Here is a 144,179-nt window from a genome sequence, read left to right as displayed (position 1 = left end):
TCAGGTCTGGGTTCTAAAGTGGCTTTCCCTCCAGGCTCCCTGAACACTCCCACCCACCCCATCCCCTCACCCCTCTCGTTTAACCTGTCCACTGACCGCCTCCACCCTGGAATTTGAACTCACAGGCAGGTCCCAGGGTCTGGGTGGTGCCCGCCTCGGTGTTTGCTGCCTGTGTGAATTACTTTAATGGTGCACTGCTCCCCTGCCACAAAGACCCATGTGGGCAGCGGTTTCCTTCTCCCACCCCAGCTGCGTCCCTTGAGGGCTCTCCGACGCCCCCGGCCGAGCCCTCCTGCTCTCCCTGCCCATCGTCAGGCCTGCCTACCCCTCTGCCGCAGTACCCCAGGGCCCCCCACGATGGGCACGCGGTATGCACCGGGCCTCCGGGTCTCTCCCACGGATTACTTATTCCTTACAAGGGAACAAAAGGTGCCTTTACGAGGAAGAAACTTGAGGCAAGGCCCGTCGTTCTCCGCTCACATTCGCGCGGACCAACATGGCAGCCGCCGATGAGACACGGGGAGGCACAACTTCACTTCCGCGTTTCCTGCCAAGAGCACACACTCAGACCCAATCCCGAGGACACAGAGGCAGGCCCCAGCCGCGGGACATCCTGCACCACGGCCGCCACTCCCCAGGCGTCGAGGCCACCAGCGCCAAGGAGGACACCGGCCGGAGCGTGCAGAGGGGACGCGGTGCCACACAGCCCTGGGCCGGATCCGGGCGGAGCAGAGTCTGCAGGGCACTGTGGGGACCCGGGACGCTCAATACTGAAGGGGGGGGAGGTGACCGCACTAGGGAGTGGCGGCCACAGTTCTGCAGGGACGATGGGGTGATGTGTCCAGGCTCCCCTCCTAGGGGTCGGCGAGGATCACACAAGGATGTGTACGGGGGGCCGGGGGGAGTGGGGAGGAGTGACTGAAGCCAGAGATGGGGGGATGGGTAAGAAGTGCCGTGGATGTGTAAAACAGTAACAGGGCCATCCGGTAAAGGGTACCTGGGATTTCTGTGATCTTTCCTTAGAACTCTTCTATAGATTTGGAGGTAACTGAAAACTTAAAAATTAAAAAAACAACCTATGGTCCCCACTTCCCCTCGCCCCCGCCCCAGCATCGAGGAGACGAGTTGCCAACATCCCAACCCAGACCCCATTCCTGAACGCCGACTCTTGCCCCTCTCCCAAGGGGGTCCTTCTCACAGAGGGGGTCCCTGGGGCAGAAGCCCACCCCTTCTGGGGGCTCCCTGGACTCACGCGGGGACCCCTCCTCCCCCGATAGGGGCACCCTCAGCTCCTCCCTCTCGCGGACACCCCAAAGGAGGTGCCCGAGGCCCTTCCTCGGGTTCTCTGTGCCACCCAGGAGCCCCCACCCTGCGCCTTGAGATTCTCCCCGCCTCGACCCACCCCCGGCGGCCCCCACCGGCCCCCGATCACCCCACCCCCGGCCTCTCCCCCTCCACAGCCCCCCAAGGGACTCTCAGCCCCCTCCGGAACCCATCCCCGGGGGAACCCCACCCCAGTACCACCTCGGGACGCAGCCGCGCGACACACACGGGGCCTGACGGTTACGACCCGCTCGGAAAAGCAACACCGGGGAGGGCGCGGCGGGTCCCACCTCCCGCGCAGCGATCCCAGGAAGTGCGACGGCCGCCGGCAAATCTGCGCGTGCGCGCTGGGCCCGCGCCCGGCACCTCCATTCCCAGAATGCCGCGAGGCCGAGCAGGGGGCGGGGCGGGGCGAGCGGACAGCCAATCGGAAGCAGGGGCTTCCCGCCTGGGCCTCGCCCGTCGCGCACCTGCGTCACCTTCGACGCCATGGCAACGAAGCCGCTGCAAAGTTACTTCCGCTAGCAACCAGAAAGACCAGAGACCCGAGGGGGGAGGTAGGGCGAGTCGGGCGGAGACAGAGACGAGAGAGACGGAGATGAGGAGAGAGCGGGATGAGGACGGACAGCGACAGGGAGACCCAGAGGCAGAAAGTCTCAGACACGAGGGAACCGGAAACCTAATCAAGATGGGAGGACTCGGTGCTGAGAGAGACCCAGACCCAGACATGGGGAGACCTAAAGATGGAGAAAGTAAGAGAGGGAGGGGACCCAGAGAAAGGGAGGCCCACCAACCCGGAGACACCGAGACAGTGAGATGCCTGAGGCAGAGACACAGCATAAGGACAGAGACAAGAGAGAAACCCAGACACAAGGGAGAGACAAAGACAAGGACAGAGATCGGTAACCCAGGAATGGAGAAGCAGGAAGACCCAGAGGTCGGGGAGAGATGGAGACAGAGAGATCCAGAGACAGAGCCCCAGAGACATGGAGTTCGTGCAGACACCAACTGGCTACAAAGGAAAACAAGTTCGTGAGGACGTGTGTAGGAACTAAAGGAACTTGATTCTGCAGATCTGAGGAAATGATGGAATTCCAGAACCAGCCATGCCAGGGAACTTCAGGAGCTGCTAAAATGGGAGAAAAATGTAAGAGAGAGGCAGCTGGGGTGAGGGGTGTGCAGAGAGAAGATGCTGCCATGTGCATTGCCAAGTGATGGAAAAACCAAGAAAGCCCAACATTGCCCGTGAATCAGAAGATACTGACCCCAGGAGGAAGCAAGCCTCCCAGCCTCTGAAATCATGAGCCAATAAATTCCCATTGTATGGCATTTATTTTTACATCTAAAAAAGGGATGATCCAGGAGCAGCCTGCCGCGGTTCCCTTTGACCTACAAATAAACCCTGGGCTTGGGACTGTGGCAGCGTGCCTTCTAGGATGGGTGATGAATGTGGGAGATAAAATACATCCCCTAGCACATTTCTTCCCTTTTTGTCCAGAGAATATATAAACATTCACTGGAGACAGCCTTAGAGCATGTCCACTATGGTATCACCCTCACCTGTTTCAGTGTCCCTCCACTATGGCACAGACTGCACTAGAACCACTCCTGGAGTCGGCCACAGACTGACTCCTGCTGGCCAGGGGTACTGATGCCCACTAGTGAAGCTGGCCTTGCTTTGTCTCTTCGCTATGTGAGTTAGAGACTGTATGAGTTGTGCTTTTGCTGGTGACCCCAACACTTGCAAAGTGTGGGGTGTGTTGGGACACCAGAATGCCATTCCTGGTGGCAGGCCTTGTGACACTCTTGCCACCTCCCATGCGGTGAAACTGGTGGCAACTGGCGTTTCTCTTTCTGACCAACAGTTTTAAATTTCAATTAGTTCTCAATTTTGAGTTATATTTTGTTATTGAGGTTTTCTTTCCCCTACAGATGTCCAGTTGCTTCAGCACCATTTGTTAAAAAGGCGAACCTTCCTCCACTGAATAACTGTGCACCTTTGTCAAAAATCAGGTGGGCATAACCTTGTGGGTCTATTTCTGAGCTCTCTGTTGGGTTCCTCTGATTTATGTGGCCATCCCTCAAACAATTCCAAACTATCAATTATTGTTGCTATACAGTAAGCCTTAACATTGGGTAGACTGATTCCCCTCTCTTCATTTTCAAAATCATTTTGGTTCTTCTAGGTCCTCTGATTTCCCATATAAGTTTTAGAATAACCTTGTCTGCTTCTATAAAAAACCTTGCTGGGATTTTGATACTAATTGCAATATGTATAGTATTTATTTCTTTTTTTTACATAATTGCATTGGCTAGGACTTCTAGAATGATTTGTAATAGCAGTGGAAAAAGCAGACATCCCTGCCTTTCACTATAAATTATGATATTAGATATCATATATATATTTGTACATACCCTTTTACAGTTAAAGGAAATTCCTTTTTATTCCTGGTTCCCAAGTTATCATGGTCGATGAAAGAAATAACTGGGAGAACTTCTGTAAAGCAAGAGGGAAGCTTCATTGAGCAGGAGCAGCATGCATGCAGAGCAGCACCAAATGGGGGTTCTGCTCCATAAGCTGGGCTGTGGAGGTGGCTTATATGGCTGTCCAGGGGGAGGGGGAGAAAGAATCAGGACGGGGTGTCCTTGGGCAATGGTGCGCTAATCAGTAACTGCAGAACAGGATGTTTGTGCAAGATCTGAAGCATCTGGTGACTTTAAGCAGACTGTCACAAGTCTTGTTTGCTAGTTTCCCCTCTTCACAGGGGCAGAGGTCTCTGTTGCCACTGCAAAGGATCATGGGTATGCCAACTAAGCTCGGTTGGCCTCTTTTTCTTCATAGTTCCCTGGACAAAACAAAAACTCAAGCAGATCAAGGTGGTTAGTGAAGTCATTTACCATTCCATGTTCACATCATCCTGAAAGGTTATTGAATTTTGTCAATTGCTCTGTCTTCATCTATTGATAAGATCATTTCAGTTTTGTTCTTTATTCTGTTTAATATAGAGGATTAGACTGATTGGTTTTCAATTATAAAACAGCTTTGCATTCCCAGAATGCTTATTATTGCATTATTGTTTTTATATATTAATTGCCAGATTCAGTTTGCTGGTATTTTCTTGAGAATGTGTGTCTATATTCATGAGAAATATAATTCTGTAGTTTTCTGTACTGTTTTTGATATCAGGATAATGCTGGCCTCATAAAATGACTTCCTCTTTTATCTTCTGGAAGAAACTCCTTAACTGTTTGGTAGAATTTGCCAATGAAACTATCTAGGCCTGAGTTTAAGTTGTTTTGGGAAAAAAAAATTCCTTAATAGATTCATACCAATTAAGTTTACTTATTTCTTTGAGAGGGGGTTTTTGGTAATTTATGACTTTCAAATAATTGGTCCATTGTATGTGAGTTATTGAATTTGTGTGTGTAGAGTTGTTCACAGTCTGTCCTTATCCTTGTGATGTGTGTGGGGTCTGTACATCTCCACCTTCATTCTTGATACCAGTATTTTGTATTTTGTTGCTGGTGGTGGTCCCACTGGACAGAAGTTTAGAATCAGCTTTATGTTTCATTGATTTTTTTCTGTTTTCATTTTCATTGTAAGGATGTCCGTGCCAGGACAATCAATTGAAAGAACAGGAAGTAGTCTACGATGAGAATGGCAGGGGCTGGGATGCCAGTTTCCTTATAAATTTTTGGTATAATTTGACTTTTAATACCATATACATGTTACATTTGACAAAAATTTTAAGAGCACACATAGACATTATATTGCATGGTAGGGGCAAAAATTATTTTATTTAAAAACTGACACTAACCACGCCCCCTAGGTATATACTTGTATAAAAATTATAGTATGTATAGAGCAGTGGTTACCTCCATAACCTTAACATAGCATTTATATAGTAGTGCCAGGGACTCTCTTACGGGATTTACAGATATTAACTCATTTAATCCTCACAGCAACTCTAAGAGGTGAGTAATACTATTATCCCCATTTATCAGATGAGAAAACGGAGGCACAGAGAGGTTCTGCGACCTGCCCAAGGTCCTACAAGTATAAAGTGGCAGGGAGGGGGCATGCACCCGGCGGTCCAGCCGGGAACCCTCGCTCCCGACCTCGAGGCTGCGCTGCCTTCGCCTGCAGGCACGTGTGGCGGGATCTGTGTGTGTCAGTGCACAGAGGAAGTGAGGAAAAGGTCCTCAGGAGTCAGGTCCTCAGGGTGCAGGCGGAATATAAATTCTTACTCCATATACTGCTGTATACTGACAAAGGAACTCATATGTGACTTGTTTAATCAGCCGTGCTCGTCCTCGTACATATTGTAAAGCATGGTTACAAGTACAGTAAACTCTGCATAGGAACAAAGTAACATATAAATGGAACAGAGTCCAGAAACACATTAGAATACTCATTGGAATGTGGATTCTGCCAAATGGAATTTCAATCCATTATTTAAAAAAATGGTCTTGGGACAAATGAAAATCCATGCAGGAAAAAATAAAATAAAATGGGCACTGCCAACTCACTACTTATATCAAAACAAATTCCAGACAGACCTGAGATTAAAATATAAAGAATAAAATCTTAATAAAAACTTGAAAAAGTCTTTTTGCATAAAGCCTTTCTAAATAAAAACAAAACCCAGAAACCATAAAAGAAAAAAGTAGTAAATCTGACCACATTAAAAATAATATTTTCATGACAACAAAATTGCCATAATTCAAAAAACAAAAATATTATTGGGAAAATATCTGTACAACCTATGACAAGCAATGGATGAACTGTCCTTACTACATAAAGAGCTCTTACAAACCAACAAGGAAAAAAACAAGCCAAGAGAAAATAATGGACCAAGCACATGAATAGGGAGTTAACATCCAGAAAAAGCAATACACATATCTTATAATCCTATGAAAGGAGGCTCAACTTCCTGCATAATAAATGGAACACTAATTAAGGCAAGATACATTTTATAATCACATTGGAAAAGTTTAACAGTCCTGAACGTTGGCAAGAGTGTGGATAAACAGGTGCTGCTGTTTAGATCAACCCCTTTGGATGACAATTTGGTAGTATCTCTTAAATATTTAAATGTATACACCATTTGACCCAGCAATTCCACTCCAACAAATATATCCAAGTATATCCAGGTATACTTGCACATGCATATGTATGCAAAATGCCATAAAGAAGAACCCTGCAGCATTTGTTACCATGTGCATGGATTATTTTCCGAATAAAGTAATTATTTTTCAAATAAAGTAAACCTATTTGGCTCAAAAATGGAAATCAAAAACCCAAACATAGGGACAGAGTTAAGGCTATTACAGATACAAGCAACAAGAACACACCTGAACAAGCCTTGAGCAATACAGGAGAACCCTCAGGCCATCAATCAGAGCACTGTGCAGCGTAAGTTCAGACTGGCCTCTGGGGAGCTCTCTGCAAGGCCACCGGACCACTGTCTCTGACCGCCTCTGTTTCTGCTTCATTTTCCTACTTGCCTGTGGTAGAAAGGAGTACCAGGAAATGGCAGACTCCAACCCCAAGGTGGCCTGTTCTCACCAGTCCAGCACTCACAGTTGACTGTCCAGAGCTCTTAAGTTCAAGGACACATTCCCAACAGAGGAGACTGTATCCGGGACCCAGCCCCATCAGTTTAGGCCAAGGAAGTAAGGACACAGAATTCACTGCCCATCAGCATGAGAATCCAGCTGAGGCCCTGGTGGTGATTCTCCCACGCTGAGAACGAATATGGTAGCACCCACTGGTTCCTGGTGGATAGGAGAGAGAAATGTTCCATCGTCTGGTTGGCCTGGGCAAATTCTGTTGACCTGGGGAGCTCCTGTGGGAACAGAAGGGCATAGAGGGCTCTGAAAGGCTGGGCTGTCTATGAGGAGCTTTAGAACTGGCCCCTGGCCATGTGGGTCAAGGGACAAACAAGGCTGACTTCATTCAACGCAAACATGTCTCACTCCTCATTTGACCCAAGGAAGCCACATCTTATGGGAAGTCTAGCTCTAGACTGGGCTGAACTGAATGGATGAGTCTTGGTTTCCCTGGGAGTGGAGTTTATCACCTGACTTTGGTTCAGTTCTGGGGCAGGGCCTTCAAGAAGTCCTGGGCAAGTGGGAAGAGCTGTGGCACAGAGCAGAAGACCTGGTGATCACGAGTCCTGGAGTTTGGAGTTCGAACAGAATGTGGCCCTTTCAAACTGCCATGTGAAGGACATGTAGCACAATGGAATGGGCACTGGGCACCCCAGATATACCATCATTCTGGGGGTACATATACCCAGTGGCCAACACACTGAGACTTCATCTTCTCAGTGCCCAGAGCTTCATTCTACTCGCTTCTGCCACCCACATTCATCCCAGCCAACATCATCACCTCCCTAACGCATCACCTGGAGCTTCTAGCCCTCTCTGCCTCCAGGCCTCTCTCCCTCTGGGCCTCTCTCCCAGCTAACTCCTTCAACTCTACCTGCCTCAGGAGGCCTAAAGCTCAGTGGCCTCTGTTTTCTAGTATTTCAACGATGTAAACTACAGTTTGAGAAGCAATGCCACCAATGAACTATTTGTGATGGGCTCTGAGAGTCAAAAGAGGCTTGGAAGACCCTTTTCCTTCTCTTTCAGGCTCTTGAACAAAACATAAACATCATCATCAACAGCAAAAAACATGATCAACAAAACATTGTCACCATCCTCCTCAACAGAAATATCGACAACAAAAAATCATCACCAACAGCAGCAAAAGGAGGGACAGTAGCAGCAGGTAGGGACCAGCTACCACACTGGATACTGTGTGTTCCACGCACTCCACACACCTCCCCTCATTTCATCCTCAGTAGTAAGGCTTATCCAGTATTTATGAGAGGAACCAAGGCACAGAGAGGTCAGGAAATTCACCTAAGATGACACAGCTAGTAAGAGGTAGACCCACGATTTAAATCCAAATCTGAGTAAATCAAAAGATGTACTCTTAACCATGATGCTAATACTCATATGGTCCTGGTCCAAAGTTTTTGTGCAAGTTCACACATTTTTTTTCTTAACCAGGATTGGGCTTCCTGTATAGGTTTTGTGAGCAGCCAGGGATCTACCATTTAAAAAGCATGTATTGGCTGTCAGGCACATTCTGCTTTCTTCTATAAATAAAAGGTCCAAAGTATACACATGCACACACGCATAAAAATACACACACATATGATAATGGCCAAGAAGATATTTCAATATATAAACCAGAACAAAAGCTCCATTAAGGCAGGGGTTTATACCTGTTTAGCTTGAAATAAACAGCCTGTGTGCTCTTCTGTGCTGTTTTGCTTCCCTCCATGCTATGAGCATTTTCAATCTTACAATAAAATCTGCATGACTATTAAACGCTGTTACAGGCTACAAGAAAGAAATCAGGTATCACGTAACATCCAGCAACACCAGAGTGATTACGTCAAGTAGTGGCACACTGGCTTGTCATCTTTTGTTCCAACAGATATGTCAATGTCAACTACAGCCCTTTCCTTGTTAGTTCTACTCTCTCCTCAAGTGGACTAATCTCACCAACCCTAAGACTGAGTTGCTGGTAAGACACACTTTTATTTTACCTGCTACTAAGAAAGGGAGAGTCTCCCAGTTAAACTATGACCTAACATCAATTACCTCTATTTCAGAGATGTTAAAATATGAAAAGAAAGCATGTCTTAGAATAAATAAAATACAGTAAGTTCTCAGGGTTCTGTGTCAGCACTAACTTCCAGGCACACACTTTTTTTCTAGAAATGTGATTAAAAACTTGACTGTGGAGTTAAACAGGACAAATATCCCATAAGAGGGATTTCTCTGGAACTCATTCTCTGAGGCACTAAAGCTGTATTGTCTGATGCAGAAGCCACTAGATGCAAACAGTGCAGAAATGGGGCCTGTGCAATATACTTAAGGGAGAATGTTTGGGGTTGAGCGGGTAAAAGAAAACATATTATCAACATTAATTTATACTTTTTATACTTAAAAAATGTAACCAGTAGATCATTTAAACTTACATTATGTGCTCCACATTACCTTTCTCTCAGACAGTGCTACTCTGGAAGATCAGATCTTCAGCTGGAAGTTTTCACACACGGATTTTATTTTTCCTGTCTGTCCCTAGTATGAGTTCTCTTATCACACTAGGGTGAGCATTTTCTTAAACAATTTTTGTATATTTTCACTCTGTTGGTTAATACCAAAATGCAACCTCAAATTCATTAAATTCACTGAGTCTTTTGATGCCAAGAAAAGCAAGTTTCACTTTACTTTCCACATTGATTGCAAAAATAAGTTTTGTTTAAAATGTAGTTTTAAAATAAATATACGCACATCATATAACATCAGAAAGAAACGCAGTGAAAAGTAAATCTCTCCCAGCCATTCGGTTTCTTTCAGCTCTGACCCCAGCATTCAAAATGTTTTCGTTGCGGTGTGTTGTCTCATATTTAGCAAAGGCAAAGCAATCTCTAAAGACTTGTGGACTTTTTTTAAACACATTTGTTAATACCTAGGGTTTCTGTCCAGTAAGTTTAGCAACACGACACAAGAATTCTCACTTCTTATGCACAGATGCCTCAGGGATGGAGGTTCCCAGGAGTAAGGGTTGGATGGCATTATTTTCAGACAGCTGCTCTTCACTAAGAAATTTCTGATAGTGAAAGAGAATGAAAGAGAATCAAACAGTCATTGCCATGTTCACTGCATCCCCACAGATGTCTCTCCAGTGTGCCAACCTCGGTGTCTAATTAGAGCATTGCTGCTCTGAAACTTCCCCTCATTTGATACATTGGTTAGGGGTCTCAGTGTGAATTCTCTGATGTTGGTCACACAGGAGCTATCCCTGGAAGCTTTGCCACACTGATCACACCGTAGGGCTTCTCGCCAGCATGAGTACTCTGGTGCCTGGTGAGGAACGTTTTCCCTCACTCTTTACATTCGTAGGGTTTCTCTTCAGAATGAATTTTTCAATGCACAATGAGATGATCATTCTGGTTGAAGGATTTCCCACACTCTGTACATTTGTAGGGTTTCTCTCCAGTGTGAATTCTCTCATGGACAATCAGGTGGGAGACATTGGGAAAGGATTTTTCACACTTATTACACTAACACGGTTTTTCTCCAGTATGAGTTCTATGATGCAAAATGAGGGAACAGTGACAGCCGAAGGACGCCCCACACGGGGCACATGCATCGGGCTGCTCCCCGCGTGGGCCCCTCATGCCTGATGAAGGCAGAGCTGGCACTGAAGGCTTTCCTGCACGTCTCGCATTTATACCGCGTCTCTCCTGTATGGATTCTTCAATACGCAATCAGGTTGTAGTTATTGGAGAAAGATTTTCTGCAGTCATTACAAGGTCTCTCTCCAGTATGAGTCCTCCGGTGCCCAACAAAGTGAGATTTCCGTCTGAAGGACTGTCCACACTCAGTCGTAGCTTTCATCTCCAGAGTTATTTCCCTTCTGCTCGTAAGGACTATGCCATGATCAAACACCTCCTCACATCCCTCCCGTTTGTGTGACCTACTTTCTCCAATGGTTACTTTCTGTTCATTAAAGGGTGCAGAATGGTTGAAGGAGTTACTATTTTTAGCACACTTGGAGGGCTTGTTTCCTATTAGACATGTACCAACATGGCAGGGTTCACTGGCCTGGCTGAAGGCTGTTCCACAGCCATCATTTTCAAGCATGTGGCCTGCAGAATGTTTAATATCTGAGTGATAATCAAGGACTGGACAGAGACACACATTTTCCCGAGATTTGGGATGACCACATTCTCTCACCAGAACTTTTGGGTCCTCTTGGGTGGATACTGCTCGCCTCAAATGATTCTCCAGATTTTTATAGTGCATTTCTGCCTGATTCTCATGTTCTTGGATTTCTCCTAAGAAGGATAAATATGAATCATCTCTGCTGAATCTTTCCATTTTCACAAAATTGGAGGGTTCTTCCTCAACAATATCCTGAGTCGGTGCTTCCATTTTACTTTTGGTTCCCTGGCTGGCAAAAAAAAAGGGGGGGGGGGGCAGGTATATTTTAATCCTTAGAGAAAGAAAACTGCTAGGTAGAAGGGTGGCATGTGTTAAAATTGGCCAGGCCAGTGTCTACTATAACTCACTGTATGCCCACCCTATGACCTAGCAATTCCAGTCCCAGTGTACAATCAAGAGACATGTTCACAGCCCAAGCCTGAACACTATGCAAATGTCTACCAACTGGAGAATGGATGAGTAAGTTGTGATTTATTTATACAATGGAGTACCACACAGCCACGAGAGTGATTAAACTACAGGTACACAAAACAATACATAAATATCTCAAGCATAATGTTGAGTAAAAGAGGCCAGATCCAAAAAGCACCACTACATGACTCCACTCACATGAGGTTCTAAAACAAGTAAACTTAATTCAGTGTTAGAAGAAAGGATTGCAATCAGACTATTCTGCCAGCTGATTACAGGGGAGTGTTTAGTTTGTGAAAATTTGAGATGTACACTTATGATGACTATATTCTTCAGCGTGTATAGTATTTTTCCATTTGAAAGTTAGAAAAAGTCATAACCTCCTCTCCCCAGAAAAGAAACCCAGCAAGGTGTACATGAATGTTTTTCAGGTTTGGACCTGCAGAGCGGGGAGAGGGATGAAAGAGGAGGGCGGAGCCAATTGTAGAAAATAAAAATAGCTTTACAGGTTTGTTTTTTTTTCAAATTCAGTTTTGTTGAGATATATTCACATACCACACAGTTATCCATGGGGTGCCATCAACTGTTCACAGCACCATCATGTAGTTGTGCCTACATCACCCCAATCTACTTTTTTTAAAATTTTATTTTGAAATAAATTCAAAGTTATAGAAACAGTTGCAAAAACAATACAAAACCCATACACAGAACTCCAGCATTCCCTGACCCCCCCGATACCCCGATCCACTAACTTTAACATGTTGTCACACTGCTATTTCTTTTGCTTCCTCTCTCCCTCCCTCTCTTCCTATCATCATCTATTGCTCTGTCTTCTGAACATATGAGAGCTAGCTGCACACATCCTTGAACAAACACTATAATTCACATACAATTCCCATGAACAAGAACATTCTTTTATGCAATCCCATTAAGCACAGCTAAGAAGTACAAGAGATTCAACAATGATACAAAGCTTACATTCTATATTTCCTTTTCCTTATGTCTCAGCTGTGCCCCTTTGAGCCTCCTGTCCTCCATCCTCAGATCCCATCCAGGGTCATCCTTGGCATTCAATTGTCATCTATTTAGACTTTTTTTTTTTCTCAATTGTGGAAACATATACAGCCTAAATCTTCCCATTCCACCCCCTCCCTAGCATTCCATTAGTGGGATTAATCACATTTAGAATGTTGTAATGCTATCACCTTCCTACCATCCATTACTAGAAATTTCCCTTCACCTCAAACAGCAACCCTTCAATCATTTCTTATCTCCCCATTGCCCCTTCCCCCATTTCTCTTAACCCATACTCTACTTTTCATCTCTATGGTCATATTCTCTGATACTTTCTTTGTGTTTACTGTGGGGCTTAAAATTAAACTCTTAAATCCATAACAATCTTGTTTTTCTTTGATACCAACTTAATTTCAATAGGAAACATAAACTATGTACCTATACTCCTCCATTCCCCCAGCCAAACCACTGATTTGTCATTAGAGTTTGTGTATTTTATATCATGTAGCAAGTAAATAGTGGAGTTACAATTCAAAAATTATTGACTTCTATTTGTATTCCATTGTGGTCAGAGATTGTGCTTTGAATATGTTCTTTTTTGTTGTTGTTTTTTTTTAATTTATTGAGGCTTGTTTTATGTCCCAGCATATGGTCCATTCTGGAGAAAGATCCATGATCACTAGAGAAAAATGAGTGTCCTGGTGATTCGGGATGTAATGTTCTATATATGTCTGTTAAAATTCTCTATATCTCTTTCTCCTTTGTTTCTCTGTCAGTAGGGCTCCCTTTAGTATCTGAAGTAGGGCAGGTCTTTTATTGGCAAACTCTCTCAGCATTTGTTTGTCTATGAAAAATTTAAGCTCTCCCTCAAATTTGAAGGAGAGTTTTGCTGGATAAAGTATTCTTGGTTGGAAATTTTTCTCTCTCAGAGTTTTAAATATGTCATGCCACTGCCTTCTCGCCTCCATGGTGCTCGCCTCCATGGTGGCCGCTGAGTAGTCACAACTTACTCTTACGTTGTTTCCTTTGTATGTGGTGAATTGCTTTTCTCTTGCTGCTTTCAGAACTTGCTCCTTCTCTTCAGTATTTAAGAGTCTGATCAGAATATGTCTTGGAGTGGGTTTATTTGGATTTATTCTATTTGGAGTTTGCTGAGCATTTATGCTTTGTGTATTTATATTGTGTATAAGGTTTGAGAAGTTTTTCCCAACAATTTCTTTGAATACTCTTTCTAGACCTTTACCCTTCTCTTCCCCTTCTGGGACACCAATAAGTCTTAAATTTGGATGTTTTATCTATCGTATCCCTGAGATCCTTTTCGATTTTTTTGATTTTTTTCTCCATTCTTTCTCTTGTTCTTTCATTTTCTGTTCTGTGGACCTCTAGGACACTGAATCATTGTTCAGCTTCCTCTAATCTTGTATTATGAGTATCCAGAGTCTTTTTAATTTGGCCAACAATTTATTTCCATAAGATCTTCTATTTTTTTATTTACTCCTGCAATTTCTTCTTTATGCTCTTCTAGGGTCTTCTTTATGTCCCTTTTATCCTGTCCCATGGTCTTCTTCATGTCTTTTATATCCTGTGCCATGTTTTCATTCCTTGACTGTGATTGTTTGATTAATTGTGCCAAGTACTGTGTCTCCTCTGATATTTTGATTTGGGTGTTTGGGATCGGGTTCTCCATATCATCTGGTTTTATCATATGCATTAAGATTTTCTGTTGTTTTTGGCCTCTTGGCATTTACTTTACTTGATAGGGTTCTTTCAAGTTGTAAAAAAAAAAACCAATCTAATTTTTCAGAAATACAAGTTGGTGGTGTACACTTTCTACAACTAACCAGCAGATGGCATCTGCGAGTCACCTATACCCCTCAAGTCAGTTCTCCCCAACTCTGTCTCTGTGGTGTGTGGGGAAATGATTTTTGTGGGGTTCAGTTGGTGAACTCAGTTTGGGTTTGTTGTTGGAGCTGTCCGCCCTGAACGTGGTGCGTGTGTCTGAGTGGTCAGGGAGGCAGGGCCACTTTAATATTCAAACCTCCCAGGTGTTTCTGGAGATTCAAGACTGTTGCAAGAGTCTAAGCCTTCATTTCAGATTTTCTCTGTCGCTGACTCACAAACCACCAGCACTGACGTAGCGTCCCTGGGTTCTTCGAGCGGGCCCCCCTCTCAGCTGTGATCTTCCAGGACCTCTGCTGAGGGAAGGCTTTGCTACGTCACTAGTGCGCATCATCCCTCAAGGGAAGCCCCGGGCCGCCAGGTCGTGCAGGGGCACTCCCAGCCTGATGCAAAGATTAGCCTATAATTCTTGACTGGTGTAAATTCTGAATGAAAGGCAGGTAGTAGAGCTGGGCCCCACCCCTTTCCTCTTAGAGAAGATAGATGCCCTAGGGGGAGGTCATCAGCATTTCAATGGTCTCTCTCTGCCTGTGCTATACATTTGTCTGGGTCACAGAACTGGGAACTGAAAATGGCCAAGGCTTTCTCCACTTAGTCGAAAAAGGAACAGAGGTAGTCTGAGGCAACCGTCCGGCTCTCCAAGGTCAGTGGTCACCCAAAGCCTCTGTCTACTTGTTGGGGATTCGTACCTCATAGTGAGCAGTTCACACTCGCTAATTAAAACCCGAGTGGGAGCTCAGCTGAGCTGTATTCGCTTGCTGGGAGAGAGCTTCTCTCTGGCACCAGGAGGCTTTGTAGCTCAGGCTGTGGGGGAGGGGTCTCCCGATTTGGATCCGCAGTTCTTACTTACAGATTTTATGCTGTGTTCTCGGGCATTCCTCCCAATTCAGGTTGGTGTATGATGAGTGGACAGTCACGTCTGTCCTCCTGCAGTTATTCCGGATTATTTACTAGTTGTTTCTGTGTTTTTTTAGTTGTTCCAGGGTGACTACTTAGCTTCTACTCCTCTCTATGCCGCCATCTTAGATCCTCCTCACCCCAATCTATTTTTGAACATTTTCCTTACACCAGAAAGAATCAGAATCAGAATAAAAAATAAAATTAAAAAAGAACACCCAAATCACTCCCCATCCCACCCTATTTTTCATTTAGGTTTTGTCCCATTTTTCTACTCATCCATTCATATACATACTGGATAAAGGGAGTGTGATCCACAAGGTTTTCACAATCACACTGTCACCCCTTGTAAGCTACATTGTTTTACAATCATCTTCGAGTCAAGGCTACTGGGTTGGAGTCTGGTAGTTTCAGGTATTTACTTCAAGCTATTAAAATACATTAAAACCTAAAAAGTGTTATCTGTATAGTGTGTAAGAATGTCCACCAGAGTGACCTCTTGACTCCACTTGAAAACTCTCAGCCATTGAAGCTTTATTTCATTTCATTTCACATCCCCCTTTTGGTCAAGAAGATTTTACAGGTTTTTAATCTAAATAGAGAATGAAGAATATCCACAAAAGAGGGGTAGTCCCCAGAAGAGGGACAGAATAGACAGAGGGGACAAAAAAAGAGGAAAGACCTCCCAGTGCACTGACAGCAGAGGCACTGCCCTCCCCCCACACACCTGCAACACTCAGGAGTTTATTCTGGTCCCAGTTATGCTCCCTGCTGCCACACGCTCACCTCCCATCTGTCCTGTCCATGGGCATCCAATGACCCATCCACAGCTCACAGTTCTTCAGAGAGAACATGAAGCTCCCCCAGCCCCCAGAACCATGCACATGACTCAGCCACCACAGGCTTCTCTGAGAGTCTGCACTGGGTGCCACACAGGGCAGGGCTGCCGCCTCACGGTTCTGGCTGGACCCTGGACTGAAGACCTTGAAACAGTACTGTAGGGAACTTAGCAAAGCCTGTGGGTGCAGCTAAGGTTACAAAGCTCTCCGACAGGTGAGGGCGCCTACAGCTCCTCGGGAACATCTCATTTCTCTCAGTCTCTCTCGATACTACCAACTGGATTGGATCCATGTGGGAGGGAATTCCTTGGCCCTGGAATGTCATGACCTCCCCGCTCCACAGAGAGTTCAATTTCTCCAAATCTGCCCTACAGACGTGTCCTTCTCTCACACAAGGGTCTTATGTCAACAAATCCAAGCTCACTTTGAACTCTGGACGACTTCTTCCTTATGCTTTGGTCTTCCCCTTAGGCCAAGGATGCCAGTGGTAGCTGTAGAGTCACTTGCAGTTATAAGAAGTAATACAGAGATACTGGGCCGGTTTGAATGTATTATGTCCCCCAAAACGCCATTATCTTTGATGTAATCTTGTGTGGGCAAATGTATCAGTGTTAATTAGATTGTAATTCTTTGAGTGTTTCCATGGAGATGTGACCCACCCAACTGTGGGTGATGACACTTATTGGATAGTTTCCATGGAGGCGTGGCCCCGCCCATTCAGCATGGGCCTTCATGAGTTTACTACAGCACTATATAAGCTCAGACAGAAGGAGCCAGCTTGCTACAGCCAAGAGGGACACTTTGAAGAATGCACAGAAGCTGAGAGAGTAGCTGTAGATGACAGACAGTTTGAAGATGACCGTTGAAAGCAGACTCTTGCTCTGGAGAAGCTAATAGAGGACCCCAAGAGCAACCAAGAGTGACATTTTGAAGAGGAGCTGTGGCCTAGAGAGGAACGTCCTGGGAGAAAGCCATTTTGAAACCAGAACTCTGGAGCAGACGCCAGCGACGTGCCTTCCCAGCTAACAGAGGTTTCCCAGACACCATTGGCCATCCTCCAGTGAAGGTACCTGATTGCTGATTTGTTACCTTGAACACTTTATGGCCTTAAGACTGTAACTGTGTAACCAAATAAACCCCCTTTTATAAAAGCCAATCCATCTTTGGTGTTTTGCATTCTGGCAGCATTAGCAAACTAGAACAGATACCTCGTACACTTTGTCCAGTTTCCAAAAGCAGTAACATTTTGCAAACCTATAGTACCATATCATGACCACGAAATTGGCATTAATACAATCCACTGAATCCACTGATCTTATTCGTCTTTCCCCAGTTTTACTTGTATTCGTTTGTATGTGTATTAAATTCCACATAATTTTATATATGTAGGCTTGTGTATCCACTACTAAAGTCAACAACAAAAGGAAATGAGCATCTCCAAAACTAAAAGGATCCCTCAGGTTGCTGTTTTATAACCACATTTAACCTCCTTCCCACCTCCACAGTAGTATTCATTCTTAGGGCCTTACATGTTTCCTGAGGATCCCAACTCCTTCTAAGTGAAAACGACTTTTTTTTTTTAAATAAATTCAGTTTTATTGAAATATATTCACATACCATACAATCATCCACAGTGTACAATCAACTGTTCACAGTACGATCATATAGTTATTCATTCATCACAATCTATTTCTGAACATTTTCCTTACATCAGAAAGAATCAGAATAAGAATAAAAAATAAAAGTAAAAAAGAACACCCAAATCATCCCCCCATCCCACCCTATTTTTCATTTAGTTTTTGTCCCCATTTTTCTACTCATCTATCCATACACTAAAGAGAGTGTGCTCCACAAGGTTTTCACAATCACACTGTCACCCCTTGTAAGCTACATTGTTATACAGTCGTCTTCAGGAGTCCAGACTACTGGGTTGGAGATTAATAGTTTCAGGTATTTACTTCAGCTACTGCCAATACATTAAAACCTAAGAGGTGTTATCTATATAGTGCATAAGAATGTCCACCAGAGTGATCGCTCGACTCCATTTGAAATCTCTCAGTCACTGAAACTATTTCGTCTCATTTTGCATCCCCCTTCTTTGTCAAGAAGATATTCTCAATCCCACGATGCTGGGTCCAGATTCATCCCCGGGAGTCATATCCTATATTACCAGAGAGGTTTGCTCCCTGAGAGTCAGGTCCCACTAGCAGGGAGGGCAGTGAGTTCACCTGCCGAGGTGGCTCAGTCAGAGAGAGAGGGCCACATCTGAGCAACAAAGAGGTACTCAAGGGGAGACTCTTAGGCACAATCACATGCAAGTTCAGCCTCTCCGTTGCAGTAACGAGCTTCATAAGGGCAAGTCCCATGATAGAGGGCTCGGCACATCAAACCACCAGTCCTAATGTTTGTGACAACATCAACATGAGTCCAGGTGAGGAAGTCCAACATCTCCGCACCTTCGCCCTTCAGGAGGGCCCTGTAAACACATTTTTATTCTCTGCCCAAATTACTTTTGGATGTGTCACTATTTCACTCTAACCTATCCTAACCTATCAAAAACGAGTTACTTTTAATAAGAGGCATTCTGGAAGGGTGGACATAGTACATGTGCCAAGTGTGAAATCTTGTTTCTCTTTGATTACCCTCATCTTCTGCCTGCAGCTCCTCCTGAAGCTCTCTCCCCTCATTCACTCTCAACATCTTCACGTCTCTCTTTCCCTCCCAGTAACAGAGATTCCACAATGATCCAAATACCTTTCTCTGCTTCAGAATGACTTTGTTAATCCCTTGATTATGAAAAATAAATAAAAGGTCCTCACTCCTGAAGGAGCCACGGTTCCCAACTGGTCATATTGACTTTTAAACACCAGGTCATCACTCTAATTAACGGGCAGCCCAGCTGTGACATTCCCTGTCCTTAGACAGACATGCTCCTATCACCAGGGGAACAACAGCCTCTGGTAACTCTTGATTTTGCATTCCCAAGACCAGACAATATATTCAGAAAAAATTCTCAAGATGACTTTGACCCCTAATCTATCTAATTCTATACTGGTGCAATGTGAATAATATAAGAGGCTTCAGAGATTGATTTTGGCCCAGTGATACTGACTGCAGACTTTTGGCTTCCAAAACTGTGAGAGAATAACTTCTTTTGTTTTAAGCCACCACGTCTTTGGTCATGTGCTACAGCAACTTCAGGAAGCTAATATAATCCCGCTGAAGACAATGCCCTGCACTGAAAACCGATAAAGGGAACAATGACCAAGCTTTTGCCCTGACTCTTCACAGAACTCCTGCTCACCCCACTTGAGGGAAAGCTGTTTTACAGACTACCACCAGATAACAAATGTAGGAGGAAGCAGAAAAATCACCATTCTGCACCCCAATGAGGTCACTGATGCATACCAAAATTCTTGGCAAAAGGTTTTTGGGGACAGGATAGTTGCCATCTCAATGCACCATCCCTTCACCATGAGAACTTCCCAGCCTCACCAACCATGAGACAGCCAGACCCCAAGTGCCTCCTGACAGGCTGCATGGTGACACACTTCGTGATGCGCAACCTTTAGAAGCTTCCAGATTACAGGATACACAGGGTTTGCAGGAGTAAGTTAATAACACCACAAGGAGACACATGGACCAATCCAGAATGTGGGATATTCTACAACACAACTAGCTGGCTTACCACCACGGGGGAAAAGTGGGGGGAAGAAGCTTCTAGACTGAAAGAACAAAGAAACCTAGCAACGCAAATCAATGCAAAATCCTTGATAGAACTTGGTTTGAAAATCATAGCATTCAAAGGCATTAGGGAATGGGAAAATTTGAATATGGGTGGGATATCACATTTTTTTAGATGTGATAATGGTGTTATGGTTGTGCAAAAGAATGTCCTTATTCTTAGGATACATATGCTAAAATATTTAGGGGTGAAGTGTGATAACTGCACTAACTTTCAAATGGTTTTACACACACCCACAGATTCACATATATACACACATATATGTATATGCACACAATACACAAATAGATGCACACATAAATATACATATATGCACACACGTGCACACATATCTAAGTATACATACAGATAACTGTATATGTATACACAAATATACACACACATAGCTATGCCTCATATATACACCAACACTAATACACACACACATATATATATCCACACACAAATATACAAACATAACTAAATATATACATATACACACATACACACAGATATGTACACATACATTTATGCACACACAATACATCACATACACAAAATATATAATATGTAAATATGTGATATATGTATATAAAGCAAATATGGCAAAACATTCATTGCTGAACCTGTGTGGTGGGTGATGGGTGTTCATTATACTTTTTTCCAACTCTTCGGTTGCAATATTTTGGAAATTTTTCAAAAGAAAAAGTGGGAAATATAAATGTTTCCTAGGAAAGGTTCTATATCAAAGATCAGCATTCATTAATACCCTAGTAGTAAGGAATTTATAACAGCTTTCTCAAAAGGTGGTCAGGAGCTGGCTAGAGGTGTTTTACTAGGATGTAAGGAGTGGGGGTGGGGGGGGTGGATGTGATGCAAACCACTAACTGGGAGCTGCAAGATAACCACAGAGTTACTACCTCCTGGAAAACACTTGCTTCTAAAGTCCCTTATGGAAAGTACATTTTGATGCAGGAGAAAACAGGCAGGCCAGGGTGTCTGCCTGTAAGAACCGGGTTCCCGCACAGTCTGAGTATCTAAACCACTCCACTATTCCCCATGGCTGGCTCCAGAATCATCTAGCCCTGTGTGCCAGTTTGGATGTATTATGCCCCCAAAATGCCATGTTCTTTGATGAAATCTTGTGGGGGCAGATGTATTAGTATTGATTAGGTTGGAACCTATTGATTGTTTCCATGGAGATATGACTCAATCAACTGTGGGCAAGACTTTTGATTGGATAATTTCCACAGAGGTGTTACCCCACCCATTCAGGGTGGGTCTGAATTAAATCACTGGAGTGCTCTGTGACTCCAGGGATCCTGGTTCTCCAAATGGGATCCCTCCCCCAAAGGACACTGGTTGCTCTTCATTCCCTAGACTAACAGCCGCCAAGGCAGTAAGTCACCATTTTGGCAGGGCTAGTCAAGGCTGATCATCATAAGGAGTTGAGAACTACAGTTACAGTGTGGCATAGAAGATGATCCACCAGGGCATCTCTAGTTGTTTCAATGTCCAATAATGGCCATAAATGAGCAGTTGTGCAACTGTGGCCTGACAAGGGCATGGTAACCAGGGGCTCAGATCTCTCAGGAATGAAACTTTGTGTCACCCAGCAGGAGTGCCAGCTGACTGTGAGGGAAATCCAGAAAAGTGATGGAGGATGAGAATCAATTGTCACCTCAGGACCTGCTGCAGCAGTGAGTGCTGTTTCTTCCCCTGTTGTAAATCATGGTAATGGCCACCAACTTGATGAATCAGTGACAAGACATGTGAAATGAATATGGGCAGGCGTGGATCTGAGCTGTCAAGGGTAGACTGTAGCAGCCAACATTAGCTCCCAGTTCATAAACCCTCACTTTTATGAGTTCATGACACTCTAGCCCAATTTCCCACTGCCAACAACTGCACTGCTTTACCTGAAGGTTTTCCCTTACTGCTAGAGGTGCTAGGGAAATAATTGCTCCTAGACACAGCCCTCACCCAATGGGAGCTGGTGTATAAAGACCCCAGCCGCCTCACTCCACTGGAATTACTGAGGCACGTTCTACAGTGATCTCGAGAGTCCCCAGCAGGATTAAGCTCCAGTTAACCACAGTGGTTATGGCTTGATAACGCAGCATTTTTGATGCTTCCTCTTCCCTGTCTCTCCTGTTCCCTAAATGGCACATTCTAGGATAACCTCTCAAATAAACTATTTGCACTCCAATCTGTTAGATCCCAGAAAAGAGTCTAACATATAGAAGGAATGTCTGATCCAGGGGCCCCGCAGCTTATCTCATAGAAATAAACTAAGGGTTGAAGGCTGTTTTAGAAATCCCAGTCAGTGGCGCCTCAACCCCAAAAGGTGGATAAGACAAGATCAGATAGGTCCATAAGATGAACGACCACAAGCAAGCCAAAAGGCCTGCTTCCTCCACATAGATAATACAGCTGCACATCAAAGAAGAGTCGTGTGTTAGAACCCTAGCAACCAATCAGCTCAGAAGTTGATAAGCCCTCACTGACTCAAAGCACAGGACACCCATCCTTCCCCAGGTGGCTTTTTTTCTTTAAAAAGTGCCACTCTCAGAGAGAGAGCTGGAGCCATTTTCTTTCTTTTCTACTTTTTTCCTCTAATAAATCTTAAACTTTATACTTAAACTTTGACTTGCTGCGTTGTGTGGATTCTTGAACGACTCCGACCTAACAAAATCCTTGTCTCAAAGTCTGCTTCTGGAGAATACAGCCTACAGCACATTTTATAATCAGGACTAAAGATGAATGTCTAAAAAACAGTTAAGTACAGCTCCTGAAACATGGGAAGAGCTGGCTAAAAGGCAATTGTTACTTTAAAATATGTGATACGGGACTTGTTTTTACGGATTGTTCTAGTGTTTACACTGAATATTATTATCCAGAGTCCCTCTGACCCACATCCAACAGGCAGCCTCCTGCTTTCAAAATGTCCTATGAATGATGCTCCTGTTTGTACGATTGTCACTTCCCAGAACAGTGCGGATATTAGGTGGTAAAGAAAATTCTATACAAAAAAAAAAAGCAGGAAAAGAGCCGATGTTTGTGGAAGCTGTGGTAGACTGGACTGTTGTTCCCAATTTGCCACTCCCACTCTCTTAGTCATACATCCACAGCCTTTGCCTCACGGCCTTGCACGCCCTCACTGTGGGCACGTACCTGCCTGCCCCATTCACGGTGGGGTGAGCCAGGTGACCTGCCTTGGCCAATGGGGTGTCAGGGGACATGATGCAAGCGAGGCTGGGAACTGGCTGGGCTCACCTCTTGTGCTTCCGCTACAACCATGAGAGGAGGTTTCTCTAAGTAGCTCCAGTCCCAGAATAAGTCACATGAAGCACCGTGTGGCTCCGCTGCCCTGTCCCTCTGCTGTGAGGCCAGCAGTGCCCCAGGTGGAGAGAGGCTGCTCCAACAGCCCAGGTGCGGGAGAGAAGGCAACAGAGCAGAGCTGCAGCTGAACCACAAAGCACATGTAACCTTGTGTTACACGTCCCTGAGGCTTCAGCGTCTTTTGTTATCAGAGCATAACTTGATCAATCAAAAAACCTAGAACTGAATGTTCTCTCTATTGCAATAGCCTGAATAAACACATCTCCTTAATTGTCCAGTGCATTTTGTCCTCCACAGTTTACACAGAAACCTCTATATGAATGTTCCTAATTGATAAAAACTCAAAAAACTCAAATGTCCATCAATGGGGGTAATGAATGAACAAACTGTGGTATGTCCACACTATGGAATACTACTCGCAGCAATAAAAAAAAAACTACTGATACATGTAAAACATACATGTATGAGTGAATGAAACTAGATTCAAGGGTTATATACTGTATAATTCAATTTATATGACATTTTGGAAAAGGCAAAAATACAGAGAAAGAGCTCACATCAACAGTCACCTGGAGCCCGGGGTGAGGGAAAAGGTTGACCACAAAGGGGCCCAGGGGATTTTTTGGCATTGTTGGAACTGATCCGTGTCTTGACCATGGTGTGACTGCACAATGGTATGTTTGTCAAACTTAAGGCACTGAGCACTAAAAGGGTAAATTATACTGTTAGTAAATTATAACTATTAACCTGAATGGAAAAAAAAAACTTAAGTTGAAGAGTCTTAACAAGACTGTTCTGTACAAACAAAATATCCAAAGAAGGATTTGTATTAATGGAAACTGGGAACATGGTGGCAAGTTAAAAATATTCCCAAACATTTCCATATTGGGCACAAGAGCACATTTGGAGAGTCCACGAATATTTTGGGCTCCAGAATTTTTTTATGTGAAAAATACCTTTCCTTTGGCTGACCAAGGGGACCAGAGGTGGGAGTGGGGGGGTCTTTTCCTTGATTTTTCTGAGATTTTTTTCCCCACCAGTGGCTGTTCATTAATAAGACAATATTTTAGTCTGATTCTGGAATTCGGGGCTATATGGGTAGCCTATATAAGGGCACCCAGCTGTGACAGGCCATGTACACTCTCAAAGAATTAGAGACCACCAGACGGTTGAGCAGGGGGTATTCATTGTCTATTTATTTGTTTTTAAAATTCTGAATTTATTAAATTGCCAGAAACGGGAACACACACTGAGTACTTCACTGAGGGAGGAAAGTCAGAGGTTTGAAAGAATAGAAAGGAAAGGAAATTAGTTTCCTATGACTGCTGTAACAAATTACCAAAAAGTGGCTTAAAACCACACACATTTATTCTCTTACAGTTCTGGAAGACAGAAGCCTGAATGCAGTTTCACTGGGTTAAAATCAAGGTGTCAGCCAGGGCTGGTTCCCTCTGGAGGCTCTCGGGGAGAATCTACTCCTTGCCTTTTCTGGCTTCTAGAGGCTGCCCGTATGCCTTGGCTTGTGGCCCCTTCCTCCACCTTCAAAGTCCATCCCTACAGTCTCTGCTCTCACAGGCACATCTCCTCTCTGTCTCTGAACTTCCTGCCTGCCTTTTTATTAAAATTTTTATTCCGGTAAAATATATGCAACATAAAATTTCCAATTTTAGGCACTTTCAAGTAGACAATGTAAAGGTATTAATTACATTCACAATATTGTGCTACAATCACAACCATCCATTAACAAAATTGTTCATCACCTCAAACAAAAATGGCACAATTCCCTATCCTCACCCCACTTTGACCCCAGGAACTAGCAATCTACTCTGTCTCTATGAATTTGTACATTATCCATACTTCAGATAAGTGAAATCATACAATAATTGTTCTGTGTCTGGCTTATTCCATCCAACATGATGTCTTCGGCACTCATCCGTGTCAAAGCTTGCATCAGAACTTCATTACTTCTTATGGTTGAGTAATATCGCATTTGTCTTAGTCTGTCAGGGCTGCTCTGACAAACACAAACCGAAGGGTTGGCTTAAACAATGAGAATTTACTGCCTCGTGGTTTGGAAGGCTAGCTGAGGTCTCAGGAGGCCGTGCTTACTCCTTTGCTGGCTTGAGCAATCCTCGCGGTCCTGTAGCCTGCATCTCTGCCTCCATCACATGTTCTCCTCCTGTTGTTTTCTGACTTCTGGCTTCTTCAGACTGCATGTGAATTTCACGTATTTATAAGGCCTACAGTCATACAGAGCAAGGCCAACCCTGACTCAGGCTGGCCTTGTCCAAAATAGGACCTTTTAAAATCTTTCAGAAAGGAAACTGAACCTTAACTAATAATAGCACCTTCTAAGATCCAATTTACAAATGGGTTCACACCCACAGGAACAGGAATTAACACTTGCACATGTCTCTTGTGGGTGTGCATGATTCACTCCCTGACACCTGTTTATATATACTGCATCTGATTTCCACATTGTTGCTTCCATATGGTGGCTGCTGTGAACATGGGTGTAAAAATAAATGTTTGAGTCTATTTTCAATTCTTTTGGATATATACATGGAAGTGAAATTACTGGGTATATGGTAATTCCATACTTAACATGTCAGGCAGGGCCTGTGTCCTGGTTGTCAGGCTATGACAGATACCACAGCATTTATTAGCTCGCTGTTCGGAAGGCTGGTGCCCCAAATCAAGGTACTGGCAGGGTGTGCTCTCCCCTTTGGTCAGCAGTGTTCCGGGGCTGCCTTGCTGCAGTCCTTGGGGTTCCTTGGCTCGCACCTCTGCCTTCTGTGACGTGGAAACTCCTCTTCCAGTTTCCACTGATTTCCAGCTTCTCCCTGTGGCCTTCCCTGACTTCTGGCTGTTTTCTTCTCTTGATAAGGTCTCCAATAAGGTGGCCACAGTTTAAGTAAAATTAGCATTTGCAAAGGGTTCTATTTACAAATGTGTTCATACCCAGAGGAATACAGATTAAGGTCTTCTGAGAGGGTAAATGATTCAATCTACCACAGCCTGTAAGGAGCAGAGCACGACGTCTCTCCTACTCTGCTGGCCTCTCCCAGCTTCAGCTGTTACTGACGTGAAGCCCAGCGCTTGGCACTGGGGTCTCCAAAGCAAGTGCTGCTGGAGTGGAGCTTTCTCTGGCAAGCCTCAAGTGGTCCACTTTTCTAACTTCTACAAAAGTATGACGTGGGCTGGCAGTGGCCCTGCTGGAATCTCATGAAGAATCTGTGTTCAGACTCCTTCAGGTTGTTAGGCACAATTTCTTTGTGCAGCTGAAATGCTGAGATCCCATTTTCTTGCTGGCTGTCAGCCAATGCCATTCTGAAATTCTAGAAGCTGTCCACATTTCCTGGCACGCATCCCCTCTGTTATCAGTGGCACACCGAGTCCTTCTCATGCTTTGAATTGCTCTGCTTCCTCTGCTGCATCTGATTCCAGTAGGAGAAATTCCTTTGCTTTTAGGAGCTGATGTGATTAGATCGGGCCCATGTCTCTATGCATGTTCCAGTTATCGCAGGGCCTCACGCTCCAGGGAGACCTAGATGCCAGGCTCCATCTCAGTTTCCTCTTTGGTCAGGAGTTCCCATCCTCTGTAATTTAATCTTTTTCATTATAAAAGTGATTCCAGCTCATCTGAGGAAACTATTAAAAGAGAAGGAGCAAGGGGAAAACCAATTCACACAAAACCACAAGGACTCACCTTGATTTTGTGGTTGACACTCTTCTTTGGAGTGCTTTAGCTCAGGCTACAGCTGGTCTGGAGATGAGCCCCTGCCCTGGAATCTGAAAGCTGGCACCAAGAGGTACGGATACTGGTCAACATTCACACTGGGAAACAAACGTGTTTTACTTCAGAGCAGTGATCACCAAAGTAGAGTACCCAGCCCTCCCTAGTGTGGGCTGGGCAGTGCACTGTATAAGTGTGTCTTATGATGTACATATTAGTAGAGAGACATAAATCTATAACTTATAAATAAGTACACATACCCTGGGAATGAGAGAGAATTTTTTTGAATGATGGGGTTTGTTTTTAAAAGTATGGACAAAAAATGCATATATCTCAACCTCAGTACTACTCACATTCTGGGCCCCATAATTACTTGTTCTAGGGGCTGTTTTGTGGACTGTAGGGCATTCAGCAGCACCCCTGGCCTTCACCCACTAGACGCCTGTCACACCGCCCCGACCACCAGTCATGACAACCCAAAATGTGTCATTTTCTTTCTCATTACCCCCTCCTTTTCCTCCCTCACCTTCTGGCTTGCCCATTTAGGTGGTGGCCAGGTCATTTACAGAGAAGGGGTACACTCGGGAAGGAATAGATTTGGTGGGGGGGGGGGGGACTCGTTCAACAGTATTCCTTCAGTTAATGCTGCCTCGGAAGAGACCACTTGGGAAGCACTAAAAAGATGTGAGTTAAGCATGAAACCGCCACAAGGGCACTCCCTCTTGATGAGCTGGCAGCTCAGGACTCAGCTCCAACAAACTTCAAGGGTCAGAATTTCTTTCCTACCCTATGAAAATCTGATGAAAGGACCATCTTCACAGGAAGAAAAAAACGCCTACAGGCATGAAACTAAAATCAGCCAATCTTTACAAAGTTTGCCCACCCATTCAGGGACAAGCAGAGGGTGTACTGAAGGTGGGTGGGGCAAGGCCACTTGTCTCTCCTCTTTTGGGCTCGTCTGATGGATTCATGTTAGGGAAGGGCAACAACACAGAGAACTCTGATGCCTGGTTTCTAGCACATACAACTCAGCCTTAATTAACTCAGAAGCCTCCACTCTGGCTCTCCCTCTGTAGGAGCCAGGGAATACAGGGGATAAGGGGCAAGTCTGAATTTTCAGGGGAGCCACCCATGGGAGGCTTTGCTCCTGTGTCAACCAGCTTGACTGGCTCTCACTTGGCCGGCATGGCATTGCCTAAAAAGAACACTGTCTGGATTATCCCAGAACTCTCTGAAACTTCCTGCTCTCCATTCCATAAGACCCACCCTCTCCTCCACTATTACATCCCCCGATAATCCAAGTCCCAAAGAAGGAAACTACTCTCATGCCCTGGGTCGTGAGATGCTCTGATTCTGTCTTGATGACTCCATCTGTCCTGACAACTGCCCTGGGGCCCTGACCTACCCCAACTGGTCAAGGGGGTCCAAAGAAACCCAAATTTCACCTCTTTTTGGCTTTATCTTTTTATTCATTACCAATTTATCATAGCAATAACATATGATTTCCAAAAGAGGAAAAAAACACAATTCCAGAAGCCTAAGAAAACCACTGTGTTCCTCTCTCCATCACCCACTTTCGACCTACGTTTATATGTGAATACATTTTTACATGCTTGGAATGATAGCAAACCTTGTATTTTGTGCCTTCTTTTGGTTGCCTGCCATATTATATAAAGTATTTTCACCGTGGCAACAAAATCTTTTTAACTATGGATCAGAGTAGCTGCACCAAAAAATTTAGAATTGTCCTAAATGAACAACACGGGGTGGGGTGGTGATAACGTAAATGTAACAACTTGGTATTTTTTGTCACTAACTAAAGTAATAAGCTACATTCCTGGCAGCAGTCCTATCTTAATACAAACCTGTATCAGTCTTTCTTAAGAGGGATGGCTTCACTGGTTATTCACAAGCAACTTCCTTGTCCACTGCCTCCTCTGAATGACCCCTCAGCATTCTAGCAGGACTACAACAGAAATACATTCAAACAACAAAATCTGTGTTCTGTGTTGCTGTGCAATTGCTCATTGGTATTCTTTTGTTGATAGAGAAAAGACAGAAAGAGCTCTTGCCAAAAGCTTCTCTCACCAACTACACTTACAAGGTTAGATTCTAGAAAGAGTTTACTTATGTACAATAAGATGGAAACTGCCTGTTAAAGGAGTCTTCATACCAATTACTTATTGATGACATTCACAGGTTTTTCTTTTTTTCCAGTTTAAGCACTTGGATGCAGAAGTGGGTGGATGTCTCCAAGGTAATATCTTCCCCATGTCTGCAGGTTTTACTCCAGTGTATGTGCTATCGCGTCTGGTATAGGCTGAATCATCCCTGAAGCCTTCTCCACATTTATTACAACCCTATGCTCTCCCCAGCACTTCCCTAACGTATAGACTTAACAATGTGGTTAAGCAGTGTCTCACATTCATCAATTCACCAGACAGCTTAAGGACTTCTTTCCTATTAACCAGAGAGGAGTTAAATCTGAAGACATGTCTCCTTCATGTAGGTTTCTGACAATAAGTCAGGAGAGTGAGGCCAGTGTTCATCAGAGTTCCACAGGTTTCTCTCCAGGGTGTGTTCTCCGATGTCGGATGAGGGACGAGAGCCTCCTGAATGTTTTCCCACACTGTGGACACTGGCTGAGAGTGTCCCTGCTATGGAGTCGCTGGTGAACCACCAGATGACAGTTCTGCTTGAAGGACTTTCCACATTCTGGACATTGGTACGGTGTCTCTTTAGTGTGAATTCTCTGATGCTTGGTCAGACAGGAGCTATCCCTGAAGGCTTTGCCACACTGATTACATTCATAGGGCTTCTCACCAGTATGAGTCCTCTGATGCCGGATAAGGCCAGCTATGTTTCTGAAAAGTTTCTGACACTGGTTGCAGCCATAGGGCTTCTCGCCGGTATGAATCCTCTGGTGCCTGATGAGGTAGGCACTCTCAATGAACGTTTTCCCACACTCCTTACATTCATAGGGTTTCTCTCCAGAATGGATTTTTTGATGCACAATGAGGTGAGAGTTGCGGTTAAAGGATTTCCCGCATTCTGAACATTCAAAGGGTTTCTCTCCAGTGTGAGTCCTCTCGTGCTGGGTGAGGTATGAACCATCTCGGAAGGCCTTTCCACATTTGCTACATTCATAGGGTTTCTCCCCAGTATGGATTCTGAGATGCACAGTGAGGTGAGAGATGTCAGTAAAAGGTTTCCCACACTCATTGCATCTATATGGTTTTTCCCCTGTATGAGTTCTTTGATGCAAAACAAGGGATGAATTTCTATTGAAGGTTTTTCCACATTCTAGACATTCATAAGGTTTCTCCCCAGTGTGAATTCTCTGGTGCTGTGTCAGAGCTGACCCATCACTGAAGGCTTTCCCGCACTTATTGCATTTATAGGGTTTCTCTCCAGTATGGATTCTCTGATGTACAATCAGGTTGTAGTTCTTGGAGAAGGATTTTCCACACTCATTACAGGTGTAAGGTTTCTCTCCAGTGTGAGTTCGATGATGCAAAATAAGAGAAGAATTCCGTTTGAAGCATTTGCCACATTCAATACATTTATATGGTTTCTCCCCAGTGTGACTTCTCCTGTTTTCATTAGGAGATGAACTCATGGTAAAGATGTCCCCAAAGTCCTTACCTTCATACAGTTTCTTGCCTCTTTTCATTATTTTTTGTTCATGAAGGGAAGGAAAATGGTTGAAAGATTTAACATTCTCAGGGTATTTAAAGGGTTTTTCACTTGTCTGATTTCTTCCAAGCTGAGGAACTTCCATGGAATGGCTAAAGGCTTTTCCACAGGCATTACTTTCACCAGTTCTCTTAGCTGCATAGCTTTTCTGACAACTGTTACAATCCAAACTTTTACCATCCAAGTTTTGTATATAAAAACCATTTGTTGTGGGAAGTCTCTGAGACGGTGGAAGGTCTGCGCTCACACTCAAATGCTCCATGAATCCAGGATATTCACAAATTGTTTCCTGAGCCCTTGGATTCTCCTGAGTTACAACTGTCTGCCTCAAATGTCCCTCCCAGTTCTCAGAGTCCCAATCATTGCCTAGAGGGGAGAAATGGGAACCTTGCCTCATAAATCCTTCCATTTCCATGTCACAGGATAGTTCTTCCTCAGAAATATTCTGAACTCTCCTTCCCAGTCTCATGTCCTGGGCTGAAAAGAAAAGAAAGAAAAAAACATGCTTAAGAACAATAAATTATTATGGGAAGAGGAATGGAAAATGATGACTGGCCAGGTATGTGGGTGTGTATTTTTCCTTTATTTTTTTTAATTTTTTCAAATTCAGATCTGTTCAGGAGGAGACAAAGTGTGAGGGAGGGATAGAGCCAAGAACAGATTCAAAAAGAGCCACAAAGTGTTTTCATGTTGCCAGACATTGAATCCAATTAAGATGTCTGGCTGATTAAGATGTCTGGCCCAGAAGGGAGAGTAAGAGAATAGAGAGGAGGAACAATATTTGAGGGGAATATCACCAAAATGATTGGCCTGAAATGTGGGAGATCAGGGACTAGGGGTCATCACTCACACTGGAACACCATCTCAATAGTCACATCCTTGACTCCGTTACCCAATGCTCAAGCTGGCAATCAGCCCACCTTTCTAAATCCCTGATGTCACACCATATGTATGATGCAGTGAATAAGCAGTCCTTGTCCCCGCTCTGTGGTCAGAGGTCTGCCTTCGTGGATGGGACATGGCAAGGCTTGGTGATCTGAAAGTTCTGGGTCTGGATCCGGGATACGCCAATGACCTCCCTGCAGGGTTATTATGATAATTAGATCATGTCAGAGGTGGCTCCACAGCTAGGAGATGAATGGCCATAAATAGCTGCTAGTATCATCATCATTATCAACCTTTGTCACACCACCATCCAACTTCATAATATTAAGCCAATAATACTAATTCACTGAAGGGATATAAGACATGAGGAGCTCATCCCCTCAGGACCAGAACACCATCCTTCCCCCTCTGGCCTTCTCTTCATTTCTCCTGGCCACACAAAATCACTTCAGTCTTGCCACAACCCAAGTCCATTAAACTGCAGACCACTCTTGGCACAAGATCCTAAATCTCAGTGCCTCCTGGAGTCTATTCTCAGTCCTGAGGTTGGCAAAGCAATTGTGGAACATCCAAGCATGCCCTGGAAATCCAGTTTGATGGTTCACTCTTGACCAGTGAGACCAGGGGCTCAGCTCTTGTGTGGACCCTCCATCCCCATCCACAGAAAGTCTCCCTCCCTGTTCTCTGTTCCCATTCTCCCTGATCACTGGGCTCTACAGTAGGCTGCACCCCTGAGGATGCGATTTCAGAATTCCAACAATGGAGATTTCAAATTGCTGTATTTGTCTTCTGGAAATTTGGATAAGTCCTCCTGGAAGGACAGTTGACAACCTTATAATGAGGAAGGTTGCAGAAGGGAGAGATTTTCAAATGGAAAAAAAGTGAAAACCACTTAGATTAAGGAAATACTAGGCAGCTCTGATGCTTCAGCCCTATAACTCTCAGCTAAGGCCTACTTACACTTCCCAGTCTGTTTAGCCACATCATAATTCCAAATGGCCTTCACTGATTAACTGTCTTGATTAACTGTGCTAACGATTGTTTTTATAATATCTAACATGGACCAAACATTTCCTTGGCACAGACCTCAGTTAGACGTCTATTCATACAGAATTCCACAGTACCACTGACTCAGAAACCATCACTCTTCTCGTCTTACCATGAAGAAACTAAGGCTCCGAGTAGGTGAGCAACGGGCAGGCAGCACAGGCTGTTCTCACCACCGCACAGCCCCTTCCCGTGCAGCCTCTGAGCTATTCTCTGAGCTGAATGTTCAAGCGTTTCCTTGGACAATGCACTGCCCTTTAGCTTCAGCCTTTGCCCTGGTAAAATGGTGACTTCTTCTCACACCACCACGAGGTCTCCTCAGCGGGCACCTGAGTGACTGCTGTTAACGAATAAGCTGACACAAGAAGCCTGTGAATCTGTAGACTGCTCATTCAGGTTTTTACTGACTATCAAGTCTTGGCTCAGCAAAGGACACTGATGGGAAAGACGTCCTTCCAGCCAAGAGCACATGTCTCACTGATGAGAACGACATCCTGGAGCAGGCAAGGAAGGCTTTCCCAGGAGAGCAGGATGTGAGTGCACTGTGAAAGGATGGGCAGCACTTGGGGAGGCCACAAGAATTATGTCACCAGAAGTCCTGATGCAAGAAAGAGTGAGCCTACAAAGAAAAACACAGCTCAGGTGGCTTCACTGGTGAACTCCAGGAAACATTTAAAAAGAAAACAACACCAATTCCATACAATCTCTCCTAGAAAACAGAGAGAAGGGAATGCTTCCCAACTCACGGGACTCGGATTGCTCTGATACCAAAACCAGACAATGACATCACAAGAAAAGAAAACTCTAAACCAATACCCTTTGTGAATATAGACGCAAACATTCTCATCAAAATACTAGCAAAATGAATCCAGCAACATATAAAAAGAATTCTACACCATGACCAGGTGGTTTTATCCCAAGATTGCAAGGTTGGTTCAACATATGAAAAGCAATCAATGTAATATACCCTATTAACAGAAATAAAGGAGAAAACTACACAATAGTCTCAAGAGAAGCATAAAAAGCATTTGACAAAATCCAGCACCCTTTCAGGATAAAAACACTCAGAAAACTAGGAATAGAAGGGAACTTCCTCAACTTAATAAAAGGCATCTAAGAAAACCCCCAATGCTTCCCCTCTAAGATCGGAATCAAGACGAGGATGCCTGATCTTGCTCTTGGGGCCCCTCACCCCTGCTGAGGGGAGCATAACTCTGGACACTCAGGAGACTCTGTGGAAGGCAAGCACACCTGTGTTCCAGAAATGTCACTCCTCGGTTTATATTTATATAAGAAGAAACGTTTACTCTCAGTGTAAGGACTCAAGTATGAAGGAGTAACCCCCATGCAGCTTTAATGGTGACGATGGGAAGCAGCTGAAAGACTTGTCAGCAGGATGGATGGATAAAGTGTCGTCTATCTTCATAATGGAATAAATGTAGTAGCTAAAAGAAATGAGAAAATTTTGATATATATACAGGATGATACAGCTTGGAGAAATTTTGAAAACACAAAAAAATATTCTGTAAGTTAAAATATAAAAATGCCCTGGTAGGATGCCCACCAAAGCCGTGATCACGAGTGCCTCAAGGGTAGGGCAGGGAACGGGCCTTAAGAAGCAAAGGGAACATCCACTTCATCTGTAACAGGGATTTCCCTTACCAAAGTAAGACTTACACACAACCAGAAAGTGAAAAGACAACATACAGAACTGGAGAAAATATTTGCAAATCATTTATCTAATCAGGGACTGGTATATAGATTATCCAAAGAACTCTAACAATTCAATCATAAAAAGACAAATAACTCAATTTTAAAAGTGGGCAAAGGATCTGAATAGACATTTCTCCAAAGAAAACATAACAAATAAATGGCCGATAAACACAACGGAATTGACTGCTAATGGGCACAGGGTTTCTTTTTGGGGTAACGAAAATGTTCTGGAATTAGAAAGTGATGATGGTTGAACAAACTATGTGAGTATACTAAAAGCCACTGAATTATACACTTTTAACGGGTAAATTATATGGGATGGGAATTATATCTTGATAAAACTTAGTAAACAAATAACAAATAAGTAAGACCTAAAGGCAATATGATGGACATTGGGAGTCCAGGTGGTGAGAACACAATGTTCCTGATTGTTATTCTCTATTATTTTCTGTACTTTAAAATGTATTGAAGCTGGATACACCATGCAGAGCTATGCCCAGAGCCTGAGGGACTGGTTTTTATTTTGAAAATCTTTGAGCATCTGCATGAGTCAATATAACTACAGATTCTTTCTGGATGCTATAAGCCCAGGGGCTGAGAACATTAAAAAAAAAAAAAAAAAATCCAAATCCAGATGGGAGAATATGTATATACACGTACATATGTTCTCTTGTGTGTCACAGCTGTGTCTGGGAGCGTCTGGAGACCCGGGTCCCAGGCTGCCTGGGGCCAGGACTAGGGAGCTGAGGCAGTGGGAGGGAGCCATACTTGCCTCTCCACGCCCTTTCATCTGTTCACATTTTTTCTTTTCCTTTTTTCTCAAACTTTGTTTACATTTTTAAAGCATCTGCATGTGCTCTTTTCCAAAACTGGAAAATGATTCAAAGAAACAAAAATGGAAAGCAGGCTCCTGGTAAAGCACTTCAAACACGGGCCAAGGAAGACGCAAGTGGCCCCTTCCTGGGTCCTGAGGTGCCTCCCAAGCAGGGCGTCTGCTGGCATTCTGCGTGACCACCCTGCCATTCCAGGGTTCTCTGGACCCCACTATTCTCCAGGGAGGCTCTGGGCAGAGCAAGGGAAGAGACCACAGGAAACTGCAAGCCCAGAGACCTCTAGTCCGCACCCCACCAGGGTTGCTGCACACAGACTGGCTGCAACACTGCACACCTGCCCCATGGCTGCTGGGGGAATCAGGGACCAGGAGCCTCCCCAGGTGCCCGTTCTTCAGGGGGCAGCAGTAAAGGCTCAGCAAGCAGGAATCCCGGCTGCCCGCCCTGCTGGATGCAGCCAGTTCCCAGGGAAAGGCTGGTTCTTCTAACCTGTGAGCTCTCCACTGAGGACACCTCTAGGATTGCCCAGGGAGTCACCCCCCGCCAGAGGTAAGGGGCCTGATGTGGTTGCAGAGCACTAAGTGTCACTGTGGGATCCGAGCTGAGACGATGGACTTGGCCAAAGCTGAGTTTCTGCATCTCTGAACTGGGGGTAACTGAGTCTCTGATCTGCAGCCGAGCAGGCTGGTGCAACCCCCCAGGGAGCTTTGGAAACCCTGCTGCCCAGGCTCCACCCCTCCAAGTCTACCAGAATCTTGGGGTGAGACCGGGCATCAGGGTATTTGCAGGCCAGGCTTCCCGTCGCCTGCCACAGCTGCCTGTTTTCCAGAAGTGGGCACTGCAGGGACAGCTCACTCTACAGAGCACACAGGAACAAGGGCATAATGGAGGTTAAGAGTGGACACTGCAGGCTGCCCACCCAGCCCACAACCACCACCACCACCATCACCACCACTCACCAGCCTGGGGACTCTGGCAAGTTGCCTAACCATGCTGAGTCTCCGTTTTCTGCTCTGTAAGATAGATGCAATGAGAGCCAGCACCTGGTCTGTTGGCTCAGCAGTGTGAAGGGCTGAGAATGGAGGGCATGCCCCCTAACCACAGACACTACACAAGCCACTCCAGGTGTGCCCTGTCACGTGGGAAGGACCAGGCAGCCTGCCAGCTCACAGCATCAGGGAGACCCCCCTTCCATGCCCCTGGACCACCAGTCAGGGAACAGTGGCCCTCATGGGGCCCCAGACAGACCCCGAGGGTCAGCAACGCTGGCCAGCCATGGATCCTAATTACATCAAGAGAAAACAGAACAGTGTTAAGGAGGAAAGAGAATCATGGAATCTACTGAAAAACAAGGGAGAGAGTAAGAATCAGAAAGGAAGAAACATTGAGTTAGCAAGCTCATGGCTGTAAGGAGAGGGCAATCCAAGGACCTCAAAGTTCCCTCCCAGCCACAATTTGAATGAATTTCATCAGCATTTCTTACAAAAATTGTCAGATCCCAGAAAAAAAGAGTCTAACATATAGAAGGAATGTCTGATCCAGGGGTCCTGCTGCTTATCTCACAGAAAACTAGGTGCCCCATAAACTAAAGAATGAGGCTGTTCAGGGCTGTTCCAGCCACAGTGGCGCCTCAAAGGCGGGTAAGACAAGGGCAGATATGTCCATAAGATGAACGACCACAAACAAGCCACAAGGACTGCTTCCTCCACATAGATGACATGGTGCACATCAAAGAAGAGTAGTGTGTTAGAACCCTAGTAACCAGTCAGCTCAGAAACTGATAAGCACTCACCCAATAGAGGCACAGAACACACTCGGCAGGTCCCTTCTCCCCCAATACCCTTCCCTCCCCACATGGGTTTTTCCTTTAAAAAATGCTGCTCTCCAACAGAGAGCCGGAGTCATTTTTCCTTTCTTTCTTTTCTGCTGGCTCCTACCGCTTTCTTTTGCTTTCTTCCTCTAATAAACCTTAAACTCTCTACTTAAACCATGACTGGCTGCGTTGTGTGGATTCTTGAACAGCTCCGCACCTAACAAAAATAAAATCCTGCCACTACTAAAGAAAATGTCATGGTACAATTGGAAATATCAGTATTTTTCACCAACACAAAGTAAAATCTGACACACAAGCCATGAGGAAACCAAGACTTTACGACTGATTTATAAGCAGTTATAATTTTTTATTGTCTTGCAGTAACTACTGACTGTTTTAATCTGGTTTTCAACTGTCCACCTGCTGTGGGCAGGCTCTGAGACACCCAGTGACTCTTGCCTCTGGCTTTTACAGCCCCTGGGTGTGGGCTGGGCTCAGTAATTTCCTTCTGATGAACAGATTATGACTGCAGCTATGGTATTTACTCCAAGACAAGATTATAAAATCTATGTCTTTTGTTCTAGTTTGCTAATGCTGCCAGAATGCAAAATACCAGCAATGGATTGGCTTTTATAAAGGGGGTTTATTTGGTTACAGTTACAGTCTTAAGGCCATAAAGTGTCCAAGGTAAAGCATCAACAATCGGGTACCTTCACTGGAGGATGGCCAATGGTGTCCGGAAAACCTCTGTTAGCTGGGAAGGCACACGGCTGGCGTCTGCGCCAAAGTTCTGGTTTCAAAATGGCTTTCTCCCAGGACGTCCCTCTCTAGGCTTCAGCTTCTTTCCAAAATGTCACTTTCAGTTGCTCTTGGGGCATTTGTCCTCTCTTAGCTTCTCCGGAGCAAAAGTCTGCTTTCAGAGGCTGTCTCCAAAATGTCTCTGTAAGCTTCAGCTCCTCTCTCAGCTCCTGTGCAGTCTTCAAAGTGTCCCTCTTTGGCTGTGGCAAGTTTGCTCCTTCTGTCTGATCTTATATAGTGCTCTAGTAAACTAATGATAGGCCCATGCTGAATGGGCGGGGCCACACCTCCACGGAAATTATCTAATCAGAGTCATCACCTACAGTTGGGTGGGTCACATCTCCATGGAAACAACCTAATCCAAACGTTCCAACTTAATCAACACTAATACGTCTGCCCACACAAGACTGAATCAAAGAACATGACTTTCTGGGGCACACAATAAACATAAACCGGCACAGCTTTCTTCTTCAGAGTTCTTGCTAGCCATCTCCTCTCATGGCTCTCTCACTCAGGAGGAAGCCAGTTGCCACGTCATGTGGGACCCTATTGAGAGCTCTATTCATGTGGCAAGGACTAAAGCCCCCTTCCAACAGCTACTTGAGCCAGCTTGGGAGAGGGTTCAGACGACGGCAGCACTGCTGACACCTGACCACAGTCTCATGAGAGACCCTGAAGCAGAACCACTCAGCTGAGACTCTTTTGGATTCCTGACATTCAGAATTTGTGAAATACTAAATATGTATTGTTTTAAGCTGCTAAGTTTGGGAGTGATTTGTTACTGAGCAATAGGACACTAATACATCCACCAGAACCCCAGCTACACCCACCCGATTTAAGCCTTCTAGACCTGCACCAGTGATGCTAAGCCCAGACTCTGTCCAGGGGCTCTCAACCTTGGCAGTACTCCTCCCGGGGCAGCTGGAAACTGCTGACGTGTTTGATGGTCATAAAGATGGGGGGGCAGGGGGCACTGCTAACATCAGATGGGCCTGGTTTGAGGGGGCTGGATTTGCTGCCCTGCGTGGGAACATCCCGCATGATGCTGGAGGCAGACGTGCTTAGCTGGGGTACTTAGAGCAGAATGACACTAAATGCCTGCAGCAAGCTGGGAGAAGGCATGTTTGCTTAGGGGAAGGAAGTGTAGAGGCAGTCACAGCGCCGTCCAGAACGCAGGCACTCATCCCCACCCCGCATCTTCTCTTCGATGCACACTGGCCGCTTCAACACTCTCGGCTGACCAAGGTCTGGGTGCCACAGTGAGGCTACTGCAAAAATGACAAATGATGACAAGGACACAGGAGGACATCAGGACAGACCTGGGCAAAACAGGATTAAATTAGGGCATTTAGTGTAAGAATCTCACGAATTTTCACTTTCTTCTTAAAAATATCATATTGGCATCTACACAGCTATATATTTTTAGCAGAAGAATGGAAGAAACTGATATTGTAAAAACTCCACGCTGATGCTGTTCACGTGTTTTGGGGGCTGTTTCCCCCATTCTCCTCTGTGCCCACCTGCAGCCCACCACACCATTTCCTTGAGGCCTCCAGCACTACGAGTCTTCCCCCAGCTTGTCCTTCACCACTGCCACTGTAGGAAGTGGCCTCCAAGGCTTTCTACACACTCATTTTTGCCCCACCACATGCAGGGACTTTGAAATTGGAGACCTGTTTTCTGGGCAAAATTGTCCCCGTGCTGTCTCTCCACCCAGGATGGGACCCGGCTCATCCACACAGCCCCGTCCGCCTTACTAAGTAAGCACTTAGAACCTCCTCCCACCAAGGCCCGAGCGCTCTCCTCTTGATCCTGTTTCATCCTCCTGGTCTGTGCTCACTCGCCCCGACACTCATGTCTCAGCAGCATCCACCCCTACCTGATTATCCAATTTCTCTTAATCCAAACGTAAGAGTATCCAGGGCCTGACGGCTTCATTATCTTTTAGGTTAGCTGTGCTGAAGCATTTAAATATGGAAATATTTTTAATGAATGTTTTCTTTGTACTGATTCTTTACATTACATCCAGGTCCTTGTAATTTTTTAAATTATATGGATATTTAACATTACATATAAAATCCTCTCTCAGGAGGAATTGGTAAAAGGGGCATTGTAAAATATTGGTTAAAAAATTGAGGGAGTTACACAAAAATTGACTCAAAATAGGTCATACCTAAAACTCTACAATGCAGAAGTAAATCTTGGTGACCTTACATTAGGCAAAGCCTTCTTAGATATTACACAAAAGCTTAAGCAACAAAAGATAAATAAATTGGGCTTCATCATCAAAATTAAAATTTTTGTGCTTTCTGTCACCCTCCACACAGTTCCCACCATCTCTGTGGACACCTGTGATAGCACTTACTCGACTTGTTCGAGTGATGAGCTTTTTTACAAAAATAGTCTACACCAACTTTAGCCTTGTTCCAAGAAACTCATGATCTGATTACAAGGTACGATAAAGAGTCTGACTCCATTTTTGATGTTTCACTGCTGACTGTTTTCAAGCTCTCCACCCAATGTTCTCCTGCCTTACATCTGGGCAAGATGGTAAGAAAGCCTGGGACCTCCCCTTCTGGCACTGGTAGGAAGTTCAAACCCTATCAGCTCCAGTCCCACCCTCCGATCTTAATAAAAGTCGAGCCAATCTCCTTCCACAGCTCTCTCAAGCCGTTTTTGGACCAGCTTGGGATTGCGCTACTTTCCCCAGAAAGCCTCATTGTGTAAGTAAAACCCTTCCCATACCCTTTTGGTGTGTATACAGCATCATCAGTCTCAATACCAAAGAAAATTTTGGTGGGGGTTCTATCCTGTGTCTGCAAGGTGGCCACACCACCTGGTTATATATCTGTTACTTCACATTAAAGCAAATAAACATTTTTTCTTTAATTGCCAGGTTCAACAAGGTTGGTGGGTGCTCTGGATCACAGACCATCTGGGCAGGAGTTTGGGTTCATGTGTTCACAGATGCAGCTCAGGCACCCAGCACAAAGCTTGCATAGTACGTGGTCAATGAACATTTGCTGAATGAATGACTATCAATACCCAAAAGCAGTATCTTCCTAAAGCAATAATCAATCAGGCAATATATTCTTTAAAATACCATACAAAATAGAAAACAAAACTAACTAATGCAGTATCTTTGTGTTGTTACCTTTAATGACTTACTCTAAATTGATCTTCAGGCCTTTGTTTACAAAATGGCTTCAGGCAACGTAGGTGCACAAGGTGGACACCAAACAGACCTCAGGAATGCACAGCTGGGAGACTCACAGGACACAGGACAAGAAAAAGAGGCCTAAGTTCTCACCAATCAGTTTTGGACAAGTTTCCTTCTGTCTCCACATTCCAATAAGCCAAATCGCTAGAACAGAATTCACCTGACAACCACCATTCCCCTCCTCCTTTTTTTTTGGACTTTAAATTCCTAATACTCCCTAAATGCTTTGGAACACCTGCTTTAACTTAGTGTTGCCCAATTCATGAATTGTTACACTACTGATAAAGCTCTCCTTTCTATGTGCAGTAGCAGTTCTTTTGACAGAGGAAAGAACTTAAAAGTTTATTGAGGACCTCAAAGGACGGCTGAGATCCCCGGATGCATAGATAAGTGGTCCCAATATTAAAACCAGAACGACTCTTACCAGACTAACCCATAATGTCAATGCCATCCTAACCCAACCCCCCAGACAAATTTTACTGGAACATGACAAACAGATCCTAAAATGTGCATGGAAGATGAAAGCTCCTGGGATACCCAAGACAACTCTTTAAAAAAAACAAAAAGAAGGAAGGAAGATAAACCAGGAGTTGCTCTGCCAAAGGCAAGAAGGGCCCTTCCTAAAGTTCCAGTACCAAACAGCCCAGTAGTGAGGACCCAGGGCCCAGGGCCCTGCCCCCTCTTCCATTATGAGATATCTGCAGCACAGCCACCTACAAGACCAGGCAACAGGCCCCCCACCCAGAGGGGGCAGCATTAAAACTTCCCTCCCCTAATCACTGTTGGTAACCAAATCTCACAAGAAACTCCATTGTCACAAATCTTTATAATCTGCACACACACACCCCCCCCACCTTGGCACTCCTCTTTTTTGCACAGTTCACTTTCCATGGCTGGATGCAAGAGTGAGACCATCACCTCCTGTCAGTAAGTCCCAATTAAACCCATGTCCCCTTCGTTTCTATTGGGTTCTTGGGTCTCAGGGCTAAGCTGGATTGGAACACCAGTGCAGTTGAGGCAAGAACAGACAGTCCCAAACAGCCCCAGGAGCATATGGGAATTTGGTAGGTGGTAAAGGTATCCTCATATATCAGCAGGAGAGCAGAGCAATGGGCTGCTCTGAAATTGATATTCATTCTATTGGCTTTCCAGGTGAGGAAAAAAAGGTTATAATTCCTAATTCTCACAAACACACTGATAAAAAGAGAATATTTGTATGTATATTTGGGGCAAGTGGAGGAAAAAGCTAAAGCTAATGTGGCAAAGTGTTAATAACTTAAGAATCTGGGTGAAGGTTTTACAAGTGCTCATTGTAGTATTCCTGCAAATTTTCTGTAGGTTTCAAACTTTTCAAAATAAAAAGTTGGTAGGAAGGGAGAGAAACAAGCAACAGAGTAGATGTTACTTGCTGTGGAAAAAAAAAAAGTCTTGATATTCAAAACACATTTTTACAAGTCCAAGTCCCTAAAAAAAGGCAACTTTTTAATTTGGCAATGGATAAGGGATCTTTATGGAGTGATGGCAATTTTGATGGTTTGGTTGCATTTGTCAAAACTCATCCAATGGTACAACTGAGATTTGTGCATTTCACTGTCAATTTTGCCTCAAAAAATAAAAAAAGCAATACTGAACTCTAGTTCATGCTAAACAAAGGAAGGTATTTAGAGGGAGTCATAATGATGTCCGCAACTTATTCTGAAATGTGTCCAAAAAAGAAGAATTAGTAGACGATTAACAGGATGGGCAAGGCGACAGATATGGGACACAGCAAGTACAGCTAAGTTAATGAGTGGATATAAGATCGTTCACTGAGCACGTCTTTCAACTTTTCCGTATGTTTGAGTTTCTATTACAAAAGCTTTGGGGTGGTAGGGAGTTGGACAAAAGAAATGAACCAAGAAAAGGAAAGTGAAAACAGCTGCCTGACAGTGTGGCCTTCCCTGGAACTGAAAAAAGGTCTGATTTTGCAGATGCTGGACGAAAAGCAGGAAAAGCCAGGTGGCCGGATCCCTGCGGGACCCAGTGGGAAGCCTCAAGCCCACGAGCGCAACGCGGCCGGTTCGGCCCGAGGCCCAAGCGAGCACGCCCTCGCCCGTCCACCCCCTGGCTGCAGCAGAACGAGGCCGCGCCCTCACCAGCCGGGGGTCCCCTCACGCACCGAGGGGCGTCCACACACGCCGAGGGGCGACGTCCGTCCGTGCTCTCCGGGGGTCACTCCCACACGCCGAGGGGCGTCCACGTTCGCGAGCGCGGCCGCTCCCCAGAACAGACCCTACCACGGCTAGCCCAAAGCGGCCACTGCTCGCGTGAAACTCGCCCGCGGACGCGCCGCTTGCGGCTCCAGCCGGGCCGGGCACACTCCCCTCCCACTTCTCCTCCGGGAAGTTGACGGAGGCCCCGAGGTGCCGAGGGTAGAGGTAGGATTCACCACTGCCGGCCGGCGGCAGCCATCTTGAGGCGGCTGCGCATGCGCCGGAACCCGGATGTGCGCATCCCAGAAGGCTCCGCGGTCGCCGCCTTGTCCGCGCTGTTCTGCGCCGCGAGAGGGTCTCGGCGTCTCGTCGCCCACGCGGGCGGCGCTGGGGCAGGGACGGGGTCGGGGGGCCAGGGGGCCAGGCGCTCGCCCGCCCGCCCGCGCTGGGGATGGCCCCGGCTCGTCGCCTCCGCCCGCGCTGCGCCGCGGGTGCCGCCCCCACTCCCCGCTCTCCGCCGCCGGGCGGGCGGGTCTACGCCGACCCGAAGACTGACGGAGGAGGAGCTGCCCTCTGTTTACTTATTCAGTTATTTGATTAGATCACTGTGGGCTAACAGGTATTTATTTTCTTCTGTGGGTTTTAATCCAGTATCATCATTTATTTTGTTGTAGAGCCTAATTTTTATTCACTGCCTAATTTGCCAAGTGTTTTCTATACCATATATATTTTTTTATTTTGAAAAAAATGTTAAAATTCAGGTAAACATAAAGAATAATAAATCAACACCCATTTTCCCACCGTCAAGCTTTAACAATGTGGGGGAGGGGAGGGGAGGCGGGTCAGCGGGAGGAGGTGATTCCCAAAGACCCTCCCCCGTTGTATTTAGCGATTGTGAAGGCAGAAGCAGTGTCTTTACGGTGGAGAGACTGGCGGGCACCACCTTAACCGAAGGATCGGGATTACGTTCCCCGTGATAAAAACATAAGGTTATACACACCGATACGCACGAAGAAGAGCACATCACTTACATAGCATTCTTGCCAAAAGTGCATCACAGAAAAGCACCAGCCAAACCCAAAGTGAGAGACATTCTCCAAAATAACCGACCAATACTCTGCAGAAGCGTCAAAGTCATGAAAATGAGAAAAGACTGAGGAATTGTCACAGACTGGGGAAGACTGGAGACACGACAAGTAAATGCAATGTGGGATCCTGAAACAGAAAAGGAATTAGGGGAAAAACTGGTGAAATTCAAGTGAAGTCTGTAGTTGAGTTAATAGTATCAAACCAATGTTTGTTTTATACTTTGATAAATAGATCATGGTTATGTAGAATGTTGACATTAGGGGAAGTGGGCCAGGGGAATGTGGGAACTCTACTATTTTTGCAACTTTCTTTAAGACTAAAATTGCTTCTAAAATTAAAATTTAGGGGGAAAACCTTTTAGCCCTGCATTTATTCACATGAGAATAAGTAAACTGTATAGTAAGCAAAAAGTCATATTAAACAGTATTGTGATTCAGTTTTTGTAATTAAACAGTATAGGTAAAGAATGGAGAGCCCAGAAATGTGGTTTATCATAGATAAAGGCAAAACCACCAGTCAATAAAGTTGGTTGATGGCTTTATTTGGGTCTTCTGTAGGTCTGCTTGTATTAATTACACGGTGAGGAGTGTTAAAATTGCCACCTATAATTATGGATTTGTCTATTTCTCCTTTGAGTTCTGCCAGTTTTGCTTCATTTATTTTGGAGCGCTGTTGTTAAAAGTACCATACATACTTAGGATTGTTATGTCTTTTTTTTATCATTACATTTTATGTATTTGCTTTTTAGATCCTGTAGGAAGCACAAAGTGGAGTTTCAAACTAAAAATACAATAATTGTAATAAGGCTCTTGTAAGACATAAATGAGGTAACATAATTAGAACACTTAGAATAGTAGCAGGTACATACAGGTATTCCATAGTATCCAACAATACTATTACTTTTATTAGAAAATCTTGAAACAAAATACAACTAGAAAAAAAACTTCTTTGCAATGGTGGATCTGACACTAAAGAGCAAACTACTTAAGTTTAGTTTCATTTAAATTGCCCACTTGAACTGCAGAGGTAGGCTAGTATAATGTTTAAGAGGCTTTGAAGCAACTGGTCTGGCTCCATCCCTCGCCAGCTCTGTGACCTTGATCAAGTTATTCAATCTGGCTTTGGGGTCGTCATCTAGAAAATGAATTAATGCATGTGAGGTATTTAGAATGGTACTTAACAAATGATAAGTGCACCGTAAATACCAGTTATTACCATTGCTAAACTTAATATTTGACATTATTTGGAGATTCTAGCTGTTGCAACTGATTTGAAAATGTAATCATTTTTAAAAAAACTGGAAAAGGGACACAATTATCTTGGATTGCAGATATTACTGATAGACTGATAGATTTCCCTCACAGAAGATCACCCTTTAATATTTTCTTTATTCTAGGAATGCTCTTTGGTTTTTAATACGCTGACTTTATAGACATTTCTATCTCTTAATTTGATGGTTTTTGGCCATGTTTAACTAGAAAAATATTGTAGTCATGTTCCCAAAACGCTTTACAAAAAGAAAACCCTGAGTAGGAAAAGTCTTAAGTTACATTTCAAATATAATAGGTGGATCGTCAGAAGCATAAATGTTTTAAAAATGCACCAAGTATCAAAAAATAGGCATGTCTTGGATGTTGCTGTAACTAAGATGCACAGAGTGATAACTCAGAATAAACCATTTTCTGCCATGGGACTCCTGTTTTGAATGTGTTTTTTCAGTCTTTTATGCTTATTTTCTTGGTTTTGCTTAGTATTGTATAATGAGTGCCCAAAAAGTTGATAAAGTGTTGAAGAAATTTGTGGAGAAGGAAGCAAAGCAAGTGAGAGCAGCAATTACAATGGAAGAGGTTATTGCATCCAAAGTAATCATCAGTAATCATATTAATAGTTTAGAGAACAGAAAATGATGCTTGAAATGTCTGACATCCTCATATAAAAGTTTTCTACTTACACAGGGACACATTACTATGGTTTAACTGCATTTTTTGTGTGCTTTAGTTATGTTTCAGGGAACTTTCTGGGGAAATTGGTTGAAATAAATCCCTGGTTAGCATTTTCACATAGAATGACTGACAGGCAGGAACAGATTATTCACATTAAGTGGAAAGTGCTCAAATTTGGTAAAATAACTGGATGTGAGAAAAGTAAATTAAAACCCAGTAAGGAATGCCTGAGACCACAGCATAAAATCTGTAAGTACAAACTGCTGATCCAAGCTGAGAGTCCCCTCCCTCCACTGGCAGTCCAAACTGCAAAGCCTCACTTTGATAGAGAGCAGCACTCTCCGAGCAAGCAAATATAGCTCAGCCCAGCTCCAGCTGAGGTTTTAATTAACAAATGTGGACTGCTCCATACAAGCTAAGAATCCCAAACAAGCAGACAGAGGCTTTTGGTGACAACTGACCTTGGAGAACCAGAGGACCTCTCTGGAAGGGAGGGGGAGCCCAGAGGACCGGGTGCTGTCTCTGGCCAACAGGTGAAACTGAGGGTGGCTGTGGACTGGCCCTGAAGGAGGGCTTTCTGTCCGTTTTTTGTCTCAGTGGAGAAACCCTCAGCCATTTTTAGTTCCCAGCGCTCTGACCCAGACAAGGATGGAGATAGCAGTCAGAGAGACTATGCAAATGCAAATGATATCTCCCCAAGGGGTCTATCTTCCCTAGGAGGAAAGAGGTGGGGCCCAGCTCTGCTACCTGCCTTCTACTCAGAACCAGACTCCAGAGTGTGGGGGAAAACAGCCACAGGCCACGCCTCCTTACACCAGTCTGGAGCTACAGGCTGACAGGCACCACCAGCTGGGCAGAAAAACACAGTGAGTTGAGGCCTCACAGAGTGTATCAATCTTCTAAGGCACATCCTAAGGGAACCTGTACTATTGCCTCCTAAAACCTGAACCTGTTTTGGTCTGGGAAAACCTGATTGGGGTAACCAAGGAAACCAGATGCCTAGACAACAGAAAACTGCAACTACACTGAGTAAAACGAAGTTATGACCCAGTCAAAGGAACAAACTTACACTTCAACTGAGATACAGGTATTTAAACAACTAATGCTAAATCAATTCAAAAAATTTAGGGAAGATGGCAAAAGAGATGAAGCATATAATGAAAACATGGGCATACATAAGGTAGAAATCAAAACTTCAAAAAAACAACTGGCAGAATCTATGGAAATGAAGGGCACAACACAAGAGATGAAAGACACAATGGAGACATACAACAGATCTCAAGAGGCAGCAGAAAACACTCAGGAACTGGAGAACAAGACATCTGAAAGCCTACACACAAAAGAACAGATAGAGAAAAGAATGGAAAAATATGAGCAGCGTCTCCAGGAATTGAATGACAACATGAAACACAGGAATGTACATGTCATGGGTGTCCCAGAAGAAGAAAAGGGAAAAGGGGCAGAAGCAATAATAGAGGAAATAACCAATGAAAATTTCCCATCTCTTATGAAAGACATAAAATTATGGATCCAAGAAGTGCAGTGTACGCCAAAGAGAATAGATCTGAATAGGCCTACGCCAAGACACTTAATAATCAGATTATCAAATGTCAAAGATAAAGAGAGAATCCTGAAAGCAGCAAGAGAAGTGATCCATCACATACAAAGGAAGCTTGATAAGACTATGTGCAGATTTCTCAATAGAAACCATGGAGGCAAGAAGGAAGTGGGGTGATATATTTAAGATACTGAAAGAGAAAAACCACCAATCAAAAATCCTATATCTAGCAAAACTTCCTTCAAATATGAGGGAGAGCTTAAAATATTCCCTTACAAACAGACAATGACAGAGTTTGTGAACTAGATATCTATTTTACAGGAAATACTGAAGGGAGCATTGCAGACCGAAAGAAAAGACTCCTGTGAGAGGTTTGGAACAGAATTTGGGGAGACAGTAGCACAGCAATGTAAGTACACTGAACATAGATGACTGAGTAGGGTTGAAAAAGGAAGGTTAGGAGCATGTGGGACACCAGAAGGAAAGAGGAAAGATAAGACTGGAACTGTATAACTCAGTGAAACCTAGGGTGCTCAAAGGTTGTGATAAAAGGTACAAATATGTTTTTACATGAGGTAGAACAAATGAATGTCAACATTCAAGGTGTTAAAAATAGGGTGGGATTGGGGGGAAAATACAATAAATGCAAACTAGAGACTATAATTAACAGATTGTATTATGCTTCCTTTAATATAACAAAGGCAATATGCCAAAGCTAATTGCATATGGGGGGGAGGGATAGGGGAAGGGTATGGGACTCCTGGCATTGGTGATGTTGTCTGACTCTTTATTCTACTTTAGTTTAATGCTGTCTTCCTTTTGTTGTTTTCTAGCTGTCATTTTCTCTCTCTCTCTCTCTTTCTCTTTTGTCCCTCTACCTTCTTTCACTCTTCCTCCTTTGTGGAAGAAATGGAGATGTCCTTATATAGATAGTGGCGATGGTGTGAATACATAAATATGTGACTATATAGAGGACCATCGATTGTTTACTTAGGACAGAATGTATGGTGTGTGAACAAAACCGTCTTAAAAAAATGGGTTGATGAAGAAACCTTGAGGGCACTATATTGAGCAAAATCAGACAGACACGTAAGGACAAATATTGCAGGGTCTCACTGATATGAACTATTTATAATATGTAAACTCATAGACATGAAATATAAGTTCCAGGATATAGAACGAGGCTAAAGAATGGGCAGCGGTTGTTTATTATGAGCAGAATGTTCAACTAGGGTGAACTTAAATGTTTTGAAATGGACAGATGTGATGGTAGCACGTTGTGAGAATAACTAACAGTGCTGAATGGTGTATGAAGGTGCTGGAAAGAGTAAGCTCAGAGTCTCATATGTCACCAGAAGAAAAGTTGGAGGTCAAAAGATGGGACTGTATAAAACAGTGAATCTTGTGGTGGACAATGTCTGTGATTAACTATACAAATATTAGAAATCTCTCTCATGAACTAGAACAAATGTATGACACTATAACTAGAAGTTAATAATAGAGGGGCATATAGGAAAAAATATATACCTATTGCAAACTATATACTACAGTTAGTAGTATGTTAACATTCTTTCATCAACAGTAACAAATGTACTATACCACAACTATGAATCAGTAATGGAGGGGGGCATGGTTAGGGATATGGGAAGATTTGCGTTTCCTTTTTTTTGTCTTTATTTCTTTTTTGCAGTAATGAAAATGTTCTAAAAATAGAAAAAAAAAATGTGATGGATGCACAGCTGTATGATGGTACTGTGGGCAACTGATTGTACACTTTGGATTTTTGGATAATTGTAGTGTATGTGAACAATCTCAATTAAAAAAATAAATAAAAGTAAAAAGAGCACTCAAAAAAAACAAACAAAACCCAGTAGCTCCTTTTTCACAAGCAACAGCCAGTTAAAATGGAAATTACACATTGTTTCCATCCTTTCAGTGGTTACTGTTAAATTTTTAAATGGGAAAATTGGAAACCTAAATATTTAGCAGCAGGGGAAGAGACTAACTGTGGTATAAATGATGGAGCAATATCAAGCGGCTACGATGAAAGGACTAATTTACATACAAGATAGACAGTTCTCCAAAAAGGAAATTGAGTGCAAAAAAAGCAAGCCGTGACATTGTGAACGTAATTAACAGCACTGAATTATATATTTGAATGTAGTTAGAAGGGGAAATTTTAGGTTGCATGTATATTACTAGAAAAAACATTTAAAAGCAAAAAACCAGAAACCATAGGGCTGTACATACATTGAACCCTATTGTAAACAATGCACTATGGTTAATAGTACAATTATTAAAAATGTTCTTTCATGAATTGTAAAAATGTCCCACACAATGCAAGGTGTTAGTTAATAATAGGATGGTGTATGGGAACTCTGTATTTTATGTACGATTTTCCTATAAACCTACAACTTGTCTAATTAACAAAAAAAGCAGGCTGCACACTGATGCACATGATGACAAATTTACATGGAAATTTAAAAACACCAAATCTCTAGGTTACACAGAGATGGATACATACCTATTAAACGAATGAGAACACGACTAGAAATGGCACCTTTTCTGAAATCACTGCCCTCCCCCCTACGTGGGATCAGACACCCAGGGGAGTGAATCTCCCTGGCAACGTGGAATATGACTCCCGGGGAGGAATGTAGACCCGGCATCGTGGGATGGAGAACATCTTCTTGACCAAAAGGGGGATGTGAAAGGAAATGAAATAAGCTTCAGTGGCAGAGAAATTCCAAAAGGAGCCGAGAGGTCACTCTGGTGGGCACTCTTACGCACACTTTAGACAACCCTTTTTAGGTTCCAAAGAATTGGGGTAGCTGGTGGTGGATACCTGAAACTATCAAACTACAACCCAGAACCCATGAATCTTGAAGACAGTTGTATAAAAATGTAGCTTATGAGGGGTGACAATGGGATTGGGAAAGCCATAAGGACCACACTCCACTTTGTCTAGTTTATGGATGGATGAGTAGAAAAATAGGGGAAGGAAACAGACAGACAAAGGTACCCAGTGTTCTTTTTTACTTCAATTGCTCTTTTTCACTCTAATTATTGTTCTTGTTATTTTTGTGTGTGTGCTAATGAAGGTGTCAGGGATTGATTTAGGTGATGAATGTACAACTATGTAATGGTACTGTAAACAATCAAAAGTACGGTTTGTTTTGTATGACTGCGTGGTATGTGAATATATCTCAATAAAATGAAGATAAAAAAAAAAAAGAAATGGCACCTTTTCTCAGCAAACATATTGAGTGGGAGGGGAGTGAGACTGGCAGGAGACAAAGGGGACCTCAACTCCACCTCTGGGGCTTGATGTACAAACCAAATCAAACCCTGAAAATCTGACTACATGTTAACACAGGTAAAAAATCTCTAATACTCTCTGAACCTACCTGCAAGCTGAAATGCTCCATAATTTTAAAGTGGAAATTGGAAAAAAAAGATATAACAACTCACCATAGTGATAGTGGGGATAACTTGGGAATGAATTAGCAATAGTAGTAAAGGAACTCTACAAATAAAACATAAAGGCTTATTAACAGACCTGAAGTAAGTTTGAAACATAGATGTGATGGTTAGGTTCATGTGTCATTGTGGCCAGGTGATGGTACCCAGCTGTCTGGTCAAGCAAGCACTGCCTGAACCATTGCTGTGAGGACGTTTGTTGCTGGTTAATAAACCAACAGGCTGGTTTATTAAATCATCAGTCAATTGGCTGCAGTTGTGACTGATGACTCAAGGAAGGGTGTGAAAGGTATACCTCAAGGTTGTGTATAACACTAATTTTCAAATTATGGCTCTGATATGAGATGTTGTGATACGCCCATTACAGGAATGAGATGCATCAGTTTTAAAGATGAGTTGTCTCCTGACCTGAAAATACATCCACGGTATGCTGGGGCCTGAGAAAAGGAATTTGCAGAGAAATAGATACAATAAAGCCCAGTTTAAAAAAAAAAAAAAGTAACTGAAAGAATGAAAACCCGTGAATGAGGACACGTGCATGCTCGTGGGAGCACAACAGGACACTCTCCAGACTCCGCGGCCACCGGCGCCGACGCCCAGCGCGGAACAGAGGCCGCGACCCTAGACTCAGCCCCCGCGGCCCCGAGCGCTCCCCGCCCGCTCCTCTCCCCGCCCCGCCCCCAGCCGCAGCGTCTGCGCGCCCAGCCTTTGCGCATGTGTCGTCCGTGGCCCCACCCTTCGAGCGAGCGCACCTCCTTCGCCTACATTTCCCAGCAGGCTCCGCGGCGGGGGCTGGGCGAGCGGCCCGGGCAGGATTCGCCGGACGAGACGCTGTCGCCCTGTCCCGGCAGCGGGAGACGTGGCGCTGGGTCGGGGTGTCCAGGTCTCCCCGGGGTTCGGGCGCGTCACCCGCCCGCCGGGCTTTGAAATGACCCCGCAGGTGAAAGGAGAAAGCTTCCGCGTGTTCAGGCTCGGGCAACAGGCAGCGAAGAGCTGGGGACAGGAAACCCACCGCGATTCCTGCATTCTCGATGCACCGCCGAGCGCGAAGCTGGCGGCAGAGGGCGCCGCGTGGCTGGTTTCCTCGTGCAAAGGTCAGTAGTTTCCAGAGGGTTTGTCTGGAAACTGCTGAGCGGCAATCCCTCAGCCGACGGCAGTCATTGGATTTATTTTTCCTCAACACTTAATAAAATTTTCGAACACGCAGAAAAGTTTATGGATACACCCAACCGCCTAGATTCGGCAATTAACATTTGACAATGTGCTGTGTATCCACTGTGGGATTTAATTTGATGGTAATCAAACGGGATTAAGAATGTGACTCTGGATTTAAACAGACACGGCTTTCACCTCAGATTTGCTCGGATGCTTTCTAGACGCGCACACGGACACACAGCAAACCCTCAATGCAAACTCGCTGTTGCTACTAAATATTGAGGCACTTGTAGGAAGAACTGACAGAAGTGGAATTCCTAGATGCTAGATCGAATGGCATGAACATTCTAAACAGTTTTACTTATGCATTTAAAAACCCGGTTCGTAGGGCCCCGGCATCCGTGCTCAGCAGCAGGGACCGTCACCCCGTCAACCCTTCGGTATCAGCTCCATTTCCTGTTGCTGAGAGCAAACTACCACAGACTCGTGGCATAAAACCACACTCGTTCACCCTCTCACGGCTGCTGTAGACCGGAGTCCGGGCACAGCCGAACGGGGTCTTCCGTCCTAGGTCTCGGAAGGTGCGATCAGGGTGTGGGATGGCTGCATTCTCATCCGAGAAATGGCCTGGGGAAGAATCTGCTTCCGAGCCCTTTCAAATCGTTGGCCAAATTCATTTTCTCACAGCTGTAGCCCTCCCAACGGCTTTCTTGAGGCCAGCACGAGCCTCTCTGGCTTCGCCCTCCTTTCAGGGCTGCCAGACAACCAGGGCAGCTGATTTGGGACCTTAGTCCAAAACCTAATCACAGGTGTGAGGCCACGGGACCAAATCTTAGGATCTGCCTGCCACAATATCCAGTCCGGAAATGGAAATGCACTGTTGAATTAACTGGCATGTCCTTAAAAACCGACAAGTTATTGCATTTCCTATACTTTTGTCCATTAGCTACCCATTCTCCTCCAGGGCAGGGAACACAGTATCCAGAGCTCACACTATCAATGTTTCAATTTCTTTTAAAGTGAGAAGAGAAAAATGAATACAAACCAACATGGGTTATATTCATCTTTATACCAATGCAGTTGTAAAGAATAATTTTTCATCATTCGTTTAATGGAGGAAGGGTCCCCTGAAGGCCAAAGTGCCTTGGGCTGGGAAAGTCTGTGCTATTCGGGCCATAAGTGGACACCTCTGCCAGGAGCACCCTCCTCTCCATACCTTCAGGTTATGCCTCATTTTCCAGATTTTCTATTGTGATGATTTGAAATTTATAACCCCAGCACAGACTTTCCCCTAAATTCCACTCTAAACAGCCATCTGGCTCCTCAACACTCCGCTTGAAGGTCTGATACTGATCCAAAGTTGTGGATTCTCTGCCCAGTGTGCTCAAATGACCAATTCCTGAGACACCGGGTTTCAAAGAGAGAAAGAGCTTATTTCTGGATGTGAAGCAGGAGAGCAGACAGCCTGTGGGCCCAAAACCTGTCTCCGTGAACTGAGGCAATTTTGATAGTTTGATAGTATGAAAAGATGCGCAAGTTTTAGGATAATGAGCACAGTGGCCCCAGATGATTCAGTTGGAGGTGATCTAATTATTGAGCGTTCGCAGATTGATTACATGCTTAGTCACAGAACGTGTGTAAGAAAATGGCAGCCTTAACGTGATGATGGGCATGATTTCTAGAATTATAATGAGGTATAGGTGACTTGTAGGTTAAAGTCTAAGCTCCTGTGCATGTCAGGAGGGCCCATTTTGGTTAGATCCAGCTTTCTTTATCAGGATAGCTTTGGAATTGGGGTGGGTTAGTTCTGGGCTGACTTAAGGCCCTTCATTAATAAACAATGGGGCTGTCATAAGACTTTAAAGTTGAAAAACCGGATAAAAGGGGTACAAGTGTCAATTACAAGGTTTTTACAAGCATAAGGGCACAAAATAAAGGCTATACAATCATCAGAAATCAAGGCAGCTAGATTACAGTTCAGAGATTTCAGTTATTTCCTCTGTCTACTCTAATATACCAGAAAGTAAAAAGGAATATTTATATAATGATTCAGTAATTATCATCGTCCCCTAAATCCTAACTTCCCAGTTACAGGTCTAATGAGCATTTTAAATGTACCACGCCCCAAACCAAACTCCATGCTTCCCTGATCCCTGCTCGTCTCGTGGCCTTGTGCGTCTCGGTCACCAGCCCTCCATCCTTCCCCTTGCATGGGCTGCAACCTCATCGGTGTCCTGGACTCTCTGTTCATGTCCTGCTTGTCACTGGGCAGCAAGTCCTGCCAGTGTCACACTCGACTCACGGAGAACATGATCTGTTCTCAGCGCCTGATGGCACCTCCTGCAGTGATGGCTCCCCAGCCTCCCTGCCTCCACTCCACTCCCCGGTCCATTTCACCTCAGCAGCCAGGGGCATCCCATGGCATCTCCCTCTGCTGTTAACCTCTCAAGGCCCCCTGCTCCCTCAGGGTAAAAACCCAAGTCCACACCACAGACCGCAGGACCCAGTGGGCCCCTGTTCCCTGAGCTCATCGTCCACTGCTCTCCTCCTGCCTCTGCACCTGCTGCACACTCCGCCAGCTTCCCTCTTCCTCAGATCCCTGCCTGGCTCATCCCCTCACCTCCTTTGGTCTTTACTCAGACGTCAGCTTCACGGCGAGGCCTCTGTGACTTCCCTCTCTAAAACTGCAATGTCTCCTTACCCCTGGCCCTACGACACCCTGCAGCCTTCCCTGATTCATGTCCCTTCATAGTAGCTTCTTGTCGCCACCTACACACTTCTCTTTACTAACTGTTTGGCTGTTTTCCCTCTAGAACTAAGCTCTATGAGGGCAGGGGTTTGTGTCTGTCTCGTTCACTGCAGACACAGCAACCACAACAGTGCCTGGTACACATTAAGTACTTAAAGAATAGTTGTTCTTTGAAGACCAGACAATTGAATTATTGGACCCCATTTTCACTGCCCTCCTGTTCTAATTTGCTAATCTGCAAAACACCAGAGATGGATTGGCTTTTATAAAGAGAGTTTATTTAGTTACACATTTACAGTCTTAAGGCCATAAAGTGTCCAAGGTAATACATCAGCAATCGGGTACCTTCACTGCAGGATGGCCAGTGGTGTCTGGAAAACCTCTGTTAGCTGGGAAGGCATATGGCTGGCGTCTGCTCTGGAGTTCTGGTTTCAAAAAGGCTTCCTCCAAGGATGTTCCTCTCTAGGCTTCAGCTTCTCTCCAAAATGTCTCTCTTAGTTGCTCTTGGGGCGTTTGTCCTCTCTTAGCTTCTCTGGAGCAAGAGTCTGCTTTCAATGGCTGTCTTCAAACTGTCTCTCATCTGCAGCTCCTCTCTCAGCTCCTGTCCGTGCCTCAAAGTGTCCCTCTTGGCTGTAGCAAGCTCGTGCCTTCTGTCTGAGCTTATGTAGTGCTCCAGTAAACTGATCAAGGCCCACACTGAATGGGCAGGGCCACACCTCCACGGAAACTATGCAGAATTATCACCCACAGTTGGGTGGGGCACATCGCCATGGAAACACTCAAAGAATTACAATCTAATCAACACTAATATGTCTGCCCACACAAGATTACATCAAAGATAATGGCATTTTGGGGAACATAATACATTCAAACTGGCACAGCTCCCTAAAGGGGGATTTTACATCCTCACTTGTTTCCAGAGCTTCCCTAGGAGAGGGGATAGAGCACAGCAAGTCCAGCCACGCCACTGGCTTTGGCCACTGAAATGTGAGTGGAAGTGACACCTGCCACGTTGAAGCAGAAGCTTTACGAGTCTTAGTGTGCTTTTTCCTTCACTCTTTTCCTTTGTCCTGGATCAGCAGCCTGGATTCCAGAACTAAGATGACCCTGGAGCAGAGGCAAGCAGAACCAAAGCAGGTGCACGGGGGCACGTCTCCCGAAGAAATACAGCCCTGTTGTAGTAATCCACTGTGCTTTCAGGGTTGTTACTGCACCATAATCTACCAAAACCTTACCAATGCAGAAATATTCAACATGGATAAAAAGGAAAATGAAAAGAAAGTGAAAATGTAAGTGTGCATTAATATTTAGCATCTTCTACTGCCCACTCGCCCTGGCAGGGCCACCCTGCTGTCAGGCCACACCCAGGCTGGTTGGGTAAAGTCATGAACTGCTCTGGGGTGCAGGTGCTCAGAAGCAAGAGAAGAGAATGCGCTGGATGGCCTGTCAGGACACAGTCAGTTATTCCGCAGCAAGTGTAGCCATTAAAGAGTTCCTGTTGTTCCGAATGTGGAAATCTGCACCTTCTTTTCCATCTGAATCTTCTCCAACTCTGCCATTTCTTAGAATTCCTCAGAGCTAACAAAGGATGAGAATTCTCATCGCATGAAAAGGAATCCCATGAAAATTCTCTGCAGGCTGAGAAGCCCACGTAGGGCAGACCTCGAGTGCGTGAGCCCTGCTGAGTCAGACCTCCTCTTGGCATCTGCAGAAGGCGATTCGTGCCGCACTGCTTGCCACAGCAGCAGATGAGAGACCACCCAAGTGTCCACTGACAGGAAAGTGGCTGAAGACACGGGACAAAGAGGAGGAGGGCGATCACCACACAGTGTACTGGGAGGATTTCCGAGAGAGAGTGCCAACTCAAAAAAGCAAGTGCAGAGATGTGGGTGCATCATGTCACATTCTGTGTGAGGCAGGGTGGAATATGAATTCTTTCTCCTTTTCTGGGGTAACGACAATGTTCTAAAGTTGTGGCAGTGAATGCACAGCTATGCGATGACACTGTGAGCCACTGATGGTGCACTCTGGATGGACTGTACTGAGTATGAATAGATCTCAATAAAATTACATTAAAAAAGGAAAATAATAATTAAAAAGAAGAAGAAACGATACTCTGACATCAGCAAACACTTAGAGGCTAGCAAAAAATTTTAAAAATGAATGTAGGTAATGGCTAAGGTGACTCTTACTATGTATGAGGTTTAATAGCCAAATAATTTCCTTACCATTTTCTTATTGTGGAGCACTGAGCAATTTTTAGTATTATTTATGTAGTATATTCTGTTCCTTCACTAGCATAGGTGCTTGGAATACATCTTGTCATTTATGAAACTGAATTGAAGCCCAGAGAAATTAATGAACTTTTCCACGATCATCCACATTGCCAGGAGCTGAGCAAGATCCAACCCGAGGTTAATCCATTCTGATACCTGAGCAGATTTCATTACCCCTGTATTTGGCTTGATTCTACCTTTTCACTCTGGCACATAAGACTTCTTATACGTTTCCATGTTTCCCCTTTGATGTACATGATTTATTTGGAGTACAGTCTCAAATGTAATTGCCAGGTCAGATGATAATACAGTGACGGTTCTCCAAGTGATCTGATGGTTATTCCAGTGGATGGAGACGACGATATGGGAAGATGGAGACATGACAGAAAAACCCTGTGGCACTGAAAAGTCACCCATGATAGGGGCTCACCTTGCTCGTCTGTATTTGGAGGTCATAGTCCCTCCCTGACAAGTCTGCTGCATAGATTCAACTGGATATTTAGGTGAAGCACCTGAAATAGTGTATATAGCATGTTAACAACTCAGCCAATGAGGCTACCCTTAGGAAATAACCTAGAAGGCCAAATTAAAAAAAAAAATGTGGTACATAATGTTTTTTTGTGTGTGTGTAAGACAGAAGGGAATATGAACTCATTATCCTGATAAGGTTATTTTAGGATATGCAGGAGTATTTTAACATTTATAATTTGGCAGAGCTACAGCTTGGTGGAGTGCACTTTCCCTAACCTACCATCAGATGGTGCACTTGAGCCACCTCTTACTCTCAAGCCAGTCCCCCCCACCCCAACTTCATCTATGCACTTGGTGGAGTCCAAACCAGGTGGAAATCCAATCATTGCAACAGTTCTCCGTGTACACTGGGGACTGCCCGCCCTGTGGGAGGGCACCGGGACGTGCAGTCAGGAAGGGGGTCTGCTCCAGGATACAGTGGTCTCGGCAATTCCTGGGGTTGCAGGTGGACTGCTCAGGGGCTGTGGAGTTGTGCTTCTCAAATTCCAGCTCAAATGCCCTTCAGTCCTGATCTGCCATGTGCCCATGAGTCTCTGGGGTTGAGGAGGGGCTCCTGGCACTTCCACTTGGAGCCACTGCTTCTTGGTTGTGCATCCCATGGGCTTCCAGGGAGGCAGAGCGGTTGCGATCCCAAGCCCTCAGAATCCCAAGTTCCCTCACGGGAGCTCCTGGCCATGGGGCTGTGAAGGGCTACCTCTCCACCTGCTGGGATGGGTGCGTGGGGTGTGGAAAGCTGCCCTGTTCCATGCCTGTCTGCCAGCTCCAACTGCCTATCCCTGGTGGTGTTCCGGGCCAAATGCTCACCTGTCCTAAATGCAGTCTCTCGGCCTCTCCAGCCGGGTCCTCACCACAGTGTGTTGTGGAAGCCCCTTGGAACTGCGTTTGGGAGCATTTCTGCCTTTTATCTAGTGTTTCTCCTGGATGAATTTTGCTCTGCCTCTCCTAATCCACCATCTTCCTGGAAGTCCACAATTGATTTTTGTATGTTGATGTTGCACTCTGAAATTTTGCTGAATTTGTGTATTACCTATTGTACTTTTCTCAAGGATTCTTTCGCGTTTTCCATATATAGGGTCATGTTGTATGCAAACAGAGATAGTTTTACTTCCTCCTTTCCAATGTGGATACCTTTGATTTCTTTTTCTGGACTTACTGCTCTGGCTGGAACTTCTAGTACAATTTGAATAGCAGTGGAAAAAGTGGGCATCCTTGTTATTTTTCCTGATCTTAGGGGGAAAACTTCCACTTTCCTTCACTGAGTATGATGTTAGCTGTGGGTTTCATAAATGTCCTTTAGCATGCTGAGAGTTTTCTTCTATTCCTAGTTTTCTATGTATTTTAATCATGAAACAGTGTTGAATTTTATCAAAAGCCTTTTCTGAACCTACTGTGATAATCATGTGGGATTTTTAAATTCATTCTTTTTATGTGGTGTATTACAATGGTTGATTTTCAAATTTAACCACCCTGGCATTCTTGGGATGAATTCCACTTGGTTATGGAGTATACCTTTTTAATAAGCTGTAGGATTTTGATTGCTAGGGTTTAATAAGCTGTAGGATTTTGATTGCTAGGGTTTTGTTAAGGATTTTTATATCTATATTCATAAGGGATATTAGTCCATAATTTTCATTTCTTGTGTTGTCTTTATCTGCCTTTGGTATTAGGGTGGCCTTATAGAATGAATTAGGAATTTTTTGGAAGACTGAGAAGGATAGATGTTAATTCTTCTTTAAATGTTTGGCAGTGTTCACCAGTGAAGCCATCTGGTTCTTCACTTTATTTTGTTTGGAGGGTTTTGATTATTGATTCAATCTCTGAAATTATTAAAGGTCTGCTGAGGTTTCCTATTTATTCCTGAGTCAGTGTAGGTACTTTGTGTGTTTCTGGGAATTTGTCCATTTCATCTAGATTATCTAATTTTTTGGCTTACAATTGTTCTTAGTGTCTCTTATAATCGTTTTTAATTCAGTATGGCAAGTGGTGTCACCATTTTCATTTCTGATTTTAGTTATTTCCATATTTTCCATTTTTTTCTCTCAGTCTAGCTAAAAGTTCATTAATTTTATTGATATTTTCAAAAAACCAATTTTTAGTTTTATTGATTCTCTCAACTGTTTTTTCTATTCTCTTTTATTTATCTCCACTCTAATCTTAATTATTTCCTTCCCTCTGCTAAGTTTGGGCTTAAATTGCTCTTATTTTTCTAGTTCCTCAAGATGTGAAGTTAGATTATTGATTTGAGATCTTTCATCTTTTAATGCAGGGATTTATACTTATACATTTCCATCTGATCATTGCCTTTACTGCATCCCATGAGTTTTGGTATGCTTTATTTTCATTTTCATTCATCTCTAAGTATTTTCTCACTTCTTTTGGGATCTTTTCTTTAATCCATTGATTGCTTAAGAGTGTGTTGTTAATTTCCAAACATTTGTAAAATTTCCAATTTTCTTTGTTATTGATTTCTAGCTTCATTCTATTTTGGCCAGAGAAGATTCACTGTATGATTTCAATCCTCTTAAATTTATTAGGACTTGATTTGTGGCCTATTATATGACCTATCATGGAGACTGATCCATGTGCACTTAAGAATGGTATTCTGCTGTTGTTGGGTGAAGTGTTTATGTGTCTGTCAGATCTAGTAGCTTTATGTTTTGTTCAAGTCCTATCTTTCCTTATTGATCTTCTGCCTAGATGTTCTATCTAGTATGAAAGTGGTGTATTTTGAAGTCTCCAACTATTATTATAGAACTATTTCTCCCTTCAATTCTATCAATATTTGATTCATATATTTTGGGGCCAAGTTTGATATGTTTATGATGCTATATCTTCTCGTTGAATTGACCATTTTATCAACATATAATGTCCTTCTTTGTCTTTTGTAACAGCTTTTGACTTAAAGCCTATTTTGTCTGATATTAGTATAGCCACCCCAGCACTCTTCTAAAGATTACTATTCACATGGGATATTTTTCCCATACTTTCACTTTCAACATATTTGTGTCTTTGGGAAGACACTTGATGAGTTTAAGCAGGAGAATGACATGATCTGGTTTACATCTTTAAAGACTGGTCTGGATGAGTGTTGGCACATGGGTATGAACAGAAGAGGGACAAGAGTTAAAGCATTACTGTAGTCAATCACCTAAGAAGCAAAATGATTTGGAGTAGCTTGGGGCAATGGAAACAAAAAGAGACAGATTTGGTGCATATTTAAGGTAGACAAACTTGGTGAATGATTCAACATGGAGGTGGAGGGGCCCTTGGCTTCTGACGCAGGCAACTGGTTTGATGGTGTTGCCGTACATGGATAGGGAAAAGCTAGGGGGATGAGCAGGTGGGCGGTGGGAGTAAGACTCAGTTTTCAAAGATGACGACTGTTGAACGAGGAATGAACATTACCAGCACGTAGTTGGAGAAATGATGATTTCAGCAGTCAAAAGAGAATTTTCATTTCTACAACAGCCAGCTAGCTTCTCCTGGAGAATTCATAAAAAATCTTCATTGGAGTTCCCAGCTTGTGGCATGCCCTACAAAAATTGGACTTTGTGCTGGTTTGGATTTATTATATCCCCCACAAAAGCCATGTTTTTCAAAGCACTCTTGTGGGGACAGGATTATTAGTCTTTTGATTAGGTTGGGACCTTTGATTAGGTTGTTTCCATGGAGATGTGACCCATCCAACTGCAGGTGAGACTTTTTGATTAGGTCATTTCCAAGGAGACATGAACCCACCCAGTCAGGGTGGGTTTAAATTAGATCACTGGAATCCTTTAAGAGAGCTCACAGAGAGAAGGAGCTCAGACAAGCTGAGAGAGACATTTTGGAGAGAAGCTAAGATATGTAATACAGAGTTTGCCCCTGAGAGAAGCAAAGAGTCCACACAGACCCAGACACTTGGAGATGCAGACAGAAAGACATTTGAAGATGCTAAGTTAAGAGATGAAGCGCAGTTTGCCCCAGGTAAGCTAAGAGAGGTCTCCAGATGCTTAGAGAGAAACACCCTAGGAGAACAAGCATGGATGCACAGGAGCTGAGAGAACCTAAGAGAGACAGAAGCCCAGAGACATTTTGGAGAAATCCATTTTGAAACCAGAACCTGTAAGCAAAGGACCAGCAGACACCAGCCAAGTGCCTTCCCGGCTGACAGAGGTGTCCTGGATGCCATCGGTCTTTCTTCAGTGAGTGTCATCCTCTTGCTGATGCCTTAGTCTGGACACTTTCTTGGCCTTAGAACTGTAAATTTTCAATGTAATGAACCCCCTTTGTAAAAGCCAATCCATTTCTCGTACTGTGAACAGTTGATTGTATACCATGGATGATTGTATGGTATGTGAATATATTTCCATAAAACTGAATTTAAAAAAAAAACAAAACAATACTTTTCTGGTATTTTGCATAATGGGAACTCTAGCAAACTGGAACAGACTTGCCCATACCCACAGCCATGTAAGACAACTCTTATAAAGATTTCATAATAATTACATATATCTCCTGTTGGTTCTATTTCCCTAGAGAATCCTGACTAATACAAAAGAGTTAACCAGAATGCAGGGTATTACTGCTTTAGAGTCATACGGTCCTGAAAATGGGAAGATTCACCAGGGATGATCTCTGTCCCTCCACATTCAGAAAAGACTTAGACTGTGAGGCTCATTTAGAGAAGCAGGGGAAGAAACAATAGAGATGGGTAGAACAAATGGCCCCCGAGGAAACACTGATTCAGGAGAGTCTTCAAAAATGATGGATTTGTGGATTAAACTCTCTACTCAAAAGTCACTGATTGGCTGAATAGATAAAAAAGCATTACCCAACTATAAGCTGCTTACAAGAGACACCTTAAATTCAGACTCATGGATAGGCTGAAAGTGAAAGAATGGAAAAAATATATACTATGCAAATAGTAACCAAAAGAGTGCTGGGGTAGCTATACTAAGATCAGATAAAAGAGACTTTAAGTCAAAAACAGTTATGAGGGGCAAAGAAGGCCACTATATACTGTTAATGGTGCCAATTCCATAAGAAGATATAAAAATTATACATGCACCTAATGGCAAAGCCGCTAAATATATGAAGCAAATATTGACAGATTGGAAGGGACAAATAGATGGTTCTACATTAATAATAAAATTCAATACACTGATTTCAATAATAGAATGTCTCAACAGAGGATCAATAGAAAGTAGAAGACTTGAATGTTACTAAAAACCAACTAGATTATAATAGATATATATAGGACACTACACCCAATAGCAGTGGAATACACATCTTAAGTGCACATGGATCAATCTCCAGGATATATCATATGTTAGGTCACGAAACAAGTCTTAATAAATTTAAAAATATCAAAATCATAAAATATATTTTCTCCAACCACAATGGAATGAAGCTAGAAATAAATAACAGGGAGAGAATAGGAAAATTCACAAATATATGGAAATAAAACAATGCATTCAAACAACCAATGGGTCAAAGAAGAAATCACAAGGGAAATAAGAACATATCTTGAGGTGAATGAAAACAAAAACACAAAGTACCAAAATTTATGGGATGCAGCAAAGGCAGTACTGAGAGGGAAATTTATAGATATAAATGCTTACATTAAAAAAGAAAAAAGACCTCAAATCAAAGACCTAACCTGAAAAGTGGAAGAGCTAGAAAAGGAAGAGCAAACTAAACACAAAGCGAGCAAAAGGAAGGAATTAACAAAGATTAGAGCAGACATAAATGAAATAAGAGAATTTAAAAACAATAGAATCAACAAAACCAAAATTGGTTCTTTGAAAAGATCAATAGAATTGACAAGTACTTAGCTAGACTGAAAAAGAACAAAAGAGAGAGGAATGACTAAATATCAACTAAAATCGGAAATGAAAGGGGGACATTACTAATGACCCCACAGAAATAAAAAAGGACTATAAGAATATACTATGAACAACTGTATGCCAATAAATTAGATAACTTAAATGAAATAGATAACTTCCCAGAAAAACACAAATTATCTACACTGGCTCAAGAAGAAAAATTGAAGATCTCAACAGACCAATAACAAGTAAAGAGTGAGTTCATAATAAAAAACTTCGCAACAAAGTAAAGCCCAGGACCAGCTGGATTCACTGATGAATTTTACCAAACACTGCAAGAAGAATTAACACCCAGTACTGCTCAAACTCATCAAAAAAATATAGAAGGGAACACTTTTTAACTCATTCTATGAGGCCAACTTCACCCTATATATGAAAGCCAGATAAAGATACCACAAGAAAAGAAAATTACAGACCAATATTCCTCATGAATATAGATGCAAAATACTCAACAAAATACTATCAAACTAAAGCCAAAAGCACATTAAAATAATTGTACATCATGATTAAATGGGATTTATCCCAGTGATGGGAAAATCAATGTAATACACCACATTAATAGAATGAAGAGGAAAAACATGTGGTCATCTCAATTGATGCAGAAAAGGCATTTTACAAAATCCAGTACCCTTTCTTGATAAAAACACTTAGAAAACTAGGAATAGAAGGAAACATCCTCAACATGCTAAAAAGTATTGTATTAGTTAGGGTTCTCTAGGGAAACAGAATCAATGAGAGGTGTCTATGACTATAAAATAAATAAAAGTGACTCACACAACTGTGGGTATGCATGAGTCCAAATTCTGTAGGGCAGTCAGCAAACTGTCAACTCCAAGGAAGATATCTGATGAACTCCTCAGGAAATGAACTGGGATCTTCGACAAATGTGTTCGATGAACTCCTCAGGAAACAAACCGGCAATGTCAACGAACTCCTCAGGAAATGAACTGGGATCTTCGACAAACGTGTTCGATGAGCTCCTCAGGAAACAAACCGGCAACATCAACAAACTCCTCAGGAAATGCTTCGCTGGGCAGCCGAAGAGGAAGTGAAGGTCCTCTATCTGTCTTGCTTATAAGTCTTCAACTGATTGGTTGGATTAAATCCAGCCAATTGCATTCTCTCATTGTGGAAGACACGCCCTTTGGTGAGTCATCAGTCACAGCTGCAGTCAACTGACTGATGATTTAATAAACCAGCCTGTTGGTTTATTAACCAGCCACAAACGTCCTTGCAGCAATTGTTAGGCCAGTGCTTGCTTGACTAGACAGCTGGGTACTATCACCTGGCCAAGTTGACACATGAACCTAACCATCACAAGTATATATGAAAAACCTATAGCTAACATCATATTCAATGGTGAAAGACTGAAAGCCTTCTCTCTAAGATTGGGAACAAGACAATGATGCCTGCTGACACCACTGTTATTCAACATTGTGCTGGAAGTTCTGGCCAGAGCAATTAGGCAAGAAAAAAATAAAAACAATCCAAATTGTAAAGAAAGTAGTAAAATTTTTCTTATTTCAGGTGACATGGTCCTGTATATAGGAAATCCAAAAAAATCTACAACAAAAGTACTAGGGCTAATAAGTGAATTTAGCAAAGTGGTGGGGTACAAGATCAACACGCAAAAACCAGTAGTGTTTCTATATACTATTAATGAACAATCTGAAGAGGAAATTAAGAAAAAAATTCACTTACAATAGCAACTAAAAGAAGCAAATAAGTTTGGTCAATGATGTAAAGGACTTATACACAGAAAAACACAAAACATTACCAAAATAAATCAAAGACCTAAGTAAATAGAAGAACAAACCATGCTAATGGATTGGAAGACTAAATATTATCAGGATATCAGTCCTACCCAAAGCAATTTACGGATTCAATGAAACCCCAATCAAAATTACAACAGCCTTCTTTGCAGATAATGGAAAATCCAATCATCAAATTCATATGGAAGAGTAAGGATCCCCAAATAGCCAAAAAAAAAATCTTTAAAAAGAATGAAGTTGGAGGACTCAAGCTTCCTAATTTTACAACTTACTACAAAGCTGCAGTGGTCAAAACAGCATGGTACTGGCACAAGAACATACTTATGGACAAACAGAATCACAGTGAAAGTTCAGAAATGGACCTTCACATCTATGGTCAATTGATTTTTGACAAGGGTATCAATACACTCAATTGGGAGAGAACAGTGTCTTCAACCAATGTGCTGGGAAAAACTGATACCCATATGCAAAAGAATAAAGGTAGCCTCTATCTCACGCCATATACAAAAATTAACTCAAAATGGACTGTTGTGTTTCAAAAAAGAGGACTGTGGTGGTTTGGATTTATGTACTCCAGAAAAACATATTCTTAAATTTAACACACTTCTGTGGGTGTGAACTCTTGTAAATAGGACCTCGTGATGAAGTTACGTCAGCTAAGGTATTGCCCAGCTAAATCAAATGGGTCTTATTCTCATTACTGAAGGCCTAACAGGGAAGTTCACAGAGAGAGGGAAAGCCAAGGAGAGCAGCCGGAAGCTGAATGTCAAAGGAACCTGCAAGAGAAAGGAGAAGCCAGGAGAGGCCACATACGCCTTGCCATGTGACAGAAACGCCAAGGACCAAGGATTATCGGTAACCAGCCCCAGAACGTCACAGTCTTCTGGGAGAAAGCAACACCTTGATGATGCCTTGATTTTGGACTTCTTCTAGCCTCAAAACCAGGAGCCAATAAATTTCCGTTGTTTAATTCAACTCATTGCATGGTATTTGCTTTAGCAGCCAGAAAACTAAAACATGGATGAAAGATCTAAATATAAGAACCAAAACTATTAAATTCCCAGAAGAAAATAAAGGGAAGCACCTGCAGAACCTTGATTTAGACAATAGCTTCTTAGACATTACACCAAAAGCACAAACAAATAAGTCAATGGAACTTCATAAAAATAAAAACAAAAATAACAAGTGTTGGAGAGGATACAGGGAAATTGGAATCCTCATGAATTATTGGTGGGAATATAAAATGGGCAACCACTGTGGAAAAGTTTGGCAGTTCCTTAGAAAGTAAAATATAGAATTACCATATAGCCTGGCAATTTCGCTCATAGGTATATGTCTAAAGAAATTGAAAACAGGGACTCAGATATTGGCACACCAATGTTTACAGTGGCATTTTTCACAATTGACTGAAGACAGAAGCAACCCAAGTATCTGAAGTGGGGTCCCTTTCCCTTAATCCTAAAACATCTGAAAAGCAACAGTGTTATGTAAACGGCATTGGGCCATGGGGAGGGGGGAGTGAGACTGGGCCTGTACCAGTTAAAGGAAGCAAAACTACCATTTAGGGGAGGCAAAGCTGCGGTTGCACGCATCAGCCAAGCGTAACCCTTTTAACAATAACTGCTCCAGGTCCAAGTGAAACTTTTTGTAACCCTTTAATAATCAATAGCTGCTCCAGTTCCAAGTGAAGCTCTTTGTAAGATTGTTTTTGTGAACTCTTTGTGAAATTGTTTTTGTGATCAAGAGCTAACTGCCAACTCTGCTTCTGTTAGAATAGCTTGCTTGCTTGTGTTTCTAGGATATGGTTTCTGTCTATATAAGGCACCAGCACACACAGGTGGGGGCTGCTTGCTGAACTCCCTGTGCGGAGTGAGAGATGGCAGCCGCCGGCTAGCTGGCTAATAAAGGCTCTTTAAATTCAGTTTGGCTGTCTCGTACTTTAACTCGTGGGCACCGTAACAGCATCCATCAGCATCTGAATTGATAAACAAAATGTGGTATATACATACGAAGGAATATTACTCAGCTGTGAAAAGGAACAAAATTCTGATACATGTGACAACATGGATGAACCTTGAAGACAAGGGTCACAAATAATTCAGTCACAAAAGGACAAATATTGTATGATCCCACTTCTATGAAATAATTACAATATGCAAATTGATAAGAGTCAGAAACTGGAATACAGATTACCAGGGGCCAGTGTGGGGTAGGGAATGAGGAGTGAACATTTAATTGGTGCAGAATTTCTGTTGGGGTCATGGAAAAGTTTTAGTAATATAGAGTGGTGATGGTAACACAAATTGTGAATGTAATTAACATCACTAAATCATATATCTGAATTGCTTAAAAGGGGAAATTTAAGGGGGTTTATAAATTTAAAAAAACACATAGGATTGCACAATACAAACAGTTAACCCTAATGTAAACTGCAGACTATAATTTATAGTACAATCATAATATTTTTCTCATCAATTGTAAAAAAGTACCACACTAGGGCAAAATGTTAAAAATGAGCTCAGGAGATGCGAACTATATATTTGCTGCATGAATGTTCTGTAAACCTACAACTCTAATAAAAAGTTTAAAAAATAGTGGATTTGGGGAAAAGTTAATTTGAGCTTAAACCTTCTTCCACTATACACTTTTCCTACCAGCAGACATCGCCACACACGTGATGCACTGTAAAAGACTGCTCAGGTTTATTCAATTCTCATAAAATGAGACTGAGAAAAATGCCCTGTTAATGATTATACAAATGCTTTCATCCAAAACACTCAAATAAAGCCCTACAAATTTAATGTATGCAGTAAATCCTTTAAATTGGTATAAACCTCTGTAGATGTAAGATAATTCATATAGAGAGCTCATTTAAATGTAAAGATTTTGTGAAAGTCAGTCTAGAGTTTCTACTGTCTTTGGTTCAAGAGAACTCACACGTGACAAACCCTACGGCTCTAATGAAAATGAGAAACTCCTCAATCAGATACACTTTCTGACATCAAAGAAGCCATACTGGGTAGAGAACATATAAATGTAATGTGTGTGGAGAAATATTTAAACATAGCTCAGCCCTTTTTGAGATGAACAATGTCACTCAGAAGACAAACCCTATAAATGTATTCAATGTGAGAACTTATTTACTTGGAAAAACTGCCTTTTTGTACATTTAAGAACTCCTACTTCAGAAAAACCAGTAAATGCAATCACTATGGAAAAAGCTGTAGGCACAAATAACCTCTTACCTAGCAAGAATTTGTACTGGTGAGAAACCCTATATTTGCAGTAAACTCAGGAAATTCTTTTCGAGGAGTGATCGCTTTCTTCTACATCTAAGAACTCAAGAAGGAGACAAACCCTATGAATGTGATCCTTGAGGGACAGATATCATGCTTTGCTCCTTCCTTACTCAATATCACATGAGACACACTGGAGAGAACCCACTGTAGTCACTGTGGAAAATGCATCAGACATGGGTCAGCTCTTATGATTAGACGTCAGAGAACTCATACTGGGGAAACACATACATGTAACCGGTACAGAAGAACTTTCAGCGGGTGTTCTCACCCTATTCGACACGGAGGACTCATGCTGAGAGCACTCTGAACGGGGTGAATGTTGGTAAGCTTTAAACCATGGCTGTCATCTAATCTGACACCACAAAACTCATACAGTTTAGAGACTCATTGAACACAATCAATATGGAGAAGCTAACAGTTGGGATTCCATTTTATTTGACATCAGACATAAAACATAAGGTAGGCAAAAGCTGCAAATTATTTTTGACCCAATAAGGTACTCAATTGTGCCAGTGTGGAAATATTATGTCCCCCAGAAAAAGCTATTTTCTTTAATGCAAACTTGTGGGGGCTGATGTATTCAGCATTGATTAGGTTGGAAACTTTTGATTGTTTCCATGGAGATGTGACCCACCCAACTCTGAATGATACCTTTGGTTATGGTGTGACCTCTGATTGAATGGAGGTGTGGCCCTACCCAATCAGTGTGGGCCTTGATTAGTTCATTGGGGTCTTATAAAGGGGCTCACAAATATAAGGACCTCAGAGCTGCAGCTGAGACAGACATTTTGAAGATGGCCATTGGAAGCTGACACAGACATTTTGGAGAACGCCATTTTGAAACGCAACCTGAGAGCAAGCAGATGCCAGCCACATGCCTTCCCAGGTAACAGAGGTTTTCCAGATGTTAATAGCCTTTCTCCAGTGAAGGTACCTGATTGCTAATGCCTTACCTTGGGCACTTTATGGCCTTAAGACTGTAACTGTGTAACCAAATAAACCCACTTCATAAAAGCCAATCCATTTCTGGTGTTTTGCAAAATTAGCAAACTGGAACACTGTTCTAGTTTGCTAATGCTGCCAAATGCAAAACATCAGAAATGGATTGGCTTTTATAAAAAAGCCATGTTACATCTCCATGGAAACACTCAAAGAATTACAATGTAATTAACCCTGATAGGTCTGCCCACACAAGATTACATCAAAGATAATGGTGTTTGGGGGGACATAATACATTCAAACCGGCACAAACACCAATGTAAGAAGATTTTGCCCTTGTGGCTCCCTGCAGTCACAGATGAACTGGTATGCACAGTTATGTTCTACAGATGCCCTTCATTTGCCATAGAAACATTATTTAACAGGAGTTAAGTTCTAGGCCTGACGGACAACACTTTATAGAAGTGATTGCTATAGATAATCAAACGTGAATATTACCAATGACAACAGCATTACCCATCTGTCTATGACAAGTAAGGATTAGGAAACCACCAACATTGAAGTTTTGTGCCAAGTTCATCCATCTTTCAACATCACAGGAATCCATGTGTGCCCATTTGTATGTTTATGTCCCCCAGAAAAAGCCATATTCTTTAATGCATTCTTGTGGGGGCAGACATATTAGTGTGGATTGGATTGGAACCTATTGGTTCAGGGTCGATGGAGATGCGCCCCAATCAACTGTAGGTGATCACTCTGGATAATTTCCATGGTGGTATGGCCCCGCTCATCAGTGGGGGCCTTGTTTAGTTTACTGGAGCACTATATAAGCTCACAGAAGGAGCTCACAGCTAGCTGGAGCTGAGACAGACACTTTGAAGACGGCCGTTGGAAGCTGGTGCAGACATTTTGGAGAACGCCATTTTGAAACACAACCTGGGAACTAGCAGACGCCAGCCACGTGCCTTCCCAGCTAACAGAGGTTTTCCAGATGCCAATGGCTTTCTCCAGTGAAGGTACCTTTGTTTATGGACACTTTATGGCCTTAAGACTGTAACTGTGTAACCAAATAAACTCCCTTTTATAAAAGCCAATCCATTTCTAGTGTTTTGCAATTCAACAGCATTAGCAAACCAGAACTCCATGTAAACTTTATTTTGTAATATTCATAGGAGAGGACTGAAGGATATGCCACCCATCTTTTCTGCATAATCCAAATGTCATTTTGAACAAACCAGAGAGCTATATATGAACTCAGCAATGTTTGACCATTGGCATTTTACAACTTTCTTGAAAAGAGGAATTTTAAAAAAAGCTGGGTGCATCTTCACACTTCAAGAGCTATAGTCAGTGCCAGGCAGGATTTTAAAAAGCCATGTCCAAACAAAACATTATGAAACATCCATATTCCAGGGTGATGTGTGCCTCACAAGCTGCAGCTAAAACTCCTTCCTAATGTCGGATGGTCCACACCACATTGGCTCTCTCATTTGAAAGCCTGGATGCTAGAAGACATTGAGCAAGTAAGGGTTCCAGAAACAAAAGGACTGACCTTAGAATTTTATTCTTAAAAAATAATCATTCATGTGTGATGGGAAAATAAACATTTTCAGACTTGCATGATTCAAAAATATAACTCAACTATACTCCTGATACTCCTGGAAAAAATTCCTCAAGTGAGAACTACGGGTGTAAAAGAATGTTTATAGAAGCTCTAGGCCTAAGAGTAAAAAACCGAATACAGTTCAATGGTCCATCAATAAGAGGATGGGCAAACAACATGTGGAACATCCACACAATGGAATCCTACTCAGAAAACAAAACCTATTGATACATGCAATAACTTGGATGACTCTCAAAAACATTACATTCAGTGAAAGAAGCCAGACACTAAAAACTACAGACCATATAATTTCATTTACATGACGTTTAAGAACAGGCAAAACTAGTTAATAGTGATAATCAGAATAGTGGTCACTTCTGGAGGGGGGGTGGTGGTGGTGATATTGCCCAGGAAGGGGTATGAGGTTCTGGAACTATATTATACCTTACTGTGCACGATGGATACAAAGGTGTCCATATATAAAACTTCAGCGAGCTGTACAATTAAAATCAGGACACTGGATGCCTATACACACACAAAGAAAAAACAGTAGATCTGCCACTGCCCTTGTAAGGAGTCAGCACGCTTTCACCTGTCAGTAGCAGCAACCCCACCTCAAACTAACTAATAATGTCAGAGGATATTTTCATTCACATGCCTGGAGAGTTAACAAGATGGTCCAGTTTCAGGTTCGCTTTGATCTAACAATTCAACAATGTCTCCAAGCACTCAGGTTCTTTTCATCCTTCCCCTTGGCCTTCTGCAATGTTGCTTTTCCTTAAGCTGGCGCCCTTTTGACAACCACATGGCTGTCAAAGAGGTTCAGCCTCTTTTAATATGCCTCCTTAGCCTCCTTCAAGGGACTCTGTTCTCTGTATTAGTTTCCTGTGGTTGCTGTGACAAATCACTACAAACATGGCTGCTTAAAACAACAGAAATTTAGTCTCTCTCAGCTGAGCCGGGATCAGTGGGCCATGGTAAGAGTGCTGTGGGGCTGCACTCCGTCTGAAGGCTCTGCAGGAGGGTCCCTTCCTCACCTCTTCCAGCTTCTGGATGGTGGCTGTGTCGCTGCAATCTCCGTTTCTGTGGTCACGTTTCTCCTCCTGTGGCACATCTACCTCGGCCTTCTTCTCAGTGCACGGGGCTGCTCCCTCAAGGAGTCAAGGCGGCAGCGACCGGGAGCAGCACCGGAGCCTGAGCCGCCGGCCGGACACCAGGAAACGGACAAGAGGCTCCGGACCCGGGTGAAGGCTCACAAAGGCCTCTGGGATTATGCTCCGAAGAACCAGCAGATAGAATGCCCAAGTGACTGAAGAAAATGGGTGCTAAGGCATCTAACCATCCTCATTCACATTCCCTGAGGAGAGGGGAGATTCACAAGCCCAACAGACTTTCATAGAACATCATCCTCTTCTCAGCAAGTCTACGGTTGAGAATCAAAATTATCTAGCCTTGACCATGGGCATGAGAAATCACAAGACAAAAAAAGTGAGAACCTCTGGCCTTGCCACTCTCTAAAAAGTTTATTAAGTATTGAAACTCTCATAGATCTGCTGATCACGCAAGCAGATGCAAGATCTCTCTGGGTGGGACTAGAGATGTCAAGGCTTCAGTAAAGGAATACGAGTGACCTCAGCCTTAATGGAGCTTTCTCTATAAGCCAATTTCGCTAGACCAGAAGCTGGGACACTGCAGAAAGATATGGCGGATTTTTATTAGTACAGGTATTGTACTGAAGTAGACTTAATATTTCAAGAAACTTGTTTTCCTGTTCATCGTGCCATTTTGGCAGCAAGGTAACCATTTTTTAAAACACTGCTTTCTTCCTCGCCTAAGTATGGAGCAGAGAAAATAATGGACATCACTGCAGCTGGTCTAGCTATGCCCATGTTTTCTGCTTTGTTACATTACCTTTATACAGGCGTGTAGAACGGAGGACTCAAAGTTTCAAAATATCGATATCCTCATTAGGCTTGGAGAAGAATTTGGAAGACCAAATTCCCTCAATGTAGATACGCGTGGACTCTGATTACATGTGCTTTATGATGTCCTTAGTTTTTCAGAGTCTGAACTGGTTGAAGCTTTTGGTGGAAATCAGAACTGCTTAGATGAAGAGCTAAAATCTCACACAGCTATTATTTCAGCGTGGTTCCCATTTTTTTTTTGAAATTTATTACAAAGGAGGATATGGACTGGTAAAGAAATCACAGACTGAACTTTGAGGGCAGCCACAAGAATTATATTAGATGAGTCCACTATACCAAAAAAATATGCAGAAGTCCTGTCACACTGTGTACACCGATGTGCTGGGCCTCTCCGTATGCACTGCAGCCTCTCTGTGGGGCGTCTCAGTGACGTGCAGGCTCACGTCACAAGGAAGCCACACACGACTGGGGCAGAACCCGTGGCATTTCACCATACAGCACTGTTCTTGGAATTAAACATGCTTGCACAAGGTATGAAATTCTGATTTTTAAATCTTGATTTCCAGAATTACATATTTGTCTTCCAAATTGAAAATACAACTGATACATTGTATCCCCTATTCCCATGATACTGCTGATATTAGGGTTTATGACAGACATAACTTTTACATACTTTTTGTCTCATTTTCATGGGAGGGAGATATTTGCTCTCTTGGGGATGGATTTTAGAACATAAAGCTTAAGAGCTCAGGTTCTAGAACCAGAGAGACTGGGTTTGAAATCTTTTCTGCTGTGTCTTAACTTTTGACCTTAAGCAAGTCACTTAACTGCTCTAGTCTCCTGCTTTCTTATATAAGAAAAATAACCCTTTGAGGATTAAAAGAAATAATTAAAAGAACTGAATAGTGCCTGATACACAGTCATTTCAAAAACCAACTTTTTTTATGTTTTTAGAAAACAATTTTAATAATTATATTGATTAAACCCAGTACTAAACAGATTTTACAGATTTTTGCTGGATAATTAAATTAAGAGTTTCTTATAATTTTACAATTATAATAAGTTGTTGCATATACATCTTACCATCACACACATCAAACTTTTTTAATTATCTAACTATTCATCACTCTACAATCAGCTTTTCTGAGGAGCAGGACTGGAAGTAAAGAAAGATAGGGCCAGGGAGTTTTTGTTTTTAAAGTAATCTTTAAAGGTGATAATTTTCAAAGTAGGATTTAACAAGTAGAGAGCGGATAGCTTCTTGACTGTATTTGGGATTGCTCAGCCTCTGTGAACTCAGCTTTCTGCTTTTCTTTTTTACCCCTTTTCGTCAAGTGTGCATTTTCAATCCCTCACTACTAGGGCTAGGCTCATTCCTGGGAGTCATGTCCCACGTAGCCAGGGAGATTCATCCCCCTGGGAGTCATGTCCCTCATGGGAGGGAGGTTAATGAATTTATTGCTAAGTTGGGCTTAGAAAGAGAAAGGCCACATCTGAGCAACAAAGAGGGTCTCTAGAGGTGCCTCTTAGGCATAATTATAGGAAGGCTCAGCTTCCCATTTACAAGAGCAAGACTCAAGATCGAGGGCTTTAGTTATTAAGTAGGGGGTTCCTAATTTCACATAGCATACATTCTGCCCAAGATAAACAATCAGTATCTCACATTATCTTCACTTAGTTGTACAATCATCAGCACTCTCAATTTTAACCAATTATCATAACACAAAACATACTAGAGTTCTTATCAGCCTCTAATTATTCATCCCTAGTGTGCTCGCTTGGATGTATTATGTCCCCCAAAACACCATGTTCTTTGATGCAATCTTATGTGAACAGACGTTATTCGTGTTGATTAGGTTGGAACCTATTGATTGAGTGTTTCCATGGAGATGTGACTCAGTCAACTGTGGGCAAGAACTTTGGATAATTTCCATGGAGGTGTACCCCACCCATTCAGGGTAGGTCTGAATTAAATCACTGGAGCCATATAGAGCTGACAAACAGAAGGAACTCAGAGCAACTGAGAGTGACATTTTGGAGACAGCCATTGAAAGCAGACTTATGCTAGCCTGGAGTTTGCTCCAGAGAAGCTAAGAGAGAACAGAATGCCCCAAGAGCAACATTTTGGAGAACACCATTTTGAAATGCAACCTGGGAGCAAGCAGATGCCAGTCACGTGCTTTCCCAGCTAACAGAGGATTTCCGGATGCCAACACCCTTTCTCCAATGAAGGTACCCGATAGTTAATGCCTTACCTTGGACACTTATTGGCCTTAAGACTGTAACTGTGTAACCAAACAACCCCCCTTTATGAAAGCCAATCCATTTCTGGTGTTTTGGATAATGGCAGCATTAGCAAACCGGAACACCTAGTATTAGTGTAGTGCTAGTAAGATATTCCTATTAAATATAGTCTATAATACGTAATGGGTAGTTTTTCCATATACCACTCTGTTGTTAACTCTTTGTACCAGTGTCATACCTTAGGAATATATCGTGCAAACACTTCTTTATATTTGTAGTGCTCCTCTGTGGGTTGCAGGCCTTTAAACAACCACTTTTGATCATGTTTGCCTTCAATGCAGCACTGATACTGATAATCCCATTAATAAACCACCATCACCCCTGTCCATTCCCATATCTTTCAGTTCACCCTCATATCATGTCTGTACATATTAGGTTGTCATTCCCCCTTAACTAGCTTCTGTCTATCTCTAGGTCCCCTATATTCTACAATATAAGACACTGATTTTACATTGTTCAGAGAGTTCACATTAGTGGTAACATACAATCTCTCTCCTTTTGTGTCTGGCTTATTTCGCTCAGCATTATGTCTTCAAGGTTCATCCATGTTGCCATGTTTCAGGACCTCGTTCCTTCTTATTGCTGCATAGTATTCCACATTTTGTTTATCCATTCACCTGTTGAAGGACACTTGGATTGTTTCCATCTCTTGTGGCAATCGCAAACAATGCTGCTATGAATGTTGGTGTGCAAATGTCTGTTCTTGTCACTGCTTTCAGATTTTCTGGGTATATACCAAGAAGTGAAATTGCTGGATCGTAGGGGAACTTGATATCTAGTTTTTGAGGAACTGCCAAACTGTCTTCCATAGCAACTGTACCATTACACATTCCTACCAGGAATGAATAACAGTTTTCTCCACATCCTCTCCAGCATCTGTAGGTTCCTGTTTAATGGCAGCCATTCTTATTGGTGTGAGATGATATCTCATTGTGGTCTTGATTTGCATTTCCTTCATAGCTAATGAAGAACATTTTTTCATGTGTTTTTTAACCATTTGTATTTCCTCTTTAGAGAATGTCTTTTCATATCTTTTGCCCATTTTATAATTGGGCTGTTTGTACTATTGTTGCTGTTGTAGGATTTCTTTATATATGCAGGATATCAGTCTCTTATCAGATATATGGTGTGCCAGTTTAAATGTATTATGTCCCCCAAAATGCCATTATCTCTGATGCAATCTTGTGTGGGCAGATGTATTAGTGTTGATTGATTGTAATTCTTTGAGTGTTTCCATGGAGATGCGACCCACCCAACTGTAGGTGAAAACTGGATATTTCCATGGAGGTGTGGCCCTGCCCATTTGGCATAGGCCTTGATTAGTTTACTAGAGTACTATATAAGCTCAGGCAGAAGGAGTGAGCTTGCTACAGCCAAGCACAGGAGCTGAGAAAGGAGTTGAAGCTTACAGAGCAACATTTTAGAGATGGCCTTTAATAGCAGACTTTTGCTCCAGAGAAGCTAAGAGAGGACAAACACCCAAGAGCAACTAAGAGTGACATTTTTGAGGAGCTGCAACCTAGAGAGGATCATCCTGGGAGATACCCATTTTGAAACCAGAACTTTGGAGCAGTCACCAGCCACATGCCTTCCCAGCTAACAGAGGTTTTCCAGACACCACTGGCCACCCACCAGTGAAGGTACTTGATTGTTGATGACTTACCTTGGACACTTTATGGCCTTAAAACTGTTTAACTCTGTAACCAAATAAACCCCCTTTATAAAAGCCAATCCATTTCTGGTATTTTGCTTGATGGTAGCATTAGCAAACCGGAACATATGGTTTCCAAATATTTTCTCCCAATGTGTTGGCTGCCTCTTCAACTTTTTGACAAATTCCTTTGAGGTACAGAAGCTTTTGATTTTGAGGAGTTCCCATACTTTTTAAACTGTGAGCATACACAGCTTTGATTACAAATTTAGTTTCTTTTAAATAAAATAAAGATATGACTTCAATGCCCAGAAGAATCAGAGAGCTCTAGATGAGGTGACACTTCTAAAGAACTGTGTAATTTATTGTGTTATCTATCTGCAATATTAATTAATGAGATCATTCTTATAATTTTAGTTGCTTTTACTTTATCTCATTGGGTCATCCTGACAGCCTGTGAGTACAGTGAGGCTCAGAGATTAATAGTAGCCTTTTCCCAAACTTCTCAGTGAGGAAGGTGTGACCCATACTAGTTCTTCTGACTCTAAGTCTAGGAATTTTGTCCTGACGAGAGAAGGAAGTAATATGAGAAACAAGTTCCAGGAATAAGGGTGAAAGGCTGTGGCCTAGTCACAGGAACAAAACAGCAAACTAGTGACTGAAAAGTCAGCTCAAGGGAAGTCTCAGCCATGAGCCCGACTTCTTGCTGAACCACTTGGGCTGGGACTAAGCACATGTGTGGGGGCAGTGCGGGCTCAGATGGGTGGTTTAAAATGTGGAGGCAGGGACATGGTAAGTCATCAACCAGACTTTGCTTCAGAGCACTTAGCTAGGGAACACAGAGCTTTGAACTGTTTCAGCCATTCTTTCCTGAGTAGATGAGTGTTAATGAATTGGTCACTTGAGTTCTGGGCAGCCCAGCATCAGAACCTTCTTCCTAGTTTTGGGGAAGTCCTTACTGAAGGCAGAGACCACCTCCCAGTATAAAAGCCTAAAAGATACTTGCTTTCTTGTTCTTCACTGTGGTTGGGGCTTCAGCAGGTAGCCCGGGGCTCAGCCGAGCAGACACATCTACCCTGGACTCTGAATTGGGGGCTGGTGATGTAGAGGAGCCAGTGGGGCAGGAACATCTGGCGGAAAAGGAGTGGTCAGTGTGCCCGTGTTGTCGTCCACTGTGCAAGGGCAGAAGCACCAGCTCTTGCAGCCGGGGTCCCAGGGCAGCACAGGGTACTGTCCAGGATGCACCTGTGCGGTGGTCCTCACTCTGCAGCCCACCTTTGTTCCTGTGTGTTCTCTGACCCAGCTTCCAACCTTCTAGCAACTATATGGGCCAACAATATTCTTTCAAACAGATTCTGTTTCTCTTTAAGCCAGAGTTACTTTTTGTAGTTGCAGCTTAGAAGCCTGATTGATAACAGTATCTATATTAAAAAGACTAGTGCATAAAAATCCAAACTTCCCAAATAGGCGGCAAGATTGGAAAAGCCTCAGAAGAAGGGCCAGATGTTTGATCACTGTAACTTTTCACAATGACCTTGGACTACACTGGGTAAACAGCTGTTAAATAATTGAGTATAAATTAAAAGGTAACTTTTTGTCTTAAAGTAATTTTTTCACTTCAAAGTTTTACTTTAGGTTTCTTTAACTAGATGTTCTCATATAGAAACATCATTACAGAGAATAACTAAGGTTAAATAATTGGGAAGTCTAAAGCTAATATTAGTATTAACACCTCTCATAAATGGAATTTCAGGGAAACACTGCCAATTGAAAGTAAGGCAGCTCTGAAAATGTGAGAACAGTAAAGAGGATACATTATTAATTTACAGTTTTTTGAGGAAAAATCCACTTGTTACAAGAAGCCTGAGTTTTCTCATGAACTTTAACAACTCAGATGCCAGCCATAAGAATTTATGTTTCCAAGTAATAAATACTGTCAGCCTGAGAACAAAACAGCCCTGCATTAGCACCAGCATCCACACACATAATCCTACTGTAGGGCATTTTAAAGTAGACTTTACATTGCAGATTTTATTTTCCATCTTGATCAAAAAATGTATTTTTCAATCTCTAGAATATGAAATTTATGTATAACTTTAGCTCCAAAATGGACTCTGTAATGTACTGTCAGTATTTTTGGTCATAATGCATGAGATTATATTTAACTGAATTAAAAATCTAACAGAGAAACTTAACTGAAAGCAATGACCTAATTTTTTTCCTTATCAAATTTGATCAGCTTCCAAGAGTATGTGACTTGAAGCAAAGACTCAACTGTTTCTTGATCCTTCCTCCCTCTCCCCAGCCTCTCCATCATCCCCATGTCGGCACTCTTCCTTCTGTCCCAGTTCAGCTGAGCTGGCAGTTCTTTATTCTTCTTTCTGTAATTGTTTCCTCTTCAGGAAATTAGGCTGAATGTACTTTCTAGAGAATAATGGAGGCAAGCTTAAGACCATTATCAACAGATCAGAGTAGTCAATGCAGGTTTCCGTTAAACACAAAATATAGATGGAGAATTAATCTCAGTTTCATGAATGGCAATTTTAATGACTCTTACGTTATATATCTTTAATCATAATGAAATCTAGCATTTAAAAAGGTTTTTACTCTAAATATTATACCTTAGAACTCTACTCATAATTTCATTACATATTTTACAAATTGAACTGTTTCTCATGTGGACTACCCACTTTTCTACTTCTGTCCCTCTGCTCGCACTGTTCTTTTGTCTGGAATATCTTTGCCTTTGATCTCTAAATGCCCAAATTCTACACTATCCTTCAAGACCAAAGTCATATGCTACTTTCCTTGTTTTGTCTTGCCCATTCCAAGTTAAAAGTATTCTCTACTTTTTGAGAACTTCCAAAAGAGTGTTTATTTTTCTTTTAGGTTTTTACACCTGCTCGTTTTAAATTCCCTCTGTATCTGGCTCATTTCCTCTTTCAAATCCTAGTGTATTATATGCTTCCTAAAGACAGGATCAAAATCTTGATCATCTTTGCCTCACCCAAAGAATGTAGCACAGTGCTTTGCTCTTAGTAGACTCTCAGTTGCATATTTTGAATCATTTTTAATACCTTTAAAAGTTTAGTAACTTTTTTCTTTAAAAAAGGGGGTGGGGGAGGCGGGGCAAGATGGCAGACTGGTGAGCTGTATGTTTTAGTTACTCCTCCAGGAAAGTAGGTAAAAAGCCAGGAACTGCGTGGACTGGACACCACAGAGCAATCTGTCTTTGGGCATACTTCATACAACACTCATGAAAACGTGGAACTGCTGAGATCAGCGAAATCTGTAAGTTTTTGCGGCCAGGGGACCCGCGCCCCTCCCTGCCAGGCTCAGTCCCGGGGGAGGAGGGGCTGTCAGCTCCAGGAAGGAGAAGGGAGAATTGCAGTGGCTGCTCTTACTGGAAACTCATTCTACTGATTCAAACTCCAACCATAGATAGACTGAGGCCAGACACCAGAGACTCTGAGAGCAGCCAGCCCAGCAGAGAGGAGACAGGCATAGAAAAAAAAACAACACGAAAAACTCCAAAATAAAAGCAGAGGATTTTTGGAGTTCTGGTGAACACAGAAAGGGGAAGGGCGGAGATCAGGCCTTGAGGCGCATATGCAAATCCCGAAGCAAGGCTGATCTCTCTGCCCTGGGCACTTTCCTTAATGGCCCTGGTTGCTTTGTCTATTAGCATTTCAATAACCCATTAGATCTCTGAGGAGGGCCGTTTTTTTTTTTTTTTTTTTTGTTTTTTTTTTTTAAATCCTTTTTGCTTTTTCTAAAACAATTACTCTAAGAAGCTCAATACAGAAAGCTTCAAAGAATTGAAATTTGGGCACGTCAAGTCAAGAGCAGAACTAAGAGAGCTCTGAGACAAAAGGCAATAATCCAGTGGCTGAGAAAATTCACTAAACAACACAACTTCCCAAGAAAAGGGGGGTGTCCGCTCACAGCCACCATCCTGGTGGACAGGAAACACTCCTGCCCATCGCCAGCCCCATAGCCCAGAGCTGCCCCAGACAACCCAGTGTGACGGAAGTGCTTCAAATAACAGGCACACACCACAAAACTGGGCGTGGACATTAGCCTTCCCTGCAACCTCAGCTGAATGTCCCAGAGCTGGGAAGGGGGAGCAGTGTGAATTAACAGAGCCCCATTCAGCCATCATTTGAGCAGACTGGGAGCCTCCCAACACAGCCCAGCAGCCCAGAACTGCCCTGGGGGGACGGCACTCACCTGCGACATAGCACAGTCATCCCTCAACAGAGGACCCGGGGTGCACAGCCTGGAAGAGGGGCCCACTTGCAAGTCTCAGGAGCCATACGCCAATACCAAAGACTTGTGGGTCAGTGGCAGAGACAAACTGTGGCAGGACTGAACTGAAGGATTAGACTATTGCAGTAGCTTTAAAACTCTAGGATCATCAGGGAGATTTGATTGTTAGGGCCACCCCCCCTCCCCGACTGCCCAGAAACACGCCCCACATACAGGGCAGGCAACACCAACTACACACGCAAGCTTGGGACACCAATTGGGCCCCACAAGACTCACTCCCCCACTCACCAAAAAGGCTAAGCAGGGGAGATCTGGCTTGTGGAGAACAGGTGGCTCGTGGACGCCACCTGCTGGTTAGTTAGAGAAAGTGTACTCCACGAAGCTGTAGATCTGATAAATTAGAGATAAGGACTTCAACTGGTCTACAAACCCTAAAAGAACCCTATCAAGGTCAGCAAATGCCACGAGGCCAAAAACAACAGAAAATTATAAAGCATATGAAAAAACCAGACGATATGGATAACCCAAGCCCAAGCACCCAAATCAAAAGACCAGAAGAGACACACCTAGAGCAGCTACTCAAAGAACTAAAGATGAACAATGAGACCCTAGTACGGGATATGAAGGAAATCAAGAAGACCCTAGAAGAGCATAAAGAAGACATTGCAAGACTAAATAAAAAAATGGATGATCTTATGGAAATTAAAGAAACTGTTGACCAAATTAAAAAGATTCTGGACACTCATAGTACAAGACTAGAGGAAGTTGAACAACGAATCAGTGACCTGGAAGATGACAGAATGGAAAATGAAAACATAAAAGAAAGAATGGGGAAAAAAATTGAAAAACTCGAAATGGACCTCAGGGATATGATAGATAATATGAAACGTCCGAATATAAGACTCATTGGTGTCCCAGAAGGGGAAGAAAAGGGTAAAGGTCTAGGAAGAGTATTCAAAGAAATTGTTGGGGAAAACTTCCCAAATCTTCTAAACAACATAAATACACAAATCATAAATGCTCAGCGAACTCCAAATAGAATAAATCCAAAAAAACCCACTCCGAGACATATACTGATCACACTGTCAAACATAGAAGAGAAGGAGCAAGTTCTGAAAGCAGCAAGAGAAAAGCAATTCACCACATACAAAGGAAACAGCATAAGACTAAGTAGTGACTACTCAGCAGCCACCATGGAGGCGAGAAGGCAGTGGCACGATATATTTAAAATTCTGAGTGAGAGGAATTTCCAGCCAAGAATACTTTATCCAGCAAAGCTCTCCTTCAAATTTGAGGGAGAGCTTAAATTTTTCACAGACAAAGAAATGCTGAGAGAATTTGCTAACAAGAGACCTGCCCTACTGGAGATACTAAAGGGAGCCCTACAGACAGAGAAACAAAGACAGGACAGAGAGACTTGGAGAAAGGTTCAGTACTAAAGAGATTCGGTATGGGTACAATAAAGGATATTAATAGAGAGAGGGAAAAATATGGCAAACATAATCCAAAGGATAAGATGGCCGATTCAAGAAATGCCTTCACGGTTTTAACGTTGAATGTAAATGGATTAAACTCCCCAATTAAAAGATATAGATTCGCAGAATGGATCAAAAAAAATGAACCATCAATATGTTGCATACAAGAGACTCATCTTAGACACAGGGACACAAAGAAACTGAAAGTGAAAGGATGGAAAAAAATATTTCATGCAAGCTACAGCCAAAAGAAAGCAGGTGTAGCAATATTAATCTCAGATAAAATAGACTTCAAATGCAGGGATGTTTTGAGAGACAAAGAAGGCCACTACATACTAATAAAAGGGGCAATTCAGCAAGAAGAAATAACAATCGTAAATGTCTATGCACCCAATCAAGGTGCCACAAAATACATGAGAGAAACATTGGCAAAACTAAAGGAAGCAATTGATGTTTCCACAATAATTGTGGGAGACTTCAACACATCACTCTCTCCTATAGATAGATCAACCAGACAGAAGACCAATAAGGAAATTGAAAACCTAAACAATCTGATAAATGAATTAGATTTAACAGACATCTACAGGACATTACATCCCAAATCAACAGGATACACATACTTTTCTAGTGCTCACGGAACTTTCTCCAGAATAGATCATATGCTGGGACATAAAACAAGCCTCAATAAATTTAAAAAGATTGAAATTATTCAAAGCACATTCTCTGACCACAATGGAATACAATTAGAAGTCAATAACCATCAGAGACTTAGAAAATTCACAAATACCTGGAGGTTAAACAACACACTCCTAAACAATCAGTGGGTTAAAGAAGAAATAGCAAGAGAAATTGCTAAATATATAGAGACGAATGAAAATGAGAACACAACATACCAAAACCTATGGGATGCAGCAAAAGCAGTGCTAAGGGGAAAATTTATAGCACTAAACGCATATATTAAAAAGGAAGAAAGAGCCAAAATCAAAGAACTAATGGATCAACTGAAGAAGCTAGAAAATGAACAGCAAACCAATCCTAAACCAAGTACAAGAAAAGAAATAACAAGGATTAAAGCAGAAATAAATGACATAGAGAACAAAAAAACAATAGAAAGGATAAATATCACCAAAAGTTGGTTCTTTGAGAAGATCAACAAGATTGACAAGCCCCTAGCTAGACTGACAAAATCAAAAAGAGAGAAGACCCATATAACAAAATAATGAATGAAAAAGGTGACATAACTGCAGATCCTGAAGAAATTAAAAAAATTATAAGAGGATATTATGAACAACTGTATGGCAACAAACTGGATAATGTAGAAGAAATGGACAATTTCCTGGAAACATATGAACAACCTAGACTGACCAGAGAAGAAATAGAAGACCTCAACCAACCCATCACAAGCAAAGAGATCCAATCAGTCATCAAAAATCTTCCCACAAATAAATGCCCAGGGCCAGATGGCTTCACAGGGGAATTCTACCAAACTTTCCAGAAAGAACTGACACCAATCTTACTCAAACTCTTTCAAAACATTGAAAAAAATGGAACACTACCTAATTCATTTTATGAAGCTAACATCAATCTAATACCAAAACCAGGCAAAGATGCTACAAAAAAGGAAAACTACCGGCCAATCTCCCTAATGAATATAGATGCAAAAATCCTCAACAAAATACTTGCAAATCGAATCCAAAGACACATTAAAAAAATCATACACCATGACCAAGTGGGGTTCATTCCAGGCATGCAAGGATGGTTCAACATAAGAAAAACAATCAATGTATTACAACACATTAAAAACTCGAAAGGGAAAAATCAATTGATCATCTCAATAGATGCTGAAAAAGCATTTGACAAAATCCAACATCCGTTTTTGATAAAAACACTTCAAAAGGTAGGAATTGAAGGAAACTTCCTCAACATGATAAAGAGCATATATGAAAAACCCACAGCCAGCATAGTACTCAATGGTGAGAGACTGAAAGCCTTCCCTCTAAGATCAGGAACAAGACAAGGATGCCCGCTGTCACCACTGTTATTCAACATTGTGCTGGAAGTGCTAGCCAGGGCAATCCGGCAAGACAAAGAAATAAAAGGCATCCAAATTGGAAAAGAAGAAGTAAAACTGTCATTGTTTGCAGATGATATGATCTTATATCTAGAAAACCCTGAGAAATCAACGATACACCTACTAGAGCTAATAAACAAATTTAGCAAAGTAGCGGGATACAAGATTAATGCACATAAGTCAGTAATGTTTCTATATGCTAGAAATGAACAAACTGAAGAGACACTCAAGAAAAAGATACCATTTTCAATAGCAACTAAAAAAATCAAGTACCTAGGAATAAACTTAACCAAAGATGTAAAAGACCTATACAAAGAAAACTACATAACTCTACTAAAAGAAATAGAAGGGGACCTTAAAAGATGGAAAAATATTCCATGTTCATGGATAGGAAGGCTAAATGTCATTAAGATGTCAATTCTACCCAAACTCATCTACAGATTCAATGCAATCCCAATCAAAATTCCAACAACCTACTTTGCAGACTTGGAAAAGCTAGTTATCAAATTTATTTGGAAAGGGAAGATGCCTCGAATTGCTAAAGACACTTTAAAAAAGAAAAACGAAGTGGGAGGACTTACACTCCCTGACTTTGAAGCTTATTATAAAGCCACAGTTGCCAAAACAGCATGGTACTGGCACAAAGATAGACATATAGATCAATGGAATCGAATTGAGAATTCAGAGATAGACCCTCAGATCTATGGCCGACTGATCTTTGATAAGGCCCCCAAAGTCACCGAACTGAGCCATAATGGTCTTTTCAACAAATGGGGCTGGGAGAGTTGGATATCCATATCCAAAAGAATGAAAGAGGACCCCTACCTCACCCCCTACACAAAAATTAACTCAAAATGGACCAAAGATCTCAATATAAAAGAAAGTACCATTAAACTCCTAGAAGATAATGTAGGAAAACATCTTCAAGACCTTGTATTAGGAGGCCACTTCCTAGACTTTACACCCAAAGCACAAGCAACAAAAGAGAAAATAGATAAATGGGAACTCCTCAAGCTTAGAAGTTTCTGCACCTCAAAGGAATTTCTCAAAAAGGTAAAGAGGCAGCCAACTCAATGGGAAAAAATTTTTGGAAACCATGTATCTGACAAAAGACTGATATCTTGCATATATAAAGAAATCCTACAACTCAATGACAATAGTACAGACAGCCCAATTATAAAATGGGCAAAAGATATGAAAAGACAGTTCTCTGAAGAGGAAATACAAATGGCCAAGAAACACATGAAAAAATGTTCAGCTTCACTAGCTATTAGAGAGATGCAAATTAAGACCACAATGAGATACCATCTAACACCGGTTAGAATGGCTGCCATTAAACAAACAGGAAACTACAAATGCTGGAGGGGATGTGGAGAAATTGGAACTCTTATTCATTGTTGGTGGGACTGTATAATGGTTCAGCCACTCTGGAAGTCAGTCTGGCAGTTCCTTAGAAAACTAGAGATAGAGCTACCATTCGATCCAGCGATTGCACTTCTCGGTATATACCCGGAAGATCGGAAAGCAGTGACACGAACAGATATCTGCACGCCAATGTTCATAGCAGCATTATTCACAATTGCCAAGAGATGGAAACACCCCAAATGTCCATCAACAGATGAGTGGATAAATAAAATGTGGTATATACACACGATGGAATACTACGCGGCAGTAAGAAGGAACGATCTGGTGAAACATATGACAACATGGATGAACCTTGAAGACATAATGCTGAGCGAAATAAGCCAGGCACAAAAAGAGAAATATTATATGCTACCACTAATGTGAACTTTGAAAAATGTAAAACAAATGGTTTATAATGTAGAATGTAGGGGAACTAGCAGTAGAGAGCAATTAAGGAAGGGGGAACAATAATCCAAGAAGAACAGATAAGCTATTTAACGTTCTGGGGATGCCCAGAAATGACTATGGTCTGTTAATTTCTGATGGATGTAGTAGGAACAAGTTCACTGAAATGTTGCTATAGTATGTAACTTTCTTGGGGTAAAGTAGGAACATGTTGGAAGTTAAGCAGTTATCTTAGGTTAGTTGTCTTTTTCTTACTCCCTTGCTATGGTCTCTTTGAAATGTTCTTTTATTGTATGTTTGTTTTCTTTTTAACTTTTTTTTTCATACAGTTGATTTGAAAAAAGAAGGGAAAGTTAAAAAAAAAAAAAAAAAGAAAAAAGACAAACAAGGAAAAAAAAAAAAAAAAAAAACAAAACGATGTAGTGCCCCCTTGAGGAGCCTGTGGAGAATGCAGGGGTATTCGCCTACCCCACCTCCATGGTTGCTAACATGACCACAGACATAGGGGACTGGTGGTTTGATGGGTTGAGCCCTCTACCATAAGTTTACCCTTGGGAAGACGGTTGCGGCAAAGGAGAGGCTAGGCCTCCCTGTATTTGTGCCTAAGAGTCTCCTCCTGAATGCCTCTTTGTTGCTCAGATGTGGCCCTCTCTCTCTGGCTAAGCCAACTTGAAAGGTGAAATCACTGCCCTCCCCCCTACGTGGGATCAGACACCCAGGGAAGTGAATCTCCCTGGCAACGTGGAATATGACTCCCGGGGAGGAATGTAGACCCGGCATCGTGGGATGGAGAACATCTTCTTGACCAAAAGGGGGATGTGAAAGGAAATGAAATAAGCTTCAGTGGCAGAGAGATTCCAAAACGAGCCGAGAGATCACTCTGGTGGGCACTCTTACGCACACTTTAGACAACCTTTTTTAGGTTCTAAAGAATTGGGGTAGCTGGTGGTGGATACCTGAAACTATTAAACTACAACCCAGAACCCATGAATCTCGAAGACAGTTGTATAAAAATGTAGCTTATGAGGGGTGACAGTGGGATTGGGAATGCCATAAGGACCAAACTCCACTTTGTCTAGTTTATGGATCGATGTGTAGAAAAGTAGGGGAAGCAAACAAACAGACAAAGGTACCTAGTGTTCTTTTTTACTTCAATTGCTCTTTTTCACTCTAATTATTATTCTTGTTATTTTGTGTGTGTGCTAATGAAGGTGTCAGGGATTGATTTAGGTGATGAATGTACAACTATGTAATGGTACTGTAAACAATCGAAAGTACAATTTGTTTTGTATGACTGCGTGGTATGTGAATATATCTCAATAAAATGATGATTTAAAAAAAATAAAAAATAAAAAATAAAAAATAAAAAATAAAAAAGGGGGTGGGGAGCAGGAGATATAATAAATCTTTAATTAGAAGTTGCAAATAAAATGAAAATACTCCATCCTAGTAGATAAATATGAAAAATGATTTATAAGTTAGTTCAGATGTGGCCTAAATGGTTTATAACACTCTACCATTAAACTCATGGTTCTAAGTTAAATTTCAAATAAAACTTTTTCAACACACTTAAAAAAAAAAAGTACATGACAGTGCATTTAGGGTCCACTCTAATTCAGGAATAGCCCCACATTCAAGGATCCTTAACTAATCACAGCTGCCAAATCCTTGTTTCCACTTAGGTAACATTTACTGGTTCCGGGGTTAAGGACCTGATGTCTCCAGGGCCATTTTTCGGCCGACAGCCCTCTCTCTCTCTTTCTTCGAAGCCCTGGGATTTGCTCCAGTCACCATGAACAGGGCGACGCCTGCACTGACTGGACTGGACGGGGCTGCTTCCCTGTCCTGGACCAATCACTCGGCAACGGGAATGGAATGAGGCCGTGTGGCTAGAGCCCCCCGCGGGCCACCCCCTGGTGCTGGGACAGGGGGCGACTTCACCCAAAGCTGCACGAAGCGGGCTATGGAGCACCCTGGGGAAGGGGAGAGGGAGAGGGTCCCATTCTTGAACCCAGAAGACCTTCTCTCTCTCCTCCCCTGTGGGAATCATGTGAAACCCTGGCTTCCCCCTCAGACCCAAGGCAGAGCTCAGGGGCTTCCTTAACACTCCACGTAAGGCCACCTTTCCCTCCCAGCACTTCCATCCAGCCCTCTCCCGTGGTCCCCAACTCCTTGCTGCTCCCTGAATACTGAGACGTCACATGGTTCTGGATCTCTGCAGCAGCAAGTCCAGAAACTTCCAGCAGAAGCAGCTCCCAGGGTCAGCTCGTGTCTTTATAACCCAACCTGTGTAGAGGCCTTCAGGGTAGATGAGCCTCAGCCAGTGCTGTGCCAGGTACTGCAGCTGCCCAAACTCAATGCTCTGAGGTGGAGTCCTGCTGCCTCCACAGATGCTGAAATGCTAGTCACTCGTTTCGTAGCTTTTTCACAGCCAGGCCACGGGCTTGCAGCTCAATCCTGGAAAGCCACAAAGGAGGAAGGACTTCCGGAAAGTCTTCCCCTCTCTGTGGCAGGTGTAATGACCCCCAAGGATTTCTGAACCTGTGACACGTGACCTCACATGGCAAAAGGGACTCTTCAGATCTGACTAAGCTAAGGGTCTTGAGATAAGGGAATCATCTGGATATAAAGTGGGCCTGATGCAATCACGAGGGGCTTATAAGTAAAGGTGGTGGGGTCAGAGCCAGAGAAGGGAATATGATGACAGAAAGAGGGAGAGCTGAAGATGCTATGCTGCTGGCTTTGAAGACGGAGGAAAGGGCCACGAGCCAAGGAAAGCCGGCAGCCTCTAAAAGCTGGAAAAGGTGAGGGAATGGATTCTCCCTTGTGCCTCCAGAAGGAATGCAGCCCTACTACACTTTGGTTTTATCCCAGTAAGATGCACTTCAGATTTCTGACCTCCAGAATTGTGAGATAATAAATTTGTGTTGCTTTAAGCCACAAGTTTGTGGTAATTTTTTACAACCAGAAACTAATACTTTCCCAATGCCAACATTTTTAGCCAAATGTTCCATGGTTACATGTGATGCTTGGAAATGTGGCAACCACATCACATCCATGGAGACTCAAGCCTCAGGACCAACCAAGACAACACACTGAGAACCAAGGCGAGAGACGGACAGGGCTTGGTTCAGATGATGAGAGAGCCAAGGAATCGGCCCTGGAGGTGCCTTCCTCTGGACATTTCTGTTACGTGTGGCCAAAACCACATGAAGTGATAACATTTCCTTGCTCCCTCCAGCTTCTGCTTAGCCACACGGAGCCGGGATTTGAGGATTCTTAGAAGCAGGCGCCCCCACTAACCAGGCTCCGCAGGCTCACCTGACTCGGCCTCAGGAGGCAGGGCCACCGTGACGAGCAGGGACCCACCGCGGCCTCGGTCGGCCTTGGAGGTGGTGAAGAAATGCTCCAGAGGTCCAAGGGCATGTTGTGAAAAGCAGCCACGGGACACGGTGGCACCGTCCGGTTACACGTGCACACGGGGGACAGCGTCTCCCTCGGGCCCTCATTCTTCAAGCAGGTGCTGTAGAGCCCTCTCTGGGTGAAAAAGCATCTAAAAACAAACCACAGACCTCAATTCAAAATAAATTGTGCCAACTTGCTGAACCTCAAAATTAGTCACCACTACCTACCCCCACCAAAAAAAAAATCTCTGTGATTTTAACTGTATGCTACTGATGGCTTTAATGTCTAAATTTATTGACAAAAAACAAATAATATTTTTGAAGTAGTCATTTCTGGAGACATTTCCTTTTAATATGATGTGCTGGAATCCAACTTGACTGATTTGCTGAAGAAAGGCAGTCAGTTTCTTTTCTCACATTTTGAGGAAAACGGAGGTGCAGGGTAAAAAAACAAAAACCAGGCCCCACAAGAGACTGTGCTGCAATCCATCTGCTCTAAATTGAGCCTATTGGTGATTTTTAGAAATGATACTTTACACACTAGCCTTCTCTACCAGTTTGTATATATTATGTCCCGCAGAAAAAGCCATGCTCTTTGATGCAATCTTGTGGGGGCAGACATATTAGTGGGGATTAAGTTGGAACATTTGGATTAGGCTGTTTCCATGGAGATGCGCCCACCCAGCTGTGGGTGATAACTGTGATGAGATATTCCCATGGAGGTGTGGCCCCGCCCATTCAGCATGGGCCTTGATTAGGTCTCTTCCAATAGTTCTAGTGTTTAGGTCTGTTTCATATCTTATTTGCCGTAACAAAAACAACCCAAATTTTCTAAATTAAAATTGCTGAGAGCAGATTTCCTTCTTTTGCTTCCGACACAGTGACCAGCATACAACACCTGACCGTGGTTGCTGATTGGAGGAGGAAACAAGAGAAAGACTCAAGAAGAAAAACAGGGTGAAATTTTTTATCAGGAGAGAAGAAAAGACTTTCTGAAGCAGAGAAACATTGAGCTGGATTGTGTCAGGAACAGGTCAAGGCGTGGTGCTTGTCCCCTGCCCGTGTCCCAGGAGCTGAAGGACGAGTGGCTCCCACACAGAGGAGCAAGATGGGAGGAGGGAGCTCAGTTCCATGTGGCATCATCAGTGGGCAGCGTGGCCAGCAGGAGGCACATCAACCTAGACTTCCAGTTCCATAAGAAGACAGTGTTCACTATTTGGGGTTAGTTAGTTTTCAGTTATTTGTGATCGAAACATACCCCAAATGACACAAGGTACAAAGATGTGAAACAGGATTATTCCAAACCTGGCTTGCTGGTTGCTCCTGTGGTCTGTGTGACTTCCTGCTTTCCTCTCTGAGACAGACCATTTTCTAGAGGCCTTTTGTGGTCAGCCGCCCGAAAGCTCAAATTTTTCACTTTTCCCCTTTGAGTTATGTCATGTCTGGATTATCTTGATGTTAACCTCATCTTTGATGTTGGGGAGAACAGGGAAAGGATAAAAAGAGTAGCAGAAATAAATAGATGCAAGCGCCTATTTTCTGGGAAATAGCTGTAATACTAATAATTTACAGGTAAAACACTGATTTTAATCTGAAGTTCTCAAGTTTTTAGTTCAGAGAAATTTTGTGCATGCTCACATTTTAAAGAAAGTCTTTCTTCTTTTTTAAGTGATTTGAAAAGTTCTGTAAGATGAAGTTAGGTGAGTGGTGAGTGGAGATCAAATCACGGGCCCATGATGCAATCACACAGCTGGTTTATGACTCAGTTGAACACCACAGGCTGCCATTAGTGGCTTTGGCTAATATATAATTTGGTATCTTTTATTTGTAGTCAAAAGTCGTTTAATTATACTGATAATGGACCATCAATTAAAGAAAGCATAAGGAAGAAAGTCAGTATGTTTCGATAATTCAGTATCTCCATAAATATTTATGATTGATTGTGTGGCATAAATTGAGAGGAAAAGTATGAATTGAACTTTGCAATTGAATGAAACAACTGCAGTGATTTTCATTTATGGATTTATAATACCTTCTCTGCAATTCTAAATTCCAGAACCATTTCTAATGAAAAGATTCATTTTTTATGCATCTGCAAAATTTGACTATTTCTACTTGGTCTTTCACCAGTCTAGTGGGCATCCTCAGGTCCTCTGCTGCAGACATACTCAGATGTGTGACGGCCACACGCTGCCACAGACCAGGTGGGAAGGCCAGTACTGGACGGGGTATGCACCTTACTATCCCGCTAAAGTACAGACACTCTGAAATTCTAGAACACTTCTGGCCCTAAAGGGTATGAACAAGGGACTGGGGCCCTAAACCAAACAGGAGGCACATCATTTTTTGACTTTTTACATGTATAAAGTTGACACATATCCAGAAATCATGCTTTTTCTTTACATAATTAAATGACAGCAAATTAAATAGCATGCTTAATTTGCTTAACAGGGAAAAGAAAATATTAAATTAATATATTACTAAAAGTTTTCTTAAAGTAGCTTTTATGAATCAATCTTCAATTACCTACTTATTTAAAATCATCTTTTAACCAAAAATCATGTTTTTATCCTACACCATATAAAACAGAAAGAAATAATTACAGAACCTCCAAGGGGGCTTGCTTCCTTAAGATTTTTAAAGAACTGGATCAAAGTTGATGGTGAACCACTTGAAGCATCCCCATACATATCAGAGACAAAGCAATACTTTATGGGTAGTGAGATACTGGAAATTGGGAGAATAAGACAGCCACTGGGCAGAACCCAGAGAGGAAAATCGGGCTTAGCATGCTTCAGTAGCAGCACACGAGAGTTCAGGTGCAGCAGATTCCTTCATCTGACGCCCCTGTACCCTTCACGTGGCTTCCGGGGGCCTGAATTTTCTAGGCAGAGACAGGCAAGTGAGAAACGGAGATTACAAGGAAATCCTGAGATCCCACGATCAATAAATGTGACCAAGGCATCCTCCTTCCAGGCTCCCAGAGACCCGTGTCCCCTGCCACCTCTGGCCAGGATGTACCACGGGTGCCAGGAACTTCAGGCGTCACCTCCTCCTTCACCACACAGGTCTCCTTCAACCTCTTTTAAGAAAATTTTGCTCAAAGAAATATCTCCTTCTAGTTTCAGCAACTCCATTAATACCTGTAGAAGCACGTCTTCAGATGAATATGAACTTTTTGTAATCAATATTTATCCTTCAAAAACACAATTGTTTCTTCTAATAGGAGAGTGTGTCCTCTGTCCTGCGTGTGGGTTGTTTGGGAAATACCAGGAGCTTGAGCTTTCAGAAGGAAGAGGTTCGTTTCAGCTAAACTGAGTGCTGCCTTTGGCTTCTCAAAGTTGACCAGGTTTATGGACTGAGGTGGAGATGAACTTTGCAAATCCACCAACATCCAGGGTTCCTTCTTCTCAACCTGTTAAGATGACCTGGCTTGTGACTTCAGGCAGGACAAAGGAATCACCCGTCAGTAAATGGTGGGAGTATTCATGGTGCAGTCACAGTGCCTGTTTTGCCAAACCACAGCTGGAAGCACCTCTTTATGGAGATCGAAAGCAGCTCTTTATTAATCTTGAGGATGCTTAGGATGCGCGCCCAGTCCACGATGCCGAGTCAGTTGGCACTGAAGTCTAGCACACCCTCTGGTAGGCAGGCGCACAGCCAGGAGCGGCACGAAGACCTGCAGCGCGCACAGGTACTCACAGTGCGAGAAGTTGGCCCCGCTCTGGCGGCCCAGCTTCACCGAGTCGATCATGGCAAGAGGGGCAGGCTCCAGGTGTGCACCCACCGCCGAGACGATGCCCACAACCACCTAGGAGCCCCGGGCTCACCTGCCACCCTTAAGCAGCCCATGGCTCAGCCCAGGCTAGGCCCCTCACCCATGGCCTGGCTCACACCATTCACAGGAGCTGCTGCTCGGCCCTAAGAGGCAGGGCCTGGGCCGGGTGGGCAGGCCCCTAGATGCCACGCTCCAGCGCCACCTCCCGCCTGGAGGCCCCAGCCTTATTGCCTTCCCAGCAGGGGAATAAGGTTTCAGCCGGCAGATGGGGACTGCCACTTTTGGCGCCAACATCAATTTTTTTTTAAGTCAAAATATGTAAAAGTTAGAAAGCAAATTATTTATGGGATGGGGATGATGTTCTCTCCAGAGTAGCTAAGAAAAATTCGGAATATATCATTAAAAGACATGAACAAGGTCACTGAGTAGTAATATGCAAAGATCCAGACTTACCGTGTAATTCCATCAATTAAGACAAACAATGGGTGGACTGCGGGGGGGTCCCCTCTGCCGTGGCCATAACAATTATCCACCCCTGGAACATGTTTAGCAGGCAGTGCTGCGACCCCAGAGGCAGATGCGAGCATTCTGGGGCACGGCCCTGGGACCCGAGGAGGACAAAGAACAGCAGATCCTGGGCCCTGAGGAAGACAGACCAGGCCGGACCCTGGGTCCGAGGAAGCCGGTAACACCCGATCCTGGGCCCTGAGGTAGGAGAGAAGACCGCCTACCCGGCTCCTGGGGAAGAAGAGAGCACGCCGGCGTCTGCCCCAAGGAAAACGAGGGCACACCAGGTCCTGAGCCGCTTCTAGACAGGAACCCCTCGGCTGCCAGGAGCAGACTGGGTCGCAGGAGGGCACTGGGCAGGGGTCCTGCCGAGCCCACACCTCCTACCCCGGGCTCTGTCCCTTCTCGCCGGAACTTGGGTGGACCTTCAGCCCGCCCCCTGCACACTTCCGCCCCGCCCAGCCTCCACCCCCATCCTCTCCATTGGTTACGGGTTGACAGTAAGCCCCACCCCTCCACACTCCCGGGCCAGCCCATCGCTACTGCTCGCCCCGGAAGAGTGTAACAATTAGTTCTCTCCCCACACCAACTAGCCCTGACCCCAGCACTTCCGGCCCGCTCTCTCTCCCGCCTCACCCTCCTCTCTCTCCAACTTCCGGCCAGTCTAGCGCGTGGTCGCCCTCGTGGCCGGCCACGACCCTCTCGTGGTCTGGGTCGCCTACTTACACAGGTGCTGGGACCGCGCTGTCTGGCATCCCCCACCCGAGACCTCTCCTGGCCCAGTTGGGCCGGCGGAAATCCTCTTCCTGCTCTCCCGGCTTCGCCTGTCGCCCCGAGCGGGCAGGTCAAGATGGCCTCCGCCTGGGCGAGGCCGAGCGGGCGCGCCGCGGGAGCGTCTGGGAGTTGTAGTCCCGGCCGGGACACTGACGCACTTCGTCGCGGGCTGTCGGGCGCCATTGTGCGGCGCGTTCCGGGTGAGTCCGGCGTGGACCCAGTGCCCGTCGGGGACCGGGCGGGTGGGCCGGGCAGGCCCTTATCGGGGCTCAGGCCCTTCTGCTGAAGCAGGTCCAGCCTCGGCCCTTATCCCGCCGGGCCGGGGAGCCCGGGGCGGCCTCGCCTCCCTCCTCCCGCAGGGCGGGCAGGGGCGGTGCGGTCTGGGCGACGGTGACCCGCCTCCTCCCTGGCGTGGGGCACGAAGGGAGTCGACCCCCTCGAGTGTGAGTGGGTGGAAGCCCCTCCGGTCGCGGGACCTGACCGCCGCTGAATGGGAGGATGTGGGGCGGCAGGCGACCTGTTCTGGCCGTTAGTGTCTTGTGGGGAGGATGACACTTCGGGCGTTTTCCAAGGTCGGGGGTGGACTTTCCGTCTATCGCTCATGAGGCCGCCGCCTCACGCCTCTCTCTCTCCACCTTTCCCCACCAGGGTCGCCTTCTCAGGATCCCACCCCTAACAGGAGAGGAAGGCATGGCCTCCGGGCTCCCGACGGCCTGGTCCCGAGTGAGTAGAGGCTTCCTTGAACTTGAGTCAGCCCCTGCCCCGGAGTGACTCGATCTCCGGGCTCCAAGACACCTCGGGGCTTGGGAGGGACTGGCCGGGCGTGACAGACCCTGCCGTGGTGCAAGAACCGTGGGTGCTTAGCTGTCCAGGAGGGTGGTTAGAGCAGTGCCCAGACTCTGGAGGACGCAGAAGGCCATATTGGGACCCTTCAGTTTATTCTATAAGGTTGGTTTGGGGGAAAACTTCAGAGGTCTGAGCAGGGATCAAACTCCTCTAGATTTCAGTACCTCCTGTGGTTTCAAGTGAGAGGTGAAGTGAGCTGGTCTTAAATAGTCACGAAGACAAATAGAGGTGTGGATGGAGTCCTGACAGGTGAAAGGAGACTAGAAGCAGCATGGGCTCTGGGTGGAAATTGAAGTCTGAAGGGTGTAAGTGTGGGAATTGTGAAGTGGGAGCATGATGATTCCGCTCAGGGAATTCCTTTCGGGAGGTGTTCACGCCAGTCCCAATGCCTGACTCCCCAGTTTAATGAGAAATGGGTTTTCAAAGAAGGAAGGACCCTTCTCCAGTGTCATGTGTGCTCCTTCTTGCTGTGACCTGAACAGGGTCAAGCTTGGGTTCACTCAGTTTGAAATAAAGGCAGGAACAGAGATAGGAATTGGCATTTTAGAAGCCTTCGTGCTTTGAAGTCACCTTATAGACCATCGTGTGCCTTCCCAAGCTTGGTTAGCCTCCCTGCTCCTGCCAACATGGGTGAGGAAAGGCCCTGGCTAAACAGGATCCTTGGATTTTAGGAACCAGTGACCTTTGAAGATGTGATCTTGGGCTTTACCCCAGAGGAGTGGGGACTCATGGATTCCATGCAGAAGTCCTTGTACAGGGAGGTGATGCTGGAGAACTACAGGAACTTGGTCTCAGTGGGTAAGGCTGACCTCCCCATGTCAATAAAAATCTGCATTTTGCAGCATGAACATGGTGCCTCTGAGGTGTGTGTCTGCTTGTGGTCATGCTACAGGGCTCAGAACCTGAGGGAGGGGCTCTACTTTGCACCCAAAGAAATGGGCAATTTCCTGGTACTAATTCTGAAGCTTTACCTAGTCCATCCCTTGGAGCCCCTGGGTGGTGGGTCTACTGGGGATGTATTTGGCCACAACGATGATGATTTTGGGTTTTGTAACAAGTCCAGAGGAAGTGGTGTCAGTGTCCAACAGCTCAAGATCTCACCAGAGACCCTGGTTCCTCCTGTCTCTCCATTTTAGCATGTTTGTTTTCATTCTCGGGTCGCTCCCCACATGGCTGTGCCCCAAGTACCAGGTCCATGACCCCAAGGAGCAAGAAGGGGAGGGGGTGGCAACCTTGGCCAGCTCTCCTTTCACACATTCAGCAAGAAAGCAAAAGCCTTTCCCCAATGGCCCCCAGCTAACCAAACTCCTGTTGTGTCTCATGGGGTCCACGGCTGCCCCTAAGTGCGGGGGAGTCCAGGAAAGCAAGCAGAGGGTATGGGGTTGTAGTCACTGCCCTAGACCAGAAGTCATCTCCTAGTGGAGTTGAGGGACAGCGCCTGCTGCAGTGGGATGGCATTTTCTCCTGAACACAGACCCCCAAGTCCTGTCTCTTTTCCCTTGAGCAGAACATCAGCTTTCCAAACCAGATGTGGTGTCTCAGTTAGAGGAGGCAGAAGAACTATGGCCGGTGGAGAGAGGAATTCCTCAAGATACCTTTCCAGGTGAGAACCAGGCCAAAGGGAGTCCCTGAGGTAACAAGCCAGCTGGTCAGTAAGGGACTGGTGTCTTGGAAAAGAAGGTGGACAGGAGAAACTTTATGTGGGGTGTTGTACTGAGCACCCACAGATGCGCAAAATCAAACTCTGTGTTTACCTGTGGCTTCAGTCAGGAGCGTCCCACTGGCACGTCAGAGTGAACCTGCTGCGTGTGGCAGGTGGTGCGTGAGGTAACAATGGGAGACTCCCTCCCTCTGCCCTCCCCAGAGTCACCTGCCCTTCCCTTAGATAATCTCCATTATCTTTGGGGTATGCGTCTCCTGCCAGATTTTTTTATACTGATTTATATGCATGTATGTGAACTTAAGTTTATGTTTTGCACATGTGTAGTACGTGCCTGCTTCATTCCTTTTAATAGCTGCAGTACATTTCACATTTGAGTTATATTTTCTCTCTTGATGAATATTTAAGTTGCCAGTTTATTTTTACGTCAGGGTTGTAAAGAATTTCCTTGTGTACGTTGCATTGCATCATTGCACACACAGAGTAGCTTTTCTATACGGTGGATTTCTAGAAATGGAGCTGTAAGATCAACCAACATGTAAGTTTAAAAATCTGGTAGCAAGAAGTTGCTGTTAATATCTTTAAAAAACATATAGCTGCTCAAGTGCATGAGAACTCCTTTCCCCCTCCATTGCCAGTGATTTGTAATAATTTTTTTAAGGTTTGCAGATCTGATGGGCAATAGATAATAAGTTCACCCATCGATTTCACTTTTCCCTCATTACTGATGACCTTGCATTTGTTTACATGAGTTTTCTGAATTGTCTTTATTATTATTTTATGAATTCATGTTCTTTCTCAATTTTTTCTTACTGGTTTTTCTTTTTTTATTCTTGGGGACTCTATATATTCTGAATGCTAACATTTCAAATATTGTATCCCAGGAGTTATCTCTGACTATACAAAAGTTTTATAATTTTAGGAATTTTTCTTTCAATTCTGTCCTTATTCCTTTGTGGATGCTAGGTTTCATATATTATGTAGGCAGATCATACAAATACTTTCCTGTGTTTTAGTTCATTTTTTATTTAGTTGATTATCTGGAATTTAATCTGTATACAGTGTGGGCATGAGTTCTTTTTTTTTTTTGAACAGTTTCATTCACACACCATGCAATCCATCCAAAGTGTATATTCAGTGGCTGTTGGTATACTCATAGAGTTGTGCGTTCATCACCACGATCAATTTGAGAACATTTTCATTGCTCCAAAGAGAAAAATCTCATACCCCCTATATCCCCCTATTATTGAGACTTTGCTTTGGCATAATATCTTTGCTTCAATTGATGAAAGAATATTACAATATTATTGTTAACTATAGTCCATAGTTTTTATTCTTTGTATTTTTTCCCATATAACATCCTGTTATTAATGCTTTGTAATTATGATGTACATTTGTTCTATTTTATGTAAGAACATTTTTATATTTGTACAATCATGAGCTCTTTTGACACCATTTTCTCACTAGAGCCTCCTCCTCCTTGTTGGAACAGATCTTTGTTGTGAACTAAATTCTCATAGTCGTTGTGTCCAGGTCTCCTTCTGGCCTCTCAGTTCTGTTCCCTTGATCGTGATGTGTTTGAGTAAATGCTACATTCCTTTAATAATTGTTGTTTTACAACAAGCTTGGTTAAATGGAAGTTTCCCTCATTCTTTAAAATAAAGTATTCTTGACTATTCCCAGCCATGTAGTTTCCCTGCAGCTTCTAAGCGATTGTTGAGAAAATCCTGTTAGGATGTACTATGTGATTGGATTTAGAAGTTACTTGGTGGAGAATTGGTCTGTTGGTAAATTTAGTCTGGTTTTGGCACTCTGCCTACTAGTTTCCCAGGTTCTGTTGGGCCTTCCGGCACCATTTGGCTTTCGTTGTTGCCATTACCTGATTGTGTTAGTCCTCCTTAACAGTTTTTTTTTAAAACAGTTTTAACAGCATATTTGTTCCAGCTGAACTAGTCAGTGCTGCTTAATTCTTTTTATCATTTGTAACAGTTTTGGTAGATTCTCACATTTTTCCAGTATGGAGTCATTTTGCCATCAAGATAAATGTATTAATAATTCTTATGTCTTTGGAGCAGTTATATAATTGGGCTCATACTCCCGAAACATCGTGAAGTTGAGTGTATGGCAAGTGAATCTCTCGTGTCTGTTTCAGTGGGAAAGTTTCTGGTTTGGAACAAGCAGGATGCTGGTTCTGCTTTGATTCAAATCAGTTTTTACTCGGATGAAGAAACAGTCATCTGTCTTTCTAATGAATTAAAATGGGTTATAGCCCCAGTTTCTCCTCCAGAGCCTTCCAAGGTGGACATAGGGATTCTCTTCTTTGACCAGTGATAACAGTGACGTGATAGACACAGAAATGCCCTTGTTGTAATGTGCTGCTAGAGTCCATTGATTTTTAAGATTTTTGTGTTGATATTCCTAAATTAGTTTGGAGGGTGGTTTTCTTGTTTGTGTGAGTGCCATCTGTCAGCTTTTGAATCGGTGTGTGCTGGCTTTGTAAAGAGAACTTTAGGTGTTTCCCTTCCTTCTGTTGTGATGCAAATGGATTGGAATTACCAATTCTGGCAATGTTCAGCTGTGAAATCTGTGTGCCCCCCCCCCATCTTTCGTGCAGGCTTTCTGTTGTTCACAATGTAGAGGAACTGTGGGCTCCTGGGCTCCTTGCCCCCTTTTCTGGACTGTTGCTTGAAGGCTTGCCCCCTTTTCTGGACTGTTGCTTGAAGGCTTGCCCCCTTTTCTGGACTGTTGCTTGAAGGCTTGGCATTGACAATTTCTGCTTTTCTTTTCCATACTCAGAGTCATTTCTTTCATTCTCTTCACTGAAAACCAACAGTGAAAACTTCCTTGCTGACAATTAACACAGGTCACTAAACTGTGACCTGCAGGGTCTCCAACGTGGGCATGTTTTGCCATCCACGGTGGGTTCTGCCACCGCCCCAGTTCCTTTGCTCCCCTCAGAAGACCTCATACTGGTCTCTTGGTGTTCCTTCCTGGCTTTGTGGGTTTGGCTTTGCTGTGGTGGGTCCATGTCTTACTCTGTTGCACTCAAGGACTCACACCCTGTGCAGGCAAACCTGGTGCCTCTTGGGCATGCACATCTTCCGGATGATCTAGTAGTTCCTTGAATCCATTTGCCATGGTTGGACTGTGGTACTGCAGGCCTTGGACAGCTGGCTCCAGAGGCGACAGTCAGAGGATTTGGGAATGATGTCTCAGTGAGAGGCTGCAGCAGGGAGCTCAGGGCATCTGTCAGGGTGCTCTGTCTGCAGGCGTAAGCATGAGGTGTGGGGTGCCAGGCTCATCTCTGTCACTAAAGGAGCCCTTTTCGTGATGTTTCCTTTCCATCCCCTTCATTCATCTCACCAAAATTTACAGAGGCCTTCTGTCCTGTGCAGTGTACTAAATACTGGGTATTTGGTGATAAACCAAAAACCAACAAAATTCCTGCCATCACAGAATGCATAGTCTGTAGACTACAAGCAGGCTACACAGATGTAATTACAAGGTAGGGTAAGTACTAGGAAAGAAAAGAACAGGCATGAAGTAAGGGGAGCAGGGAAGAATTACTATAGAAGATGTAGTCGGGGGACTCTGCAAGGGTAAGATTTAAGCTAATTCCTGGAGAAGAAGAAGTCTGCAGAAATGTAAAGGTGGTGGAAGACGCTTCCAGACACAGGAGACACCATTTAGGGTGATTCAGATGAGGTGATCCAAGTGTGGCACATACAGGGAGCAGGAAGTCAGCTGATGGGTTGCAAGGAGGTAATTGAGGTGCATGTGAGTCAAGTTTGGAGAAGTGGGCAGGCATAACCCTCAGGGCCTGATCAGCTGTGAGGGGCTGTGATTTTCATTCTGGGTACTTATAGGAAACTCAGGTTTTGAGCAGGGGTCTGACATGGCTTCTCATAGCTCTGCTCTCAGTGCTTGTGGAGAAAGAACTGGAAAGGCACAGGTGGCAACAGGCAAGTGGCTGCCGCAGCATCTGGGCACGAGGCGATAGTGCTCGGCCTAGGACGGTAGCAGCAGGGCTGGGGAGCAGCTGGGTGGTGTGCAATTCAGGGGTGGCCACGGTGGAGCTGGGTGCAGATTGGCTGATGGGGACGAAGGTTCGGCGGCTGCTGACACGTCCAGCTTTTAGGTGAAGTGATGGTCTCAAGGGGCTTCCTGTGACTATTCTTGGTAACATTTATTACCTACATTATTTTTGTGTATATCAATATCTCTCTAAAAATTACAATAGAGGAGAAAAATTACTACTGGATTTTTGACATTAGCCAATGAAATGAGGAAGTTTGGTAAAGAAAGTGACTTTTGAGGGTTGTGAATGTAGAGGGGCTTTTTGGCACTTTATATTTTTATTTTGAAATACATTTAAAGTTTTAGGAATAGTACTAAGAACTACTGTACAGCTTTCACTGGGATTCAGGAGTCTTTTTGAACCATCACATGTCTTGATTAGAATGTTCCGTTAATGACACATGAACAAGGGAACCTTAGAGATTACCAAGTGGACCTTGAACCATGTACTAGCTTGGTGCTCAGAAGGAGGTTCTGGCAGCTCATAAAAACATGGAATAAGAGTGTAAGCGTTTAGCATTGCAGGCTTTAGTGTCAAGTAAGCCAGCCATTCTCTGCAGCAGTCTCGTTCTCCCCACACTGGCATGGCTATTCCTCTTCTTTAATGTGGAGAACTGGGATTAAAGGCAAAGCTGTGTGTTGCAGACACACCTGAGTTAGTATACCTCACACGTGGAGAGATTCTGTAGCTCTTCACATCAGCAATAATGACTGGCAGTGTAGGGATGGAGGCTGAAGATTAACAAGATAAAGGCTCAAGGCAAATGGCGTTCATCCTTGATAAAGCACTGACTGGGGAATGGTGCCATGAAAATATGGAATGGGGGCAAAAACTAAGCCATCATTTGGTGTCCCTTCAAGAGAGCATTGCCATATATGTGAGTCTTAGGTTGAAAGCCTGAAACATAAAGTAGACTTAGTCATTAGGAAAGCGACTTGGGAAGAGACTTTATGAAGGTCACGACTATAGGAAAGCCTGCAGAACTTCTGTCAGGAAATTAAGCAGATGAGCCTTGCAGATGTGAATGTGAAACACTTTCAAATGTAGTACAAGCATTACTGGAAAAAAATAATATAAGCAGTGGCCCATTTTATTGGGAGGAACAGGGAAGTCCCCCTGGATTTCCTCCTCGAGTGGCCTGAGAGGACTCACATGGGTTATAAGTGTGCACGTGTAAGGAATGTAGGAAATCAATAGAATACATTCATTTTATACAAAAGATACTTCCTACAGGAACAGGATGGAATAAATGTGTTTAGGGTAAGGAACCCTGCTTTCAGCCACCTCAGCCTCTACCAAGAGAAGGCTCGTGCAGGAGACAAACCGCAAAGACCTCGAATGTAAGAAATCCTTTTCATGAGTTTCTCAACGTCTGAGAACTCACACAGGGAAGATCCCAGGAATTCAGTCATAACAGAAAAGGCTTTGGGCCTAACTCAGTCTTAAGAAAATTCATACTGGAGAAAAAAATTCCAGTTGTGGGGCATTTTGTAAAGTTCTTAGACCCGGTAATTATCCCTAAGTCTAAGAATGTGATTCCTGTGAAAGGGTTGCATGCCAGGCTCTCCTATTCAGCATCACAGGAGTTACACTAGAGGACTGGTGACTGCATTAGGTGTGGTAAAGGCCTTGGGTGTCACAGATCATGGCAATGAGTGCCATGTTCATAAAAATATGGGGAACCCTTCAGTAGGAGTCCTCATTGTGTTTAGCATCAGAGAACTCCTATGGGAGTGGACCTTCTAAATGTAATCTTTGTGGGCCAAACATCACACTTAGCTCTTGCCTTATGTGACAGAATGAAAAAAACTTAAAACTGGAGAAAAACCCACTGAATAATAAACATGAAACATCTTGCCTATTTTTATACCAGATAATCATAAGGTCAACCATACGTAAAATTTTTGATCACGTAAGTATAGAAATGTAGTAAAACATAAAACAGGTCCTGTCCTCCAGTTGGTTTGATTATCTGATACAACGTCTAAAACAAATATTAAGTAATAGAGGTGAGAGGAAGCATCCTTACTCCATGACCCCTGTGCATCTCCAGTTCCTAGCACAGTGAATTACTAGGAGCTCAGTAAATTACCATTGAGTGAAAAAATGGTAAAGAGGCAAGAGGAGGTACGAATCGCAGCACCGGAGACTTTGAAGACACGGCCAGTCTTTAAGACAGGAAGAGTTGGTAAGGGATGGTAAAGAGAGTTCTTGAGATGGCTGGTTCCGTGAACAGCTCTGAGGGGCACACGTTAGAGATTCAGTCTAGGATCCAAAATCTTGTGTGGCTATCTCATATGTGTTGTGGCTTCCGGCTTGGTGAGGTGTGGTCACATGCTGTGTGATCTTTTATTCAAGAGCACTTTGCATTCTTTCTCTGTCACCTTCTCCATTCAGCACAGGTTCTCTAGGACCTGTGTTGTCTTGGTTCCCTTATCTGGGATGCCAGCAGTTGGACACTGCTCTCCCTGGTGTAATTAACCCAGGGGTGATTTGTAAGCCTGAAAGACCTTCACTGTTGATTAAGGATGAAAACAAATGAACTAAGCTTTGACTCAAAAATCTTGGGAAAGAAATACCTTCTGAAGTCCCAAGAATGGAATGAGGATAAAGATAAAAGGAGGAATAACTGCCAAAGAAATGGAGGAGAAAAAAATTCAAGGGTTCATTTCTTGGGCAGACAATACAAAGCCAACTTTAATTAATGAAGAACAAATAAAAGGCAGTCTAAAAGCCTGTACAGACATTACAGTATACGTAATATAGACAATACGTATAGTTGTTTTAATTATAGTACTTTGCATGGCTGTTTAAATGAATGGGTCAGCTCTTCACATACTGACATGATACAGTCTCTGCTATATGTAATTTCTTCAAAATACATTCACATGTGAAGATGCATGAACATGTTTGCATGTCTCTAGATCATCCCTGGGAGTACATGGAAACTTCTAGGATATATCTCTGGAAGGGTATGTAGCTATAGTTGCCTCCTGAGAGGGGAACTAGTTGGAAGGGTGATGTTTCAGAGCATGTCCTTTCTGCACCTTTGGAAATTTATATTAATTTTTAAAGTGCTACCCATAACTGCTTCTAAAATGGAAATGGCCATCTTCATGCTGTATCACTGGTTCCTGGTCCAGTTCCTGGTGCAGTGTAGCTGCTCGGTGATTACTTGAGTATAGCAATGAAGGAACAATAAAATTGTTTACACTTCTAGGGAGGTGTAAAGTTGCCAAAATTGGTCCCAGGAAAAATGTTAAAATTGACCAATTTTGTCTAAAACAAATTAACCCAATTGCATCTCAGTACTGCCTTAGGCAGTGAAGTTTTCCAACTTTGCATTAAAAGGTGTGGTATATGAGTGACTCAGTGACATAACACTAGATGGAACATCAACAGGTTCTTCCTGCAAAGTGTATGTAACACTGTTCCACCAAAGCACAAAATGAGTAAAATATTGAAAAAAGAGAATTTGTAGCCTGTAACAATTAACCACCTTAAAAAAACAAGTCTCTGAAATACTTCTACAAAAATAAGAATTCAGCAGGATGCTATATTACAAAATGAATTTACAGAAATAGTAGCATTGCCTTGTACCAATAATAACCAGTTTAGACCTATTTTGAGGAAAACATTTTATTAACATTTTAAAAATAGTACCTAATTTTTTTTTGAAAAGGGTGTCTAACTAAAAATTACTAAGTGTTCCGGTTTGCAAATGCTGCCATTTTGCAAAACACCAGAAATGGATTGGCTTTTATAAAGGAGGTTTATTTGGTTACAAAGTTAGTCTTTCACTGGAGAAAGGTTATTGGCATCCAGAAAACCTCTGTTAGCTGGGAAGGCACATGGCTAGTGTCTACTTGTTCCCAGGTTGCGTTTCAAAAAGGCGTTCTCCAAAATGTCAGTGTCAGCTTTCAACGGCTGTCTCCAAAATGTCTCTCTAAGCTGCTCTGAGTTCCTTTTGTTTGTCAGCTCTTCTATCTGGCTCCAGTGATTTAATTCAGACTTACCCTGAATGGGTGGGTAACACCTCCATGGAAATTATCCTATCAAAGTTATTGCCCACAGTTGATTGAGTCACATCTCCATGGAAACACTCAATCAATGGGTTCCAACCTAATCAACACTAATGTGTCTGCCCCCAAGAGGTTGCTTCAAAGAACATGGCGTCTTGGGGGCATAATATATCCAAACCAGCACACTAAGAAACGAGCTCTATTTTGAAGAAAGTTAAAAGCTACTGGGGCATGGAGTAGGTGGAAGCTTTGACCTCTTGAGGGCTTACTAAGGCCAGAAGTGTGTGATGTCCCTTTTTTAAGTGAAGTCATCTAATCATCCCAACCAGCAGCCTGCAAGGGAGCTGCTGGTGCCATTTTACCTGTGGGATCAGGGACCCAATTCCCTGACTTGGCTGGTCCAGGAAGGAGCTGAAAGGAATGCAAACCAGGTGTCCTGTCACCCCATGGCCTGGGCTCAAAGCCGCCACCCTGGCCCCCAAGTGGGGGGTGAGAGCTTGGTAGTGGCAGCAATCCTCCCATAGTAACTTACAGACATGAAATACGTCAAATTACAGTGCCAGTGAGCTTTCCTGGAACTTGAGAAAAATACAGGAAAATCCAGACAGATGGCTAGAAAGGCCCACATATATTTTTTCCTTCACCAAGACACTTAAGAGCCACACTGAGTCAGGAAATGTGTTGCTTTAGTATCTGCTTTGATGGGCTGTGTGCCAGTTTGAATGTATTATGTCCCCCCAAACGCCATTATCTTTGCTGTAATGTTGTGTGGGCAGACCTATCAGTGTTGATTAGATTGTAATTCTTTGAGTGTTTCTTTGGAATGCTCCCCACCCAGCTGTGGGTGATGACTCTGATTGGATAATTTCCATGGAGGTGTTGCTCCTCCCATTCAGGGTGGGTCTAAGTTGATCACTGGAGCCATACAAATGAGCTGATGGACAGAGGGAACTCAGTGCAGCTGTGAGTGGTGTTTTGAAGAGGAGCTACAGCCAAGAGGGACACTTTGAAGAAAGCACAGGAGCTGCAGATTAGAGTTTGAAGACAGCTGTTGAGAGCAGACTCTTGCTCTGGAGAGGCTGAGAGAGGACAAATATCCCAAGTGAAACTAAGAGTGACATTTTTGAGGAACTGCAGCCTAGAGAGGAACGTCCTGGGAGAAAGACATTTTGAAACCAGAACTTTGGAGCAGATGCCAGCCACGTGCCTTCCCAGCTAACAGCGGTTTTCCGGACACCATTGGCCATCCTCCAGTGAAGGTACCCGATTGCTGATTTGCTACCTTGGACAGTTTATGGCCTTAAGACTGTAACTGTGTAACCAAATAAACCCCCTTTTATAAAAGCCAGTCCATCTCGGGTGTTTTGCATTCTGGCAGCATTAGCAAACTAGAACAGGCTGTGGGTGGGATCACAGCAGTGAATAGGGCTGGGAAGGCACCTGATCCCAGGTCAGCCTGTGTGACTGATTAGATCAAATTGACTGAAATGAACTTAACCAATTCAGTTCCTTGGTCACACTGCCCACCTTTCAGATGCTCATTGGCCATCTCTAGGGAGTGGCTGTTGTGCCGGACAGTGCAGATCTATAACATTTCCTCCAATGCAGAAAGTTCCACTGTACAGCACTGCTCTAGAGCAAGCCAGAGAGATATAGTAAATTAATGAACCAGATACTTTAAAATGGCAATCAGTGCCTCCAAGAAAGTGAAACAATGGGACATACTAGTAAGATGGTGTTCCAGTTTGCTAATGCTGCTGTTATGCAAAATACCAAAAATGGATTGGCTTTTATAAAGGGGATTTATTAGGTTACAAGGCTACAGTTCTAAGGCCATAGAAGTGTCTAGATTAAGACATCAACAAGAAAATACCTTCACTGAAGAACAGCTGATGGCATCTGGAACACCTCTTTCAGCTGCGAAGGCACTTGGCTGGTCTGCTGGTCCTTTGCTCCTGGGTTGTGTTTCAAGATGGCTTTCTCCAGAATGTCTCTGGGCTTCTGTCTCCACTCCTCTCTCAGCTCGTGTGTGTTCTTCTTTTTCCCAGGGCATTTCTCTAAGCATGTGGGGTCTTCTCTTAGCTTCTCTGGGGCAAACTCTGGGCTTCAACTCTTAGCATCTCCAAATGTCCTTATGTCTGCATCTCTTAAGTATCTCCAGGTATCAGCTCTTAGCTTCTTCCAGGAGCAAACTCTGGGCTACACAAATTAGCTTCTCTCCAAGATGTCTCTCTCCACATGTCTGAGCTCCTTCTGTCCATGAGCTCTCCTAAAGGATTCAGTGATCTAATTAGATCCACCCAGAATGGGTGGGGCCCCATTTCCATGGAAATAATTTAGTCACAGGTCTCACCCACAGTTGAGTGAATCACATCTCCGTGGAAACAGTCAAAAATTTCCACCCAATAAGATTGGTTTAAAAGATCATGGCCCTTCTGGGGTCCCTAAGAGTTTAAAACCAGCACAGATGTCAATCAGTGCTACCAAGAAAGTGAAAGAAAGGGATATGCTAGGGGGGTGGGGAGGCTTGATTGCACACCATTAGTTTGGAATTGGTCAGCAAGGCAGCTGAGAGGAAGTGACATTTGAACTGAGAGCTAGATGAAGAAAGTGAACCAGATGAAGATGTTGGGAGAGACTACCAGGGAAGGGGCCTCTTGGTGAGACACTTCAGGCACCTTTGAGGAAACCTGAGAAGAAAGATGGCCCCTTTGGTGTGAAGAGCTTGAAAGAACAGTGTTTGGATCAGCCCGTTTGCCAGCATTGTAGCCTTGGACAAGGACCCTAGCCCTTCCTGCGCATATTTCCCACCATTTAAGGGGTGGACACTGTTGACCCCTGGGATTGTGGTGAAACATTAACAGCTGGTGTAAAGCCCAGGTTGTGGGCCTTCGTGAAACCATAGCTACAGTCACTGATTGGAAGACTAATTTAAAGATGATTGTGAACAACCTTTGGCAGATCCTCCTTGGGCCCAGCTTTGGGGTGCTTGCAGCATACGTAAGACCCAGTTGGTGTTCTTAGCAGTCTAGCAGATGAGGTAGACTTAAAAGATGATGTACCAGGGTGCTAAGCAGAGTCAAGTAGAGAGTGATTGGCAGAAAGTGTATGAAAAAGTGAGAGTTTGGGGCATCCTGGACGAGAAGGGAGGAAACAAAAGGCACAACAGACAGGGGAGTGTACGAAGAGCCAAATAAGCATTTTGAACCTCAACTAGCTGTTGGAAGGTCAGTGCTAATAGTTACAATTGTGGAATATACTGGTGTCTCTAGAATAGCTGCTTTTTCAGCATTCACTACAAGCACTTAGAGATAGTGGACTCAGGCCTGTTTATTCCTCTGGAACAGAAGCGGCAGAGAGAAAGAGCGTGAGTACTTAGGTGTGTTGAATGATTTGGTCACTTCCCCACTGGCTTCCATGTTGGTGGCTCATCTCATTCACTGTGGCATCCTCCCTTCTTGTGCTTTCTGAAAGCCATGTGAGTCAGAAAACACATGGGTCAGAGGTCTACAGCAGGCACAGCTGGGCTGTGCGTCATGAATAAGCTGCAGTGTCCACAACATCCACAGTCAGACACCTTCAAAGGCTGAGTCATCATTTGTAAGTGAATATCACAAGATTCTGAAAAGCATCCCCAGAGCCCTAAGAAGAGGAGGAAGTAAATAAATGATAAAAGGAGAGAGAACTAAATTAGAATGAGGGAGTTTGGAGGCGAGTAGAATAAAAAGAATCCAACAGCTACTTTCCCGGGTATGTGTGGGGCACAACTAACATCGCTATGATGAACCAAAGAGTTTATTAAAAAGTATTGAATATTACAAAGTTATCAAGCAATATGGAGAATGAGGATTCTTTTTTAAATGTTATGCATGATTACTGCGCAAAGTTATACCTGTGGCAGGAGCGTTACCCTCTCCCTGTAGGAAATACAGGTTCAATTGGTGCGTGTCACACGTCCAGCCAGTGCTGCTGGTTGCTGCAGCATCCTGTGAATTTCTTTCCCTGGCTTCCCAAGTTAACCTCGGGAAAACTGCAAGCCAAGTTTTCAAATCAGGAAGTTGGTGGGTGGGTGGGGTGGATCCCCCGAAGTTCTAAAACAGGAAAGGAATTAAAGGCAAGCCCACAAAATAAATAATTGAAAAGTTCACTCGGGGAAGGTAGGTAAAAATAGGCAATCAAACGCCCCTAATTGCTCTTATCAAAATAAAAAAATTTTAAATGTAGGAAGAAAGTGACTAGCAATGACTGAGAATGAAAAGCGTGTCACAGAGTTTGTCTATTTTGCAACCCTAATGCTCGCGGGGACGCGACCCCACCCAACCCTGGCCGACTCCTGACCGAGCTGACTCACTAGCGGGATTGCGAGCCAGCGAATTTCTCTGACAGGTCTGTTTAACTGAGTGAATGTGACGGACGAGCCCAGGTTTTTATCTGGAGTGGGGGAGGGAAACAGTGGAGGAACCTAGAAGCAGGGAAAAGAAAGTGGACTAGGAATACGGTTGCTTGTTTCCCTAGGGGAAACGCGCTCGCGCTCTCCCCGCCAGCCCGCGTTACCCGAGGGGCGAAGGTATCTGTGGCCGAGAGAGGCGAGTCGCGTCTCCCCGCGCTACTGACGCCCGGCCTCAAGAAGGCAGCCGCCGGCAGCGCGGCCGAGGATGCTGGAGACGAGAGCCCAGCACTTTGCGGGGTATCCATGGCAAACAAAGCCCCGCTCCGGAGCTTTGAAACGGAGAAACGAGACGTTCTAGAAATCGGTAACGCTCCAAGGTACAGAAAAGCCACACACCGCGTAAAGCAGCCGCCGCCTCAAGATGGCGGCCCCGGAAGTCTGCGCCGCTGAGGCTCCTGGGAGTTGTAGTGCGCCGGGCGCGTTTCCGGGCACGACAGGAAGCGGCGACCGCAGGTCCTTCTCGGCCGGGAGGAGTTCGGTGGGGCTTCCCGGGTAGTCGTGGGTGCGGTTCGGGAGGGCGTCGCCGGGTTTTGAGGTTGGGAGGACAGGCGCGCGCCGGACGCCTGAACGCGAGCGGAAGCGGCCGCCTGGGGCTGCGGCGTTTTTGAAAGTGCAGCCTGGAGCGCTTTTCAGTTTCTAAGTGCGCGCGTTGACAGGTTCGGCAGGAGCGGGGGAGGCTGTAGACACCGAGAAGACCCAGGCGCGTCGTGCGCGGGCAGTCGTCCTTCGTGTTTGCACAGATTAGTTATTCTTTTCAAACGCCGCTGCAGTTACTTCACACCGATAATTTCATGCTCTTTTTTCTCTCTTCCCGTGACAAGAACTTAGTTTCCTACCTTGGAAGTCACACTTAAATGTAATTTTTTAATGTTTGTGTGGGAGTAGTTCACAATTTTTTGCAGCCTTGTGCTAACACTGTTTGTTTCCAGTTTTGCTTCATCAGGATGTGTGTTGTGGAAATCAAGGGCACCCAGAGGGACCCGCAGAGGCTGTTGAGACGCTCTAGCGAGGGAGCCAGCCCGCCTCCCCTGCGTTTGGCAGAGACCCAAAGGCCGGCGGGGGCGCGGGAGGTGTCGGGTGTGCCCTGACGGGAGCTTGTGGGCGTGGGGGAGCTGAACGTAGTGCGCGATTCGTTCGGGGAGCGTATTTGCCCTTGTCTAGCTGGTCCTGGGTTGAAAAGAAGGGTGGCAAAAATAGGGAAATCGGCAGTTATTGACCAAGACCTTACCTTTCGGGACCTGCTCCTGCAGGTGTTTAGCTTCCCGGGCTGTCTGCTGCAGAGGCTTGGCTCGGGGTTCTGTTTTCCTGAGTTCTCTGGTCATTGTATAGTAAGTTTCTCTGTGTCTCTGATTATTGCTAACACTTTGAGTTCCTGCTGTGGAGTTTTTCCGGGCACTGTTCTGCCTACTCTTCATACTCCAAACTTACACAGCAAGGGTGAAAGTGGAGGTTTTTACTCTTGATGTCAGCCACACCGTTACTGTTTTTATAAAATGTTGCAGATTTAGTCAGAAGTAAATCATAATCTGTGGTTATTTACATTTTTAAAATTTGTTTTTTAAAGGCTTTTCAAAGTCATTTAGAATTAGTGTTTCTTCTTGGGTTTTTACAGAGCTTTTTCCTTTCTTGTTTTGTGCTCCCCCTTAGCATTTCTGGACGGTCTGGTGTTTGGTTCAGCAGTTGTGCTGATGTGGACTCTGCCAGGCCCTGTGGCCTCCCTTTAGGAGGCACCCTGGTTCTGATGCCCCCTGTGAGGCAGGAGCCAGATCTTTTCCCCTTGAGGCCTCATCAGAAGCACCCACCAGTGTCTTCTCACCCCCATTGCCTCTTGTTCTAATTTTTTTTTTGACAGTTGTATTGAGATATAATTAATATATCCTACAATTCACTCACCTAAGATGGCTTTTGGTACATTAAAAGAGTTGTACATCCATCACCACAGTCAATTTTAGGACATTTATTACTAACAAAAAAAACTCAGCCTTCCTTGATTGTCATCCTCACCTCCCTCAGCCCCTGTTAACCACCAATGTACTTTGTCTTGATGGAGTTATCTGTTCTGTACATTTTGTATAAATGGGATCAAATAATATGTGATGTTTTGGGACTGGCTTCTTTCACTTAGCATACATTTTTAAAGTTCGTCTGTACTGTTTCAGTTTGTTTCAGAACTTCTTTCCTTTTCAATGGTCAAATATTCCAATGTACCGATAAACCACGTTTTATTTATCCATTCTTCAGTTAATGTGCATTTGGTTGAGTTTACTTTTTGATTGTTAAGGGATAATAGTGCTATGAATACTTGTGTACAAGTATTTTGTTTACACACACTTTCATTTTTATTGGGGATATATGTAGGAATGGAGTTTGCTAGACCATATGATGACTCTGTGTTTTACCTGTTGAGGGACTGCACTACTGTTCTCCACAGTTAGCTGTATTTTACTTTCCTACCAGCTGCATGAAAGGGTTCCAGTTTCTCCACATTGTCACCCACGCATGCTATCACAGCCTAACGGTAACGAGGTATCTCATTGTGCTTTTCATTTGCATTTTCCTCATAGCTAATGATGATGTGCATGTTCTCATGTGCTTTTGGCCATTTATATTGGATTGCCTTTTTTTTCTTTAACATATTGAAGTATTTTAATAACTTACTGACTGCAAAAGTAATTTATGTCCATCATAGAGAATTTAGAAAATATAAAAGGGGGCAAAATAGAAAAAAATTTCAAAGGTATAATTTTACCATGCTGAAATAACCGTCTGTGCTGGTTTGTATATTTTATGTCCCACAGAAAAAGCCATATTCTTTAATGCAATCTTGTGGGGGCAGATTGATTAATCTTTTTGATTAGTGTGTGACCTCTTGATTGAATGTTTCCATGAAGATTTGACCTTGCCCATTCAGGGTGGGTCTTGCTTAATTTACTCGAGTCCTTTAAAAAGAGCTGACAAACAGAAGGAGCTTGGAGCAGCTGAGAGGGCTATTTTGGAGAGAAGCTGTCACTGACACTGACACTTGATGCTTGGAGATGCAGACAGAAGGACGTTAGCTAAGAGATGAAGCCCAGAGTTTGCCCCGGGATATGCTAAGACAGGACCCCCAGGCACTTAGACAGAAACATCCTGGGAGAAAGAACACAGAAGCACAGGAGCTGAGAGAGGAGCTAGAACACAGCCCGGGATCAGCAGTCACCAGCCATGTGCCTTCCCAGCTAACAGAGGTTTTCCGGACACCATTGGCCATCCTCCGGTGAAGGTACCCGATTGCTGATGTGTTACCTTGGATGCTTTGTGGCCTTAAGACTGTAACTGTGTAGCGAAATAAACCCCCGTTTTATAAAAGCCAATCCATCTCTGGTGTTTTGCATTCTGCAGCATTAGCAAACTAAGACACTCGGGATATGCTAAGACAGGACCCCCAGGCACTTAGAGAGAAACGTCTTGGGAGAAAGAACACAGAAGCACAGGAGCTGAGAGAGGAGGTAGAACACAGCCCGGGATCAGCAGACACCAGCCATGTGCCTTCCCAGCTAACAGAGGTTTTCCGGACACTATTGGCCTTTCTCCAGCAAAGGCATCCTCTTGTTGGTGCCTTAGTTGGGACACTTTTATGGCCTTAGAACTGTAAATTTGTAGCTTAATAAATCCCCTTTATAAAAGCCAATCCATTTCTGGTGTTTTGTAAAACAGCAGCATTAGCAAACCAGAACACCATCTTTTAGGGGTGCCTTACTGCAGATCTCTTTCTGTGAACAGAGATTCACACTTTTAATAAACTGCATATAGTCTTTTGTAATTTTTTTTTTCATTTAACACAATGTCATAAGCATTTATTTACCATTAAGTATTCCTTTATTTAACTTTTTAAAAATTTTTCTTTTAACTTTTTTTTTTAAAATATCTCATATCTTGCTCTGCTTTTGCCTTAGGTAATTCTGCGGCTTTGCTGGACTCTCAGGAGGATCCTCCTCCTGCTGAGGACAGTGACTCGAATCCCTTGATGAAGATTGAGCTTGTGGAGATCCTCACACTGAACCAGGAGGTGGCCCAGCCCCGAAATGCCCAGATCCGAGCCCTCTATGCTGAAGACGGGGGCCTGAGCCCAGAAACCCCCGGAGAGCCCACTGGACAGCTGGGGGAGCACCCGGCTGACCCCGAGGCTGCCCGCCAGAAGTTCCGGCAGTTCTGCTACCAGGAGGCGGCGGGCCCCCACGAGGCTCTGGCCCAGTTGCGTGAACTCTGCCACCAGTGGCTGCGGCCCGAGGTTCGCTCCAAGGAGCAGATGCTGGAGCTGCTGGTGCTGGAGCAGTTCCTGGGCGTGTTGCCTGGGAAGCTCCGGTCATGGGTAGAGTCGCAGCACCCGGAGGACTGCCAGGAGGCGGTGGCCCTGGTGGAGGACATGACCTGGGTATCCGAGGAGGAAGGTGAGGGTGTGGAAGCGACGGGAGAGGGATCACTCCCGTGGGGGCATCTTGGAGGGTGCCGGGTGGGAGGAGCTGGGGCTTCCCAGGAGGGGTACGGAAGGGTCTCGCCCACTCCGTCCAGCCAAGGGTACCTGCGTCCCCCACGTGTTTCCACACCAGAGCTTCAGACGACCCTGCTGACACCACTGCCCCTCTCTCCAGGACCCTGCGAATGTTGGAAAGTTCTCGCCCTGGCCCCGGCCCAGGCCCACTGACACGGAAGCCTCGGGGTTGTGTTCTTTAGCAAACTCCAGGGGCTGCGGGCTGGAAGCTAGCGTGCAAGTGCTCAGCATCCATCCCTTTGGGAACCCTGCCTCACCACCAGATAGAAAACCTGATTTCAGTCCTGCAGGCGTGTTCCTGGAGTGCCTGCTAGCAGGAGGCACTCCCGGGGCTGTGATAAAGCAGTGGTGATGACAGGTGGGACTTGTGTTTAGGGAAAGATAAGGACACACGCCACAGGTGCGGGGGTTGAGGGCAGCCTCGGGTGGTGGTGCTCACGTAGGGGAGAGTGGAAATTAGTCAGGTGAAGAAGGGGGCGGGAGGGATGTGCCTTGCAGGGGAACATTGCTTGTGACAGTCCCAAGGTGGGAGCAGTCACTCAAAAAATGGAGAGAAATTGGGCAGGTCTGTGGTGGGAAAGGAAGGGAACAGGGCTGGCAGGATGGAGAGGAGGGGTCTGTTAAGCGGAAGGCAGGAGGGTCAGGCGCGGAGCAGGAGAACAGCAGAGGCTGGAGAGCCTGAGGCCATGAGCCAAGGAATCGAGCCGTCTCCAGAAGCTGGAAAGGCCAAGGAACAGTTTCTGCTCTGGAACCTCCAAGAGGAGGTAGCCCTGCCAGCACCTCGACTTTAGCTCTGCAAGGCTCATTTCAGACTGACTTCTGGAACTGTAACAGAAATATTTGTGTTGTTTTAAGCCATTCACTATGGGGTAATTTGTTCCAGCAGCAGTGGGAAACCAACACAGGTCCCAAGGAGAGCGTGGTGTAGTTCCGGGGGTTTATCCCCGGGAGGGTGGTGGGTCTGTCCTGCGTGTAATAACTCAGGTGAATAAAAGAGAAGGATGGGACAGGGCCCTCGAGAGCTCCAGATTCCTGCATTTTGTGGTCTTTGTGTTTCTCGGGACCCTTGAGGGGCAGCAGTCCTGGCACACAGTAGCTCAGGGGAGATGGGGAACGTATTGAAAGGTCCCAGGTGGTTTAGCTTCAGGCACGGCCAGACCCAGGGACCCCAGGAGTGTCCTCGGGGTCGGTGCTCCCCCCTGCCTCTCAGCCCTGCCGTGCACTCGAGTCTTCACATGCTCGTCTGCGGGTGCGGCTTCCCTATTTGGAGTTTCTGTTTCCTGAATGTTCCATCCAACCCTTCCTTGGCTCTGATTGGCTGGCTGTGGCCCCTTGCTCATCCCGATCCCGTCACTTTGGCCAGGAGGGTGTGATGGCCTGACTCACGTCACAGCGTCAGCCTCACAGGAAGCCGGTGGACCCTGTAGGGATTCGTGAGGAAGGTTGGATTGGAAGGAGCTGAGGTTGGAAGAGGACTTGGGGTGGGGACAGAGCTTTTGTTTTCTGGGGTGGAGGCAACTTGGTAAAGTGCACACAGACAGCAAGTGCTGGGAGAGTGGAAACAACTGCAGGGGCAGGAGTGCGCAGGGCTGGCCCTGGGGGTGTCCCAGCTTCCCACCCTCCTTGGGGTGGCAGGAGGGAGGAAGGGGGTGCCCTCACAGGCAGCACGGACGCCTTGGAGGCAGGAAACATGGGGCTCTGCCCTTGAGGAAGCAGCAGCGAGGCCGGCTGCCGGGGCCACTGGGGACATGAGGCATCTGGCCTCAGAGGAGGGGCGGGGGTCTGACGTTAGTCCTCGGGAGATGGAGAGGATGGGGCCAAGGTTCTCGGCAGGGGGAAGCGTGCCCCATCCTACATCTGTCCAGGTATGGGGATTTGGGCAGAAGCTGTGAGGAGCTGGAGAGGGGAGAGGGCAGCAGGGGCGAGTCACGGGGCCAACGGCGGGATGAGACCCTCACCCTGACACATCAGCCTCGGCTCATGCTGGGGTGGCGTGGGCCCCTCTGGGAGGGACTGGGAGGTGGCGCTTAGTGGGGCAGCTGGCACCACGCCCCATCGGACCCCCTCTTGCTCCTCAGCTCGGCCTGCCCAGGGCCCCACCTCACCTCTAGAGAACACTGCTCAGCCGGAAGAAGGGAAGGAGGACGAGGCGGCCACGCGGCCTGTGGCGGCAGTGCCTGAGGTGAGTGGGGAGCATCGGAGAATCCCTTGTGAGGTGGGCACACCCAAGGCATCGCTGGAGACCAAAGAAGGGACAGTGGTCGGGAGGTGAGAGAGCACCAAGGCCAAGGGGTCGGTGGCGGGTGCAGTCGAGGGGTTGAGCCGGGGCTGGAGAAGAGGTGGAAGGAGGGTGGGTGGGGGGCTCTCCTCACCCTGCTCCTCCAGTCCGTGTGCTGCTGTTTACAGTATGAGCTGCTTCGGGGTCTGAGGGGAGCCCCCACCCGCTAACACACCCCGAAGCTTAAAGTTCTAGCCCTTCTCCCCTGCTGGGTCCAGCTGAGCGTGTGTAATAGTCGTGGGCATTTTTGAATGCTTTCCGTGGAGGAGGTTAGCACATTAGCAGATGCTTTACAGTAAAACGTTTAAATGACACAACAGCTCTGTGGGGAAGGGCCTGTTACTGCCCACATTTTACAGAAGGGGAAATCCAAGCCTGATGGAAGGCCACCGGCCGGCCTCCGTGTGCCCTGAGCTTAAACCCAGGAACCCTGTCTCCATGTGGGGTGCCCCGGGGGTGGGGGTGTGGCAGGCCTCACCGAGGGGGCTCTGCACCCCAGGGTGGGACCCGGGCTCTGGTTTTGTCAGGAGGGGCCAGGCGTCTCGAGGGCCGTGATTTGGTGTCCTCGGTACGGCGAGGACTGTCAGCACAGCTTTCTTCTGTCCCCGTTGATGACTCCCGGCTCCTGCTGAGGGACGAGCCTGGCCTGAGCAGACACATGGCTGCCGTTGCAGGAGCCGGTGACCTTCCGGGACGTGGCCGTGGACTTCAGCCGGGAGGAGTGGGGGCTGCTGGGCCCGACGCAGAGGACGGAGTACCACGACGTGATGCTGGAGACCTTCGGGCTCCTGGTCTCCGTGGGTGAGTCCTCGTGCGCGGCGGGCGCCCGAGGCAGGGCTGGGTAGACCCTCAGGGGTCCCTTGTGTGTCATTCTGCCTTTACTGAGGCCCAGAAGATCCAGGCTGGGACTCCTCTCTAACGTGGTTCTTGGTCCTGGTTCTGGGGGTGGAGCTGCCACGTGTGCACCTGTTGTTGGGACCCCATGGCCGTCAGCATGGGACTCACCTTATCTCCCGCCATCCTCCAGGTAAGGGGTTGCATTCGCAGAGCCAGGCATCTGAGGGGCCTTATGCCCTGGCTCACGCACAGAGATGGTGGAGAGGATACTGTCATCTTAACCAAGGCCACGTCCAAGTATTTCTTAGGCTTGTGACTTTTTTTTATTGTCTGGTAGCCTGTTCCTCGGCCAGGATGATGCACTAATCCGATTAGCTTTCGTTTCTCCTAACAGCCCTGCCAGCTCAGTGGTTCTCATCCCCAGTTTATGCACCGGGAGAGTCAGGCTCAGGGAGGTCATGTAATGGGCCCAGGCTGTGGGGCAGAGCTGGCTGAACCGGTGGAGGGGTGGGAGCACTCGATGGACAGAAGCAGCCTCAGGTTCACCGAAGGACATAGTTTGTCGTCCACCCTAAGGTGTATGAGACAAGAAGAACAGGAGCGCAGCCGCAAGCCTTGGTGTCTAGCCTTGAGGGGATGAAGGTCTGGGTTTGATGCTTGAAACCTGTGACGCAGTCCTGTCTGTGATATGCTGCTGGAGGCCCTCGTGCCTGTCCATTGATCAAGCTAACTGTTCCCCTCTTCCCTGCTTTTTAGTCTCTCCCTGAGTTACCAGCCTGTACTTAAGAAAATCAGCCAGACAACTTATTTTTTGGTAGCTAGATTTTTGTTGTTTGTGGTAGTTATTATTGTGGTGAAATACATATAATTTAAATATTACCATTTTAGAATATACAGTTTGGTGGCATTAAGTACATCCACACTGGGGCATCCTTCACTACTATCTAGTTCCAGAACCTTTTCATCTCCCCAAAAGGATTCTCCGTGCCCATTATCACCCGGCTTTTGCATCCTTAATTATCATACCCATTCTAGCACTTTTCTCTCTACAGTATCCACACTTTTGGGGTTTCTTTCAGGTTGGGAAACTACGCTGGAGAGCAAACAGTTAACTCCAAAGTGTGATGTTTCTGAGGAAGAATCCACTCCCGGCCTGGAGGTAGAACTCTCACGGGGTGACTCCACTTCGGGAGACACCTTACAAGGTGAGGTCCCGGAAGCCCCGGACACAGAATTGAGACAAGTAGACTTTGCTCAGGAGAACACCCTCCCTGGAGAGAAGGACTGTGACGGCCCCGAGTCTGGGGCAAACACTGGTCTCCACCCCAGCCACCATTCACCCCGAAACACCCCTACTCGGAAATGTTTGCGCAAACGTGGCGCCCAGGTCAAACGCACGAAGCACAGTTCACATGTCAGAATGCATCAGGAGAGCTGCAGAGGGGAAAAAAACAGGGAAAATAGTGGCTGCGGGAAAAAGAAAGCCTTCGGCCAGACTGCTCAGCAGATCACGTTTACGAGGATTCACAAGGGCAGCCAAGTTTGCCGATGCAGTGAATGTGGTAAAACTTTCCGGAATCCGAGATACTTCTCTGTACATAAAAAAATCCACACGGGAGAGCGGCCCTACGTGTGCCGGGTCTGCGGGAAAGCGTTTATTCAGAGCTCCTCGCTCACGCAGCACCAGAGGATCCACACTGGGGAGAAGCCGTTCGAGTGCCGCGAGTGCGGACGGGCCTTCAACGATCGCTCGGCGATCTCGCAGCACCTGCGGACCCACACCGGGGCGAAGCCGTACGAGTGCCGGGCCTGCGGGAAGGCCTTCCGCCAGAGCTCCCACCTGGTCAGGCATCAGAGGACGCACACCGGGGAGCGGCCCTACGTGTGCAGGAAATGCGGGAAGGCCTTCAGCCAGAGCTCGCACCTTATCGGGCACCAGAGGACGCACAGCGGCGGCATGTACAGGAAGAAACACCTTCCCCTGTAGCGGTTAAGCAGCTGCACGCTCGTGTTTTGGAACTGCTATCCAGTGTGCTGAGACAGGCCTGGCTGGGATTTGGAACTGAATGTGAAAGGGGAGCGTTGAATGAGGACGTTCCCGAGACTGAAGGGCAGCCAGAAGGAGGGCCCTGCACTTCATGAGTAAATAGAACTGGTGGGGAGTTGTTGCTAATGAATGTAGTGATTGGAAAAAAGAGTTAATTAATTTTCCAGTCGATTTGCTATTATAATTCATTCATTCATTTGGTTATTATAAATATTAAGCCTGAAAATGCTTCTATTTTGAGTTTAAAAAGCCATATACCAAATAATTTGCGCACTGATAATTGTATCTATAGTAAATTTTTTATGCATACGGTGAGAACTAAGAGAGAACATAGATAAATGAACTATTTTTTTCCTGTGATAGAAGCTGTGGTTTTTTCTTTTCCCTCCTATTTAATTGAATAGCTTTACAATGATTTGACATTTAAAATAAGCAACACTAGAACAAAAGAAAGGAGATTGTCAGAGTGAACACTATTACCAGTCCTAGCAGATTCCACACAGAACTGCAGGGACTCGGGCCTGAGAAAGCCACACGAGTCAAGATGAGCGGGTCATTCTATTCCTTAGGGCATTCTCATGATATATTTGGTGAGGGGAATGGGGACCTTGAGGAAACATTGGAGGCCCAGAGAAATGGAAACCCCTGGCAAGTGTGAGGGCTTCCTGGGAATCTCCATTTGCCCAACCTTTCCATTTTTCCTAAGGACTCCTGAGGGGGGGAGCTGCCTTGGCCAAGTACCCACCACTGAGCTAAGCAACACATTTGCAGCACTTGGGCTTGTATTTGTTGCCCAAATTTTACATGAGATGACATTTAAATTATTTGTCCAGGTCACACAGTATAAGCCACGTTCCAGCCCCCGACCCATTCTGTCCCTCACTCTTGTCCTCTGTAGAGTCTAAGATAAAAATGTCTTGGGTCCTGCCTAACATCTCAAAATCTTGGATCAGAAATATTTAGGTTCTTCCAATATTTGCTGAGGGCTGCTTTGCGTGGCCTCTTCAGCGCCCTGGGATGAGGTGAGTTGTACCTTCTGGAGTAAGAGTGCACCAGTGTTTTCTCTAGAGAAGCAAATAAGCCTTGGAGACCAGAACAGAGGGCAAGTGCTGGGGCATCAGCAGCCCTGACTGCTTTTCACAGGCCAGGCATGTGGTTTACAGCCACAGCATCATATTTTATTTCAACAACCTGCTGCAGCACATTAGGGATGAGAGTATCTGGGGTTGAAGAACTTGCCCAGGGACAAGGGGCCAGTAAAAAACAGCTCCCTTAGCTATTCAGAGGTCCACAATGTTGCCTCTCAAGCATGAATCGAAGAGTGGGATTGAAGCTCAGTAACCTCAGTCCCAGATCCTGGATCTAGACCAAGAGGCCAGTCCAAAGCTGTGCTGATGGCTGCAGGAAATGAGATGGTGATTTGAACTGGTTCTGGGGAACTGAGGGGTCAGGGAGCAGGTAGGTGAGGGGAAGAACATTCTAGAATATGGGAGAGTTTAAAATTAGGACTAGAAAGTAAAAAGCCAGCTTAGAGACTGTGAGGAATGTAGTTTGGCTGGATATTCCCATTATCCCTGCTGTGTAACAAGCAGCCCCAAAACTTAGTGGCAGAAAACAACAATCATTTTATTATGCTGCTGTATTATGTGGGTGAGAAATTCAGGCAACATTGCAGAGAGATGGTTCGTCTCTACTCCATGATGTCCAGGAGTTCAGCTAGGAAGACTTGAATGGCTGGGGACTGGACTAGCTGAAGCCAAAGGGTCCATTCCAAGATGGTCTTTTCATCTCATGGCTGGCATCCGGGTCAGGGTGGTTCCAACACTGGGCTCAGTCGGGACTGTCAAACAGCCCCCTCCACGAGCCTTGGGCTTTCTCACAGTACGGTGGCTGGGTTTCAAGGAGGATCATCCAGAAGCCAGGGTTACAAGAGGACTGGGTGGAAGTGGCATGGTCTTTTTTGATACAGCCTCAAGTCCCACAGTGTCTCTCTTGCCACATACTATGTGCTCATCATCAGCACCCACTAAGGCCAGCCCAGGTTCAAGGGGAGGAGGGTTAGTCTCTGCCTCCTGAAGTGGGAGGTGGCAAAGTTGGGGAAGGCAGGAGGTGGACTGGGGACCAGCTCCAGTTAAGAAAGTCTGCTCTTACACCCACCTTTCACCTTTAAAGACCGTGGCCCCCACCTGTGCATCCCACACAGGAGTCATCAGGAAGAGGCTGCATCGTGGGAGCTGAAACACTGGACAAGAGTCAGACTCGGGCCTCAAGCCTGGCCCTGCCCCTCACTTATGTCAGTGATCGTAAGAAAGTGGGTTAATGCCTCTAAGGACCAGTTTCCATAGGTCCAGGATACCAGTCAGGAGGTGTGTGCAGTGATTCCAGTGCATTCTCTCATATCTTTATCACTTGCTGAGGATTCAAAAGTCATTATTTTTTTCTTTGTCCATACATGGCTGATTTTTGCTATGGTGATTATTTTTTATCTTGTATCCAACCGATTGAACAAATTCTATGATGAGTTCTAGTAGATTTTACTAAGCTGAGAAGGATTTCCAGTTGAGATAATTTTATAACATTTCTAATCTTTATGTGTTTTTCTTCCGAATTCATAAACACAAACAGATTTGCCTAGAATTAAAAAAAAAAATCACAGGTACTTCCTCCCTGCAGAGTACAGTTATGTTCTGTACTTGGCTTCAAACCTGTCCTCAAAGCATGACCCACACTCACATTTTAACTACTCGGACTCGTGCCTCCGATTTCGCAGCTTTCCCCTCAGGGCTGTGCGCCCCTGCCAGGCCGTCAGTCATCTCCTCCAGCGTCGGCTTCCCGCGGGGAAGGTCCCGAGTCCTCTCAGCAGCCCCGCGGCCTGGTCACGGGGCTTCCAATCCCGCTTCTCCGGCGGCCCCGGGGCGGGTAACGGTGGATCCGACGAGTACTCGGGAGGGCCCTGGGAGGACGGGAGCGGGGGCGTCTGTCGAGGGGCTCGGAGTCGTCCCCCGGCCGGTTCACGGTTCCGGGAGGCCCGTTCCGCTGCTCTCACTGTCGCAGCCGCCCCCACACCGCCAACTCCGGGAGGCGCGGCCCCGCCACCTTCCCGCCACCTTCCCGCCACGTTCCGCGGGGCACGCGGCCAAATGCGACGCCGGGCCAGGGGGCGGGCCCAGGGGCAGCGGCGGACTCCAACCCCCAGGAGGCCGCGCGGCCGTCCAGGCCCAAGCACGCCCGAGCCTACCCAATCAGCGCGCCCAAGCGGCGTCCTGCTGCCCAATCAAGAGCATGCTCCGCCCAGCCAGCGCCCAGCGTCGCCCAATCAGCAGTGCCTGCCGTCCAATCCCGCCCCCCCTGCGCCTGGCCTGCCCGGTCGGCGCTGGCCCCGCCGCGGCGTGCTTCCGGGGTCCCCGAGGGCCGCGGGTGCCTCTGCGTGGCAGGCCCCAGGCGGGCGGGCGGCGTCCCGAGTCGCCGGCCCGGAGACGTGGTTCCCAGCGCGGGGTGCAGGTGGGCGTTGGCGCTGGTCTGGATTTTAGCCTCGCGCTTCCTGCGCCGGGGAAGGGTGTCTTCGACCGGGCCGAGCTGGGCGCCTCTCCGCGGCGGGCACACGGTTGGTGTGGCCGGCGAAGGTCTCGGCTGAGCCGGCGGTCCCGGCCGGAGGGCTGCGGGGAGGGCAGGTTCTAGGCTGCGGTCTCCACGAGGAGGTCGCGGCCGGGGAGGCCGGGGCTCTCGGGCCTGGTGGAGTTCTCGGGCTGAACCTGGCGTTTCCGCTCCGGGGTTGGGGGCGCCCCCACGTTGACCTAGGGGTCCCGGCCGGAGTGGTGCTGGTGTCGGGACAGAGCTGGGAGTCTGCGAGGCTGCGGTTACACAAAATACCAGAAATGGATTGGTTTTTATTATGGGGGGTTATGAGGTTATGAATTTACAGTTTTAAGGCCATAGAAGTGTCTCTGTCGGCTTGGAAGGCACCGTGGTGGGCGTCTGCTGGTCCTTTGCTCCTGGGTCGCGTTTGAAAATGGCTTTCTCCAAACTGTCTCTGGGCTTCTGTCTCTCTTGGCTTCTCTCTGCTTGGTTCTCCTGGGGCGTTTCTCTGTAGGCATCTGGGAGTCCTCTCTTAGCTTCTCCAGGGCAAACTCTGGGCTTCATCTCTTAGCATGTCCAAATGTATGTCTGTCTGCATATCAAGCATCTGGGTCTGTGTCAGTGCTTAGCTTGTCCCCGGGGCAAACTCGGGATTACATATTTTAGCTTCTCTGAACATGTCCTCTCCAGTGAGTTCTCTTAAAAGACCCCAGTGATCTAATTAAGACCCACCCGGAATGAGTGGAGAAACACCTTAAGGAAATGATCTAATCAAATGGTCTCACCAAAGTTGAGTGAGTCACATCTGCATAGAAACAGTCAACAAAAGGTTCCACCCAACCAGACTGGCTTAAAAGATCATGGCTCTTCTGGGATCCATAACAGCTTCATACTGGCATGGGGGACCAAATCAGGAAGTGGTTCTAGGAAACTGTATAGCTGTCCAGAATAAAATTAAATCATATTTTCCATTCAGAAAGTTAAGTTTCAGGTATATTAAAGAATACAGGAATTATAGAAATGATACAAGAAGACAAAATAGTTTTTACAACCTTGTGATGGAAATGTCTCCCTAAGGAAGATCCCAAACCTAGAAGTCATCAAGAAAAAGACTGTCAAATTAGCACAAGAATTAGGACACGGACACACTGGGCCGACAACAAATTTCAGTGTAACGGTTTGGTGTGACAGATGTGAATTGTGTGGAGGTGAAAAGACTGGGAACCAGCAGCGTTGTCTATTCAAATCCTGCATTATCTCATCCTCCTTTGAGGAGGTACTCTTCCATTCTCCTCAGTGAGTTTCCCTGGTTTTCTAATGCACAACACTGAGTATTTCATGTTCTCATAAAAATTTATCTATAGCTTTAAATTTTTCCTAGTTGGCATTTATTTTCTTCATATTTCTTTTAACAAGAGTGGTGAGTGAGTATAGAGGCCCATGACATCAGACCCTGGCACTGCCAGCCCTCCTGGTGGCATCATCCACCGTCTCCTTGGCTGATCATCTTCAGTGTCATCATCCTTGCTCTCCTGGCAGATGTCCGCTCACATGAAGGGGCTCGCCCACCACCCTGCCCCCACACCACCACATTCTGCCCATTCCTGAGAGCTCTTCTCTGCCCACCTCAGCACCCCCTCCTGTTGCCCACTGCAGCACCTTCTTCCAAGTCTCCACAGTGTCCATCCACCACATCCTTTCTTGGTCCCTTTCCCTGTACCCTAACTCCAAATATTTTTCAGCCCTGCCAGAATCTCTAATCTGCTGTCCCAGTCACCATTTCACTGTCTTATCAACCCAGCACAGTTCAGATCCCATGGATCATCATAATACTCCTTTGCCTTTCACTCCCTCCATTATAATTTTTGGATAAAATCCCAACCTGGCAACCCAACTGCCCATTAACTGATGAATGGATAGACAAAAATGTAGTATATCCATACAATGGGATATTACTTAACCGTAAAAAGGAATAAAGTCCTGTTCATGCTACCTTATGGATGAACCTTGAAAATATCATCTTGAGTGAAAGAACTCATACAGAAAAGCCACATAGTGTGTGAGTCCATTTATATAAAGGCAAATCCATAGAGACAGTAAGTGGACTAGTGATTGCCAGGGGCTGGGAAGTGGGGAGAATGAGAGTGACTGCCAGTGGGTACGGACATTCTGACGTGATGAAAATGTTCTAAAATTGATTGTGGTGAGGGCTACAAAACTCTGTGGATATACCAGAAATACTGACTTGTGTGCTTTAAAAGGGTGGCATTATGGTCTGTGGATTACATCTCATTTTTTTTTAATTAGGTTAAAAAAAAAATCCCACCCCAGGTTAAGTCCAAATCTGCTCAGCTGCACGTGAACATCCAAACATGGCTGGTAAGACACACAATCAGGCCATCAAGGCTGACTTTCAGCTAGTACCCCAAATCTTAGGCACCCTCAGTGAGCGTCTCAGTAGGCCTGGTGCCTTGCCCTCATCACCACTCCACTTTAAGGTGACGATTTCACATCTCCTCCCTGCTGCCAATATATGCCCTTCTCACAGTTTCAGCTGACAACTTGCTCCTCATTTCCCTGAGGAAACAAGCCACCAGCAGACCTACTCATCTTCATGCAGCTACTGCCACATGCTCCACTGCCCATTGTCTATAATATGAACTCTGACCTGTGTGGGTCGATCCATGGGATCATGGAAACACAGGGATTCTCAGCCTGGAACAGCAGGAAATCGGGGGAATCTCCAAGATGCATCCCAGAACCTGGGAAGAGGAATGCCCAGTGTGTTCAGGGGTCCCTGAGACCACCCTCAGGTTCAGTGATTTGCTGGAAGGACAAAGGGGAGCTCTTCAACTTCATATCCAGCTGCGTCTGGAGGATCAAAGGCTCCCAAGCTTAGTAATGCATCCATTTATTTTACATTGTAATCTTATTCCTTTTACCTTAAGTGCTACTTCAGTAAAATTGTGAAGTTGAATTCTTGTCTTGAGTGCTCTTTACTTTTAGAACTATTTTCTGTCCCTCTACTCTTATTTCAGTGGGAGGTTACTTGAAGCCCAAACCAACTGAATCAAGACCTGATAAGGCTCAGGCCTTTTCTAACAGAGATCACAGGTTTGTGGTTTAAAAAGACAAACCTGTAACAGAAAATCACTTTGCAACCCCTAATGAAATAATGAAGGTAGGCAGTGATCACCAAGGACTACTAAAACCATTAGGTGAAAACTGTGAGAGAGACTTTATAATAGATGGATCAGGCTGACAGCACCTGAAGCCACTGATCAAAATTATCATCACAAAAAGTGCAATGACCAGACATCATGTGCCTTTTGCTATGATGTAAGAGGAAACACATGTAGCACCTGTGAAAGACTCTTGCCCCACCCCAAACAAAATCAAACCTAAATCTAATTAAGCCTTTAGAGCCAACTACCAGTTTACAGGGAAAAAAAAAGGGACAGAAGAAATTACACCATAATTATACAATTAGTAAAATCTAGAATGTAGTATAGGAAAAATTAACCTGGTTTCTTCATAAATGGAAAAAGAATGTGCTTGGGTAAACCCATAAATTAAGGTACTTAAGCACATTTGGACCCAGTGCAAGGTGCGAATCTTTTTTGGAACCTAATTTGAAGAAACAAAATGTTAAAAAAAAAAAAAAAGACACAATAGGGAAAATTAAACACTGAAAGATATTAAGGAATTATTGCTAATATTTTTAGGTTAATGATTTTTGTAGTTACATGTTTAAAAGTCATTTTTTAAATTATTCCTTTTTTTCCAATAGGCATTGGAAACCTTTTGTTGATTTTTTTTAAAGTTTTATTGATATAATTCACTTAACATATGTGCCAGTTTGAATGTATTATGTCCCCCAAACGCCATTATCTTTGATGTAATCTTGTGTGGGGTGACCTATCGGTGTTGATTAGATTGGAATTCTTTGAGTGACTACATGGAAATGCGCCCCACCCAACTGTAGGTGATAACTCTGATGAGATAATTTCCATGGAGTGTTCGCCCGCCCATTGGGTGGGCCTTGATCAGTGGAGCCATATAAATGAGCTGATGGGCAGAGGGAACTCAGTGCAGCTGAGAGTGGCATTTTGAAGAGGAGCTACAACCAGGAGGGACACTGAAGAAAGCCCAGGAGCTGCAGATGAGAGACAGTTTGAAGATGGCCGTTGAAAGCAGACTCTTGCTCCAGAGAAGCTGAGAGAGGACTAATACCCCAAGTGCAACTCAGAGTGACATTTTTGAGAAACTGCAGCCTAGAGAGGAACGTCCTGGGAGAAAGCCATTTTGAAACCAGAACTTTGGAGCAGACGCCAGCCACATGCCTTCCCAGCTAACAGAGGTTTTCCGGACACCATTGGCCATCCTCCAGTGAAGGTACCTGATTGCTGATGTGTTACCTTGGACACTTTATGGCCTTAAGACTGTAACTATATAACCAAATAAACCCCCTTTTATAAAAGCCAATCCATCCCTGGTGTTGTGCATTCTGGCAGCATTAGCAAACTAGAACACCATACAAAGCACCCACTTAAAGTGTACAATTCAAGGATTTTTAATATATTCAGAGTTGTCCAACTATCACTATAATCAAATTTAGATTGTCATCACTTCCCCCAAAAAACTCAGTACTCAGTAGTGACTCCTGTATCTTCCCAACCCCCCAAATCCCAGCCCTAGGCAACCATTAGTCTACTTTCTCTCTATGGTTTGCCCATTCTGGAAACAGTCATTATCTTTTAGAGATATATAGCCTTAGGCATTTATGAATAAAAATTTATTTCTGTGATTTGCATCAAAATAATACATTGTGGGGCACTGACTAGGTGAAGAGATGAATTTTTAAAAGTAGAATGCTAACAGTCAATGAAGCTGGGAGACAGGTACACTGGGGTTTCATTATACTAGTCTGTTTGAAAATTTCCATGGTAAAAACAAAGACACTTATTATCTCACAACAAAAAGTTCTGAGGTGGCTGCAGGCAGTATCTCATGGAGGATCCCATCACTGATTCCCATTCTTTCCACCTTTCTGCTCTGCCACCCTCAGCGGGTTCACTCTGCCTCCTGAGCTGGCTTCCTCACGATCCCAGGATGGCTGTGACTGTTCCACACTCTACTGACAACACGATCCAGAGGCAATAAAAGGGGACACACTGCTGTCCTAAGTCCATTTCTAAAAAGGAGGGAAGGGTCCCCAGAAGCTCCCAGCAGACTTGTCATTTCTCACGAGCCAGAATACTCTTGCCTAATCCAATCACGTAGCAAGACCACTCTGATTAGCTTAGAATCCATCAAGCCTCTCTTTTGCGGAGTTGGACAGATTGCAAACTCCCTTAAAGAATCAACAAATTCAGGGTCATGTTAGTAAAGAATAATAATGTGAGTAATGGCTGCTAGGTAGGTCACCAATGAGGTCAGCCCTATGAGGGGCAAGGCAAGGAAAACTGGGAGAGCACCCAGGCACAGAACACAACTCTGGACTTCACTGTGCCGAAGGCTGTGAAGGGCTTGAGTGATTCTGGCCAGAGGGTCCCAGCCTGAGGAGGGTTCCTGTCTTCCTCCTTGAAGAGCTAGAAGGGATCAGCAGATGGCGGGTCTCCAACCTCAAGACCCAAACAGTGGGAGACCAAATATACAAACGGGCAATGGCCAGAAAGTATATAAAAATACAGCTCTGGACCCACAACCTCTCCAACAATCAGCCCAGGAAGTAAATCCACAACCTCTGCAGTAACCGGCCGAAAATAGCATGACTTGGTCATCGACTGCGGGCTTCTCTCGTTTTTGGACCCGCTTCCAATTTAAGACCAAACAAAGCCAAATATGCTCCCCTGACCAATCACACAGGAAGCCACGCTTGTAGTTAGCTGCCTCCAGCTTCGCCACGCCAACAGCCTCCAATCAAAGAATACCCAAAGCCTTCCTTGTATCCACTATAAAGCTTTCTAGTTCTCCTGCCCACTGCTGAGTATCTGCCCGAGGCAGTCGATGGCGGCTGACTCCCTCGCTTTGGCAGAAAGCTCCGCATAGCCTTCTCCTGTTCTCATTGGGTGGTCTTCATTATTTCCGCAGGTCTCGGTGTTGGACAGACCCAGGAGGAAAGGATGGTGCGAAGCGTAGCTCAGACCCGAATCCCGACCTCGACTCCGCCGCGATCTCCGCAGTCGCGGCCACGGCCGCCCGCGGCTCAGACGTGGGCTGCGGCCCGGTCGCCGGCCGCCAGATGAGGTGAATCAGAGCTGACCGTTTCACCGGAGCCGAGCGGAGACGATCGCCCCCGGGCAGAGCCCGACCCACAAGCCGAGCTAGGGCAACTTCCAAACCCCAAGACGAGACAGTCCAAAAGGGAAAACCTGGGTCTCGCTCGCGCTGCGCCTCACGGGCCCACGCCCGGACGTGGCCGGCACAGACGTCACAGCCGGGAGGAAATGACGAAGCCGCGCTCCCTTCTGGGACTTGTAGTTCACCGCTCCGAGCTCTTGCACTTCCGTGGGCCACCGGAAAAGCCGCCATTTTCCAGGCGCTGGTGGGTCTGGCGCTCCAATTCCAGCTAGGGTTCGGGTCTTACCTGGAAGGAACGGGGGCAGAAGAAGAAGCCAGACCGACCCGCAGTGACCTGGGCAGCGCCGGCCGAGGGGGCAGGCCCACCTGGGACCGCTGCTGTTGAAGGTCCGGAGAGGGGGCTGATGAGACCGCGGTCCTGGCTGCAGCGCCGGGTGGGGGCCGGGCGCCTCCTGCTGGGAGCCGGGGTCCCTCCAGCTGCAGGGGCGGGCGGTGGACCAGTCTGGTCGGGTTTCTTTTGCTGCAGGAGCACCTGAGGGAGCCGAGAGGGATGCAAACCGGCCGAGGGCTTTCGAACTCCAAGGTCGGGAGGGTCTGGCTGACCTTCTGCAGAGAAGAGCCGAGATTCCTTTGCGTGGCATACCCGGCTGGTGTTGGGGTTTCAGGCTGGCACACAAGGTTTCCGGCCCTTTTCTTCTCCATCAGTTCATCTTTGGCCCACACACTCCCAAGAGGCGCACGGTGCAGGAGGAGCTAGTGGCCAAGGGCCTCCTGAAAGGGGCACCAGGCGAGGAGGCTCCTGTACCCCAGAGGCTGCCCAGCCCTAGGACACAGCTATGTTTTCTTCCACTAGTAAGTGAACCTTGAACTCAGGTTGAAGGAAAAGTGAGTGTTTTCCAAGTGGACAAAGTCAATCCAGGCAAAGCAAATGGTGTGAGCAAGCACCAGGAAACAGGGAGGGGCCTGTGCGTTGGGGGTGCCTGCAGTGTTGCTGGAGCCCCAAGTTAGGGACAGAGTGTGAGAGGGGGCTGCACAGGTGGGCTGGACAGGAGGTGTGGAGAGCAAGGACACTGTCCTGTGAGTGAGGGGTGCGGGGTTCCATTTGACTTCAGACAGAGCTCCGGCCATGGATGAGACTTGTCGGGGGCTGGAGAAGGTTGTGCTGGTGTGGAAGGTGCAGTGTTGGATTTCAGAGAACTTAAGAGAGTAGAAGCATCTGGCCGTGGAAATAACTAGAACACAAGTATGCCAAGAAAAGAAAGGGCTGAGGCAGATGCTGCATTTCTGTTAGAGACAGGATGGAGGTCACACAGTGGGTGAGAAGAGACATCCCCAGTGACTGTCAGGTGTATTGCGTTCAGGAGCTTGTAGAGGACATGGCTGGGGGGGGGACAAGTCTGGGGAGCCCAGGAGGGAGGTCTGGCTGAAGATGAAGCCTGGGGAGCCCTTGGTGTACAGGGCCAGGTGGGGGCGACAGGAGGCCTGGGCCGGTACTAGAAACCCCACCCCACAGGAAGCTAAAGAGGAAAAGGGACTAGAAAGAGCAAGAAGAGGCACAGACAGGGAATTTTATGTCCCAGTGTAATTGTTATGACAAAATCTGCTGTGCCCCTAGTGTGTGTCAGGTGCGGCGTTAAGCTCTACAAGTGTGGTTGTTTAATCCTGCAGCAGCCCCAGAGGCGGGGCATGCTTTTATTACAGATATCTGCAGATTAGTAAACTGAGGCTGAGAAGTTAAGGAGGCCAGCTCCAGACCCCACAGCAGGGGGTGGTGGAGCAAGACTGTGTGCCCAGGGAGTCTGATTGCAGCAGTGTATTCCCAGCCGTCATCCTAAGCGACCTCTGGGTGAGGAAGGAGGTCAGAGGGTGAAGACAAAGCCATTGGGAGATTCCTCGGATGACCACGAGCACCAGGACAAGAGAGCGTTGCATGGGGTCTCAGGCACGCCTTCTCGAGCCTGGTGCTCGTTTGTGTGTGTTCAGGGGTAGGAGGTCAGGGAGGAGAAGGGCAGGGTTTGAAGTAACACCATTGGCAGGTAGATTGTGGGGTGAAGAGGGGCAGACGGGAGGGTGGGCTGCTCTGTCAAGGGCTCATCTCTGAGGAGATGAGGCACTGGGGATGGGGGCCGAGCACTGGGACACAGGAGTCCCCTTGACCAGAAGGAAAACTCTCCTATGAGGAGACAGAGGAGGAGGTGGGGGGGGGGGGCGACTGTGCAGTCTTGAAGTGCGTGTGCCAGGAGGTTTGGTGAGTGCAGAGTCATCCACTTGGAGCCGGTTAAGAAGCAGATGTGCCTCCCTAGGGAGTCCAGTGGCGAGAGAGGCCCAGAGGTGGGGCAAGCGTGGGCTCACAGCTTTGGGTGTGGAGATGGAGCCGACGCTCAGCGGAGCCCAGCGTCCCACCGGTCCAAGACACCATGTGGTTTCTCCACCCAGGACTGAGGCTGGCAGGAGTGGACAGAGGGCAGCGGGTGGCAGTGGGGCAGAATGTGCTGAAAAAACAGGCGAGAGAGACTGAAGGGTGACCCAGGGTCGAGAATGCTAGGAAAGCAGACGGGCAGCGGGCGGAAGTGGGGTGTACGGGAAAGGGGGGCCGGGAGCCAGGGGGACAGTGAGCCTCGGACCAAGAGCGGCCGAGCTCCCGGCTCCCCGGGCCCCAGCTGTGAGGCCTCCGTTTTGCTCAGGCTCTCTCTGCCTCCGTTTATTCATCCACAGAAGGGCAGACAACACTGATAATCTCCCTCCTGCAGTCTCAGGGAGGATCAAATGCGGGAAACCGTGGAGCCCGTAGGATGTGCAGCCTGAGTGGCCGAGGAGGCGGGGGCGTGAGCCGCGGCGGGGGGTTGTGGTCAGAAGCCCCAGTGCCTTTTCATTCATGTCTTTGACTGACACGGGGTTACGTGGTCCCACCTGCGAGGTTTCGGGCCCCTGAGCTGTGCAGCGGCCGGGAGAGGAGCTCGGCACCTGGCGCTTCGCAGATGGATGGCGCTCGTGGAGCGGTGAGACCTGCTGAACTTTCCCGGACGCGTGGTGCGATTCTCAGTTCTCCAGGGGAAATGGGCTTGTTGGAGGAAAACCAGACTCAAACCTAGCAAAGGGCACATGTCTTCCCCTCAGAATGATGAGCTGGGGGTGTTTGTTTTCTGGAGGGGCTCTTTGTCATCTCCTCTGGCCCAAATGGGGTTCGCAGTTTGAGGGGATCAGGCCCAAGTTCTTGGTGAACTGGGAAGAACCGTGCAAATAGACACTTTGGTGGCGTGAGCGTGGGTGTGAGCACGGGCGTGGGTCCGGGCAGACGGGGGTCCCGCGTGTGTGGCGAGTGGAAGGCGCGGGTGGGCGAGGACTCGGGGCGAGGCTCTGCCCAGCTGTGTCGGTGACGGCAGCCGAGACACGAGACTAGCAGAGGGCGGGGAGCGCGTTTGCTGACCAAGGCGGAAACTTCAGGAGCAAAGTCGGTCAGGCAGGGGACTGTGGGCGCGGTCGGGAGGGCGGCCCTGCCCTTGGCCGTCCTGGGGATTTTCCCGTCCCCCGGCCGCCTCCTCACCCACCCTCACCTATTTTTTGAAACCGGCTCACATTTGCGATCTTTTTAAATTGTATAATTTTGGGAGGAAGGGAACAGATCACATTTAATTGTGACCTTTTAAATTGTACTTTTTTAGGGGGAGAACCAGCTCATGTTTAATTCAGATTATTTTAAAGTGGACAGTTTTCTTTTAATCTGCACATGCTTAATTGTGATATATTAAAATTATACAATTTTTTTTCCTGAAAATTAGTGCTTATTTAATTGTGGTATTTTAAAACTGCAATTTGGGGAGGTGGGGATGGGCTTAAGTCACGTTTAATTGGGATATTTTTAAATTGTACTTTTGGCGATAGAGGAAACCAGCTCATGTTCAATTGTGAAATTTTTCAGTTGTACAATATATTTTTTTGAAACCTGCTCATGCTTAATTGTGATGTTTTTGAATTATACCTTTTTCTGGAAGGTAACCAACTCACATTTAGTTGTGATATTTAAAAATGTACAGTTGTTTTGATATCCTGCCCCCAGTCCTTATGTTTACTTTCTTAAAATGACAGGAAGACCCGCCCTTCTTGCCTTACTGTGGAGGGATTGCTGTGTGCCTGTGAGTGCACAGTTTAGACATCTTGAGCCGTGGGCAGCCCGGTGTTGGCTGCAGGCCCCGGCTCAGGCCGTCTGAGCTCACGCCTGCAGTTGGGAGGCTTGTGTGGCGACCTTGGCTGTCCTCGGAGCCGAGAGAGGGAGATAATGCCGTCCGAGGCCCGTGTGGGGACTTGCCGGAGCTGCCCTGATCCCCTGTTCCCTCTCCTTTGCTCGGGGTTGGGCGTGGGTTTGGGGAGTGTGAGGGGACTGGGGTGGCTGAATCCCTGATTGTTCCCCCACCCCAGCACCTCCTCCTGGGACTATGTCCTCTTCACAGCGGCGTCTTCCGATGGGAGGAGGAAACGGAGACTCTCCTCTAGCCAGGCCCATCCCAGGTGAGTTGGGGATGTTCGCTCTCAGGGCCTCGGATCACGTCCCCTCCTTCCCAGGCCGGCACACCCGCAGCGGCCCTCACAGGCTGGTTCCGCTGTGGCTGCACCCCTGGATTCCTGCCGGACAAGACCCTCATGAGGCATCGGCTCCTTGCACGAGCCTCACTTCTGGGCTTCGTCTCTAGTTCAGACATTTTGTTTGGTGTCTTTGCTTCGCATCTCAGAAGCGTCCCGTTGGAGTGTGGTGGTTGCTTGAAAACTGTCTCCTGATTCAGAGGTGGGGAGAGAAGGCCCCTCACGTCTGCAGGGCTCTGCCACGAGACCTTTGAGTTGGGCGCTGCCCCGGGTCACTGCCCTCAGGTGTTGGCTGCTTCCTGGAGGCCACGGGTCGGTGCCCCTCCAGCCTGAGGGTCTCCGAGGCCAGACCATTCCATTCTTGGGGATGCTCAGTGACTAGGATGGGACCCCCTGCTGGGCGACGCTGTCTTCAGAGCCGTGCCAGGGCACATGCCTCAGGGAGGTCGGAGCACGGCCCGGGGTCTGGCCAGTGCGGTGAGAAGCCGAGGTGCCAGCGTGGACGGACTGCAGGGCCGGGGATCACGGCCCTCGCCTGCCAGCCTGCCTGGAAAGCCATAAAGGGCCACATAGTAAGTGTTTTGAGTTTTGTGGGCCACGTACAGCCTCTCTTGTGTATTTTTTTTCTTTTTTTTACACATTCTTATAAAAACATAAAGTCATTCATAGCCTAATAGAAAAAGAACACAGCTGGCTTTGTCCCGTGAGCCGGAGTTTGCCGGTCCCTGCTTCAGCACTTCCTTTTTGCTGGCTTTGAATCTGTGGTTTTGAAGAGAAGCTGGGGGTGACCGTCTCCCAGTGGGAATCCTATCGTTTCTAGTCCAGAAATTGGGTTCGTTGGTCGGATTGGCGGGGTGCTCAGAGAAGTAAAATCCCGCCCGCTGCACCCTCTGCCTCTGTGTGATGTTCACCGCCTGGTGTCCGTGTTGCTTGGAGCACAGCCCAGACGCAGACGCCTCGTAGATGCGCACACGGTGGACACCGTCCACACACACCAGCTCCCTGCCCTGGGCTGCTGCGTGCCCCCACCCTCCATGCGGGGGCGGCAGGACCCCAGCCGAGCAGTAACGCTGAGATGGTTCAGGCACCTGTGGCATTTGAGGATGTGGCCGTGACCTTCACCCCAGAGGAGTGGGGGCACCTGGAGCCCACCCCGAGGACCCTGTACCGTGACGTGACCCTGGAGGCCTTCGCGCACCTGGTCTCTGTGAGTGAGGCGGCTCTGCCTGGAAAATGGCCATCTGCTTTTGCGGGAGCTTTCTCTCTCTGGAGCTTCTGCGAGTGTGGCCGGGCTGGGCTGGTGTATTCTGGAAGCAGCGCACTATCGGCACAGGTCCTGGGGGTTGTCGCTCTTCGGAGGTTTCTGACTTGTAGTCCAGGGAGTGGGCGGCTGCCTCGGGATAGCACCAGGCCCTTCCTTTTCCATCTGCCTCCCACCCTAGAGGTTGAGGGGCTGTGCCTCTAGACACGATTCTTTGTCTCCGAGCAGGCGACCGAGTTCTGTCTTTCCGCATGACTAGGGTTTCTGCTTTCCGTGCCGGGCGTGCTCTCCCAACTGGAGCGGGCAGAATTCCTGAAGCTGGTGCAGCAGGGACCTCCCCAAGGTGAGGGCAGGGCTGCAGGCGAGCCTCTGCAGCGCATGGTCAGCTGGCTAGGGGCTAGAGAGCTCTCCGCTGGGCCCTGCGATCTGAGGAGGGGAGGCCTTCTGGGGTGGGCTTGTTCACAAGTTCCCCACTGCCTTATCCTGGCGGAGAAGGCAGTGCTGTGTTCTCGTCCACATCAGCCTTTCTGTCCACGCCCAGCCCGCAGAGAATGGTGTGTTGCTGGTGTCAGGTTCACCTCACATCCCTGTCACCCCCTTGGTTGCCCTCCCGCTGCAGCCTGTCTTGTTCCCGGGCCTCGTGCCTCCCCCCTTTCTCGAGCCCCTCGTTCTGACCTCCCCCCAGAGGGGCAGCTCCTCTTGCCCTTGCCTTGCGGCTGGAGGTCCAGCCTCCCCCATCCCGGATGTTCCCTGTACTTCATCATCCCGAGGTGTGATAAGAACTTGTTAATTCTAGGGAATGCCAGTGGCCCACTCCTTCCAGAGGAATTCCTCCAAAATCACTGTCTTAGTTTGCCGGGGCTGCGATGACAAATACCATGGAATGGGTTGGCCTGACAACAGGATTCTATTGTTTCACAGCTTTGGAGGCTAGAAGTCCAAATCAGGGTCCGGCCGGGCCATGCTCTCCCCGAGTCTGTAGCGCTCTGGTGCTGCTTGCTGGCAGTCCTGGGCTCCTTGCTTGTCAGATGCGTCTTTGCCTCGATCCCTGTCTCCTCTCTGGCTTCTCCCTAGCAACTGAGTCTGAATTTCCTCTGCTTATCGGAACTTCAGCCATGTTGGATCAAGGTTCACCTGATTCATCCAAGGGGATCTTTAAAGGTCCTGCTTACAAATGAGTTGACACCCCCCAGCCCAGGGGTCAGAACTTGACCATATCTTTGTTGGGGGTGGATTCAGTCCACCACGGTCACCATTCCTGGACCTGCTTTCCCACCTCCTCGAATCCCATGCTGCTACCTCCTTGTCCTCCCAGTGTCGTATTAGTTGGGCTTTTTAAAACTATTGTTTAGTGGCTTTATTGAGTTCTCATTCACATACCATACAGTTCACCCATTTAAGGTGCATAGTTCAGTGGTTTTTAGTGTTTTCACAGAGTTGTGCAACCATCACCACAGTCAATTTAGAAATGTTCATCACCTCAACTAATTGGGCTTCTTTTCCTGACGTTTTATCTGTTTTGTGTTTTGTTTTTTTTAATTGATAGACTTTAATTTTAGAGCACTTTTAGATTTACAGAAAATTTAGCAGAAAGTACAGTGTCCCCATCTAGCCCCTCTCTCCTACCACTCATGGTTTCCCCTATTATTGACATTTGCATTAGTGTGGTCCATTTGTTGCAGTTGATGAGCTAAAATTGATATATTATTGTTAACTAAAGCCCGTAGTTTACATTATGGTTCATTCTTTGTGGTGTACAGTTCTGTGGGTTTTGACAAATGCGTAATGCCATGTATTCACCATCACAGTATCATACAGAAGAGTTTCACTCCCCTAAATGCCCTGTTGCCCACCTGCTTATCCTCCTGAACCCCTGACAACCACTGATCTTTTAACTTCTCTCGAGTTATACCTTTTTCAGAATGTCATATAGCTGGAACCAATGCAGTATGCAGCCTTTTCCAACATGCTTCGTTCACTTGGCAGTATGCGTTATATATATACGTACCCTTCCCACCAGCCCCTGTGTTCCTCCAGGCTGGAGGCAATGTGTGTACCTCCTGCAGCCTCTGGTGTCTCTTCCCCTGAAGTCTCACCTACACTTACTCATCCTTGGTCCTCCTTGCATCACCCTAGCCACATCCCTCGTGTCAAATCAGTTATGCCCCTCATACCATGCCTCAAATGCTGTCATTCTGAATTTAGTTTATCATCAGCTTCTTCTCATCTGGCATAAATGTTCTTTCCTGCCCAGCTCACCTGAACTTTATGTTTCCTCGTTTTGTGATCCTGACAGACATCCTGCCACAGGACATTTATCCTCCTTTGCCTGGTTTTCAACAACAGGCACAGCTGGGCATATCTCAGTCACCAAAGATTTCTTTTCTCCTCCTTGTCCCCAGAATACCCCATTGTTCCCCTTCAGTGGGGCATGATATCTTTGAAAAAGTTCTTTCCATCAGGAGTTCTCAGACAGTGCCCTAGAGGAATACAGCAGAGTCTTGAAAATGAGAATGACTTTGGGGTGGGCGGAGGAGGGGGGCATAGGTAGGAACCTTGCCCAAGAGGGTTAAAGAGTCTTCGTTTGACACAAGGGAAGCATCTTCCTAGGAGGCAAGAGATGGCCAAGGCAGGAGTATAGTTAATGCTTTACCAGACGGGAGCCTTGTGTCCTGGTAACCACAGAGAAGGGACTGTGGGGACTTGGGCAGAGAGACTTGATAGTACTAGACGTGTGCAGCTACCTGAGTAAAACGAGCAGAGTGATAACCGAACGGGGGATCCAGGAGAAACCAGACCAGTGTCCTGAGCTGGAAGCCTGGGGCTTTAAGCTGCACTCATCATTAGAGTTTAGTGGTATCGTCAGCAGAGGTGAGAAAACTAGCAAGGGCGACAGGTTTGACAGCACCAGGTACAAAAGCACACCTTACGCCACACTCTCTGCCAGGCTCACATATTAATTCATTTAATCCTCAAACCTTGTATGCCGAGAATTCTTACTCCTGGCTTACTGCCGAGGGAATGAGGCTCAGAAAGGCTACGGACCTTGTCCGAAGTCACCAAACTGCCGAGTCAGCCTGCAGCGAAATCTCGCTGAATGTGCCGTCTCAGGGAGCACAGTGCTATCAGTTATGGCGTGGGTGATGTGAGTTCTCTCACCCTGAGGCCCCTAAGTAAATGATAGAATTGGTGAGTAAGGAATAGTAAGTCATTATTGGAGTATGAGATGCTGTTACGAGATCCAGACCCTGAACGTAAGTAGACTAACTTAGATTCTGGGTCTTCTAGGATGAGGCACCAGTTAGGATCCTGTATTAATTTCCTGTAGCTGCTGGGAGAAATTAACACCAACTGGGTGGCGTGAAACAATGGAAATTTGTTCTCTTCCAGTTCTGGAGGCCAGGAGTCCAGAATCAGTGCTGTTGGGCTGAAGTCATCGTGCTGCAGAGCCACACTCCTTCCAGGGGCGCTGCGGGAGAATCGTTCCCTCCTCCTTCCAGCTTCCGGTGGCTGCTGGCACCCTTGGCTTATGGCCACTTCACAGCCTTGAAGGCCAGCATCTTCACATCTCTCTGTCTGTTCTCACATCATCTTGTCCTTTCTCTGTAAAATCTCCCTCAGCTTCTCTTTTGATAGCATTTAGGGCCTACCTGGATAATCCAGGATAGTATTCCCACCTCAAGATTCTTAATTTACTCACATCTGCAAAGTCCCTTTTTCCAAATAAGTTAACAATTACAGGTTCCAAAGGTTGGGATGTGGGATCTCTTTCAAAGGGCCATTTCTCAGCCTACTACATATCCTATCTCAGCAATCTAAGTATGGTGTGTTGAGTGCTTTATGCCTTGTAGGTCAAATTCTTTCAGTGGATTTCTCCTTTAATCTTCACCCTCCTGTTTATCCTTACTCCTATGCTCTTTTTGAGGATCAATCCTCCTAGGTCATCTTTGCATTATTGTTCCCTATTTTGTACAACTTATTTCCTGTTTACAGCTTACTTCCTGTTTGCTGATCCATGCCTCCTTTTCACATCCTGCATGCATATTACATTCCTCAGATTAAAAACAGTCCACAGACACCTCATACACTCTGTGGTCACCTTCATCCCACCAACCCAATCTTTTTTTTTTTCCCCCTCTCTTTAGACATTTTATTTATTTATTTATTTATTTATTTATTTATTCAGTTTTATTGAAATATATTCACAGACCATAGAGTCATCCATGGTATACAATCAACTGTTCACAGTATGATCATATAGTTATGCATTCATCACCACAATCTATTTCTGAACATTTTCCTTACATCAGAAAGAATCAGAATAAGAATAAGAAATGAAAGTAAAAAAAGAACAATCAAACCATCCCCCCCATCCCACCCTATTTGTCATTTAGTTTTTATCCCCATTTTTCTACTCATCCATCCATACACTAGATAAAGGGAGTGTTATCCACAAGGTTTTCACAATCACACTGTCATCCCTTGTAATCTACATTATTATATAATCATCTTCAGGAGTCCAGACTACTGGGTTGGAGTTTGGTAGTTTCAGGTATTTACTTCTAGCTATTCCAATACATTAAAACCTAAGAGGTGTTATCTATGTAGTGCATAAGAATGTCCACCAGAGTGACCTCTTGACTCCATTTGAAATCTCTCAGCCACTGAAACTATTTCATCTCATTTTGCATCCCCCTTTTGGTCAAGAAGATACTCTCAGTCCCACGATGCCAGGTCCAGATTCTTCCTTGGGAGTCATATCCTGCATTGCTGGGGAGATTTACACCCCTGGGAGTCGGGTCCCACGTAGGGGGGAGGGCAGCGAGTTCACCTGCCAAGGTGGCTCAGTTAGAGAGAGGCCACATCTGAGCAACAAAGAGGCACTCGGGGAGACTCTTAGGCACAATTATATGCAAGTTTAGCCTCTCCGTTGCAGTAACGAGCTTCATAAGGGCAAGTCCCATGATCAAAGGCTCAGCACATCAAACCACCAGTCCCAGTGTTTGTGACAACATCAACACCAGTCCAGGTGAGGAAGTCGAACACCTCTGCACCTTCCCCCGGCTCCTCGGTGGGGTGAGGGGGGAGGCTGTAAATATATTTTTTATTCTCTGCCCAAATTACTTTGGGGTGTGTCACTATTTCACTCGAACCTATACTAACCTAGCATATCTCACTTCCTATTCAAAGTTCCATGTAATTGCCACCAACCCACTCTTAAGACTTTCTCTAGTAATTCAGCAATTTTGGGTTTCTTTCCAACTGCAGTACTCCACTTAAAGAGAAAGAGTCCGCTTCCAAAGACGGCTTTGCTAGGGAAGAATTGTCCCATGGCTTGGAAATGAAACGCTGTTCACGGGAAGAGGGTCCTTGGTCTGTGTCGTTAGGAGAGGTGCAGGATTGGAGGGACTACCTAGTGAAGCGCAGCACTCTTTGGGTGAAATGGTACTTACCTCAGAGAGACTGTCTGCTTAAGAAAAACATTTTCAGCTTGAAGTTGGGAGACACTATAGTCTGCATTTAAGCCTTCTACCTCAGACATTACCTACAAGGACACAGTTCCATAAGCTTGACTCACAAGTTAAAAGGCTGAAATAGAATTCAGTTTTCATTGATCATCAGAAAGTCGGCAGGTCAGAAGCCCTGTGAAAATCCTCAAAGTACTAAAGCCTTCTGTCACAGCATTTACTTGAATAAACTAGCAAAATCTGAAACAGAAAATAAACCTTATGAATATACTGTTAGTGGTGAGTCTTTCAACTATGGTATCTCCCTTCATTTTCATAATAGAATTTTTTTAGTGGAGAATAGTGGTGAATGTAAGGAATATGGAAACCTCTTTAACCGTAGCAGGTCTCCGAATGAACATGAGCCAGTACATTTTGGAGAAAGTCAGTGTGCTTGTGATGAGTGTGGGGAAACCTGTTCTGAGAGTTTGTGCCTTGTACAAATGGTAGAAAGCAATCTTGGAAAGGCATCATTCAGATGTAAGGAGGGCCGTGAAATCTTCCACAAGGCCTCATATTTTCCTCATAATGTCATTGAGACTGGAAAGAAGCCATATGCATGTAGTCAGTGTGGAAAATCTTTCAGCTGTTGCTCTAAGCTTGTTGTACATCGGAGAACTCATACTGGAGAGAAACCTTATGAATGTAACCAATGTGGGAAATCCTTCACCCAGAGTTCCAAACTTATTAGGCATCAGTGAACTCATACACAGGAAAAACCATGTAAATGTCACAAATGTGGAAAATCCTTCCGGTGGAACTCTAACCTTATTGTACATCAAAGAATTCATACCAGTGAGAAGCCATATAAGTGTGCTCATTGTGGAAAGTCCTTCAGCCAAAGCTCTGCCTTTGTTGAACATAAAAGAACTCACACTGGAGAGAAACCCTATGAATGTGACCAGTGTGGAAAATCCTTCATTCAAAGCACTCAGCTTACAAGGCATCTGCAAATTCACACTGGAGAGAAGCCATATAAATGCAATCAGTGTGAAAAAGCTTTCACTGGGAGATCTCACCTTGTTGTGCATCAGAGAACTCATACTGGAGAGAAACCTTTTGAATGTAGTCAGTGTAGAAAAGGTTTCACTGGGAGCTCTCACCTTCATTCACATCAGAAAATCCATTCTGGACAGAAACCATAAGTGCTTGTTTGAATGTATTATGTCCCCCAGAAAAAGCCATATTCTTTGATGCGATATTGTGGGGCAGGCATATTAGTGGGGATTAAGTTGGAACATTTGGATTAGGTTGTTTGCGTGGAAATGCGTCCCACCCAGCTGTGGGTGATGACTGATGAGTTAATATCCATGGAGGCATGCTTGATCAGTGGAGCCATATAAATGAGTTGACAAACAGAAGGAACTCAGTGCAGCTGAGAGTGACATTTTGAAGAGGAGCTACAGCCAAGAGGGACACTTTGAAGAAAGCACAGGAGCTGCAGATGAGAGACAGTTTGAAGACAGCCGTTGAAAGCAGACTCTTGCTCCAGAGAAGCTAAGAGAGGACAAATACCCCAAGTGCAACTAAGAGTGACATTTTTTAGGAACTGCAGCCTAGAGAGGAATGTCCTGGGAGAAGGCCATTTTGAAACCAGAACTTTGGAGCAGATGCCAGCCACATGCCTTCGCAGCTACCAGAGATTTTCCAGACACCATTGGCCATCCTCTGGTGAAGGTACCCGATTCCTGATGTGTTACCTTGGACACTTTATGGCCTTTAGACTGTAACTGTGTAACCAAATAAACCCCCTTTTATAAAAGCCAGTCCATCTCTGGTGTTTTGCATTCTGGCAGCATTAGCAAACTAGAACACCGTATGAATGTAATGACTGGGAAATCCTTTGGGCAGCAATCTCAGATTGTTGTTCATAAGTGAACTCATACTGGAGAGAAACCTTATGAATGCATTCACTGTGGAAAAGCTTTCAGCCAGAGGTCTCCCCTCATTGTGCATCAGAGAACACACATTGGAGAGAAACTCTTTCATTGTAATGTGTGTTAAAGCCATCCGTCGGAGGTCATGTCTTATCGAACATCAGAGAACGCATACTGGAGAAAAGCTCTATGAATGCGTTGACTGTGGGAAAGCCTTTAGTGATCAGTCAACTCTTCCCAAACACAAGAGAACTCACACTGGAGAGAAACCCTATGAATGTAGCCATCACAAAAAGGCCTTTAGCCAGCGGTGTCAACTTACTAAGCATCAGAGAATTCATACTGGAAAGGAACTCTATGAATGTGACAAATGTCAGAAAGCTTTGTTATAACACATCCCTTATTAAACATGAGAAAACTTAGGATAAAGAAATCCTATCGATAAGCAATGTGGGAAAAAAAACCCTACCAGACCCTCTTTGCACCAAGATGTGATTCTCAGTGTGACAATTCCAAGTGATTAATTTGCATGCTAAAATGTGTCTGTCACTGCGTTTAGGTGAGAAACTATGAATATGACCACCTCAGTAAGAGCTCTTAGATAAGCAGGAGTTCTCACAATGGAGCTCTGAACTCTCCTGATAATCTTTTTTTGTGAAAAACAACTACTGAAACTTAATCAGATGTCCTTCTAACACATTTCTAGAAATGATGAATGATGAAGGACTGAAAGATATTCTTGGTAAACAACTGTTGCATGAGGACATCAGTGATGAATGATGAAATATGAATCCTTCCATCTTCAACTGAAATGAAAAATTAAAGAGCATGAATTGAAAGAGACCTAAGTCCAGGATGTCTTCCAGAATAGTTTTATTGTTGGAATAAAAAGTAGACTAAGCAGCTCACAGACTCCATGTACTCTA

The 144,179-nt window shown here is 45.1% G+C and overlaps 4 protein-coding genes, 1 long non-coding RNA gene and 1 pseudogene across 16 annotated transcripts; 4 read left to right on the top strand and 2 right to left on the bottom strand.

Moving 5' to 3' along the window:
- Positions 1-28,439: 28,439 nt before the first annotated feature.
- Positions 28,440-95,478, bottom strand: ZNF329 (zinc finger protein 329). Of its 7 annotated transcripts, none has more exons than XM_037818948.1 (3): positions 95,355-95,478; positions 90,261-90,492; positions 28,440-31,153 (listed from the first exon to the last, which is right to left on the bottom strand). In XM_037818948.1, the coding sequence occupies exon 3, from the start codon at positions 31,143-31,145 to the stop codon at positions 29,529-29,531; it is 1,617 nt and encodes a 538-aa protein (XP_037674876.1). In that variant the 5' UTR covers positions 31,146-31,153; positions 90,261-90,492; positions 95,355-95,478; the 3' UTR covers positions 28,440-29,528. The 7 variants fall into 7 exon arrangements, with proteins under 7 accessions (XP_037674876.1, XP_037674878.1, XP_037674882.1 ...); XM_037818950.1 differs by lacking the exon at positions 95,355-95,478 and adding an exon at positions 94,853-95,030; XM_037818954.1 differs by lacking the exons at positions 90,261-90,492; positions 95,355-95,478 and adding an exon at positions 94,853-95,030.
- LOC119521814 (decreased expression in renal and prostate cancer protein-like) lies at positions 38,071-52,270 on the bottom strand. Its single transcript, XM_037820483.1, has 3 exons — positions 51,997-52,270; positions 43,411-43,708; positions 38,071-39,081 (listed from the first exon to the last, which is right to left on the bottom strand). The coding sequence occupies exons 1-3, from the start codon at positions 52,268-52,270 to the stop codon at positions 38,943-38,945; spliced, it is 711 nt and encodes a 236-aa protein (XP_037676411.1). The 3' UTR covers positions 38,071-38,942.
- LOC119521813 lies at positions 72,908-73,905 on the top strand (annotated as a pseudogene).
- On the top strand, positions 92,842-120,498 carry ZNF274 (zinc finger protein 274). Of its 5 annotated transcripts, XM_037818925.1 has the most exons (9): positions 92,842-94,037; positions 94,672-95,602; positions 96,051-96,125; positions 96,920-97,046; positions 97,756-97,851; positions 114,394-114,888; positions 117,068-117,171; positions 117,942-118,068; positions 119,184-120,497. In XM_037818925.1, the coding sequence occupies exons 3-9, from the start codon at positions 96,093-96,095 to the stop codon at positions 120,089-120,091; spliced, it is 1,890 nt and encodes a 629-aa protein (XP_037674853.1). In that variant the 5' UTR covers positions 92,842-94,037; positions 94,672-95,602; positions 96,051-96,092; the 3' UTR covers positions 120,092-120,497. The 5 variants fall into 5 exon arrangements, with proteins under 5 accessions (XP_037674853.1, XP_037674854.1, XP_037674857.1 ...); XM_037818926.1 differs by lacking the exons at positions 92,842-94,037; positions 94,672-95,602 and adding an exon at positions 95,672-95,845 and having other exon boundaries at positions 119,184-120,498; XM_037818929.1 differs by lacking the exons at positions 92,842-94,037; positions 94,672-95,602; positions 96,051-96,125; positions 96,920-97,046; positions 97,756-97,851 and adding an exon at positions 110,370-110,394.
- A 2,929-nt stretch (positions 120,499-123,427) lies between these two features.
- LOC119521026 lies at positions 123,428-140,000 on the top strand. 2 transcript variants are annotated; one of them, XR_005214278.1, is made up of 7 exons: positions 123,428-123,652; positions 129,821-130,417; positions 130,557-130,882; positions 134,447-135,180; positions 135,429-135,815; positions 136,129-136,212; positions 139,260-140,000. It is a non-coding gene; the product is annotated as an uncharacterized LOC119521026 (long non-coding RNA). The 2 variants fall into 2 exon arrangements; XR_005214277.1 differs by having other exon boundaries at positions 134,447-135,815.
- Positions 140,001-140,836: 836 nt separating this feature from the next.
- On the top strand, positions 140,837-142,816 carry LOC119521021 (zinc finger protein 544-like). The gene is given in 2 exon segments (XM_037818983.1): positions 140,837-140,898; positions 141,138-142,816. A coding segment is annotated over 1 exon segment (702 nt). The 5' UTR covers positions 140,837-140,898; positions 141,138-141,819; the 3' UTR covers positions 142,522-142,816.
- Positions 142,817-144,179: the final 1,363 nt, after the last annotated feature.

This window comes from Choloepus didactylus, chromosome 27, assembly GCF_015220235.1.
Source record: "Choloepus didactylus isolate mChoDid1 chromosome 27, mChoDid1.pri, whole genome shotgun sequence".
Lineage (NCBI taxonomy): Eukaryota > Metazoa > Chordata > Mammalia > Pilosa > Megalonychidae > Choloepus > Choloepus didactylus.
Note: the sequence above shows the minus strand (reverse complement) of the source record. Positions and strands in the feature narration are given on the sequence as shown.

Coding starts and splice junctions, on each gene's coding strand:
- ZNF329 (XM_037818948.1), bottom strand. CDS start 31,145: ATGAGACTGGGAAGGAGAGTTCAGAATATTTCTGAGGAAGAACTATCC.
- LOC119521814 (XM_037820483.1), bottom strand. CDS start 52,270: ATGCAGGAATCGCGGTGGGTTTCCTGTCCCCAGCTCTTCGCTGCCTGT. Junction 43,709..51,996: donor GGGAAATGTAGGCGAAGGAG/GTGCGCTCGCTC, acceptor GGGTCGGCGTAG/ACCCGCCCGCCCGGCGGCGG. Junction 39,082..43,410: donor GCTGCCGCCGGCCGGCAGTG/GTGAATCCTACC, acceptor TGTTTTGCCCAG/GTCTGTCCTGATGTCCTCCT.
- ZNF274 (XM_037818926.1), top strand. CDS start 96,093: ATGGCCTCCGGGCTCCCGACGGCCTGGTCCCGA. Junction 114,889..117,067: donor CTGGGTATCCGAGGAGGAAG/GTGAGGGTGTGG, acceptor CTTGCTCCTCAG/CTCGGCCTGCCCAGGGCCCC. Junction 117,172..117,941: donor CTGTGGCGGCAGTGCCTGAG/GTGAGTGGGGAG, acceptor CTGCCGTTGCAG/GAGCCGGTGACCTTCCGGGA.